Source organism: Oryx dammah, unplaced genomic scaffold (genome assembly GCF_014754425.2).
Source record: "Oryx dammah isolate SB20612 unplaced genomic scaffold, SCBI_Odam_1.1 HiC_scaffold_28, whole genome shotgun sequence".
NCBI classification, from domain to species: Eukaryota; Metazoa; Chordata; class Mammalia; order Artiodactyla; family Bovidae; genus Oryx; species Oryx dammah.
The window spans coordinates 70527464-70671642 of record NW_024070212.1 but is presented as its reverse complement, the minus strand read 5'-3'; the positions used below and the strand labels follow the sequence as shown (position 1 = coordinate 70671642).

General features: G+C 37.5%; 1 non-coding gene across 1 annotated transcript; it reads right to left on the bottom strand.

Moving 5' to 3' along the window:
* Nucleotides 1-141276: 141276 nt before the first annotated feature.
* On the bottom strand, nt 141277-141383 carry LOC120857187. Its single transcript, XR_005719644.1, has one exon. It is a non-coding gene; the product is annotated as a U6 spliceosomal RNA (small nuclear RNA).
* Between the last annotated feature and the right edge of the window lie 2796 nt (nt 141384-144179).

Here is a 144179-nt window from a genome sequence, read left to right as displayed (position 1 = left end):
ACAGAGGCCATTCTGAATCAGGGTTATCACACCAGGAAGGGAAAAATTATGTTTCCTACAGAGACTTCAGGAATGCAGTTGCCACAGATGGGAGATAAGTAATTTCTAATTATCCCTGTCTATCAGCCACTGTTTCTATATATTTAAACTTATTAGATTATCTTGACAACTTCATTGTGTTTAAATGTGTCTTCTTAAAATCATAAATTGGTTTAAAGTGAATGGGTTAATGCAAATTCTACTTCTGCAAAATATGCTTACATATTAATATGAAGTATTTTTAAATGCTAGAATTTATGGGAAAAAAAGGTAAGAAATATATGACAAATAGAGAAAGTTCTGAGTGAACTAAAAGTTAAATTACTTTCCAAATTCTGCTTGGTAGGCCAAGCTCAATTATTAGGAAGTTACTAATTGTTATTCTGCAAAGAATTCAGTATCAGCCTTCCTTTTGCATTTGTTAACAAGCAGATAATGAACTAAACTTCTTATGAAGGAAAAAGTGATTCCTAATGTCTCATCTAGTGATTTAGAGTCCAGATTTAGCCCTTTCTTTGATTATGTTTTCAAAGACTAACTTATATTAAAAGGTGATGAGTATATAACCTTAAAATATTTGTGACCTTTTTCTGTGCTCATTTCTTAAAAATGGCCAGAATTCATTTATTTTCCTATTTCTCAAAGTTAAAACTTTTTTTCCCCACATTATAAAAGCAATAACACCAAAAAGTAATTCAAATTCTAAAAAGAATTAAAAAGAAGATAAAAGAATCACCAAAAATTCTTTCATCCACTTTCAGATATTTTATTTTATGTATATATAAATTAATAAATGACCATAATTTACCTGATGCATGGAACAACACGCTGGTTCCAAATAGGAAAAGGAGTATGTCATGGCTGTATATTGTCACCCTGCTTATTTAACTTATATGCAGACGCATCATGAGAAATGCTGGGCTGGATGAAGCACAAGTTGAAATCAAGATTACTGGGAGAAGTATCAATAACCTCAGATATGCCGATGACACCACCCTTATGGCAGAAAGTGAAGAACTAAAGACCTTTTTGATGAAACTGAAAGAGGAGACTGGAAAAGTTGGCTTAAATCTCAACATTCAGAAAACTAACATCATGACGTCTAGTCCAATCACTTCATGATAAATAGATGGGGAAACAGTGGAAACAGTGGCAGACTTTATCTTTTTTGGTCTCCAGAATCACTGTGGATGGTGACTGCAGCCATGAAATAAAAAGGTGCTTACTCCTTGGAAGAAAAGTTATGACCAACCTAGACAGCATATTCAAAAGCAGAGACATTACTTTGCCAACAAAGGTCCATCTAATCAAGGCTATGGTTTTTCCAGTGGTCATGTATGGATGTGAGAGTTGGACTATAAAGAAAACTGAGCACTGAAGAATTTATGCTTTTGAACTGTGGTGTTGGAGAAGACTCTTGAGAGTCCCTTGGACTGCAAGGATATCCAACCAGTCCATTCTAAAGGAAATCAGTCCTGAATGTTCATTGGAAGGACTGATGTTAAAGCTGAAACTCCAATATTTGGGCCACCTGATGCAAAGGGGACGACAGGATAAGATAGTTGGATGGCATCACCGAGTCAATGGACATGAATTTGAGTCAACTCTGGAAGTTGGTGATGGACAGGGAGGCCTGGTGTGCTGCGGTCCAAGGTGTTGTAAAGAGTCAGATACAACTGAGCAACTGAACTGAAGTGAACAGAACTGTAACCTATTAATTTATGAAACTAATTGTACAGACATTTCAATGGCAATAACTGTATATTTACATTATGATCCATTGTTCTATATCAGCTTTTCCATTGGGTAGCAATAATATCACTTTTTTAACTAGCTTCCAACTGCAGGACATTTAGATTGTTGTCAATACTGTTAATGATGTACAATCTTGAGAGATGCATACAACTAATAGTCATCCAGCTATGCGTTTAGTATCAGTACATGAAAGTATAATTAACTGATTAAAGATATGCCATTCTATAATTTGAGTTTGCATTTGGACTTGTTGATTTATCTATTTCATTACCCTGAGATAACCTATGTTTGAATGTTTGTTTTACAACTTGCTAACTCTGTGATGCTGGATAGGTTCTTTAATCCTGTGTCTCAATTTACTTATCTGTAAAATGAGAATAATAATAGTACTTATGTCTTAGATATGTGGTAAGAGTTAATTGTACTATCAATTCTTAGAACAATACCTCAGTTCAGTTCAGTTCAGTTGCACAGTTGTGTCCGACTCTTTGCGACCCAATGAATTGCAGCATGCCAGGCCTTCCTGTCCATCACCAACTCCTGGAGTTCAATCAGACTCACGTCCATCGAGTCCGTGATGCCATCCAGCCATCTCATCCTCTGCCGTACCCTTCTCCTCCTGCCCCCAATCCCTCCCAGTATCAAAGTCTTTTCCAATGAGTCAACTCTTCCATGAGGTGGCCAATGTACTGGAGTTTCAGCTTTATCATCATGCCTTCCAAAGAAATCCCAGGGCTGATCTCCTTCAAAATGGACTGGTTGGATCTCCTTGCAGGCCAAGGGACTCTCAAGAGTCTTCTCCAACACCACAGTTCAAAAGCATCAATTCTTCGGCGCTCAGCCTTCTTCATAGTCCAACTCTCACATCCATACATGACCACTGGAAAAACCATAGCCTTGTCTAGACAGACCTTAGTCGGCAAAGTAATGTCTCTGCTTTTGAATATGCTATGTAGGTTGGTCATAACTTTTCTTCCAAGGAGTAAGCGTCTTTTAATTTCATGGCTGTAATCACCATCTGCAGTGATTTTGGAGCCCCCCAAAATAAAGTCTGACATTGTTTCCTCATCTATTTCCCATGAAGTGATGGGACCGGATGCCATGATCTTTGTTTTCTGAATGTTGAGCTTTAAGCCAACTTTTTCAATCTTCTTTTTCACTTTCATCAAGAGACTTTTTAGTTCTTCTTCACTTTCTGTCATAAGGGTAGTGTCATCTACATATCTGAGGTTATCGATTTTTCTCCCGGCAGTCTTGATTCCACCTTGTGTTTCTTCCAGTCCAGTGTTTCTCATGATGTACTCTGCATATAAGTTAAATAAGCAGGGTGACAATATACAGCCTTGATGCACTCCTTTTCCTATTTGGAACCAGTCTGATGTTCCATGTCCAGTTCTAACTGTTGCTTCCTGACCTGCATACAGATTTCTCAAGTGGCAGGTCAGGTGGTCTGGTATTACCATCTCTTTCAGAATTTTCCACAGTTTATTGTGATCCAGACTGTCAAAGGCTTTGGCATAGTCAATAAAGCAGAAATAGATGTTTGTCAGGAACACTCTTGCTTTTTCCACGATCCAGAGGGTGTTGGCAATTTGATCTCTGGTTCCTCTGCCTTTTCTAAAACCAGCTTGAACATCAGGAAGTTCACGGGTCACATATTGCTGAAGTCTGACTTGGAAAATTTTGAGCATTACTTTACTAGCGTGTGAGATGAGTGCAATTGTGCAGTACTTTGAGCATTCTTTGGCATTGCCTTTCTTTGGGATTGGAATGAAAACTGACCATTTCCAGTCCTGTGGCCACTGCTGAGTTTTCCAAATTTGCTGGCATATTGAGTGTAGCACTTTCACAGCATCATCTTTCAGGATTTGAAACAGCTCAACTGGAATGCCATCACCTCCACTGGCTTTGTTTGTAGTGATGCTTTCTAAGGCCCACCTGACTTCACATTCAAGAATGTCTGGCTCTAGATGAGTGATCACACCATTGTGATTATCTGGGTCGTGAAGATCTTTTTGGTACAGTTCTTCTGTGTATTCTTGCCACCTCTTCTTAATATCGTCTACTTCTGTTAGGTCCATACCATTTCTGTCCTTTATCGAGCCCATCTTTGCATGAAATGTTCCCTTGGTATCTCTAATTTTCTTGAAGAGATCTCTAGTCTTTCCCATTCTGTTGTTTCCCTCGATATCTTTGCATTGATCACTGAAGAAAGCTTTCTTTTCTCTTCTTGCTATTCTTTGGAACTCTGCATTCAGATGCTTATATGTTTCCTTTTCTCCTTTGCTTTTCACCTCTCTTCTTTTCACAGCTATTTGTAAGGCCTCCCCAGACAGCCATTTTGCTTTTTTGCATTTCTTTTCCATGGGGATGGTCTTGATCCCTGTCTCCTGTACAATGTCACGAACCTCATTCCATAGTTCAGGCACTCTATCTATCAGATCTAGGCCCTTATATCTATTTCTCACTTCCATTGTATAATCATAAGGGATTTGATTTACGTCATACCTAAATGGTCTAGCGGTTTTCCTTACTTTCTTCAATTTAAGTCTGAATTTGGTAATAAGGAGTTCATGATCTGAGCCACAGTCAGCCCTGGTCTTGTTTTTGCTGACTGTATAGAGCTCTCCATCTTTGGCTGCAAAGATTATAATCAATCTGATTTTGGTGTTGACCAACTGGTGACGTCCATGTGTAGAGTCTTCTTTTGTGTTGTTGGAAGAGGGTGTTTGCTATGACCAGTGCATTTTCTTGGCAAAACTCTTAGTCTTTGCCCTGCTTCATTCTGCATTCCAAGGCCAAATTTGCCTGTTACTCCAGGTGTTTCTTGACTTCCTACTTTTGCATTCCAGTCCCCTATAATGAAAAGGACATCTTTTTGGGGTGTTAGGTCTACAAGGTCTTGTAGGTCTTCATAGAACCGTTCAACTTCAACTTCTTCAGTATTACTGGTTGGGGCATAGATTTGGATTATGGTGATATTGAATGGTTTGCCTTGGAAATGAACAGAGATCATTCTGTCGTTTTTGAGATTGCATCCAAGTACTGCATTTCGGGTTCTTTTGTTGACCATGATGGCTACTCCATTTCTTCTGAGGGATTCCTGCCCACAGTAGTAAATATAATTGTCATCTGAGTTAAATTCACCCATTCCAGTCCATTTTAGTTCGCTGATTCCTAGAATGTCAACGTTCACTCTTGCCATCTCTTGTTTGACCCCTTCCAATTTGCCTTGATTCATGGACCTGACATTCCAGGTTCCTATGCAATATTGCTCTTTACAGCATCGGACTTTGTTTCTATCACCAGTCACATCCACAGCTGGGTATTGTTTTTTCTTTGGCTCCATCCCTTCTTTCTTTCTGGAGTTATTTCTCCACTGATCTCCAGTAGCATATTGGACACCTAGTGACCTGGGGAGTACCTCTTTCAGTATCCTATCATTTTGCCTTTTCATACTGTTCATGGGGTTCTCAAGGCAAGAATACTGAAGTGGTTTGCCATTCCCTTCTCCAGTGGACCACATTCTGTCAGACCTCTCTACCATGACCTGCCTGTCTTGGGTTGCCCCGCGGGTGTGGCTTGGTTTCATCGAGTTAGACAAGGCTGTGGTCTTAGTGTGATTAGATTGACTAGATTTCTGTGAGTATGGTTTCATTGTGTCTGCCCTCTGATGTCCTCTTGCAACACCTACCGTCTTACTTGGGTTTGTCTTACCTTGGGCGTGGGGTATCTCTTCACGGCTGTTCCAGCAAAGCGCAGCTGCTGTTCCTTACCTTGGACAAAGGGTATCTCCTCACCGCCGCTCTTCCTGACCTTCAACGTGGGATAGCTCCTCTAGGCCCTCCTGCGCCAGCACAGCCACTGCTCCTTGGACGTGGGTTGATCTTCCCGGCCGCCACCCCTGGCCTCCGGCATGGGATAGCTTTTCCTGGCTACCGTCCCTGGCCTCCGACATGGGGTGGCTCCTCCCGGCCCCTGACTCTGGCCTCGTACACGGGGTGACTCCTCCAGACCGCTGCCCCTGAACAATACCTGGCACATAGTAAATAAATGGTTATATCAGCTGTTATTATTATTACTTTGATTTGAGTAAAGGAAGCATGAAAACATGTGTTTTGAGTTTTGCTGTAAATCTCATCAATTTTGCTTCAAACCATACTTTGTGTGTGTGTTAGTTTCTCAGTCGTCCAACTGTTTATGAACCCATGGACTGTAGTTTACCAGGCCTCTCTGTCCAGCCCCCTGGACCCCTCTGTCCATGGAATTCCCCAGACAAATACTGGAGTTGGTAGACATTCCCTTCTCCAAGGGATCTTCATAACCCAGGGCTCAAACTAGGCCCTCCTGCATCGCATCAGGAAAGCCCTACTTTTCTTATAAATCTGTAATTAATTTGTAATTTTATTTTCTTTTCCTCTCACTTATACAGGGATTATTTAGGAGATCATTTTCTAGAAGTTGACCCTTGTGGGTCATATTTTAATAACTAACTTTAAATTCATATATCATGTTAAAAATATTATCTATGAATTCTCTACTTGAATAAGCTTTTTGTGGTCAAGTAGGTGATTTAATATTTATAATTGTTTCATGGATCTAAGGATGTATTACATTAATATAAGTATTCATTTTGTGAAAATATTTAAGTTTATTGATAGGGATTAGAATATTCAAACCCATTATAACTGTTCTATTTAAAAAAATAAGATTTGTCAACATTGAGAAACAGATGTGTTGAACTCTCCCAATTGCAATTATTTTTCAGAAATAAAATCATTACAAATTTATTTTACCTATTAATCTGTCAATGGATATTTAGGTTATTTCAACATCTTTGATAATAGTACCACAGTGAATGTGATGTAAGCATGCAATGGAATATTGTTCAGGCTTAAAAAAAGTAGAAACCTTCCCATATATAACAACTTAGAATAATCTGAATGACATTGTGCTAAGTGAAATAAATACAAAAGGATAAATAACTCATGATTCTACTTATATGTGATATCTAAAATGATCAATAATAGAAACAAATAGATAATAGAAACAAAATAGAATGATGATTGCCAGGGACCAGTAGAATAGGAAAATGAGCTGCTGTTCAGTTCAGTTCAATTACTCAGTCGTGTCCCACTCTTTGTGACTCCATGAACCATAGCACGCCAGGCCTCCCTGTCCATCACCAACTTCCGGAATCCACCCAAACCCATGTCCACTGAGTTGGTGATGTCATCCAATCATCTCATCCTCTGTCATCCCCTTCTCCTCCTGCGTTCAATCTTTCCCAGCATCAGGGTATTTTCAAATGAGTCAGCTCTTCGCATCAGGTGGACAAAGTATTGAAATTTCAGCTTCAACATCAATCCTACCAATTAACACCCAAGACTGATCTCCTTTAGAATGCACTGGTTGGATCTTCTTGAAGTCCAAGGGGTTCGTAGGAGTCTTCTCCAACACCACAGTTCAAAAGCATCAATTCTTTGGCACTCAGCTTTCTTTACAGTCCAATTCTCACATCCATACATGACCACTGGAAAAACCATAGCCTTGACTAGATGGACCTTTGTTGGCAAAGTAATGTCTTTGTTTTTTAATATTCTGTCTAGGTTGGTCATAACTTTCCTTCCAAGGAGTAATCATCTTTTTATTTCATGGCTGTAGTCACCATCTGCAGTGATTTTAGAGACCAAAAAATAAAGTCTGACACTGTTTCCACTGTTTCCCCATCTATTTCCCATGAAGTGATGGGACCGGATGCCATGATCTTCGTTTTCTGAATCTTGAGCTTTAAGCTAACTTTTTCACTCTCCTCTTTCACTTTCATCAAGAGGCTCTTTAGTTCTTCTTCACTTTCTGCCATAAGGGTAGTGTCATCTACATATCTAAGGTTATTGATATTTCTCCCGGCAATCTTGATTCTAGCTTGTGCTTCTTCCAGCCCAGCATTTCTCATGATGTACTCTGCATATAAGTTAAATAAGCAGGAAATATAAATCTTGACAAACTCCTTTTCCTATTTGCAACCTGTCTGTTGTTCCATGTCCAGTTCTAAGGTTTGCTTCCTGACCTGCATACAGGTTTCTCAAGAGGCAGGTCAGGTGGTCTGGTGTTCCCTTCTCTTTCAGAATTTTCCACAGTTTATTGTTATCCACACAGTCAAAGGCTTTGGCATAGTCAAGAAAGCAGAAATAGATGTTTTTCTGGAATGCTCTTGCTTTTTTGATGATCCAGCAGATGTTGGCAATTTGATCACTTTTCCTCTGCCTTTTCTAAAACCAGTGGTCAGTGGAGCTCAAAGTTCAGTTATGCAAGACTTTCTATGCAAGAATTTCTAGATATCTTCGAAGGCAATGGCAAGCCACCCCAGTACTCTTTCCTGGGGAATCCTATGGACAGAGGAGCCTGGTAGGCGGCAGTCCATAGAGTCGCTGGGAGTCAGACCCAACCGAGCGACTTCACTTCCACTTTTCACTTTCATGCTTTGGAGGAAATGGCAATCTACTCCACCGTTCTTGCCTGGAGAATCCCAGGCATGGTGGAGCCTTGTGGGCTGCCATCTATGCGGTCACACAGAGTAGGACACGGCTGAAGCAACTTAGCAGCAGCAGCAGCAGCAGACCTCATATTAAGTGTTCTTACCACAATGAAAAATCTATTCAATGTTCATGTCTAAGAAATGTAGAATATTTTGTTTCTGTTGGTGTTCAGTCACTCAGTCATGTTCAACTCTTTGCAACCCCATAGACTACAGCACACCAGACTTCCCTTTCCTTCACTATCTCCTGGAGCATGCTCAAACTCATGTCCATTGAGTTAGGGATGTCATCGGACCATCTCATCCTCTGTTGTCCCCTTCTCCTCCTGCCTTCAATCTTTCCCAGCATCAGAGTCTTTTCCAATGAGTCGGCTCTTCAATTAAAGTGGCCAAATTATTGGAGAATATTGCATAATATTTTGAGTAAATATTAATGTTACTAAATTTTAAAAAGGAAAGCTTGTTTTAGGTACATATTTGCTATCTTGTCCAATATTTGAAGTTTTAAGTCTATTATAGCTCTTTTATAAATTTAAACTTTTTGTCATAAACATAGTATTTTTTCCCTTGTTTTATGCTTTTGTACATAGATTCTACTATGCTGGCAGTATTCATAGGTCTTTTTTCTATTGTTTATTATTGTCTAGGAATTTTTTTCCTGTCTTTTATTTCTCACTTATTTTTATTACTTTATTTTAATTTTTTGGTAAACAACATATGTGTATATTTTGTTTTTACCCATTCTAACAATTATCCTCTCTAATCAAGAAACACTGCATGCTTACATTTAGTATTATAAATGATATAATTGTTTTTATTACTTGCATTTCATTTTATGTTGGCTATTTATTTTACTTTGTTGTTCTCTTTTTCCTTTTTATTACTTTTCTGGCTTTATTATACTTGTATTATTTCCCTTTCTGCCTTGCTAATTGTATTCTACTATGCTTTTCAATATGGTGATGCTTATCTTTCCATTTCTAACAATCATAATTTAATATATCCTTTTTGCTTTATCATATTAATCAAACAAATAGCAATCCATGATGAATGCTTTAGAAAACATTAACTTTTCTGATTCTGGGTTTGTTTTTTTTTTTTTCTTTTTGCTTCCCATATTATTTCGGATAAGTTACGTTATGCTACATGGAGTATCTCTGAATTTCAGTTACTTCACACTTTCTAGTTCATCACTTGTGTATTGTCTGTAGGAATTTTAGGAGCTCTGAAGGGAAGCTTCCTCTGGGTGAAGTTTCACTGACTTGAGTCAACGCGTGAACTGCCTATGAACTGTTTCTTGAAATCATTTAAAACTTGAAGATTCAGACTACTATTGTTTTCATATATCTCATATATGCATAATGTTTCTGCAAGCAATTAGGAACCAAGGAAATTTAATGTTTCTTATGTAGAAAAAAATTTGGTTTATTTTTTGGAAATAGGGAAACATTAGGAAAAGCAAACCATTACTGGAGAAGATATCCATTGCAATCTTTCACCAATAAACATAGGTAAGTAAAGAAAATATATCTCAACCAAAGTCCAAGTCCCACTACCAATGGCCTGGGTTGCAGGTTATTCTTCCCTGATGTGAATAATGGCTTATGAAAAGCAAAAGCCAGAAGGGGCTGCCCATGTGATAAACTGGTTTTCTAACTAGCTCCAGTTCAGTTCAGTCATTTAGTTGTGTCCAACTCTTTATGGTCCATGGACTGCAGCATGCCAGGCTTCCTTGTCCATCACCAACTTCTGGAGCTTGCTCAAACTCTTGTCCATCCAGTCGGTGATGCCATCTAACCATCTCATCCTCTGTTTTCTCCTTCTCCTCCTGCCTTCAATCTTTCTCAGCATCAGGGCCTTTTCCAATGGGTCAGTTCTTCAAATCAGGTGGCCAATGTATTGGCATTTCAGCTTCAACATCAGTCCTTCCAATGAATATTCAGGATTGATTTCTTTTAGGGTTGACTGGTTTGATATCCTTGCAGTCCAAGGGACTCTCAAGAGTCTTTCCCAACATCACAGTTAAAAAGCATCAATTCTTTGGCGCTCAGTTTTCTTTATGGTCCAACTCTCACATCCATATATGACTAGATGGACATTTGTTGTGAAGTAATGTCTCTGCTTTTTAATGCACTGTTTCGGTTGATCATAGCTTTTCCTCCAAGGAGCAAGAATCTTTTAATTTCATGGCTGTAGTCACCATCTGCAGTGATTTTGAAGTCCAAGAAAATAAAGTCTCACTCTTGCCATTGTTTTCCCATCTATTTGCCATGAAGTGATGGGACTGGAAGCCACAATCTTTGTGTTTTTGAATGTTGAAATTAAGCCATCTTTTTCACTCTCCTCTTTCACTTTCATCAAGAGTGTGTTCAGTTCCTCTTCACTTTCTGCCATAAAGGGGGTGTCATCTGCATGTCTGATGTTATTTCTATTTCTTCTGGCAATCTTGATTCTAGTTTGTGCTTCATCCAGCCTGGCATTTTTCATGACATACTCTGCATGTAAGTTAAATAAGCAGGGTGACAATATACAGCTTTGACGTACTTCTTTCCCAATTTGGAACCAGTCTGCTGTTCCATGTATGATTCTAACTGTTGTTTCTTGACCTGCATACAGATATCTCAGGAAGCAGTTAAGGTGATCTGGTATTCCCATCCCTTTAAGAATTTTCCACAGTTTGTTGTGATTCATATAGTCAAAGGCTTTGATTTAGTCAGTAAAACAGAAATAGATATTTTTCCTGGAACTCTCTTGCTTTTTCTATGATCCAGCAGCTGTTGGCAATTTAATCTCTGGTTCCTCTGCCTTTTCTAAATCCAGCTTGAATATCTGGAATTTCTAAGTCATCCTGTTGAAGCCTCACTTGGAGAATTTTGAGCATTACATTGCTAGCGTGTGACATGAGTGCAATTGTATTGCAGTCTGAACATTCTTTGGTATTGCCCTTTTTTGGGATTGGAATTAAAACTGACTTTTTCCAGTCCTGTGGCCACTGCTGAGTGTTCCAAATTTGCTGGCATATTGAGTGCATCATTTTAACAGCATCATCTTTTAGGATTTGAAATAGCTCAACTGGAATTTCATCACCTCCACTAGCTTTGCTCATAGTGATGCTTCCTACGGCCCACTTGACTTCACATTCCAGCATATCTGGCTCTAGGTGAGTGATCTCACTGTCATTCTTATCTGGGTCATTAAGTTCTTTTTTTGTATAGTTTTTCTGTGTATTCTTGACACCTTTTCTTAATATCTTCTGGTTGTTTTAGGGCCATACTGTTTTTGTGCTTTATTGTGTCCATCTTTACCTGAAATATTCCCTTGGTGTCACTAATTTTCTTGAAGAGATCTCTAGTCTTTCCCATTCTATTACATTCCTCTACTGAAGAAGGCTTTATCTCTCCTTGCTATTCTTTTGAACTCTGCATTCAGATGGGTATATCTTTCCTTTTCTCCATTGCCTTTAGTTTTTCTTCTTTTCTCAGCTATCTGTAAGAACTTCTCAGACAACCATCTAGGATCTGTTGTCAGACAACCATTTAGGATATGTGATTAAGGTTCTTGAGCTTGAGAGATTATCTGGGATTATGTATCCAAGCTCAGTGAAATCACAAGGTTCTGATAAGAGGAAAGTGAAAGTGTTAGTCACTAAGGCATATCCACTCTTGGATCTCACAGACTATAGACCTTCATGGTTCTCTGTCCATGGGATTCTCTGTCCATGGGATTCTCCAGGCTAGAATACTGGAGTGGGTTGCCATTTTATTCTCCAGGCAAGAATACTAGAATACTAACTAGCTCCATGTTAGGATAATTCCTATGAGAGATGTGGGAGGGCTTCAGGAAAAAATGAAGTTTTAAGGAAGTGCTTTGAGTTGTAAATAAGAGGAATTTATTTGGAGCCTGAGAGCTTGAGAATGTCTCATTTATTGCATAATTATTGCATCTCCCATGTATGGTTCAAGTCACAGCAAATTAACTACTGGACCTGTTACATAAGGGGAGACCCTAGACAGAGAATAGTAAATTTTGTGATATGGCTTGCTTTATTAGCCAGGTATCTGCTTGCTACATTGAATTCTTCTGCTCCTTACTGTCAACAAGGTGACTGAACTCAGGGTTATTGGATAATGAAAACAGAAGGTTAAAAAAAAATTTTTTTAAATACTAGTCCCATTCATAGGCACATGTGTCCACACACATGCATAAATACACACACTCATGCTGTCCCATACACAAATGTACACAGGTATATATGATTTTATTTTTAATTTTTGCAAATTTTCATATGTATATTCTTATTCAATTTTTATTTAGTTAAAAGAATGCACCAAATATGCTCTGACAGCTTCTCTACAATTTGCATAGTACTATCTTTCTTTTTGGTAGGTGAATAGTATCTTGTCTTGGCTATAGAATACTTGAAAGCAAATAATTTTCTCTCAGTAGACTGTAGATGCTATTTGATCATCATCTTGTTTTCCATACCTGATGTGAAAACATCTGATCATCATTCCCTGATAAGAAGCTTGTTTCTTCTGTATAAAAGTTTGTAAGATTCTCTCCTTATATTTGTTATTCATAAATCTAAAAAACATGTATCTAGGTCTTATTTTTAAAATTAATCTTACTTGACTGTCAATGAGCCCATTCAATCTTAAGAAGCCAGTCTTTTTTCTTATCATAAAGATAAATAATATTTTATTATCTGCTTATTTGTTACTTATGTACCTTTACTTATTCTGAAATGTCTATATTTGGATGTCATAACTTCTGAAGCTATTCTCCATGTTTCTCATCTTTTGTCTTTATTAGTTCTATTTTTTCTTAAGTTTGCAGATGTTTTGGCTTTGTGCATGACATTCTAATCTGTTAATTCTCAATATTTATCATCCTTTTTATAGTTTGTTGATTGAGTTTTAAATTATAGTTATTTTGAAATGTAGTATAAGTAACCTATTCTTTTTTAAAAATACTAAGTTGTTGTTTTACTGCTTTTAGTTGGAAAGCTTGCCTGAGTCTTTAATCAGCTTTATTTGATTTTTCTAAGGATTAGTCTTGTCCTTTCTTCTTCTGGTTCTTTAGTGTCTGAAGTCGTTATTTTTCTTTACTTGCTTTTTGTTTTGTGTGTCCTCACCTGGAAAATTAGATCATTAGTGTTCGGTGGCCAGCACAGCAATTTCTGTTCTTGTGTACTGTTCTGAAACATGTAGACTGATCACCAGGTGATCACAGAACCATATGTGAACTTGACGGGGAAACAAGCCAGGGAAGGCATCTTCAATATTGTTAACAGTGTTCTGTTGTCTCCAGGAGGTTTTTCATGAATTCATGTCTGAGGACATTATTTGTGATTTTGTACGATTTCCATGGGAGAAGGCGATGGCACCCCACTCCAGTACTCTTGCCTGGAAAATCCCACGGACGGAGGAGCCTGGTAGGCTGTAGTCCATGGGGTCGCTAAGAGTCCGGCACGACTGAGCAACTTCACTTTCACTTTTCACTTTCATGCATTGGAGAAGGAAATGGCAACCCACTTCAGTGTTCTTGCCTGGAGAATCCCAGGGATGGGGGAGCCTGGTGGACTGCCGTCTATGGGGTCGCATGAGTCGGACACAACTGAAGCCATTTAGCAGCAGCGGCAGCAGGATTTCCATTGCACAAGAATGATCAGGAGGGGATGAAAAGGGCCTGAAAACCAGCTCATGCCCCTCTTGGCTAATCCATGTACCCAAGGAGGAAGGAGTGTAGCCAGCTTTTTCTCTAATTTTTAGGAAGATCCTACACAGAATAATATCGTTTCTGCTTAAAGCTTTGCCCGTGTACTGAAAGCTAGAAAGTCTTTTAGGCTTGAGAACCCTTAGGTCCCAGCAGGATGAGGAGAGTGATATATCCTTTGTCTTTGTCTCCCTGAGGCAGTATGGACCTGTTTAGCTGTGCTCCCAGGCTTCCATTAGTATGTTCAATTCAGGTGATAGTCTCAGTACATACAAGAGAATAGGTAGTAAGGAGAATTTAGAAACATCTACACACGTTGCCATCTTGGTGGGAGCTACATATTTTATTGTTTTTAAATAGTACCTTATTAGACATATAATTCTTTGTCTGCTTTATGTTTTGCAAGTATATATATGACAATTATTTACTTACATTTATTCCAGAGGATTTGATATGAATTAATATATGGGTATATTTGAATGTATGTGTGTGTATTACCATATGTAATGTTTTCATATAAAATGTACCAATGTGTTGTGTATGTGTTCAGTCACGTCTGACACTTTGCAACCCATGGATGGTAGCTCACCAGGCTTTTCTGTCCATGGAGTTTTTCAGGCAAGAACACTGGAGTGGGTTGCCATTTCATCCTCCAGGGGATCTTCCCAACCCGGGGATCAAACCTATGTCTCTTGTGTCTTCTACATTGTCAGGCAGATTCTTCACCGCTTAGCCACCTGGGAAGCCTATGACTTATGAGTGTGATAGAAAATGAGATTTTATTATACCAACTGGTTCTTAACAAATGTCATATTCATATAGAAAACTACCTGAGTGGTTTAAATGATTGGATAGTATTTCAGTATATTATGAATATGATTTAAATGATCCCCTATTGGTTTATGTTATGCTTGTTTCCACCGTTTTATTTTTTTCAATACTAAGGTAAATCAGCCTTTTGTAAATATACCTTTTCACAGTATGGCATGAAAATACTTATTGAATATCTACCAGGGGATGTGTATGGATCAGAAAGTGAGGGATCAGAAAGGGAAGTATTTCTTCATTTAAATTCCTAAAAAGAAATTTTTGGATCTAACTCTAGATTACTTGAAAATTTCTAAAATATTACTAAATTCTTCATAAGTTAGTATCTGCCTATGTAGTTATCATAATATAAAATATTACTTGTTTCTTCGTACCTTTGCTCATAGTGGTAGTATTGCTCTTTTTAAAGTTGCCAATTTAAAAATTAAAAAATGATAACTTTTATCTCTTTAATTTGATTTTGTTTTGAGTGTGATTAAGAATCTTCTCATATGCTTGATCATTATAAATACATGTTCTTAAGTGAATTGCTTCTTTTATAATGGGGCATTTATCTTTTACTTATTGATTTACAAAAGTTCTTATTCATTAAAAATAGTAACTGTCTCTTATGTAAATTAAATATCATTTTTTCTAGTATATAACTCAGAATTCAGTGGTAGAAATATGTCAACACTAACTGCATAAATATGAAACAGATTTCTGTGGTGTACAAAATCCTTACCTTTGTCAAGGTTTAGGAACATCTTAAAGCATGAGCTGTATGAATGAGCCCCAGAGGCATACTACCAAGCTGGACTGCCAGGAGTGCTGTAGATCTGAATAACCTGATTTGATGAACTGGAAAGCAGCCACTCCACACCTCAATCCAGAACCATTCTCTCTCTGATACCCCAACACTGCATTTAACTGAGAGCTGAATTCAGTCCTATCTAAGTTCAATTGCATAGTAAAACCCAAATCGCCCAGAAACCTAGTTTCAAGGAAAAAACCAGGCAAGTTAAGAGGCCCTGTGTATAGCAAGACACATGAGAAGTGTGTTGTAATGGACACCATGATTGTAATTTGCTTGATTTTACTTTTAATATCATTAGCTGCACAGAGATTTAAAATATTGAAATCCACAATGTTTTCTTAGTGGAAAATAATTTTGTGCCTTTTTGGGAAAGTAATCATACATCTAAAGACATTTTCCTTCAATATTATTTTTAAAGTATTTTGAAATGTTTGAAATTTATTTGAATTTTGCTAGGTTTGCAAAAGTTTAGAAAGAATATAATGAACCCTTTTGTACTATCTGATCACTTTATCAATCTATAAATATTCCCTATGCACTGTATTTAAAAATGAATCAGCTTTATTGAGGTGTTAATCACATAATATAAAATTGACTTGTCTTCAGCATTCAATGTATTGTTTTTAGTAAATTTACAGAATTGCGCAGTCTTCATTACAATCCAATTTTGCAACTATCACCACAATCCAATTTTAGAATGTTTGCAGTCATTCCTTGTAGTCAATTTCTTATATTTCCTTTTAGCTCTTACTTTTACAGTCATATCTAAGAAACCATCACCTAAGAATTTTACTTCTAATTAGGGTCAGGTGGCTCCAGTGGTAAAGAATCCACCTCCCACTGCAGGAGACTTAGGAGACATGGGTTTGATCCCTGTGTTGGAAAGATCCCCTGGAGGAGGGCATGGCCATGCATTCCAGTATTCTTGCCTGGAGAATCCCATGGGCAGAGGAGACTAGTGGGCTACCGTTCATAGGGTTGCAAAGAGTTGGACACAACTGGGTGACTTATACACGCTATATTTTCTTCTAAGGGTTTTTTATCTTACCCTTATATTTAAATCTACTATCCATTTCAAATTAATTTTGGTGTGACATAAAGGTCTAAATTCATCTTTTTGCATATGAATTTCTGATTTCTCAATTTTATTTCATTGAATCCTATGATTATTCTTCATCAGTACTTCTCTTTCTGCATTATTACCACTCTGTAGTAGGTTTTAAAATTTGGAAGTATTTGTTTTCCAACTTTATTCTTCTGTTCAAGAATATTTTGGTATTTTGGCTGCTCTTCATTTCCATACAAATTTTGGGAACAAATTGTCAATTTCTTCAAAGAATTTCTAAAACAATAAAAGCCAGCTGGGATTTTCATAGACTTTATGTTGAATCTGTGGATCAACTGGGGAAATGCTACCATTTAAACAATATTGAATATCTCTAGTTATGAACATTGGATGTCTTTATATCTATTTTGGCCTTTAATTTGTTAAGGTAATGTTCAGTAGTTTTGCTTGTTCGCTTGCTTGCTTTGGATGCACCATGCAGCATGTAGAATCTTAGTTCCTTGACCAGGAATAGCACCCATGCTGCCATGGGACTGCCAGGGAAGTTAGTAGTTTTAGTGGTGTAAATTTTGAATTTTTGGTTAAATTTGTTCTGATTGGTACTATGAAGAAATCAAACTAGTGTCTTAACATCTTGATCCTATATTCTGTGACTTGGCAGAACTATTTTTATACATTCTAGTGTATTTCTTTGATCAGGTTCCTATAGAATCATGTCATGCATAAATAGGACAGTTTTACTTCTTCCTTTCTGGACTGGATGCCTTTTATTTCTTAATTGGTACTGAACTCCCAATGCAATGCTGATTAGCAGCTAGTGAGATAACTATGCTTATATTCTTCTCAGTTATAGGGAAAAACATTCAGTCTCAACATTGAGTAGAATGTTAGTGGTTTTTATAGATATCATTTATCAATTTAAGGAAGTTTTATTCTATTTCTAGATTATTGAATTGTTTTAAACAATCAGGTATAATTGGTGGATATTATATTTTTTCTCTATCTGTTGAAATGATCATGTATTTCTTACCTCTTAATCAATATGACTTGTTACTTTAATTTTCAGCTATTAATCTTACCTTGCCTTTCAGTATAACCCCACTTGATTATGGTATGTAATCCCTTCTATGTTTGCTGAATTTGGTTTGTTTATATTTTTGCATCTATATTCATGAAGCACATTATTTTGTAGTTTACTCTATTTGTGATGTCTTTGTCTCGTTTGGTATCAGGGTAATATTAATCTCTTAAAATAAGTTGAGATGTGTTCATGTCTCAGTTTTATGAAAACTTTTGGGAAAAGTTAATATTTCTTCTTTAATATTTTGGTAGAATTCACCTACATAAGTCATCTATGTTTTTTCTTTAGGAAAAAGTTTTTAATTACTGATTTATAATGATTAATTTCATTTCTTTATATGTTAGATGTGTGTTTCTCCTTCTCCTTTAAATCTATCAACTTGTGTGTTATATATTAGATAAATTGTGCAACTATGATAATGGTTACACAGTATTTAGAAGTATGATATCATCTACTTGAATTAACCTTTCTTTCAGTATTAAATACCCGTTTTTATTTTTCAAAATATTTTGTCTTACCATCTATTTTGCCACACCATCTTTTTCCTTTGTGCTTTTATGGTACATATCTCAATTTTCTTTTGCATTTAACCTTTTGCCTTCATATTTAAAATTTGTCTCTTGTAAATAGCACATAGGTTTGATTGTTATTCATTTTATCTCAATATTTTACCTAAAAATAAATAGTCTAGTACATTCCATATAAAAATTGATTTATTTAATTTTTCTTGTGAATAACAAAGTATTTTGGGTATTTTATTACTTATTTGTACAATATTTTACCAGTTACCCTAACCTACAGAGTATATTATTCATCACTGGCTTATTGCAAGCTATTGTAAATTAGTAGTCTCACTGCTTTTCAAACAATGTAAGGCCACATAAAGTTCAATTTCATTTATTACCTATATGTTTACTGTATTGGATGTATTTAACTTTTGTATTTATTTTATAAATTCCCAAAGAAACAGCTACCATGTATGTTTAACATACTCAATATTCTGTTTATATTTACGTTTTCAATACTCTTAACTCCTTCTGCACTTTCATACTTTCATCCTTGATTTGTTCCCTGCAGCCCGAAGAATTTCCTCTAGACTACCTTTTAATACAGTTCACTGGATAGAAATTCTCTTTCCTTTTTTGGTCAGAATTTATTGATTTCATCTTTTTAAAGGGTACTTTTGACTTCCCTGGTGGCTCAGATGGTAAAGCGTCTCTACAATGCAGGAGGCCTGGGTTCAATTTCTGGGTCGGGAAGATCTTCTGGAGAAGGAAATGGCAATCCACTCCAGTACTATTGCCTGGAAAAATCCCATGGACAGAGGAGCCTGGTAGGCTACAGTCCATGTGGTAGCAAAGAGTCGGACACAACTGAGCGACTTCACTTTGCTTTTTACAATGTTGGGAAGATTTTTTTTCATTCATCATTTTAAAGATGTTTTATTATTTTCTGTTTTTTATAATCTATGGAAAAGTTACTCACAATCTTATTAGTATTTAAGGGAAATATGTCATAATTCCTCTGGCTGCTATGAAAACTTTTTCCTTTTGTTCTTTGAGATTTTTGCATTTTGACAATAAAGTGCCTCGATGTGATTTTTCTGGTATGGAGTTTGTTGATGTTCTCTAGAAAATTCTCAACTTTTATAGACTCTGATATTGCTTTTTCTATATTATCTCTTTCTTCTGCCATTTCTATTACATATGTTTAGCCCTTGACCATGTTTCTCATATCTATTCTGCTATTAGCTTATTTTCCTACGTTTTGCTCTTCTTGGTGTTTCACGTTAAGTATTTTCCTTCACTCTGACTTTAGATTCGCTAATCTTTTCATTGCACTGTTCACTCTACTCTTAAATTTGTCTGGTGAATTGTTTCTTTCAGTTTTGTTTAGGTATAATAATAATAATATATAACTGTAGGCTTGTGAAACTGAGGGTAATTATCAGCCATTGATAAATGATAAACTGTAACTGGTCTTCACAGATCAAGCTCCTTTTATTCTTTCCAAACTTACATGTGTGAGTGTCCACTCTGGCCTTTTGAAGAAAATGTGAGAGGACCAAAAACTCCACCCTCAGAATACTCTATTGCTGTCATATTCTGAAGATGCATCCCATAAAGAAGACCGTAGCTTGTTCCTGCACAGAATCACAATTATCTCACTGTTTTCTTGTCTCCAAGTACCTTTCCCCATGTTTCCTATGCCTCAGGTTTATCTCATAATTATCCTGAGACTCTTGCCTTTGGAGAGACAGAGTTGAGGTTTTTCTCTTGTCACCCACCTTGATTGCCTTGTGAATAAACTTTTTCTCTACTGCAAACCTTGGTGTCTCAGTATTTGGCTTCTTGCTCATTGCGTGAACAAACTAACAAACTTCGTTTGTAGCATTTATATCTTCTGACCACCTTCATCTAGTTGCTTCTCCCCTCCACCCCCACCTCTGGTAAACAAAATCTCTTCTCTTGAATTTTTATTTGTTTGTTTTATGAAGTATAATTGACCTCCAACACAGTGTTAGTTCCTAGTACACAACATAGTGGTTTGATGTTTCTAAACACTACAAAGTAATCACTACAAAAAGCCTAGTTACCATGTGTCATCATACAAAGATTTTACATTATTATTCACTATATTTGCCATGCTGTATGTTTCATTCCTATAATTCATTTATTTTGTAACTGAAAGTTTGTACCTTTTATTTATTTTCCTTTTTGTAGTATAATTGCTTTACAATGTTGCATTACCTTCTGCTGTACAATGAAGTGAATCAGCTATCAGTTCAGTTCAGTTCAGTCGCTCAGTCGTGTCCGACTCTGCGACCCCATGAATCGCAGCACGCTAGGCCCCCCTGTCCCTCACCAACTCCCAGAGTTCACTCAGACTCACGTCCATTGAGTCAGTGATGCCATCCAGCCATCTCATCCTCAGTTGTCCCCTTCTCCTCCTGCCACCAATCCCTCCCACCCAGCATCAGAGTCTTTTCCAGTGAGTCAACTCTTCACATGAGGTGGCCAAAGTACTGGAGTTTCAGCCTTAGCATCATTCCTTCCAAAGAAATCCCAGGGCTGATCTTCAGAATGGACTGGTTGGATCTCCTTGCAGTCCGAGACTCTCAAGAGTCTTCTCCAACACCGCAGTTCAAAAGCATCAATTCTTCAGTGCTCAGCCTTCTTCACAGTCCAACTCTCACATCCATACATGACCAGAGGAAAAACCACAGCCTTGACTAGATGGACCTTAGTCGGCAAAGTAATGTCTCTGCTTTTGAATATGCTATCTAGGTTGGTCAAGCATAAACGTTAGGACTGGGATTCGAACTCCTGACCTCCGGACCCTAGCCTGCCTGCCTGCCTAACCGTTTCCCTGGTGGCTCAGTTGGTAAAGAATCAGCTATATGTATACATATATCCAGGGCTTTACTGGTAGCTCAGCTTATAAAGAGTCTGTGTGCAATGCAGGAGACCCGCAGTTCAATTCCTGGGTCAGGAAGATCCCCTGGAGAAGGGATAGGCTACCCTGTACAGCATTCTTGTCTGGAGAATACCATGAACAGAGAAGCCTGGAGGGCTACAGTCCATGGGGTCACAAAGAGTTGGACACAGCCAAGTGACTAAGCATAGCACAGCATACATATCCCCTCCCTCTCTCTTGGACTTCCATTCCATTGCCCCACCCCACCCCCGCCGCCATCATCCAACCCATCTAGGTAATCACAGAGCACCAAACTGAGCTCCCTGTGCTGTATAACAGATTTCCACCAGCTATCTGTTTTACATATGCATGTGCATAGTGGCTCAGTTGAGTCTGACACTTTTTGACCCCATGGACTGTAGCCCTCTAGGCTCCTCTGTAGCCCAACCAAGGCTCCTCTGTTCATAAGGATTTCCCAGGCAAAAATACGGAAGTGGGTTGCCATTTCCTGCTCCAGGGGATCTTCCTAGATGCAGAGATTGTACCTGTGTCTCCTGCATTGACAGTTGGGTTCTTTACCACTGCACAACCTGGGAAGTCCTGATATTTTACATATGGTAGTGTGTATATGTGGAACTTCCCTGGTGGCTCAAATGGTAAAGTGTCTGCCTGCAATTCGGGAGACCCGGTTGGATCCCTGGATCGGGAAGACCCCTGGAAAAGAAAATGGCAACACACTCCAGTATTCTTGCCTGGGAAATCCCCATGAACAGAGGAGCTTGGTCAGGCTACAGTCCATGGGGTCGCAAAGAGTCGGACAAGACTGAGAGACTTCCCTTTCACCTTTTCACTTTCATGCATTGGAGAAGGAAATGGCAACCCACTCCAGTGTTCTTGCCTGGAGAATCCCAGGGACGGGGAGCCTGGTGGGCTGCTGTCTATGGGGTTTCACAGAGTCGGACACGACTGAAGTGACTTAGCAGCTGCAGCAGCATGTCTGACTCTGCACGACCCCATAGACGGCAGCCCACCAGGCTCCCCGTCCCTGGGATTCTCCAGGCAAGAACACTAGAGTGGGTTGCCATTTCCTTCTCCAATATGTCAACCCTAATCTCCCAATTCATCCCACCCTCCCCTTCTTCCCCTGTGTCCCCATATCCATTCTGTATGTCCATGTCTCTACTCCTGTCCTGCAAATCGGTTCATCTGTACCCCAATGTTCATTAGCACTATTTACAATAGTCAAGACATGGAAGCAACCTAAATGTCCATGACAGATTAAGAGATAGAGAAGATGTTGTTCATATATACAATGGGATATTACTCAACCATAAAAAGGAACAAAATTGGGTCATTTGTAGAGATGTGGATGGACCTACAGTCTGTTATACAGAGGAAAGTTTTAATCTTAAGTCTTAATTCTTAATTTTGGATATATTATTTTAGACCTGGAGTATATTTATTTGACTATTTTATAAAAGAAGTTTCCATTTTCTATTGAAATTTTAAATCTCTTCTTCACCTATTTAGTTGTTTCTTTTAAGTTTCCAAACATAGTCATCAACATTATTAAATCTATATCAATGTAGTCAATAAATAAATTAATTGTGAGTTAGAGTCTTTTGTTTTTTTCCTTTTTTTTTTTTTCTTTAATAGAACTATTTTCAGCATGCTTAAATTTTTGTGTATTCCAGATTACTGGATTCTGGATAATGTTATATTTCCTCCTAATAAGCTTAATTTTTCTATTAACAGCAGATGGAATACTACTGGATTATCTGTTGAAGTCTGGTCTTAGAATTTGTAAGAGTTAATCTTGAGTTTTGCTATCTTGGTAGGCACACATAATGTTCTTAGTGCATGACCCTTATTTCTTGTTTGTGCTCCCTTTGGGTTCTTGACTAAAATACAGGATGTTTTTCTACTTTGATTGGACTTGAATCCAACTCCCTTTTTCTTGTGTTAAGAAGCTTCTCTCATCTCCACTCAACTCCCATCTATAAAAAGTTGTTGCATTTCTTAGAACTTGCTCATGTGAATGTCTAGTTTAAGAGTTGAACAATGACATAATTTGAACATATATTCATATTTTGGGTTTCTTTGTGGTTTTGTACCCTTTGTAAGACAGTTAGGACCTTATAAGTTTGTCTACCCCAGCCTTGAATTTCTGGAATATCCATTTGTGTAGGACTACTTCTTTCTGCTTGGCAATTAAGTGCTGCACTGTAAGCTACAGAAAGGGGCTTTTCTGGAACATGCTGAAATGATTGTGGACTCACTATACATACTTCTCCTTTTTCAGGGATTTTTACCTTTCAAATTCTGTGTTGGATGTTCCCAGAGACCTTCAAAGAGATGTATTTTTAAATATATATTTTACCTTACCTATTTTTATAGCTTAAGTGGGAACCTTAGTGCTATCTACCAGGTTATGACTGAAACTGGAATTCTACTACCCAAAAGTGCTTTTATCTTTTTATTTCTTACATATCAGTGGTCATATGTCATCTCCTACTCCTAATGGTAGACATTATAGATATTGCACATTTTATATGTTCCTTCTAAAAACCTTCATTGAAATTTTGTCTGTATTAATTATTCTTGTCACAGAACCCATTCTTAGTCCCATTTATACATGCCATTATTGTTCTACATTTTATTTAGTAAATTTATAATTGATATTTATTAGTGTCATAAGTTAAATTTTATTGGGTTATGATCTGTTGCTTTTCTTATTTATTTTTCTGAGTATCCATATTTTTATTTTGAAAAAATGGTGTATATGTATAATATTTTTATTTTTATAAAATTTTATTTTCATTATATCTGTTTCATGTTAAAGATGTTCTTTGTGACATTTAAAATTTTTCCATTATTTCATTTTTATATTTTTGTCCAAAGTATTACTTAATTTTTAATGAGTATTTTAATGATTATTTCTTTGTAATGATTCTTTTAAAGATTAATCATTGTTAATGATTATTTAATGATCAGATCATTTTTATTTATTTTTGGTTATTAATTTATACATGTTTTCCACTATGTCCAAAGAATAGGGCATAAATAATTGGTAGTTTTTAAAAATTACTCAGATTTTTAGAGCTTGATCAATCCTAGACAGTGTTCAATGGGTAATGAATTGTGGTCCAAATCTTCTCTAATGTAATTTATTTTAATTTGTCTTTAAATCTGCCAAATTCTATGGGAAGTGCATTAAGTTGATCATTATAAACAACTTGCATATTTAGTAATTTTTCATAATCAACAATGCCTCAGCTATGAACTCATATGTTTGTAGTGAATTTTAACATTTTTTAATGAAGAGTGTTCAGTTTGAGATGACAGTTTTCCCCAAGTCATGTGTATGAGATCTCCACAGATGTTCTACATAGCTACCACAAGATTTTTTCCTGGTTTGCTTGGTCTAGATTTTATTCTATTTAGCAAATTTTCTATAGGTTATGTGGGAATGTTTTCTAATTACAATAAAGGTAAATTATTATTTATTTTTGGCTTTTTTTATTTTGCATTTTTAAAGACTTTCAGAGAGATGAAATGTAAAACTATGGATATTCTGAAGTAATTGCTTCTGAAGTTTTGCTTGTGTTCTTTTGACATTCCCCATTGTCCTTGTTAAGGGCTTGCCAGGTGGTGCTAGTGATAAAGAACCCTCCTGCCAATGCAGGAGACATAAGGGACGCAGTTCAATTCCTGGGTTGGGAAGATTCCCTCGAAGAGGGCATGGCAACCCACTCTAGCACTCTTGCCTGAAGAATCCCATGGACGGAGGAGTCAGGAAGGCTACAGTCCATAAGATCCCAGAGAGTTGGACATGACTAAAGCAACTTAGTGCACACACATAGCCAGTTAACAATGTTATGATAGTTTCAAATGAACAGTGAAGGAACTTAGCCATACATATACATGTATCTTTTCTCCCACATATGCCAGCATTAAAATCTTTTTTAAAAATGACTTTTCAAAATATAATATGGACTTTTGATAATTCAGTTCAGTTCAGTTCAGTCGCTCAGTCGTGTCTGACTTTTTGCGACCCCATGAATCGCAGCACACCAGGCCTCCCTGTCCATCACCAACTCCCAGAGTTCACTCAGACTCACGTCCATCGAGTCCGTGATGCCATCCAGCCATCTCATCCTCTGTTGTCCCCTTCTCCTCCTGCCACCAATCCCTCCCAGCATCAGAGTCTTTTCCAATGAGTCAACTCTTCGCATGAGGTGGCCGAAGTACTGGAGTTTCAGCTTTAGCATCATTCCTTCCAAAGAAATCCCAGGGCTGATCTCCTTCAGAATGGACTTGTTGGATCTCCTTGCAGTCCAAGGGACTCTCAAGAGTCTTCTCCAACACCACACTTCAAAAGCATCCATTCTTTGGTGCTCAGCTTTCTTCCCAGTCCAACTCTCACATCCATACATGACCACTGGAAAAACCATAGCCTTGATAAACGGACCTTTGTTGGCAAAGTAATGTGTCTGCTTTTCAATATGCTATCTAGGTTGGTCATAACTTTTCTTCCAAGGAGTAAGCGTCTTTTAATTTCATGGCTGCAATCACCATCTGCAGTGATTTTGGAGCCCCTCCAAAATAAAGCCTGACACTGTTTCTACTGTTTCCCCATCTATTTCCCATGAAGTGATGGGACCGGATGCCATGATCTTCATTTTCTGAATGTTGAGCTTTAAGCCAACTTTTTCACTCTCCTCTTTCACTTTCATCAAAAGACTTTTTAGTTCCTCTTCACTTTCTGCCATAAGGGTGGTGTCATCTGCATATCTGAGGTGACTGATAATTTTCACTCTCCTCTTTCGCTTTCATCAAGAGGCTTTTTAGTTCCTCTTCACTTTCTGCCATAAGGGTGGTGTCATCTGCATATCTGAGGTGACTGATATTTTTCCCGGCAATCTTGATTCCAGCTTGTGCTTCTTCCAGCCCAGTGTTTATCATGATGTACTCTGCATATAAGTTAAATAAGCAGGGTGACAATATACAGCCTTGACATACTCCTTTTTTAGATTCTGCTTTTAATTAGTGGATTATCATTAGATCTTATAGTTTCCTATATTCAAAGCAAGCAAATATTTTTTTTTTTCAATTTCCTTATCTTAATCTATTTGCAAAAGCTGGGGGTTTCATATTGCTGAGGTATGCCATCTGTGCAAAGAGAAAATAGTCTTGTGGGCAAATCATAACAAACATTAAAGGTAAAGATTCTATTTCTTTTTCTGGCTTGTAATGTCATCTTCTCTCTTTATGTCACCATATTCTTCTTTAAATGGCAATATTAACTGTGCTGTCCTCAAAATAAATTTCAGAAAGCCTCTTGTGCTAACTCTTAAAGTAACAAAAATCACTGATTAGGTCAAGATACAAAACATAAATATTAAATTAATATGTCTCCAAGTTTATCATCCCCTAAGAATGAAGTTTGGATGCTAAGAATCTTGTATTTTTCATAGCCAGATTTAGCACCAGGAGAAAGGCATATGATAAAACAGCGTATGAGAGATGAATGCCAATTACCACTGAAAGGACCAAACACAAATTTTCAGAAAGAATATAATATACAATCAGGAAACTAGAACAAAATTGTGTTTTCATTGTAGAGAAACAATTTAAATCTTGCCACATTTACACATGTTGATGGAAAAACATGTAGCTGAATGACTGTCAGTACAGATGGATCTGTCTATAAATGGATAAATTTTGGAAGGATTTTAATGATCCACTCTACATTCCTTTTAATGAGCTACATCAACTTGTTTACCTCAACAATATAATGAATTCGGAGAATTCGAACTTGAATCCTTATTTTAGTCTCTTGTGCTTATGTGTAAAATTACATAATTTATATATCTATGGGAAAAGTATATTTTTACTACCATTTTTTGTATGAGTATATTGAAATAAGTTAAAGCATGATAAATATCACACAATAAGTTGCTAAGTTTATATCCATAGTGCTTCTCATTACACTTTAGGATAATAAAATATTGAGATCACTGTAGTTTAAAGGGTAAGTTTATATGTAAGCTACTTCCCTTGGGCATTCTTAATGCATATCAGTTATTTATACATTTTTAGATTTAAAACTCACAATTTTATATGCTAATTATTAAAAAATTCAGAAATGTTACTGATTAACTATATAAACTCTAAAAATATTTGGGGCATAAAATTCTAGAATGCTTAGGTCAATTCATGTAAATATTCCAAATGTTTTGCATTTTAATAGTCTGGATTTCTGATCCACAATGATTTCTGAATTACTATATAGTTATATTTTCTAATTTATTGATTTTGTCAATATTCTCAAATGTAACTGTAACAGGAAGCTTAAATAAAGTCTATTAGTGGAAGCAAAATTGGATGAAAAGAAGTTTTAAGATTGCAAAGCTCATATGATATTTTTTGTGTCTCAAATGCAAGGCTTTGAGTGCGGTGGGGGTTTAATGTCTAATATGATCACACAGCTTTATTGGATATTTTATTTTTGTAGCAGTATGTGAACTGTTGAGGATTTCAACAATGCCAAGTCATTTACTATGGATAACAATTATCACTGTGGTAGTGGTTGTAAATTCAAAATAAGTCTGAATAATGAATTTAAAGGAATTTCCTGTCAGAAAGTAAGTAAAAATTAAACTTGCTTCCAGAACCCACAGGCATGGAAGCATCCCTATTTGACCCACATCTGTATCATAGATATTATCAAATATGTCTTCAGGGACTATGAGACAAATGATTTTTATCCTTATCTAAGATAGAAGAAATGAGTAAGTTATATTCAATCTTCTCTTAACTTCAGATTCTTTTAGTATTGTTTAGTCCCTAAGTTGTGTCCGACTCTTTTGTGACCCCATGGACTGTAGCCCTCCAGGTTCCTCTGTCCATGGCATTTCCAGGCAAGAGTACTAGAGTGTTTTACCATTGTCTTCTCCAGGGGATCTTCCTGACCCAAAGATCAAACCCACATCTCCAGCATTTACAGGTGGATTCTTTACTGGCTGAGCTATAAGGAAAGCCCAAAAGCTTTTAGAGCAGACCCCAAACCTCAGGTTATAGGCGGCATCTGATCAGCCTTAAATGTACAACTCTAATTTACATCTTCCTCTGGTGAAGAGGCAGATAAGTTTTTTTCTTCTTTTCTCATTTATCATGTGTGCCTTCATTGCCCAAACCATCAGTTTTATCAGTGGTCTCATATGGCATGCTTCCTGCAAGTCAAAAATCCATGAACTAAGCAGATCTATCAGTTAAGAAATTATACAGGGACTCAAATTGATGATCCAGTTTAATTTGCCAAGCATCCTCATTGATCTCATCTGACTATGAATCAATTTGTTGCCAAATATGTATGTCTGTGTTTCAGTTCCACTACAAGTTAAATATTGATTTTTTCCAAAGAGATTTGGTGTTCAGCAAACCATTCCACATGACTTGAAGGTACACTGCCTAAGAAACTGATAAGTTAATATAGATTTTGGAAATTTGCATACTTGAAATAAAGCAAGGTTTTCAATTGTCATTGTGTTGAGAATTTGGAGAAGTAGTATTGCAAGAAGAGGAAATAGCATCTAACCACTTTAAAATTGTCTTAAAAAAAAATCTATTATGGGCTTCTCTGGTGGCTCAGATTGTAAAGAATCTGCCTGCAATGCAGGAGACCCAGGTTCCATCCCCATGTTGGGAAGATCCCCTGGAGAAGGAAATGGCAACCCACTCCAGTATTCTTATCTGGGAAATCCCATGGACAGGAGAGTCTTGTGAATGACAGTCCTTGGAGTTTCAAAGAATTGGACACAACTGAGTAAGTAACACTTCAACTAGTAGGGTTTTTTGTGAAAATATTAAGACTATAGTCAGTACCTGGTCTTTAGCTTCATAAGTGGAGGATTTTAGTACAATTTAGAACTGATTTTATAAAGATAAAACTAAATTCTATGGAAATTTCCAGTACAGCAGGGATTCAGTTTTCATTGCTGCATTTCTATCTTCCTTCAATGTTTCTTGTTAATTTTGCACAGGATTGATCTGTTCTTTTACTGACCACAAAAAGCATATTTTGTTTCTTCCTTGCAATTTGAAATATAAAACTAAATATTCAGTTTATCTCATTATCACTTTCTGCCTTGTACTGCTTTGCTAGAATTACACATGTGCACATATTACCCCCCCTTCATGGATGACAGCCTTGTCATGGCGAAGGGGCTTGCAAAACCCAATGAAGCTATGACCCATGCCATGCAGGGCCACCCAAGATGGATGGATCAGAGCTGAGAATTCTGACAATACATGATCCACTGGAGAAGAAAATGGCAAACCACCCCAGGATGCTAGCCTTGAGAATTTCATGATCTCTATGAAAGACTGAAAAGAAGAAAAGGGCATCAGAGGATGAGATAGCTGGACAGCATCACCAATGCAATGAACATGAACTTGAGCAAACTTCAGGAAATGGTGAGGGACAGGGAGGCCAGGAATGCTGCAGTCCATGGGGTCACAAAGAGTTGAACACGACTGAGCAACTGAGCAACAGCAACAGCGTTTTATTCCTTCTCACCATCTGTTCCTGATGAACATGAATTATGCCATTGGAGAATATATTAGTTTTTGCTTAATGCTATAACAAATTACTACAAACTTGTTAGCTTAAAAATACAAATCTGTTTACTTATAGATCTGGAGGTAAAAAAGTCTCACCAGTTAAAATCAGATTGTCAACAGAGCTATCTTCCTTTTGCACCCTCTAAAAAATGATCCATTTCTTTGCCTTTTCCAGCTTCCAGATGCTGCCCACATTCATTTGCTCATCCAGACTCTGCCTTCACTGTCACATTATTTTCTCTGAATCTGATTCTTCTGGTTAGAAAGGCCCTTGTGATTGCACTGGGGTCAGGCAGATTTCCCAGGGTAATCTCATCTCAAAATCCTTAAATGAATTGTACCTGCAAAGCCCCAATTGTCACTGAAGGTGACAAATTCACAGGTTCCAGAGATTAGGGTGTGTACATGTTTGGAGGAGCCATTATTTTGTGGTCATGTTGCTTAACACAGTTCAGTCGCTCAGTCATGTCAGACTCTTTGCGACCCCATGAATCGCAGCACACCAGGCCTCCCTGTTCACCACCATCTCCCAGAGTTGGCTCAGACTCATGTCCATCGAGTCCGTGATGCCATCCAGCGACCTCATCCTTGGTTGTCCCTTTCTCCTCCTGCCCCCAATCCCTCCCAGCATCAGAGTCTTTTCCAATGAGTCAACTCTTCTCATGAGGTGGCCAAAGTACTGGAGTTTCAGCTTCAGCATCATTCCTTCCAAAGAAATCCCAGGGTTGATCTCCTTCAGAATGGATTGGTTGGATCTCCTTGCAGTCCAAGGGACTCTCAAGAGTCTTCTCCAACACCACACTTCAAAATCATCAATTCTTCAGCGCTCAGCCCTCTTCACAGTCCAACTCTCACATCCATACATGACCACAGGAAAAACCATAGCCTTGACTAGACAGACCTTAGTCAGCAAAGTAATGTCTCTGCTTTTGAATATGCTATCTAGGTTGGTCATAACTTTTTTTCCAAGGAGTAAGCGTCTTTTAATTTCATGGCTGCAGTCACCATCTGCAGTGATTTTGGAGCCCAAATAAATAAAGTCTAACACTGTTTCCCCGTCTATTTCCCATGAAGTGATGGGACCGGATGCCATGATCTTCATTTTCTGAATGTTGAGCTTTAAGCCAACTTTTTCACTCTCCTCTTTCACTTTCATCAAGAGGCTTTTTAGCTCCTTTTTACTTTCTGCCATAAAGGTGGTGTCATCTGCATATCTGGGGTTATTGATATTTCTCCCGGCAATTTTGATTCCAGCTTGTGCTTCTTCCAGTCCAGCGTTTCTCATGATGTACTCTGCATAGAAGTTAAATGAGCAGGGTGACAATATACAGCCTTGATGTACTCCTTTTCCTATTTGGAACCAGTCTGTTGTTCCATGACCAGTTCTAATTGTTGCTTCCTGACCTGCATACAGATTTCTCAAGAGGCAGGTTAGGTGGTCTGGTATTCCCATCTCTTTCAGAATTTTCCACAGTTTATTGTGATCCACACAGTCAAAGGCTTTGGCATAGTCAATAAAGCAGAAATAGATGTTTTTCTGGAACTCTCTTGCTTTTTCCACGATCCAGCAGATGTTGGCAATTTGATCTCTGGTTCCTCTGCCTTTTCTAAAACCAGCTTGAACAGGGAGTTCACGGTTCACGTATTGCTGAAGCCTGGCTTGGAGAATTTTGAGGATTACTTTCCTAGCATGCAATTATGCGGTAGTTTGAGCATTCTTTGGCATTGCCTTTCTATGGGATTGGAATGAAAAAACTGACCTTTTCCAATCCTGTGGCCACTGCTGAGTTTTCCAAATTTGCTGGCCGGCCGGTGCACTCAGCGCCGGCGGCTGTGACGGCCCACCAGCGCACTAAGCGTGACCGAGAGGAGCTACCCTGTGTCCGAGTTCAGCGGCAGTGGCCTAGAGTGCCAGGCTGCGATGGCACAGGAACGGCCGAGAGGAGCTACCCTGTGTCTGAGGTCAGGGGCGGCGGCCATGAGGAGCTACCCTGCGTCCGAGGTCAGTGACGGCCGGGAGGAGCTACCCCGAGTCCAAGGTCAGGGGCGGCGGCTGGGAGAAGCTACCCCTGCGTCCGAGGTCAGTGGTGGGCGGGAGGAGACACCCCGCATCTGAGGTCAGGGGCAGGCAGGAGGAGACACCCCGCGTCGGAGGTCAGTGATGGGTGGGAGGAGCTACCCCGAGTCCGAGGCCAGGGGCGGTGACCCTGAGGAGCCACCCAAGCCGGAGGCCAGGGGCAGCAGCTGGGAGGAGCCACCCACGCCGGAGGTGAGGGCTGGCAACCAGGAGGAGCAACCCGGGGAGCGGTGGCTGGGCAGGCACAGGAGGACCTAGAGAATTTATCCCACGTTGAAGGTCAGGAACGGTGGTGGTAAGGAGATACCCCTCGTCCAAATAAGGAGCAGCGGCTATGCTTTGATGGAACAGCCATGAAGAGATACCCCATGCCCAAGGTAAGACAAACCCAAGTAAGATGGTAGGTGTTGCAAGAGGACATCAGAGGGCAGACACACTGAAATCATACTCACAGAAAACTAGTCAATCTAATCACACTAGGACCACAACCTTGTCTAACTCAATGAAACCAAGCCATGCCTGCTGGGCAACCCAAGAGGGATGGGTCATGGTGGAGAGGTCTGACAGAATGTGGTCCACTGGAGAAGGGAATGGCAAACCACTTCAGTATTCTTGCCTTGAGAACCCCATGAACAGTATGAAAAGGCAAAATGATAGGATACTGAAAGAGGAACTCCCCAGGTCATTAGGTGCCCAATATGCTACTGGAGGTCAGTGGAGAAGTAACTCCAGGAAGAATGAAGGGATGGAGCCAAAGCATAAACAATACCCAGTTGTGCATGTGACTGGTGATAGAAACATGATCTGATGTTGTAAAGAGTAGTATTGCATAGGAACCTGGAATGTCAGGTCCATGAATCAAGGCAAATTGGAAGTGGTCAAACAGGAGATGGCAAGGGTGAACGTCGATATTCTAGGAATCAGTGAACTAAAATGGACTGGAATGGGTGAATTTAACTCAGATGACCATTATATCTACTACTGTGGGCAGGAATCCCTCAGAAGAAATGGAGTAGCCATCGTGGTCAACAAAAGAGTCCGAAATGCAGTACTTGCATGCAATCTCAAAAATGACAGAATGATCTATGTTCGTTTCCAAGGCAAACTATTCAATATTACAGTTATCCAAGTCTATGCCCCAAGCAGTAATGCTGAAGAAGCTGAAGTTGAATGGTTTTATGAAGACCTACAAGATCTTTTAGAACTAACACCCAAGAAAGATGTCCTTTTCATTATAGGGGACTGGAATGCAAAAGTACGAAGTCAAGAAACACCTGGAGTAACAGGCAAATTTGGCCTTAGAATGCAGAATGAAGCAGGGCAAAGACTAATAGAGTTTGCCAAGAAAATGCACTGGTCATAGCAAACACCCTCTTCCAACAACACAAGAGAAGACTCTACACATGGACATCACCACATGGCCGACACCAAAATCAGATTGATTATATTCTATGCAGCCAAGGATGGAGAAGCTGTATACATTCAACAAAAACAAGACCAGGAGCTGACTGTGGCTCAGATCATGAACTCCTTATTACCAAATTCAGACTTAAATTGAAGAAAGCAGGGAAAACCGCTAGACCATTCAGGTATGACCTAAATCAAATCCCTTATGATTATGCAGTGGAAGTGAGAAATAGATGTAAGGGCCTAGATCTGATAGATAGAGTGCGTGATGAACTATGGAATGAGGTTCGTGACATTGTATAGGAGACAGGGATCAAGACCATCCCCATGGAAAAGAAATGCAAAAAAGCAAAATGGCTGTCTGGGGAGGTCTTATAAATAGCTGTGAAAAGAAGAGAGGCAAAAAGCAAAGGAGGAAAGGAAAGATATAAGCATCTGGATGCAGAGTTCCAAAGAATAGCAAGAAGAGATAAGAAAGCTTTCTTCAGCAATCAATGCAAAGAAATCGAGGAAAACAACAGAATGGGAAAGACTAGAGATCTCTTCAAGAAAATTAGAGATACCAAGGGAACATTTCATGCAAAGATGGGCTCGATCAAGGACAGAAATGGTCTGGACCTAACAAAAGCAGAAGATATTAAGAAGAGCTGGCAAGAATACACGGAGAACTGTACAAAAAAGATCTTCACGACCCAGATAATCATGATGATGTGATCACTAATCTAGAGCCAGACATCTTGGAAAGGGAAGTCAGGTGGGCCTTAGAAAGCATCACTACGAACAAAGCTAGTGGAGGTGATGGCACTCCAGTTGAGCTGTTTCAAATCCTGAAAGATGATGCTGTGAAAGTGCTGCTTAACACAGAAAGGAGTCACTTATAAAGGATTCCACATTTTTTTAAAGATTGAGTCAATGGTTTTCAATTTCATGCACATGGATACTACAATTTTGTGCACATCTATATTTCCTACTTTATAAAGTAGGTTTACAATGTGAATTTTGAATGTTTGGTATTCTCTGACTCAATTTCTTTCTTTATATTTTTATTTTTATGTATTTACTTGTCAGTTTTAAAATTTTGTTGATTTTCTCTAGATCTTGACATTCCTTTGTTTAGGGGATGAAGTTACAGATTTACTTAAACTTTTTAATACCATAACAATAAATTATCCATAAATATTTTATAGATTAATAGTATTTTACTTAATTTGCACAATTAGTTTTCATAAACAAGGATAAGAAATACAAATTATACATAGCTTATTCCTTTTTCTTAAGAAATTACTGAGTTATATCACTTAATTTCATTATCTTTTCTTTGTTTTGAATGATATGACTATACATTAAATAGTAATTTTTCCACACAATGAAATCCATAATATTTTGCGATAGATTTTAGTATCCATACGTGAACTGTGAATTCCCTGATGTTCAAACTGGTTTTAGAAAAGGCAGAGGAACCAGAGATCAAACTGCCAACATCTGCTAGATCATGAAAAAGCAAGAGAGTTCCAGAAAAACATCTATTTCTGCTTTATTGACTATGCCAAAGCCTTTGACTGTGTGGATCACAATAAACTGTGGAAAATTCTGAAAGAGATGGGAATACCAGACCACCTAACCTGCCTCTTGAGAAATCTGTATGCAGGTCAGGAAGCAACAGTTAGAACTGGACATGGAACAACAGACTGGTTCCAAATAGGAAAAGGAGTACGTCAAGGCTGTATATTGTCACTCTGCTTATTTAACTTCTCTGCAGAGTACATCATGAGAAACGCTGGGCTGGAAGAAGCACAAGCTGGAATCAAGATTGCCAGGAGAAATATCAATAACCTCAGATATGCAGATGACACCACCCTTATGGCAGAAAGTGAAGAGGAGCTAAAAAGCCTCTTGATGAAAGTGAAAGAGGAGAGTGAAAAAGTTGGCTTAAAGCTCAACATTCAGAAAACGAAGATCATGGCATCCGTTCCCACCACTTCATGGGAAATAGATGGGGAAACAGTAGAAACAGTGTCAGACTTTATTTATTTGGGCTCCAAAATCACTGCAGATGGTGACTGCAGCCATGAAATTAAAAGAGGCTTACTCCTTGGAAGAAAAGTTATGACCAACCTAGATAGTATATTCAAAAGCAGAGACATTACTTTGCTGACTAAGGTCTGTCTAGTCAAGGCTATGGTTTTTCCAGTAATCATGAATGGATGTGAGAGTTGGACTGTGAAGAAGGCTGAGCGCCGAAGAATTGATGCTTTTGAAGTGTGGTGTTGGAGAAGACTCTTGAGAATCCCTTGGCCTGCAAGGAGATCCAACCAGTCCATTCTGAAGAGGATCAACCCTGGGATTTCTTTGGAAGAAATTATGCTGAAGCTGAAACTCCAGTACTTTGGCCACCTCATGCAAAGAGTTGACTCATTGGAAAAGACTCATGCTGGGAGGGATTGGGGGCAGGAGGAGAACGGGACGACCGAGAATGAGATGGCTGGATGGCATCACGGACTCTATGGACGTGCGTCTGAGTGAACTCCGGGAGATGGTGATGGACAGGGAGGCCTGGTGTGCTGCGATTCATGGGGTCACAAAGAGTCGGACACGACTGAACGACTGAAGTGAACTGAACTGAACTGAGGATCATTTTTGTGAAACTTTTTGCAAAGATTGGTAGTAATGACTCAAAGAGAAATATTTATCCCAGTGTCTGCTTCATTGCTCATGTAGCTTAGAAAAGTGAATAAGTCTTCTTCAATTTCCTAAAGAGATGAGATTTTTGCTTTTCTATGGGCTTCTATCATGATCAGCCCATAGTATAAGCAATAAGAATTATGAATGATCATAGGAGAAACAAGCTACTTTTTCCATTGGGAAAATATTTTTTTTTTCTATTTTTCTGTCTGTATCAAGATTTTGTATGTCCTATCTTTGCATATATAGAAGGGAGGAGGTAAGCAAACTGACATTTATTTTGTTCCTATTGTGATAACAGATAAGATCTATGAACTCTTCTCTTAAGTACAAGGCACTTAGTGCTTCACAGGTACATGCTCATTTAATTCTCAAAGCAACCACCTGATACTTTTTGTACTCCCACTTTACAGTTATGAAAACTGGGAAATACAAAAGCCAAGCAACTTCCACACAGTGCTATTAAAAACCAGTAATCATGAACTGGTGATTTGAACCCAGACAATCTTTCAAGTCCATACTCTTACTATGTGAATCTGCATAGTCATGCATGGGGCTAAATGCTTTCATCTTTACTTTACCACCTGGGCATCATAGTCATAAACATTATAAGATGCTCCTAATTCCCAAAGGCTGAAATTACCATCTTGCAAAATAAAAGAGAAAAAAATGAAGCTTGTGAAATATTTCAGAGATGTGCCAAGTAGCTTAAAGTATCACAGGCTTTGGGGGCATTTATTCAATTTACAGTCATTCCAAACTACTCATGAAAAGCTAAGTGCTCTGAATGATATAAAGATGAATTAGAGACTGCTGTTGCCTCAAAGGAGCCTACATTTTAGTAGGTCCTGTATTACTTATAGAGAATCTCTATAATGTTGTACAAAGTGATGTTGTTAACTGTTTTCAACCCTTTTTTTCTCCACCCAGTCTCATTCTTATCAGTTCCAGTGACAAATCTTGGTCTGAAGCACAGAAGCTCAAAGAAATCTATTCCAAACCTGTGAAGCTCATTATAAATTGGTTCTCTCTACTAGACTAAATTTTACTCCATTCCTACTTGGGGAATTGAACATCTGCCTTTTTAAAATAAACCTTTGTACCTGAGTCATTTTATTGATTTCCTTGGCATGTAAGGTCTTGAGGATTAGGAACCAGCTTCAGTTTTCCCAGAACTCCAACCCAAGGATAGTGTTTCTGATATGTTATCATAGCCTGGTGACTGAGACCTGTCTATTTGCTGACAGAGTTTGATGACACTGACTTCCTGCTTACTTTCCTTCCTTTTTGAGTAACATCCACTCCTCTGTTTCTTATTGCCATCCTCTGACTAAGCTCAGTTGAATTCAGTTCATCCAAAGCAAAATGAGCTTAAAGTAACTTAATATTCAGTCTCCGGAGTCAATTCTTGGCTCCGTCATTTTTAGCTATGTGGCTCTAAATCAGTAACTAGCCTTTTTGGTTCTAGTTTGCACATCCCTATATAATTATGATAACAAAAACAATAAAAAATATTTAGGCTTTTCTGTGTGCCAGGAACATGAAGGGAAAAAAAGCTAGAAAATAAATACCCTAAATGACAAGGTCAAAAATGGTGTCAAAATCGATGACATTATTGGGTTCTTCTGGTGGCTCAAATGGTAAAGAATCCATGTGCAATGCAGGACACCCAGGTTCAATCCCTGGATCAGGAAGATTCCCCTGGAGAAGAAATGCAGCCCACTCCAATATTTTTGCCTGGAGAATTCCATGGTGGGCTACAGTCCATGGGGTTGTAAAGAGTCAGACATGACTGAGCGACTAACACTTTCACTTTCTTAAACTGAAAGGCTACAAATTCATGTTTACAATCTTTCTATTCCTCCCTTGGAGATTTTATATTGGAGGCATCATGTCTGACATGATATGGGGTATGGTAACACCAAACTCAGACAGGAGTTACAGAACTGAGTGAATACTGGAATCCAAGAGGCATAGACATGGTCAACTGTGGTTTGATCTAGGGACTTATTAGAAAAAGAGCTAGGAACAGAAGCCAACTTGAGATCTCTAAGAAAGCAGGTGAAATGACTGGAAATTGTACCTGGGGAAACAGTCATTAGAGTCATTTAATTCTGAAGATTGACATCTCTTGCCTCAAGCCTAGTTTTAATGAGCCTGGAGTCTGTGTATTTGTGACTTCTTTGGCAGCAGTACCATCAGGTGCTGCCCAGCACCTAACAGAAGGAGCAGCATCTCTAGTACCTTGGGTCCACTGTAGTGTCAGAAAGTCACACAGTCACCCCAAATTTTCTCATTTTCCTTTCATACCGGAGCACCAGTTCTACCTTGTTGGGGGTACATTTTATTCTAAGTTTCAAATGTTTCAAAGATTCTGATGTGCCACATGCATAAAGTAGAAAAATTACCTGTGTGATGCTCTTTTATTGAGATATATACTCTCACTAAAGCAAGTTTGATCACCACATTGATCATCAGAGAGAAGAAAAGTAAATTTCTAATATTTTTCTTGATGCAATTAAGAAACAAATTGCTAAAACATAAATTTTGCACAAATCCATTTGCTGCCCTTTATGGAAGCAAAATCTTAGTTAACCCAAGGAAAATGAAAGGTTATATTGTTCCTCAAATGAACAGGATATCAACTTTAGACAAGAAACTTGTCTGTCTCTTCTTTTTCTTAAAAACGAAGATAAAGGAGGTATGATAATGTAGACGTCTGTGTGTATGTGTTTGTATGTGTTGCGGCCAGTGAGAGTAGTATGAGGAATAGTTCTAGAGTCCTTATCAAGAGTAATCAGGAGGAAACTGCAAATGAACCAACTTTTATATACCACTCTCACTATTCCTAAAGGCTATTCTGATTTGTATAATTCAGTGATCTTACTTCAAGGCTGTAGCTTTGTCAAAAAAATCAAGGAAAATTTCAATGCAGTGGCTCGATTGCTGTTACATATTAAAAGTGATTAGCTGCATTCATGAATCTATAATCACACCTGCAAATGAGGAAGGAATCTATAGAAATAGGAAGCATTTTCAAAGTCATGAATATGCATGCAGTGTGTGTTGCCAGAAATATCATAATAAAAATAGTTTGTAAGTATCCAGGATTCAGTAATACTGCTTTTATTTTCCAGATGTGAGAACTCAGCCATTTTGACTAAGATAATAAGCCTGAAGTTCAATATTTAGAACTTACCATTCCTGGGGCTTACTTCAGGAAAAAAAAAAAAAAAAAAAACAGAACAGTTTTATGTGTGTTGAGGAAACAAAACTGATATTGAGAAGTGGCTTCAGGTATATCAGGAAACTTCAATGCCCACCTCTTCCCATAATTGAATATTTATATGTTGGATGGTCCCTGTACTTCCTTCATTAAAACTTTATTAGTTTATTAAGACTTCATTTGATAATATAGTTGAAAAGATTGAAGAAATCATACCTATAAATTTAAATCAAACAGAGACACACACTCAGTCTCTTAGCCATAAAAAATTTGAAACACAGATTTTCTCTTGAGGGGTATTTTCAACAGGGAGTATTACAAAAACCCTGAGGACTTTGAGATGTTGGGAGCTTGGTTAAATATATGTAATACAGTGGTTCAGTCCAGTTAAATGTATTATGAATACCTGAACACCAAAAGGACTTTATATTCCTCTAGTCTTTCATTCTAGTCTTTGCAACTTCTTTATTTTTTGATTAATCGTAACAGAGAATTGTGAGTGTATGAAAATGAGGCTTATTCAGAGCTAGAAGGAACACACTTAAGACTTGAGAGACATTGGGAAGTTAATTTTCTTTCCTCCTAGTCATATTGTTTTTTTTTTCCTCTGGATTTAGAGCTTAAACTACCAACTTCTTTGTGAATCATACATCGATGTCATTGATACTCATTAGTGTTACAAACCTCTTGGAAAAAAGCAGACAGTCTTAGATACATGCAGTTTTGTGGAACACTGATTAACCCAATAAATATGTGCCAAAGGGGAGGATCCTTTGGAAATTACTGTTTCGTTAAAATCTATATTTTGTATTCTAATAGATCACTTTGGTATCTGGAGAAGACATACTAATTAAAACAAAAAGAACTATTTTTTCCTTTTAACAAGTCAGATGTCTTTTTTTGAAAAATAGATTTACTGTAGGCTAAACTAGTAGTCATGTATGGATGTGAGAGTTGGACTATAAAGAAAGCTGAGCACAGAAGAATTGATGCTTTTGAACTGTAGTGTTGGAAAATACTACAGTTAAGAGTTGAGAGTTGAGAGTTGAAAATGTTGAGAGTCCCTTGGACTGCAAGGAGATTCAACCAGTCCATCCTAAAGGAAATCAGTCCTGGGTATTCATTGGAAAGACTGATGTTGAAGCTGAAACTCCAATATTTTGGCTATCTGATGTGAAAAGCTGACTCATTTGAAAAGACCCTGATGTTGGGAAAGATTGAAGAAAGTAGAAGAAGGGGATGACAGAGGATGAGATGGTTGGATGGCATCATCAACTCAATGGACATGAGGTTGGGTAAACTCTGGTGATAGACAGGGAGGCCTGGAGTGCTGCAGTTCATGGGGTCGCAAAGAGTTGGACATGACTGAGCAACTGAACTGAACTGAATTAAAACTTCCTCTATTTTACCTAATTAAATTAGGAGTGAAATTGAGTGATATATAAAATATGACACTGACAATGCAACTACATACTTAGATATTAGTTCAGGCTTAGAAGCATGACATCATAGGATATGACAATGATAAGCAACTTTAATTAAGTAGATATTCTTTTTCAAGTTATTTAGGGCCAGTTGTTGCCTTAAGTGTTGACTGTTCACTTATAAAGGTTATGAATCTATGGCCTTCTCGATTCCAGAACCTAGAGAGGGAAACCAACAAATAACCACAAAATAAAGTGGTATCTAATATTATAAGGAAATGCAAAGTACTATGGTGACACATATTCTGGGTACTTAAATCAATCTTTTGACTGGAGAGTTGTAAGGGAGAATTTCCCAGAGGAAATTACTCTGATACCTGTGTAATAAATAGAAAATATCAACAAAAAGAAAGAGAACGTAGAATCTTTAATGTAGTGAAATGTCTATCATAGGCAAGGCCTGAAAATGTCAGAAACCGTATTTATGGAAACTCAAGTGAATTCTCTGATGAGGATACTTGAGGGAAGAATCAGAGTAGATTCTCAAAGACAAAGAATGGACCATATAATACAGATCTTCTTCAGTTCAGTTCAGTTCAGTCACTCAGTCATGTCCAACTCTTTGCAACCCCATGAAACGCAGCGTGCCAGGCCTCCCTATCCATCACAAACTCCTGGAGTTCTCTCAAACTCATGTCCATCGAGTTGGTGATGCCATTCAGCCATCTGTCATCCTCTTCTCCTCCTGCCCCCAATACCTCCTAGCATCAGAGTTTTGCCAATGAGTCAACTCTTCGCATGAGGTGGCCAAAGTATTGGAGTTTCAGCTTCAGCATCAGACCTTGCAACAAACACTCAGGACTGATCTCCTTTAGAATGGACCAGTTGGATCTCTTGGCAGTCCAAGGGACTCTCAAGAGTCTTCTCCAACACCACACTTCAAAAGCATCCATTCTTCGGTGCTCAGCTTTCTTCACAGTTTAACTCTCACATCCATACATGACCACTGGAAAAACACAGCCTTGACTAGATGGACCTTTGTTGGCAAAGTAATGTCTCTGCTTTTCAATATGCTATCTAGGTTGGTCATAACTTTTCTTCCAAGGAGTAAGCGTCTTTTAATTTCATGGCTACAGTCACCATCTGCAGTGATTTTGGAGCCCCCCAAAATAAAGTCTGACACTGTTTCCACTGTTTCCCCATCTATTTCCCATGAAGTGATGGGACCAGATGCCATAATCTTTGTTTTCTGAATGTTGAGCTTTAGGCCAACTTTTTCACTCTCCTCTTTCACTTTCATCAAGAGGCTTCTTAGTTCCTCTTCACTTTCTGCCATAAGGGTGGTGTCATCTGCATATCTGAGGTGATTGATATTTCTCCCGGCAGTCTTGATTCCAGCTTGTGCTTCTTCCAGCCCAGCATTTCTCATGATGTACTCTGCATATAAGTTAAATAAGCAGGGTGACAATATACAGCCTTGATGCACTCCTTTTCCTATTTGGAACCAGTTTGTTGTTCCATGTCCAGTTCTAACTGTTGCTTCCTGACTTGCATACAGGTTTCTCAAGAGGCAGGTCAGGTGGTCTGGTATTCTCATCTCTTTCAGAATTTTCCACAGTTTATTGTGATCCACACAGTCAAAGGCTTTGGCATAGTCAATAAAGCAGAAATAGATGTTTTTCTGGAACTCTCTTGCTTTTTCCATGATCCAGCAGATGTTGGCAATTTGATCTCTGGTTCGCTGCCTTTTCTAAATCCAGCTTGAACATCTAGAAGTTCACAGTTCACACATTGCTGAAGCCTGGCTTGGAGAATTTTGAGCATTACTTTACTAGTGTGTGAGATGAGTGCAATTGTGTGGTAGTTTTAGCATTCTTTGGCATTGCCTCTTTTGGGGATTTGAATGAAAACTGACCTTTTCCAATCCTGTGGCCACTGCTGAGTTTTCCAAATTCGCTGGCATATTGAGTGCAGCACTTTCACAGCATCATCTTTCAGGATTTGAAATAGCTCAACTGGAATTCCATCACCTCCACTAGCTTTGTTCGTGGTGATGCTTCCTAAGGCCCACTTGACTTTGCAGTCCAGGATGTCTGACTCTAGGTGAGTGATCACACGGATCACAGCCTTGTCTAACTCAATGAAACTAAGCCATGCTGTGTGGGGCCACCCAAGACGGCCGGGTCATGGTGGAGAGGTCTGACAGAATGTGGTCCACTGGAGAAGGGAATGGCAAACCACTTCAGTATTCTTGCCTTGAGAACCCCATGAACAGTATGAAAAGGTAAAATGATAGGATACTGAAAGAGGAACTTGCCAGGTCGATAGGAGCCAAGTATTGTACTGGAGATCAGTGGAGAAATAACTCCAGAAAGAATGAAGGGATAGAGCCAAAGCAAAAACAATATTCAGTTGTGGGTGTGACTGATGATGGAAGCAAGGTCTGATGCTATAACGAGCAATATTGCATAGGAAACTGGAATGTCAGCTCCATGAATCAAGGCATATTGGAAGTGGTCAAATAGGATATGGCAAGAGTGAATGATTCTAGGAATCAGTGAACTAAAATGGACTGGAATGGGTGAATTTAATTCAGATGAACTTTATATCTACTACTGTGGGCAGGAATCCCTTAGAAGAAATGGAGTAGCCATCATGGTCAACAAAAGCCTGAAATGCAATACTTGGATGCAATCTCAAAAATGGCAGAATGATCTCTGTTCGTTTCCAAGGTAAACCATTCAATATCACAGTAATCCAAACCTATTCCACAACCAGTAACACTGAACAGGCTGAAGTTGAACGGTTCTATGAAGACCTACAAGACCTTTTAGAACTAACACCCAAAAAAGATGTCCTTTTCATTATAGGGGACTGGAATGCAAAAGTAGGAAGTCAAAAAACACCTGGAGTAACAGGCAAATTTGGCCTTGGAATAAGGAATGAAGCACATCAAAGTCTAATAGAGTTTTGCCAAGAGAACACACTGGTCATGGCAAACACCCTCTTCCAACAACACAAGAGAAGACTCTACACATGGACATCACCACATAGCCGACAACAAAATCAGATTGATTATATTCTTGGCAGCCAAAGAAGGAGAAGCTCTATACAGTCAGCAAAAAACAAGACCAGAAGCTGACTGTGGCTCAGATCATGAACTCCTTATTGCCAAATTCAGACTAAAATTGAAGAAAGTAGGGAAAACCACTAGGTCATTCAGGTATGACCTAAATCAAATCCCTTATGATTATACAGTGGAAGTGAGAAGTAGAGTTAAAGGACTAGATCTGATAGATAGAGTGCCTGATGAACTATGGATGGAGATTTCCGACATTGTACAGGAGACAGGGATCAAGACCCTCCCCATGAAAAAGAAATGCAAAAAAGCAAAATAGCTGTCTGGGGATGCCTTACAAATCTTGCTGCTGCTGCTGCTAAGTCACTCCAGTCCTGTGTGACTCTGTGCGATCACATAGACAGCAGCCCACCAGGCTCCCCCATCCCTGGGATTCTCCAGGCAAGAACACTGAAGTGGGTTGCCATTTCCTTCTCCAATGCATGAAAGTGAAAAGTGAAAGTGGAAAGTGGAAGTGGAAAGTGAAAGTGGAAAGTGGAAGTGGAAAGTGAAAGTGGAAAGTGAAAAGTGAAAGCGAAGTCGCTCAGTCATGCCTGACTCTTTGCGACTCCATGGACTGCAGCCTTTCCAGGCTCCTCTGTCCATGGGAGTTTCCAGGCCAGAGTACTGGAGTGGTTGCCATTGCCTTCTCCTTAGGTCATATCAAAAGTTTGGATCTCATCTTTGGATCAAAGGCCAGCATCATAGGATTTTAATCCAAAACCAAATGTGTTTCTTCAGCTACTTTGAGGTCAAACGTATGATGTCTATCTACACTTTAGAGTTTAGCAGTCAATATTCAGCAGCAAGGAGAATTTTTCTTTTGCTCTCTTTCTCTCTCTTTTCTTCTTCCTTCTTCACTGTCACTTTCTGTCTTTTGTCTCTCTTTATCGTTTGTTCTCGCCCACAGAATTATTGACATTTTCTTAATGGGTAAGTTAAAAGGCTTATGATCATTCTGTGATCTAGATTATGGTATTAATACATATTACTGAAATGACAAATGCAAATCTCTCAATGGAGACAACTGAACTAACCAAATGAGTAAAAAGTGACTCAGGTGTTAAATCTTTCTAATATAACTTGACATGCAAAACTGTGACTTTAAATTATAATGGCCAGTAACTGAAACTCTCTGTGGCAGAAGTAAATATAACTAATTTTGGACAGAGATAAAATGATTGATAAATCAAATCTTAATTGTGATTTACATATAGAATAATCAATCCCTATTAAATATATTTTGGCAAAATAAGAACAAAGAAATTGTTTAATAGTACTTAAGATGAAATGGATCAAGAAATTAAATTGGCTCAGTGAGCTCACTACTAAAATACTCAATAAAATTTATTATTCTCTATAAAATTTCAATTAAAATGTTTGCATTTTCTGCTTCTGAACAAGATGGGACTTGATTTATCTTTCTGCCTAAAACAAAAATTAACAAAACTATGAAATAGGTTTTTTAAAAACTGGATGTCAGGCAATGAATGACAGTGATCACCGAGGGATGGAAAACAAATTAAATGAACTCAGTTATTACTCTATGAGATACTTTCCAAGATATGAGATAGAAAATAATCCATGCAGAGGCTTCAGCCAGACTCCTTAAGATCTATGTTGATGTATGGCAAAACCAATACAATATTGTAAAGTAATTAGCCTCCAATTAAAATAAATAAATTTATATTTTAAAAAAGTTGAAATGATCTGAGAGTCTGGGAAGAAAAAGGCAACTGGAGTTTGAAAAGCACAGTAAAGAAACAGCCAGGAAAGAAACAGCTGCATAGAAAAAGAACTCAGGTGATATGAAGAAAATCCTTCTCAAATAGTCCACTGAGTACTAATATGCATATACACATAAAGCAACTACCAGAGTTCAGGGAAAGAATCACAAAAATGCATTACAGGTAATAGTGCATACATGTGCTAAGTCGCTTCAGTCATGTCCAACTCTTTGTGATCATATGGACTGAACCTTGCCAGGCTCCTCTGTTCATGGGATTCTCCAGGCAAGAATACTGCAGTGGGTTGCCATGCCCTCCTCCAAGGGATCTTCTTGATCCAAGGATCAAACTCACATTTCCTGCATCTCCTGCATTGGCAGGTGAATTCTTTGCCACTACTGCCACTTGGGAGGCATCACAGCTAATAGTGTCTGGTGCTAATACAGAGTTGGGAACACTGCCTGCTCTACTAGAAAGAAAAGAAAATTTTATGATTAATAAGGCAGTGGGTAGCATATATGAGCAGGTCTTGACTAAGTAGCCATGAATAATTTGGTCTAGACTGAGAAACATTCTATTTCCTAACAAATCCTAAAATACAAGATCCAGAAGAATGAAATCCTTAAAAAAATCTAAACCAAGTTACAGAAAAAACATTCAAGAATACATATAAAATAATTAGTACAATTTGAAATGTGTGTTATAACATAGTACTTGTTTGTTGTTTAGTTGCTAAGTCATGTCCACCTTTTTTATGACCCTATGGACTGACTGTAACCTACCAGGCTCCACATGGAATTTCCCAGACAAGAATACTGAAATGGGTTGCCATTTCTTTCTCCAGGGGATCTTCTCAACCCAGGGATTGTACCTGTGTGCAAACATAGGCAGGCAAGTTCTTTACCACTGAGCCACCAGTGAAGGCCTAAGGGATTAAACAGTAGAGTTTGATGATTTCATTTTGGAAAAATGAGATTTTGTCATTATGGGAAGGTCAAAAAGATTTTGAGGTAAATTTATGTCCATTATTTTATTTCCCATATGTGTTTAACATGGGATACATACATCTTTCAGTTCAGTTCAGTTAAGTCTGTCAGTAGTGTCCAACTCTTTGTGACTCATGGGCTGCAGCATGCCAGGCCTCTCTGTTCATCACCAACTAGCAGAGTTTACCCAAACTCATGTCCATTGAGTTGGTGATGCCATTCAACCATCTCATTCTCTCTCATCCCTTCTCCTTCTGCCTTCAATCTTACTTAGCATCAGGGTCTTTTCAAATGAGTCAGCTCTTCACATCAGGTGGCCAAAGTACTGGAGTTTCAGCCTCAACATCAGTCCTTCCAATGAACATTCAGGACTGATTTCCTTTAGGATGGACTGGTTGCATCTTCTGCAGTCCAAGGGACTCTCAAGAGTCTTCTCCAACACTATAGTTCCAAAAGCATCAATTCTTCAGTGCTCAGCTTTCTTTATGATCCAACTCTCACATCCATTCCTGACTACTGGAAAAACCATAGCCTTGACAAGATGGACCTTCATTGGCCAAGTAATATTTCTGCTTTTAATATGCTGTCTAGGTTGGTAGTAACTTTCCTTCTAAGGAATAAGTGTCTTTTAATTTCATGGCTGCAGTCACCATCTGCACTGAGTTTGGAGCCCCCAAAAATAAAGTGTGTCACTGTTTCCTCATTAATTTGCCATGAAGTGATGAGACCAGATGCCATGATCTTAGTTTACTCAATGTTGAGCTTTAAGCCAACTTTTTCACTTTCCTTTTTCACTTCCATCAAGAGGCTCTTTAGTTCTTCTTCACTTTCTGCCATAAGGGTGGTGTCATCTGCATATCTGAGGTGATTGATATTTCTCCTAGAAATTTTGATTCCAGCTTGTGCTTCATCCAGCTCAGCATTTCTCATGATGTACTCTGCATATAAGTTAAATAAGCAGGGTGACATAATACAGCCTTGACATACTCCTTTCCCTGTTTGGGACCAGTCTATTGTTCCATGTCCAGTTCTACCTGTAGCTTCTTGACCTGCATACAGATATCTCAAGAGGCAGGTCAGGTGATTTGGCAACCCATCTCTTTCAGAATTTTCCACAGTTTATTGTGATCCACATAGTCAAAGGCTTTGGAATAGTCAATAAAGCAGAAACATGTTTTTTTCTGGAACTCTCATGCTTTTTTGATGATCCTGCAGATGTCGGCAAATTGATCTTTGGTGCCTTTTCTAAAACCAGCTTGAACATCTGGAAGTTCAATGTACAGTCAGAAACCTCCATCTGTAGCTCATCAGGCACTCTGTCTATCAGATCTAGTCCCTTAAATCTATTTCTCACTTCCACTGTGTAATCATAAGGGATTTGATTTAGGTCATACCTGAACGGTCTAGTGGTTTTCCCTACTTTCTTCAATTTAAGTCTGAATTTTGCTATAAGGAGATCATGATCTGAGCCACAGACAGCCCCTGGTCTTGTTTTTGCTGACTGTATAGAGCTTCTCCATCTTTGGCTGTGAAGAATATAATCAATCTGATTTTGTTGTCGGCTATGTGGTGATGTCCATGTGTAGAGTCTTCTCTTGTATTGTTGGAAGAGAGTGTTTGCTATGACCAGTGCATTCCCTTGGCAAAACTCCATTAGCCTTCATTCTTTGGCCTGCTTCTCCAAGGCCAAAATTGCCTGTTACTCCAGCTGTTTCTTGACTTCCTACTTTTGCATTCCAGTCCCCTATAATGAAAAGGACATCTTTTTTGGGTGTTAGTTCTAAAAGGTCTTGTAGGTCTTCATAGAACCATTCAACTTCAGCTTCTTTAGCATTACTGCTCAGGGCATAGACTTGGATTATGGTGACACTGAAAGTTTTGCTTTGGAAATGAACAGAGATCATTCTGTCATTTTTGAGATTGCATGTAAGTATTGCATTTTGGACTCTTGTTGACTATGATGGCCACTCCATTTCTTCTAAGGGATTCTTGCCCACAGTATTAGATATAATGGTCATCTGTGTTGAATTTACCCATTCAAGTCCATTTTAGTTCGCTGATTCCTAGAATGTCGATGTTTACTTTTGCCATCTCTTGTTTGACCACTTCCAATTTACCTTGATTCATGGACCTAACATTCCAGGTTCCTATGCAATATTACCCTTTACAGCATCGGGCCTTTCTTCTATCACTGGTCATATCCACAACTGGGTGTCGTTTTTGCTTTGGCTCTGTCTCTTCATTCTTTCTGGAGTTATTTCTTCACTGATCTTCAGTAGCATATTGGTCTACCACCTGAGGAATTCCTCCTTCACTGTTCTATCTTTTTGCCTTTTCATACTGTTCATGGGGCTCGCATGGCATGAATACTGATGTGTTTTGCCATTTCCTTCTCCAGTGGGCCACTTTTTGTCAGAACTCTCCACCATAACCTGTCCATCTTGGGTGGCCCTATAGGGCATGGCTTAGTTTTATTGAGTTAGACAGGGCTGTGGTCCATGTGATTAGATTTGTTAGTTTTCTGTGATTGTGGTTTCAGCCTGTCTGCCCCTGATGCCCTACATGCCTACCTTCTTACTGGGGTTCCTCTTATATTGGGAATGGGATATCTCTTCGTGGCCACTCCAGCAAAGTGCAGCGGTTGCTCCTTACCTTGGACGTGGGGTATCTCCTCTGTGCAACACTGGCAGTTCCAGTGTTGCACAGCCACCACTCACCACTCCAGCACCACATATATATCTTTATACATAAAAGTTAGTAACATTAGAACACGTTCCTGCCTATTCTTGTCTACAAGTAAATATCATGAATTATGTCTCTGGCTTTCTCCAGAAAGTTGTTGTTGTTGTTAAGTTGCTAAGTTGTATCTGACACTTTATGACCCCATGGACTGCAGCACACCAGGCCTCCCTGTCCCTCACTACCTCCTGAAGTTTTCCCTAGTTCATGTCAATTGAGTCAGTGATGCTATCCAACCACATCACCCTCTACCATCTTCTTCTCTTTTTGCCTTCAATCTCTCTTAGCAACAGGATCTTTTCAATGACTTGGCTATTGGCATCAGGTGGCTAACGTACTGAAGTTTCAGCTTCAGAATCAGTGCTTCCAGTGAATATTCAGGGCTGATTTCCTTTAGGATTCACTGGTTTGACCTCCTTGCTGTTAAAAGGACTCTCAAGAATTTTCTCCAGCACCACAATTCAAAAGCATCAATTCTCTGGTGCTCGGCCTTCTTTATGGTCCATCTCTCACATCCATGTATGACTACTGGAAAAACCATAGCTTTGACTACATGGACCTTTGTTGGCAAAGTGATGTCTTTGCTTTTAATATGCTCTCTAAGTTTGTCATAGCTGTCCTTCCAAGGAGAAAATGTCTTATAATTTCATGGCTATAGTTGCCAAATGCCATGATTTTAGTTTTTTGAATGTTGAGTTTTAAGCCAACATTTTCACTCTCCCCTTTCACCTTCATCAAGAGGCTATTTAGTTCCTCTTCACTTCCCACCATTAGAGTAGTATTATCTGCATATTTGGGGTTGTTAATACTTCTCCCAGCAATCTTGATTCCAGCTTGTAACTCATCCAGCCTAGCATTTTACATGATGTACTCTACACATAAATAAAATAAGCAGGTGACAATATACAGCTTTATTGTACTCAATTCCCAATTTTGAACAGCTAGTTCTTCAATGTAAGGTTCTATCTGTTGTTTCTTGACCCATGTACAGGTTTCTCAGGAGACAGGTAAGATGGTCTGGTATTCCTATCTCTTTAAGAATTTCCCATATTTTGTTGTGATCCGCACAGTCAGTGGCTTTAGCATAGTCAATGAAGCAGAAGTAGATGTTCTTCTGTAATTCCCTTGTTTTCTCTATGGTCCAACAAATGTTAGCAATTTGATCTCTGGTTTTTCTGCCTTTTGTAAACCCAGCTTGTACATATAGAGATTCTCATTTCAAGTACTGCTAAAGACTAGTATGAAGGATTTTGAGAAAAACCTTACTAGCATGGGAAATAAGCCCAATTGTTTGGTAATTTGAACATTCTTTAGTACTGCCCTTCTTTGGGATTGGGATGAAAACTGACCAGAAAGACCTGGTCATTTAACAGTGTGGCTTCACTGGTCATTTAACAGTGTGGCTTTACTGGTCATTTAACAGTGTGGCTTCACACTGGGCAAAGTGTAGTACTCAGAATTTTCAGGATATTAAATATATTTATGTTAATCTTTAGAGAACTGAAAAGGCACTGTGTGTTCCACAGATAGATCATCTCTTTGGACATCTGTTGTCAAGACATTAATGGAATTGTTATTCAAATCAGTCTTGCAGAGAGCTTAGTGGACTCAGACCAATCCTATGGTTTTTTCAAAGCCCCAGTAGATATATTAGCAATAACTGACAAAAAACCAAAACAAAAAAACCCTTTGAGTTACACTATTAGAATGAGGATGTAGAAATAGCCTACTATAAGTCTCTGAAGTAACTCTGCCACACTTATCCACTTATAAGATTGCAGTATTATATTGCTGGGGGAAATTACAGAGATAAGTACTTAAAGAATTAAAGATGCAGAAGTGATTGCTATCCCATTCCCATTTTCTCTTCATATGTGACCCATGACTAAGCTTGGTATGCATTGAAAATAACTGTACATTTTCTCAAATGGATTCAGAGGCCAATGCCAATCAAAGCTCCAGTTCTGGACATTATATATTTTAAAAAAGTAATTAATTTATTTTAATTGGAGGCTAATTACTTTACAGTATTGTAGTGGTTTTTGCCATACATTGATATGAATCAGCTATGGGTATACATATGGCCCCCATCCTCACTCCCCCTCCTTCCACCCTCCCTTCCCATCCATCAGGTTTGTCCCAGTGCACCAGCTTTGAGTGCCCTATTTCATGCATCGAACTTAGACTGGTCACCTATTTCACATATGGTAATATACAGGTATCAATGCTATTCTCTCAAATCATCCCACCCTCACCTTCTCCCATAGAGTCCAAAAGTCTGTTCTTTATATCTGTGACTCTTTTGCTGCCTCGCATATAGGATCATCATTACCATCTTTCTAAATTCCACATATATGTGTTAACATACTGTACTGGTGTTTTTCTTTCTGACTTCACGCTGTTTAATAGGGTCCAGTTTCATCCACCTCATTAGAACTGATTCAAACGTGTTCTTTTTAATAGTTGAGTAAAATTCCATTATGTATATGTACCACAGCTTTCTTATCCATTCATCTGCAATGGACATCTAGTTTGCTTCCATGTCTTAGCTATTGTAAACAGTGCTATGATGAACATTGGGGTACATGTGTCTCTTTCAATTCTGGTTTCCTTTGTGTGCATGCTCAGCAGTCAGATTGCTGGGTCGTGTGGCAGTTCTATTTCTGGTTTTTTTAAGGAATCTCCACACTGTTCTCCATAGTGGCTGTACTAGTTTGCATTCCCACCAACAGTATAAGAGAGTTCCCTTTTCTCCACACCCTTTCCAGCATTTATTGCTTGTAGACTTTTGGATCACAGCCATTCTGACTGGCGTGAGATAGTACCTCATTGTGGTCTTGATTTGCATTTCTCTGATAATGAGTGATGTTGAGCTTTTCATGTGTTTGTTAGCCCTCTGTATGTCTTCTTTGGAGAAATGTCTATTTAGTTCTTTGGCCCATTTTTTGGTTGGGTCGTTTATTTTTCTGGTATTGTGCTGCATGAGCTGCTTGTGTATTTTTGAGATTAACTCTTTGTCAGTTGCTTTGTTTGCTATTATTTTCTCCCATTCTGAAGGCTGTCTTTTCACCTTGCTTATAGTTTCCTTCATCGTGTGAAAGCTTTTAAGATTAATTAGGTCCCATTTGTTTATTTTTGCTTTTATTTCCAATACTCTGGGAGGTGGGTCATAGAGGATCCTGATGTGGTTTATGTCGGAGTGTGTTTTGTCTGTTTTCCTCTAGGAGTTTTATAGTTTCTGGTCTTACATTTAGATCTTTAATCCATTTTGAGTTTATTTTTGTGTATGGTGTTAGAAAGTGTTCTGTTTCATTCTTTTACAGGTGGTTGACCAGTTTTCCCAGAACCACTTGTTAAAGAGATTATCTTTTCTCCATTGTATATTCTTGCCTCCATTGTCAAAGATAAGGTTTCCATAGGTGCCTGGAATTGTCTTTGGGCTTTCTATTTTGTTCCATTGATCTATATTTCTGTCTTTGTGCCAGTACCATACTGTCTTCATGACTGTAGCTTTGTAGTAGAGCCTGAAGTCAGGCAGGTTGATTTCTCCAGTTCCATTCTTTCTCAAGATTGCTTTGGCTATTCGAGGTTTTTTGTATTTCCATACAGATTTTGTAATTATTTGTTCAAGTTCTGTGAAAAATACTGTTGGTAGCTTGATAGAGATTGCATAGAATCTATGGATTGCTTTTGCTAGTGTACTCATTTTCACTATATTGATTCTTCCGATTCATAAACATGGTATATTTCTCCGTCTATTTATGTCATCGTTGATTTCTTTCATCAGTGTTTTATCATTTTCTATATATAGGTCTTTTGCTCCTTCAGGTAGATTTATTCCTAAGTATTTTATTCTTTTCAATGCAATGGTGAATGATATAGTTTCCTTAATTTCTCTTTCTGTTTTCTCATTGTTAATGTATAAGAATGCAAGGGATTTCTGTGAATTCATTTTATGTCCTTCAAATTTACTGTATTCATTGATTAGTTCTAGTAATTTTCTGGTTGTGTCTTTAGGGTTTTCTATGTAGAAGATCATGTCATCTGCAAACAGTGAGAGTCTTCCTTCTTTCTTTCCCATCTGGATTTCTCTTATTTCTTTTTCTTTTTTGATTGCTGTAGCTAAAACTCCCAAAACTGTGTTGAATAGTAGTGGTGAGAGTGGGCACCCTTGTCTTGTTCCTTACTTTAGGGGAAACGCTTTCAATTTTTCACCATTGAGGATAATGTTTGCTGTGGGTTTATCATATATGGCTTTTATTATGTTGAGGTATGTTCCTTCTATGCCTGATTTCTGAAGGGCTTTTTATCATAAATAGATGTTGAATTTTGTCAAAGGTTTCTCTGCTTCTATTGAGGTTATCATATGTTTCACACCCCCCCCCAGCATTTTTATTTATTTATTTATCACTCTGCAATACTGTATTGGTTTTGCCATACATTGACATGAATCCACCACGGGTGTACATGAATTCCCAATTCTAAATCCCTCTCCCACCTCTCTCCCCATATTTTCTCTCTGGGTCATCCCAGTGCACCAGCCCCAAGCATCCTGTATCCTGTATCGAACCTAGGCTGGAGATTCATTTCTTACATGATAGTATACATGTTTCAATGCCATTCTCCCAAATCATCCCATCCTCTCCCTCTCCCATAGAGTCCAAAAGTCTGTTCTATACATCTTTCAATTTGTTAATGTGGTGTATCACATTGATTGATTTGCAAATATTGAAGAATCCTTGCATCCCTGGGATAAAACCCACTTGGTCATGATGTATGATTGTTTAAATATAATATTGGATTCTGTTTGCAAGAATTTTGTTGAGGATTTTTGCATTTGTGTTCATCAGTGATATTGGTCTGTAATTTTCTTTTATTGTGGCATCTTTATCTGGTTTTGGTATTAGGGTGGTGGTGGTCTCATAGAATGAATTTGGCACTTTACCTTCTTCTGCAATTTTGTGGAAAAATTTGAGCAGGATAGGTGTTAGCTCCTCTCTAAATTTTTGGTATAATTTAACTGTGAAGCCATCTGGTCCTGGGCTTTTGTTTGTTGGATGATTTTTGATTACGGTTTGTATTCCTGTGCTTGTGATGGGTCTGTTAAGATTTTCTATTTCTTTCTAGTTCAGTTTTTGAAGGTTATACTTTTATAAGAATTTGTCCATTTCTTCCAAGGTGTCCATTTTATGGTCATATAGTTGCTATTAGTAGTCTCGTATTCTCCTTTCTATTTCTATGTTGCCTGTTGTAATTTCTCCATTTTCACTTCTAATTTTCTTGATTTGATTCTTCTCCCTTTCTTTTGCTTGATGAGTCTGGCTAATGATTTGTCTATTTTATTTATCTCCTCAAAGAACCAGCTTTTACTTTTGTTGATTTTTGCTATGATCTCCTTTGTTTTGTTTGTTTGTTTTCCATTTATTTCTGCCTTAATTTTTAAATTTCTTTTCTTCTACTAACCCTGGAGTTGTTCATTTTTTCTTTTTCTAGTTGCTTTAGGTGTAAAGTTAGATTATTTATTTGATTTCTCTCCTGTTTCTTGAAGTAGGCTTGTATTGCTATGAACCTTTCCCTTAGCACTGCTTCTACTGAATCCCATAGGTTTTGGGTTGTCACGTTTTCATTTTCATTTGTTTCAATGCATGTTTTGCTTTCCATTTTGATTTCTTCTGTGATTTGTTGGTTATTCAGAAGCCTTTGTTTAGGCTCTGTATGTGTATATTTTTAATAGTTTTTTTTTTTTTCCTCCTATAGTTGACATCTAATCTTACTGCATAGTGACCAGAAAAGAGGCTTGAAATGATTTCAATTTTTTTGGATTTACCAAGGCTAGATTTATGGCCCATGATGTGATCTATCCTGGAGAATGTTCCGTGTGCACTTGAGAAAAAGGTAAAATTAATTGTTTTGGGGTGAAATGTCCTATAGTTATCAGTTAAGTCAAACTGGTCCATTAAAGTTTGTGTTTCCTTGCTAATTTTCTGTTTAGTTGATCTATCCATAAGTGTGAGTGGGGTATTAAAGTCTCTCACTATTATTGTGTTACTGTTAGTTTCCCCTTTCCTACTTGCTAGTATTTGCCTTACATATTGTGGTGCTCTTATGTTGGGTGCATATATATTTATAATTTTTATATCTTCTTCTTGGATTGCTCCTTTGATCATTATGTACTGTCCTTCTTTGTCTCTTTTCATGGACTTTATTTTATCTATTTTATCAAAGTCTATTTTATCTGATATGAGTATTTCTACTCTTCCTTTCTTTTGGTCTCCATTTGCAAGAAATATCTTTTTCCAGCCCTTCACTTTCAGTTTGTATGTGTCCCTTTTTTGAGGTGGGTCTTTTGTAGACACCATATATAGCGGGTCTTGTTTTTGTATCCATTCAGCCATCTTTTGGTTGGGGCATTCAACCTATTTACATTTAAGGTAATTATTGATAAATATTATTCCCATTGTCATTTACATTTTTGTTTTGGGTTCGAGTTTATATGTTTCCTGCCTAGAGAAGATCCTTTAGCATTTGTTGGAGAGCTGGTTTGGTTGTGCTGAATTCTCTCAGCTTTTGCTTGTCTGTAAAACTTTTGATTTCTCCTTCATATTTGAATGAGATCCTTGCTGGGTATAGTAATCTGGGTTGTATGTTTTGCTCTTTCATCACTTTAAGTATGTCCTGCCATTCCCTTCTGGCCTGAAGAGTTTCTATTGAAAGATCAGCTGTTATCCTTATGGGGATCCCCTTGTGTGTTATTTGTTGATTTTCCCTTGCTGCTTTTAATATTTGCTCTTTGTGTTTGACCTTCATTAATTTGATTAATCTGTGTCTTGAGGTGTTTCCCCTTGAGTTTATCCTATTTAGGATTCTCTGGGTTTCTTGGACTTGGGTGGTTATTTCCTTCCCCGTTTTAAGGAAGTTTTCAACTATTATCTCAAATATTTTCTCATGTCCTTTCTTTTTTTTTTCTTTTTCTGATACTCTTATGATTCTAATGTTGGGGCATTTAACATTGTCCCAGAGGTCCCTGAGCTTGTCCTCATTTCTTTTAATTCTTTTTTCTTTTTTCCACTCTGCTTCATTTATTTCCACCGTTCTGTATTCCACCTCACTTGTCCTATCTTCTGCCTCAGCTATTCTACTGTTGGTTCCCTCCAGACTGCTTTTTATCTCAGTTATTGCATTATTCATTATTGATTGCCTGCTTTTTATTTCTTCTAGGTCCTTGTTAAACTTTTCTCGCATCTATTCAATCCTTGTCTCTAATCTATTTACCTATAACTCCATTTTGTTTTCAAAGATTTTGAATCATCTTTCTTATCATTATTCTGAATTCTTTTTCAGGGAGGCTCCCTATCTCCTCCTCTTTGGTTTGGTTTGGTTTGTTGGGCATTTGTCATGTCCCTTTACCTGCTGAATATTTCTCTGCCTTTTCATCTTGTTTAGGTTACTGTGTTTGGGGTGGCCTTTCTATATGCTGGAAGTTTGTGATTCCTCTTTATTGTAGAGCTGGCTCCCTGTGGGTGGGGTTGGACTAGTGACTTGTCAAGGTTTCCTAGTTATGGGAGCTTGTGTCAGTGTTTTGGTGGGTGGAGGTGGATCTCTTCTTTTTGGAGTGCAATGAAATCCAGTAGTGAGTTTTGAGGTGTCTAAGGGTTTGGCAAGCCTTTGGGTAGCCTGTATTTTAATGTTCAGTGCTGTGTTCCTGTGTTGCTGGAGAATTAGCATGATATGTCTTGCTCTGGAACTTGTTGGCTCTTGGGTGGAATTTGGTTTCAGTGTAGGTATGGAGGCTTTTGGATGAGCTCTTGTTGATTAATGTTCCCTGGAGTCAGGAGTTTTCTGGTATTCTCAAGTTTTGGATTTAAGCCTCCTGTCTCTGGCTTTCAGTCTTATTCTTACAGTAGCCTCAAGACTTCTCCATCCATACAGCACAGATGATAAAACATCTAGGTTAATGGTGAAAAAATTCTCCACAGCATGGAACACCGAGAGAGGTTCACAGAGTTATATGGAGAAGAGAAGAGGAAAGAGGGAAATAGAGGTGACCAGGAGGAAAAGAGGGGGAATCAAAAGGGGAGAGACCAGTCTAGCCAGTAATCAATTCCCTAAGTTTTCTCCACAGCCTGGAACACCCAGAGAGATTCACAGAGTTAAGTAGAGACGAGAAGGGAGAGAGAGGAGATAGAGGTGACCTGGAGGAGAAAAGGGAGAGTCAAAAGGGGGCAGAGCAATCAAGCCAGTAATCACATCCCTAAGAGAAAAATGGATACTGATAATTAGACTCTTAAAGGTACAAAATTGAGAACAAATACCAAAAAAGCAAAGATTAAAAATCTACAGTAGAGGTTAGATTCTCAAAAATACAATATTAAAAATACAAAACAAAATCCCTATATATATATGAAATTCACCTTAAAGATAGGGTCTTTTTTTGCAAGGTAATAGGTTATAAAAAAGAAAATTAAAGGAATAATAAAGAACTTAAAATAAAATTAAATTAAAAAATGATAATAGTAAAGATATGTCTGGGAATTTCTCTGGAGCTGTTGTGGGCAGTGTGGGGTCAGTTCAGTTTCAGATAGTTCCTTGTTCCAGCTTGTATTTCTCAAGGTCTATAGGCCCCTTCCAATGCTTAGTCAATGTTAACTACAGGGTTTTAATCTGTTGCACCTGTCACTTCCAGAGTGTTCCCTCTTCTTTTTAAATTTTGGCTTCCTCTGTTTGCAAGTCTCTTAAGTGTCTAATTTCCACCCTGAAACAAGGGGGCGAACATGGTCGCTTATTTAGGCTCACTTGTTCAATTGTGTTGTGGGGAGGGAGTAAGGAACACTGCAAACAAATATCACTGGCCTGTGTGGGGAGTGTTCGCAGTGTATGGACCACACTGGGTTTCCCCCAGCTTATGGTGGCATGTGCTTTCTGGGTCTCCACTGCTAAGGTGCCAGGTTGCTCTGCAGGATTACTGTCCAATGTGGGCCCTGCGTTTTGTGCACTTCCTAGGTCTAAGCTGCTCAGGTTCAGGTTATTTACTCTGCAAGGTCACAGACTCGGTTGGGCGTGCATTTTGTGCCCTTCTCAGGTCAGAGCAGCTCAGGCGACCAGGCACTTGGCAAGCACACCATCCCAGGTGGGCCTTGTGTCTTAATCACCTCCCTGGTCCTGGCTGCTTGGTGTCCTGGGTTCGCCATGAGAGCTAACTCTCCTTTGGTATTCGCTCAATCCTTTGTTCTGTGAGCAGGCCAGACTGTGCTTTAGGTTAGAGCCTTTTGCAGGAAAGTTCTCTCTCTTTTTTTTTTTTTCTCTCTCTGGCTATCCCACAGTTTGGGTTGCTATCTCACGTTTGCTCCCTCAGGTTGAAATCAGGGCATTCAGGCCCAGTCTTTACCTTAAGCCTGCAGCCTGCAACTTCCCGTCCAGCCCCTGCTCTCTGCTGGCAAACATGAGCATCTGAGCTACTTCTCTGCTGGGTGTTGCGGTTAGGAATGTATTCTGTGGGTTTTTCTTTTTTTTCCTCCCAGTTATATTGCCCTTTGAGATTCCAAAACTCCCCACAGACCTGCAGGTGAGAGGGTTTCCTGCTGTTTGGAAACTTCTCCTCCACGACTCGTTCCCCAGGGCTGGTCTCTGTCCTTAACTCTTTTGTCTCTCTTTCTGTCTTTTATATTTTATTTTACCTCATTTTGAAGAAAATGGGCTGCCTTTCTGGGTGCCTGGTGTCCTCCATCAGTGTTCAGAAGTTGTTTTGTGGAAGTTGCTCAGCGTTCAAATGACCTTTTGATAAATTTGTGGGGGAGAAAGTGGTCTCTCCATCCTATTCCTCTGCTATCTTGGTACCACCCCCCTGTAGTATCTTTATGAAAACAAATAATCATGGTCTCTAGTATCCATTATCCAGTTACTGACCCAGAGAGGGGGCAAATATGCTTTCTTCTCATCCTTATTATAGTAGATAATCAGAAATAATGGTAGGGAAACAAAAAGTCTTGCCTTAGGCTATGTCATAGATCACCAATCTCTGTCATAATGTAAGCTGGAGAGATGTTGAGCTCCATGATATCTCAAATAGCATCATGCTTGTTATTACATGGATAGCATTATGCTGATAAGACTTGGTGAACAGGATGTAGAAAAAACTCCATATACTTTAGAAGTCTGTCCATAGGTAAAGTTTCAACTTGTCTAGTTATCTGTTGCTAAGACAGTCTACTTTAAGGTGTGAAATACATTTCTGTGCCTTGCACCCCTGATGCAAATGAAAAAGCACAAACTTGGTATTTCTCATATTTTGAAGATAACATTTACCACATTTGAGAATGCTGCTCTGATTCATTTACTTATTTACATGCAAGGCTCAGCACTGAATTCATCTTTAAACAAGAAAAGTCTCAGCTTCAGTTCTACACAGGCTCAAATTGTTGAACTACTGGGGCTTTATGACCTAGTAGACCCAATGTTATTGGAAGTATTGGTTAGATGGAGCAGTCATATGGTACTTCTAAAGCCATCATAAAAGTTTGACATAGACCTCCAAAGTTTTGAATAAAGCCATACATTTATCTACCAATAACTATTCTCCATTTGAAATATAGCTCTACTTTGTTGCTGGGAGTTTGTGGAATGAACACCTGTTCATGGGATACCACAACTATGCAACTTGTATTGCACATCATGAATTGTGTGATCTGATTCACTGAACCATAAAATTGGATGTGCACAGTAGCATTCCATTGTAAAATGAAAATGTTATATATTAGAACTTGGCCATATAGGTCCAGGAAGTCACAAATAAACTGTATAAACAGATGGCTCAAACTCCCATGGTACCTGCTTCCGCTGCTTCACTGCTTTTCCCTAAATACAGATGTGACTTCATGGGGTGTTTCCCATGACCATTTAGTGGAGTACAGAAAAGTTTGAGTCTAGTTTTCATTTAGACCTCCAAGATATACTGGTACTGGCTGGAAGTAGACTACCATTGCTTATAGCTGTGCTTAATGATAGTTCTTGAAAAGAGTGGTTAAGTAAAACCTTTCTAGTGATTCACTTCCTATAGAAGGACAGCTGGCCTGAAATATGCACGTGCAATGATATATGGAGGAGTGGCTAATGAATTGGCTATCCAAGTCCCTGACAGACTTAAAAAAAAAAAGTAGAAATATTCTCCAATGAGATTTGCAGAAGAGGAATATGGATAGACATTTTAGTATGGACATAGTGTGGAGGCATACACATCCTTGCTAAATTCCCATTAGAAAAATATTTATATTCATGTAAGTCAGTAATCTAGTAGACAACTTGATCAATCCTTTGGATAATAGTGTGCATTTCCCCAAGTCATATTTCTCACCTAAAGAGCCCATGGATGAATTGACCATGATAGAGATTATGTATGTTTTTAACAATATAGACTTACTCTCTAACAAATTAATCTTTTAGAGATTGAGTCCCCAATACTGAATTATTCTCTAGGACTAATTCAGGCATCCATCTAGAAAGTTTGATTATTTTCTATCCTTTCATCATGGCTGAGAGCACTTTTTACTGTATAAGATAAACCACAAGAACTTCTACCAATACCAGTTTTCATAGACTTAGGTAATTCCTTATGTGTTACTATTTTATCTCACATACATCAGACCTGATTAAAGAACAAACTTTATGAGAAAGGCATTAGGTAAAGATACACATGTCAGGAGTATTCACTAGTTACCACATGCTCAATGACCCCAAAGTAGTTGCTGTGATAGAATGAACCTCCTAAAGGATCAGGTGTGGTACCTGACTAGAAAGAACTTCTGGGATTATAACCTTCAATGGGTAACAAAATATGTTATTTTCTTTCTTATTTAAATGGAGAAAAGTAAGACTTATTGAGGTGAAGTGATTGTTATCCTGATACATCAAGTAAGTGATGTAACTGGGATATAGGCATATCTACAACTTTAAATTTATACCTTTAATTATGTAGGATCTGAAAACTTCTTAAATTCTACCCAATGTATCTATTGAACTTTAACCTCCATGAGTACTTTCAAAAGACCTGGTACTTTATTCTCATCAAGCATTTTTTATTCTGGCCAAAAAAAAAAAATAGTACTTGTAAAAATTTATGTTACAAATAGTGAAATGTCAGGGACACAGAAATATTTCTTTCAAGGAACCCACAGCTTAGTATATAAACTGGCATCCTGCATGAGTTATAAGCTTGTGACTGACTTCACTCAACAAATATTCACCAAACATTGGCTATACAGAAGATATTGTAAGTACCAGGGGTAAACAAAGATAAAAAAAATTATTTAACTACTTAATATCAAGAAATAGATGTGCTAGAAAACCATAATACTAGGTTCAGTTCAGTTCAGTTCAGTCACTCAGTCATGTCCGACTCTTTGCGACCCCATGAACTGCAGCATGCCAGGCCTCCCTGTCCATCACCAGCTCCCGGAGTTCACTCAGACTCATGTCCATCGAGTCGGTGGTGCCATCCAACCATCTCATCCTCTGTCGTCCCCTTCTCCTCCTGCCCCCAATCCCTCCCAACATCAGAGTCTTTTCCAATGAGTCAACTCTTCACATGAAGTGGCCAAAGTACTGGAGTTTCAGCTTTAGCATCATTCCTTCCAAAGAACACCCAGGGCTGATTTCCTTCAGAATGTACTGGTTGTATCTCCTTGCAGTCCAAGGGACTCTTTAGTTCCTCTTCATTTTCTGCCATAAGGGTGGTGTCATCTGCATATCTGAGGTTATTGATATTTCTCCTGGCAATCTTGATTCCAGCTTGTGCTTCTTCCAGTCCAGCGTTTCTCATGATGTACTCTGCATAGAAGTTAAATAAGCAGGATGACAATATACAGCCTTGATGTACTCCTTTTCCTATTTGAAACCAGTCTGTTGTTCCATGTCCAGTTCTAACTGTTGCTTCCTGACCTGCATATAGGTTTCTCAAGAAGCAGGTCAGGTGGTCTGGTATTCCATCGCTTTCAGAATTTTTCACAGTTTATTATGATCCACACAGTCAAAGGCTTTGGCATAGTCAATAAAGCAAAATAGATCACTTTCTGGAACTCTCTTGCTTTTTCCATGATCCAGCGGATGTTGGCAATTTGACCTCTGGTTCATCTGCCTTTTCTAAAAGCAGCTTAAACATCTGGAATTTCATGGTTCACATATTGCTGAAGCCTGGCTTGGAGAATTTTGAGCATTAATACAAGGTAGAATATAATAAAGGATCAAGAAGAACACAGTGTGAAAATCTGGACTTTATATCAAACTGTGTCACAATCCAGATTCTGATTATTTTGGGTGAAGTTTTACTTTTTTGTTAGGAAAGGGCATACTCATTTGATATGTCATGCCTATCATTTATAAATGGCAAAACACAACAGTGGAAAAGGCTGACATACCATCCTTAAATTTTAACCTGTTGGCATCTGTCAAATAGCTTATAATTTAAGCTATTTTAAATATAGGGTGATTACTTCCTTTTTCCTTTTAAAAGGAATAATTGATGGTTGTCCTCTTTTCAAGTAATAGGAAATGGAGAACCTTAGTACAAATCTCAAATTTTAATACAACACAACAGTTTAAGTCATTAATATAGCTCAATTGAGTTTCTTTTTAAGTATTTTGAAAATAAAATTTGATGGAGAAGATGTAGGAGAGAAGTGGGATTTCCATGATCTAGAGAGAATTCTGCCCTAATCATGGTGAAATAAAGAGTATAGCTAGGCTATTGAGTCAGTGTGGGTAGAGTTGTGGAAGAGGAATTGTAAACTAACATTTTTTTATATAAGCCCTAATTGGGAAGAATATGTGAAAACATGTATTTCCTATAGGTTTACCATTAATACCCTTGGAGTCAGAATAGAAAACCCAAAGTATTGAAGTAGATACTTTGGCCACAGAGTCAAGATCTTAACATTAATAAAATCGTACAGAAATTGATCAAAATTAATTTTTATTTGCTGATTTTGATTTATATTTCTTTAATTTTTTATAGTTTATTATTACTTATTTATACTTTATTATTACTGAGATGGTAAATACATAAAAACTATTTGGTTTAATACTAGGAGTCATTAAGTGTTCAATTCTGTGCATTGAACCATTCTATTTTTTTCTGCATTTTAAAAGTCTTATGACATATTATCAAATAATTTTATGCCTGTATAAGTTTCATATAAAACATCTGAATCATAGGTAATGTCGCTAGCATTAAAAACAATCTGGGGCTATTTTAACATTTTTAAAAATAACCTAATACATAATAAAATCAAGTTTGACTTTTTCAGAATTACTTTCCTGAAATAACCTCTGTAAAAGTAACTTAATAATTTCTGAGAATTTACTTTCTGGACACCATGCTTAACATTTTGGAGCTTCTCAGGTGGTGCAGTGGTAAAGAATCTGCCTGCCAATACAGGAGCCACAAGTTCAATCCCTGAGTCTGGAAGATACCTGGGAATAGGAAATGGCAACTCACTCCAATACCTTGCCAAGGAAATCCCATGGGCATAGGAGCCTGGCAGGCTACAGTCCATCACAAAATGATTGTACACTACTGAGCTGTTGAGCACACTGCAGGCTAGTTTGAGTCTCAACACAGCTTCACTGTTATCTGATCCATTTTATGTATGTCTTCAGACTCAGAGTGATTACACTATTATTATGTTGTAGAGTCAATACTTTGCCAAAAGCAGGGGTTTTTATTTTTATATTTACTATGGGTCCTCTGTATTTCAGTATTTTCTCTTGACTTTCTGCTTTTCTTTATTTGTCATTTGGCTCTCCTAGCTTTCTTCCTATTTTAAGATCCCTATCTTCAAATCTTTATTTCTAGAACCATTAACTTACTGTTAAAAATTTCTATGTAGAAATCTTATTCATTTTTTAAGGTCTGGCATTTAGTACATAAACATTTATGATCTACAATTATAAATGTTACAGTATTAAGAGATAAAAGTTAAATGCATAGATAATTGAAGTAATCCTTTTCCTAAACAAAACTAACTCCAACTTCTCTAATTTTGCAATTTATACAAACAACAAAAATCAAACATTAATCTTCTAATATTACCTTATAGTCAAATTATCTTCACTTGACTTTATGCTCATATATTCTGATTACCAGTATTTATATATCATTTATTATATGATATATAACTTTTGTATATAATATATAATTTCACACGCTGGACTCTAGATGGTAGTCCCTCATTTTCCACAGTAGTTGCATCATGGATATCCTCATTTAACTTTATGATTTCAGAGTCCCTTCATTTAGCATGTTTAGTATATTTATGTCAGATAAATCTTCACTAGGTATTAAAATGTCAAATACCTACTACAGTTGTTTAAATACTTCTAATCTCTTTTCTTGAGTTAGGTTAAGAAAAGAATGAGCATTTGTAATGAAAACAATTTTCATATTTTAATCTAACAGTGAATTTCTGTCCTAGAGAGGTTTAAATTTAATATTTGATTGAATATGATATTATCATTAACTTCTTTGTCTTGAGATTTCCCAAGTAATGATATTTGCAAATTTTTTTATTAATTTTAACTGTATCAGCTGTTAAATATAACTTTTTGTTTCAAGGTAATTATATATATGACCAGTAGTGACCACAGGATCCAAAAAGGTCAGTTTTCATTCCAATTCCAAAGAAGGGCAATTCCAAAGAATGTTCAAACTACCATACAATTGGGCTCATTTCATATGCTAGAGAGATAACCCTCAAAACCTTTCAGCTAGGTTTCAGCATACATGAACCAGGGACTTCTAGATAGATGTATAAGCTGGGTTCAGTAGAGGCAGAGCAACAAGAGATCAAAGTCACCATCCATTGGATCATAGAGGAAACAATGGAGTTCCAGAAAAACATTTGCTTCTGCTTCATGGACTGGGCTAAACCCTTTGACTATGTGAATCACAAAAAAACTGTAGAAAATTCTTAAAGAGAAAGGAGTACCAGACCACTTTACCTATATCCTGAGAAACAGGTATGTGAGTCAAGAAGCAGCAGTTAGAACCAGACTTGGAACAACTGACTGGTTCAAAATTGGGAAAGGAGTACATTAAGGCTGTATATTGTCACCCTGCCTATTTAATTTATATTCAGAGTACATCATGTGAAATGTGGAACTGGATGAATCACAATGAAGATTGGTTGGAGACCTATCAACAACCTCAGATATGCAGATGATGCCACTCTAATGGCAGAAAGTGAAGAGGAACTAAGGAGCCTCTTGATGAGAGTGAAAGAGGAGAGTGAAAAAGCTTTCTCAAACTCAACTTTCAAAAAATTAAGATCACAGTATCCGGTCCCAACATTTCGTGGCAAATAGAAGAGAGGAAAATGAAAGCAGTGACAGATTTTCTTTCCTTGGGCTCCAAAATCACTGTGGATGATAACTGCTCCTTGGAAGAAAAGTTATGCCAAACCTACACAGCATATTAAAAAAGAAATATATCATTTTGGCCAAAGGTCCATTAAGTCAAAGCTGTGGTTTTCTCAGTAGTCATGTATGGATGTCAGTGTTGTACCATAAAGATGGCTGAGCACCGAAGAACTGATACTTTTGAATTCTGGTGCTGGAGAAGACTCTTGAGAGTCCTTGGCCATCAAGGAGATCAAATCAGTCAATCCTAAAGGAAACCAACCCTGAATATTTATTGGAAGGAATGATGCTGGAGCTAAATCTCCAAAACTTTGGCCATCTGAGAGTCAACTCATTGGAAAAGACCATGATGCTGGGAAAGATTGAAGGCCAAAGGAGAGCAGGGCCACAGAGGATGAGATGGTTGGATGGCATCACTGATTCTATGGACATGAGTCTGAGCAAACTACAGGAGGTGGTGAAGGACAGGGAAACCTGGTGTGCTGCTGTCCATGAGATCACAAAGAGTCAGGTATAAATTAGTGACTGAACAGTTAGCCTGGGACATGAAACCCAGGCTGAGACTTGAATCCAGTCAAAACTCAGATTGGGATTTGAACTTGCTTTTTTTTTTTTATCATTTTAAGTTTAAAATATTTTTTCTATTGGAATATGATTACTTTACAATGTTGTGCTATTTTCTGCTGTAAAACATCATGAATCAGCCATGTGAATACATATATTCCCTTCCCTTTTGAGCCTTCCGCCCACTCCCCTCCCCCCATTCCACCCCTCTAGGTCATCCCAGAGCACTGAGCTGAGCTCCCTGTTCTATACAGCAGCTTCCCACCAGCTATCTATTTTGAATTGTAGTGTATATATATCAATGCCACTATCTCATTTCATCACCACCTCACTACTTACCCTACTGTGTCCACCAGTTGATTCTCTATGTCTGTGTCTCTATTCCTGCCCTGCAGGTAGGTTCATCAGTACCATTTTTCCTAGGTTCCATCAGTTCAGTCGCTCAGTCCTGTCTGACTCTGCGACCCCAAGAATAGAAGCAATGCCAGGCCTCCCTGTCCATCACTAACTCCCGGAGTTCACTCAGATTCACGTTCATTGAGTCAGTGATGCCATCCAGTCATCTCATCCTCTGTCGTCCCCTTCTCCTCCTGCCCCTAATCCCTCCCAGCATCAGAGTATTTTCCAATGAGTCAACTCTTCGCATGAGGTGGCCAAAGTATTGGAGTTTCAGCGTTCGCATCATTCCTTCCAAAGAAATCCCAGGGTTGATCTCCTTTAGAATGGACTGGTTGGATCTCCTTGCAGCCCAAGGGACTCTCAAGAGTCTTCTCCAACACCACGGTTCAAAAGCATCAATTCTTCAGCACTCAGCTTTCTTCACAGTCCAACTCTCACATCCATACTGATCACTGGAAAAACCATAGCCTTGACTAGACTGACCTTAGTTGGCAAAGTAATGTCTCTGCTTTTGAATATGCTATCTAGGTTGGTCATAACTTTTCTTCCAAGGAGTAAGTGTCTTTTAAATTCATGGCTGCAGTCACCATCTGCAGTGATTTTGGAGCCCAAATAAATAAAGTCTGACACTGTTTCCACTGTTTCCCCATCTATTTCCCATGAAGTGATGGGACCAGATGCCATGATCTTTGTTTTCTGAATGTTGAGCTTTAAGCCAACTTTTTCACTCTCCACTTTCACCTTCATCAAGAGGCATTTTAGTTCCTCTTCACTTTCTGCCATATATATGCATTAATATATGATATCTTTTTCTCAGAACATGTTCTTTTTTTTTTATTTTTTGCTTTACAATGTTGTTTTGCTTTCTGCCATAAAACACCGTGAATCAGCCATAAGTATACATATATCCTCTTTCTCCTGAAGCTCCCACCCATTCCATCCCCCCGTCTCATCCCTGTAGGTCATCACAGAGCTCCAGGCTGATCTCTCTGTGTTATATGGCAAATTCCCAATGGCTATCTCTTTCACACAGGGTAGTGTATATATTTCAATGCTACTGATATTTGTTCTTCTCAGAACCTACATTCTTTTAACTGAGATCACATTACCCAGTCTTAGGATTTAACAAAGCTCATATTCTTGATGTCTCATCACAGAGTTCAGTGAGAGACAAAGTGATAGATAAGAAATGGATTTATTTAAAGAGAAATACACCCCACAGACAGAGTGTGAACCATCTCAGAAGGTGAGAGTGGCACCAGGTTGTCAAGTTGTGTGTGCTCAGTCGTGTCTGATTCTTTGCAACACCATGGACTGTAGCCCACCAGGCTTCTCTGTTCATGGGATTGTTCCAGCAAGAGTACTGGAGGAGGCGGCCTTTTCCTCAAGATCCCAGGGGATCTTTCTGACCTAAAGACTGAACCTGTGTCTCTTGTAGTTCCTGCATTGGTAGGCAGATTCTTTACCACTGAGACCCCTGGGAAGCCCTAGTTTTTATAGAGATGGGTAGTTTCATAGGCCAATAAGTTCGAGGAGTATTTCAGCTATTTTAGGAAATGGATGGAGTCTCCAGGATTGGCCCACTGACCACTTTTTGAAATTTATGGTCAGCTTTGGAATTAACATGATGCGTGTGGGTGTCATTTAGCTTGTTGAGTGTTACATTGAGGTATACAGAGGATGAAAGTCTACTGGAAGTCAATTTGTCTGCCATCTTGGACCTATTTTGTTCTAATCAGTTTATGTCATGTCCTCAGGTTACATCATTCTTTTAAAGATTGTGCCCTGCCTGCTTCCTTTTTCACTATTATATAGCAAGATCAGCATTTTAAAAATGAACAATCTAGGTAAAATTTTAAGAAATAGTTTTACATGCTAGTTTCATCATTATTGGTATGAATGCTGTATTTGTTTAACTATGGAAGTTAAACTTCCATAAAGAAAGCTTCCAAAAAAAAAAAAAAAAAAAAAAAAAAAAAAAGAAAGCTTCCATAAACTTCCATATACTTCCATATCTTCCATAAACTTCCATAAAGAAAGCTAAGCACCACAGAATTTATGTTTTTGAATTACGTTGTTGGAAAGACTCTTGAGAGTCTCTTAGATTGCAAGAAAATCAAATCAGTCAATCCTAAAGGAAACCAGTCCTGACTATTCACTGAGAGGACTGTTGTTGAAGCTGAAGCTCCAATACTTTGGCCACCTGATGCAAAGAACTGACTAATCAGTTCAGTTCAGTTGATCAGTTGTGTCTTACTATTTGCAACCCAATGGACTGCAGCATGTCAGCCTTCCTTGTCCATCATCAACTCCCGGAGTTTACTCAAACTCATGTCCATTGAATCAGTGATGCCACCCAACCATCTCATCCTCTGTCATCCCTTCTCCTCCTGCCTTCACTCTTTCCCAGGATCAGGGTCTTTTCAAATGAGTCAGCTCTTCACATCAGGTGGCCAAAGTATTGGAGTTTCAGCTTCAGTGTCAGTCCTTCCAATGAATATTCAGGACTGATTTCCTTTAGGATGGACTGGTTGGATCTCCATGCAGTCCAAGAGACTCTCAAGAGTCTTCTTCAACATCACAGTTCAAAAGCATCAGTTCTTTGGTGCTCAGCTTTCTTTATAGTCCAATACTCACATCCATACATGACTACGGGAAAAACCATAGCTTTGATTTGAGAGACCTTAGTTGGCAAAGTAATGTCTCTGCTTTGTAATATGCTGCCTAGGTTGGTCATAGCTTTTCTTCCAAGGAGCAAGTGTCTTTTAACTTCATGGCTGAAGTCAGCATCTGCAGTGATTTTGGAGCCCAAAAAGATGGAAGATAAGTTTAACTAATTATTTATTAATTTACCAAGCAACTCTTATTCTGCTTTTTTCACATATAAAGCATGTGTTTAATATGAAAATATACAGATTAAAATAGTTTCTGTATTTTAATTTACCAGTGAACTTAACAAAGGAGATATGGAAGAAAATTGAGTATAATGTGTAATAAGGCATAAATATATTTTTGATCAAATATATGATAGTATTTTTAACTTTTAGAAAATGGGGGATATAGAAATCTTTAAAATAGTTTATTTTAGCTAATGTAAGTTATATGTCAACTTATAGTTTTCATTAATATTGGGCATATGGTATTTGTCTTCTCAAAGAAGAGATATGAAATTTTACAAAACAGGGTGATACTATTATTTATGAAGAGTTTTTGTAGGCTTATGATACACAAAACAACCAGATTCATATAGAAGTATTAAATTATAAAATTTTGTTTGTGTGCTGGTTCTTGAGGCTAGTCACAATTCACGGTTATTTGCATGAAGAAAAGCTACTATAGTTCCCAAACTGTTTATTACAGAGACCAGAGATTTGTAATCATCTGTAATCAAAGTCCCGACAGTGGCCTAGGCAAACAGAAGTAAAATGGCAAATTTAGTCCAGGAAATGGGATTGGCAAGAACTATCTCAATAACATAATCTAATTCCTAGGGTCACTCACTGGATTTAGAGTAGCAGGTCTTTTTGGACATTTGCTTGGGTGAGTGCATACTCAGTCACTTCAGTCATGTCCAACTCTTTGTAATGCTACAGACTGTAGCCTGCCAGCCTCCTCTGTCCACAAGATTCTCCAGGAAAGAATACTGGAATGGGTTGCCATGCCCTCCTCCAGGGTGTTGACTTAAAAAGACACACTACTTGAAATTTGCAAGTTAAGTTTTATTTGGGGCAAAATGAGGACTGCAGCCCAGGAGGCAGCACTTTAAATGGCTCTGAGAGACTGGTCCAAAGAGGCAGTAGGAGGAAGGTCAATATATAAGGTTTTGGTGAAGGCAGAGTTCAATACCATTCAGTTCAGTTCAGTGGTTCAGTACCATCTGACTCTTTGTGACCCCATGGATTGCAGTACACCAGGCTTCCCTGTCTATCACCAACTCTTGCAGCTTGCTCAAACTCATGTCCATCAAATCACTGATGCCATCCAAGCATCTCATCCTCTGTCATCTCCTTCTCCTGCCTTCTGTCTTTCCCAGTATCAAGATATTTTCCAATGAGTCAGTTCTTCGTATCAGGTGGTCAAAGTATTGGAGCTTCAGCTTCAACATCAGTCCTTCCAATGAATATTCAGGACTGATTTCCTTTAGGATTGACTGGTTTGATTTTGTTGCAGTGCAAGGGACTCTCAAGAGTCTTCTAAACACCACAGTTCAAAAGCATCAGTTCTTCAGTACTCAGCCTTCTTTATGGTTCAACTCTCACATCCATACGTGACTACTAGAAAAACCATAGCTTTGACTAGATGGACCTTTGTCGGCAAGGTAATGTCTTTGCTTTTTAATATGCTGTCTAGGTTTGTAATAGCTTTTCTTCCAAGGAACAAATATCTTTTAATTTCATGGCTGCAGTTATCATCTGTAGTGATTTTGGAGCCCAAAACTCTGTCACTGTATCCATTGTTTCCCCATCTATTTGCCCTGAAGTGATGGGACCAGATGCAATCCTTTGTTTTTTGAATGTTGAAAATAAGCCAACTTTTTCACTCTCCTCTTTCACCTATATCAAGAGGCTCTCCAGCTCTTGACTTTCTGCCATAAGGGTGGAATCATCTACATATCTGAGGTTATTAACTTTTCTCCCTACAATCTTGATTCCAGCTTGTGCTTCATCCAACCCAGCATTTCACATGATGTACTGTGCATGTAAGTTAAATAAGCAGGGTGACAATATACAGCATTGATATACTCCTTTTCCAATTTGTAACCAATCCATTGTTCCATGTCCAGTTCTAACTGTTGCTTCTTGACCTGCATACAGGTTTCTCACGAGGTAGGTGAGGTTGTCTGGTATTCTCGTCTCTTTCAGAATATCCCACAGTTTGTTGTGATCCACACAATCAAAGGTTTTGGTGTAGTCAATAAAGCAGTGGTAGATGTTTTTTCTAGAATTCTCTTGCTTTTTCTATGATTTGGTCGATGTTGGCAATTTGATCTCTGGTTCCTGTGCCTCTTCTATATCCAGCTTAAACATCTGGAAGTTCTTGGTTCAGGTACTGCTGAAGCCTGGCTTGGAGAATTTTGAGCCTTTCTTTGCTATTATGTGAAATGAGTGCAATTGTGTGGTAGTTTAAACATTTGTTAACACTGCCTTTCTTTGGGATTGGAATGAAAACTGATTTTTTTCTGTCCTGCGCCACTGCTGAATTTCCCAAATTTGCTGGCATATTGAGTGCAGCACTTTAACAGAATCATCTTTAGTTAATTAATTTATTTTAGGACTTGAAGCTCGGCTGGAATTCTATCACCTCTACTTGCTTTGTTTGTAGTGCTGCTTCCTAAAGCCCACTTGACTTCACACTCTAAGATGTCTGGCTCTATGTGAGTGATTACACCATCGTGGCTATCTGTGTCATGTAGATCATTTTTTGTATAGTTCATTTGTGTAGTCTTGCTGCCTCTTCTTGATGTCTTCTGCTTCTGTTAGGTCCATACCGTTTCTGTCCTTTATTGTGCCTATCTCCGTATGAAATGTTCCCTTGGTATCTCTAATTTTCTTGAAGGGATCCCTAATCTGTCCTATTGTATTATTTCCCTCTATTTCTTTGCATTGTTCACTTTGGCAGGCTCTGGATAGCACAGGCAACATATTGAATGGAAAAACACATATTCAAAAACTATAAGCTAAAACTTGACTCAGAAGAGTTGGACTATAAATGTGAAGATGATTTAGGAATTCTGTAACCATTTGTTTTTGCATGTATTTACCCACACAAGAGTGCAGCATGATAAAACCATATGTATAAATGAGTTTAAATACACATTAGGCATAAATACTCTAGCTGATTATATTATATTGTTATTTAATTGGCAGCAAGGTTTTTATTTTCTTGGTTCTTTATAGTAACATTATGATTTAAAATCTATTTACTTTTACATGTTATGAAATAGCCCTTAGTAGTTGAGTAAAGAATGGATTTGACTGAAACAGAAAGCAAATTTTTAAAAAGCAGATAAGGAACTTTCAGTGAGAGATGATGGTAAACCTAAACAAAAGACAATTTGGTTGGAATGAATAGGACAAGGCACATCTGAGAGAGCTATATAAAGAGTAAAATTGAAAAGCTTTAGTGATAAATTCATGTATTCATGGTTTTAGCAAAAGCTCGGCCTCTCTGTACTTGTTGTTGTTAAGTCACTAAGTTGCGATCAACTCTTTTTAAGACCCTGTGGACGCCACACTTCCCTGTTCTTTCCTATCTCCTGGGGTTTGCTCAAACTCACATCCATTGAGTTGGTGATACCATCCAACCATCTCATCCTCTGTCACCCTGTGCCCCTTGCCTTCCATCTTTGCTAGCATCAGAGACTATTCCAACAAGTCAGATCTTCACATAAGGTACCAAAGTATTGGAACTTCAGCTTTAGCAGCAGCCCTTCCAGTGAATATTCATGGTTGATTTCCTTTAGGATTTGATCCTCTAGCTGTTCAAGGGACTCTCAATAATCTTCTCCAGTACCACAATTCAAAACCATCAGTTCTTCAGTACTCAGCCTTCTTTATGGTCCAACCATGTACATGTGTGTGTGCATGCTAATTCGCTTCAGTCGTGGCCAGCTCTTTGCAGTCCTTTGGACTTTCTTGCCAGGCTCCTCTGTCTGTGTGATTCTCCAGGCAGGGATACTGAACTGGGTTGCCATCCCCTTCTCCAGGGGATCCTCCTGAGCAAGGGATCAAATCCATGTCTCTTATTTCTTTTGCACTGGCAGGCAGGTTCTTTACTACTACCACCACCTTGGCAGCCAATATCTTTACACTGTTGCCAAATGAAATCCAGGCAACAGAGTTCTGAGTGAAGTAGAAAAGGATTTTGAAAGGCAAAGGGAGACACATCGGGCTTTGTCCTCCAGGGAAAAAACAAACAAACAAAATATCTGTATATTTCAACCTCAGAGAACTTAATGAGGGTTTTTGTTAACAGTGGGTCAAAAGTGGAATTTGACAAAATGGAGGTGTGAGCAGGGCTTGTACTACTTTAATACATTTCAGGTGGTTTGTCTTCTAATATTGCTGAGTTTCTCTGGTCTCTTTAATCTTGCCTCAGGTAGTTTCCTGGTTTCTCCTCCCTTGATCGGGCTTCCCAGAGTGCTCAGTGGTAAAGAATCTGTCTGCCAGTGCAGGAGACATGGGTTCGATCCCTGGATCAGGAAGATCACCTGAAGAAGGAAATGGCAACCTACTCCAATATTCTTGCCTGGAAAATCCCATGGACAGACAGGCCTGGCAGGTGACAGTTCCTGTGATCACAAGAGTCAGACACAGCTGAGCGACCCAGCATGCAGGCCTCCTTGGTTAGCATTAGTAAGTGTTCCAATCCACCCTTCAGAACTCAGGGAGGTTGGTGTCTTGCCTACAAGAGATGGGGGACAGAAAGACCTCAGGACCTGGGAACCTTACAGTGCCCTCCTCAGTTTCAATGTGTGAGAGACAGGAAAGATTTAAAGATAACTACCTGGACTACTAGTAACTATTAGTATATTTGGGGGATAATATAATTACTTTAAAATGTTAAATATTTAAAGGGTTTAGAAAAAGTGAAAGTCACTCAGTGTGTCTGACTCTTTGGGACCCCTTGGACTATACAGTCAATGGAATTCTCCAGTCCAGAAAACTGGATTGGGTAGCCTTTCCCTTCTCCAGGGGATCTTCCCAACCCAGGAATCTAACCAGGGTCTCCTGCATTGCAGGCATATTCTTTACCAACTGAGCTATCAGGGAAGCCCAAGTACAAGAAGATGTCTATAATTGGAAAATTAACAAAATAGAATAAAAAGTAGTATATGATATTGATTATAGTAATGCTTGTACAAGCGTAAGCCTAGGAAGAGTCATAGATAATATATCAGTATGTTTTGACTAGGGATTTATTTGCATTTTTGTTAATCTTTTACTTTGAAGGCCATTGATTATGTGCAACAAAAGCATTTTCACCAAAGGCAACAATGGAGTGAGTCTGTGGGACATGTCAAAAAAATTATCTAAAAATTAATCTAGCTTTATTCATCTGTAGAGAATTACTCTGGTCTCCTTTACTTGGAAATAAATAATGAATGCTTTTCCAGATTTTCCTGATCAAAATAATTGTATAATACCCTACTTGTTTATAAATATGTAAAATGTTGAAATAAAAATCCATTAACAGAAATGTTACACTCTGTAATCATTTTATTATAGCCTTGATTTCTCCAATTTATATTTTAATTTTAAATTACTTTAGAATAATGTTTCCTAAATCTTAGTTTGTTGCTTGTTTTATTGATTGGGGAGCTATAACTTTAGCTAACAGGTCATGTATGTTTTGTTTTGTTTGGAAGATGCTTTATTCACACATTGTAGTAAGTCATATTGTTCAACTGGCTACTCTTCTAGCTGGGGCACTGGTGATTGTTTACTTATGAGCAGTATGAACTGCCAAGCTTCTATTCATTGCTAAGGATTTCCCAGTCCTTTGATGAAAATTTAATATGATTTATGTACTATGCATTCCAGTCCCCTATAATGAAAAGGACATCTTTTTTGAGTATTCTAAAAGGTCTTGTAGGTCTTCATAGAACCTTTCAGCTTCATCTTCTTCAGCATTATTGCTTGGGGCACAGGCTTGGATCACCGTGATATTGATTGGTTTGCCTTGGAAATGAACAGAGATCATTCTGTTGTTTTTGAGATTACATCAAAGTACTGTATTTCAGACTCTTTTGTTGACTATGATGGCTACTCCATTTCTTCTAAGGGATTCCTGCCCACAGTAGTAGATATAATGGTCATCTGAGTTAAATTCACCCATTCCAGTCCATTTTAGTTCGCTGATTCCTAGAATGTTGACGTTCACTCTTGCCATCTCATATCTGATCACTTGAATTTGCCTTGATTCATGGACCTAACATTCCAGGCTTGTATGTAATATTGCTCTTTACAGCATTGGACCTTGCTTCTATCACCAGTCCCATCCAAAACTGGGTATTGTTTTTTCTTTGGCTCCATCCCTTCATTCTTTCTGGAGTTATTTCTCCACTGATCTCCTGTAACATATTGGGCACCTACTGACCTGGGGAGTTCCTCTTGCAGTATCCTATCATTTTGCTTTTCATACTGTTCTGAAAGAGATGGGAAAACCAGACCACCTGACCTGCCTCTTGAGAAACCAATATGCAGGTTTCAGGAAGCAACAGTTAGAACTGGACATGGAACAACAGACTGGTTCCAAATAGGAAAAGGAGTACGTCAAGGCTGTATATTGTCACCCTGCTTATTTAACTTCTATGCAGAGTACATCATGAGAAACCCTGGGCTGGAAGAAGCACAAGCTGGAATCAAGATTGCCGGGAGAAATATAAACAACCTCAGATATGCAGATGACTCCACTGTTATGGCAGAAAGTGGAGAGGAACTAAAATGCCTCTTGAGAAAGTGAAAGAGGAGAGTGAAAAAGTTGGCTTAAAGCTCAACATTCGGAAAACTAATATCATGGCATCCGGTCCCATCACTTCATGGGAAATAGATGGGGAAACAGTGGAAACAGTGTCAGACTTCATTTATTTGGGCTCCAAAATCACTGCAGATGGTGATTGCAGCCATGAAATTAAAAGACCTTACTCCTTGGAAGGAAAGTTATGACCAACCTAGATAGCATATGCAAAAGCAGAGATATTACTTTGTCAACAAAGGTCCATCTAGTCTAGGCTATGGTTTTTCCAGTGGTCATGTATGGATGTGAGAGTTGGACTGTGAAGAAAGCTGAGCACCGAAGAATTGATGCTTTTGAAGTGTGGTGTTGGAAAAGACTCTGGAGAGTTCCTTGGACTGCAAGGAGATCCAACCAGTCCATTCTAAAGGAGACCAGCCATGGGTGTTCATTGGAAGGACTGATGCTGAAGCTGAAACTCCAATGCTTTGGCCACCTCATGCAAAGAGTTGACTCGTTGGAAAAGACTCTGATGCTGGGAGCGATTGGGGGTAGGAGGAGAAGGGGACGGCAGAAGATAAGATGGCTGAATGGCATCACCGACTCGATGCACATAAGTCTGAGTGAACTCCAGGAGTTTGTGATGGACAGGGAGGCCTGGTGTGCTGCAATTCATGGGGTTGCAAATAATTGGCACGACTGAGCGACAAAACTGATCTGAACTGATTCACTATGCGTATCTGGCAAAGAGGTTTGCAGATTTCTTTGAGGCACAAACTCACTCATCACTGCTTTGTTGATTTATGTAGTAACAAGAACTTATTTATCTCATAGGGTATATTACATTGTAAAGTAGTATACATTTGCCCAAACACATTACACTTTAAAGACTAGATAACGGATATTAATTAAGTACAGTTAATTTCCCTAAGAGAGAACATATCCAAAGTAACAGAAAATAGGCAGTAGGGTTAGGTACATATTTGTTTCCAATATATATGAAGACATGAGGAAGATTGGAATGACTATGAAAATGAAATTATATAATTCTGATGAACTGGTCAGTGGTGGTTTCAGTTCAATTTTTTATTATGAAATATTTTCTCTACTGTTGGACCAATCTTTCATATTATTAAAAACTTTTAGTGTTCACCTTCCACTTTAACTTTTTCTTTTGAGAAAAACAAAGGAATCTTGTTATTACACTTTTCACCTTGTGAGAAAAATGAATAATATTCCACACCTTTATCTTGATTTTGAGAAATTTCAATGACTTTCACTATAGTGAGTTTCTGTAGTGCTTGATTTACAGCAAATTCAAGATAAATTTTCACTTTTGCTTTCAAAGTAGATTGATAATTCTTAATCTCTAGAGTGTTTACACAATCACAAGCTGTAAAGTTCTTCTTCCTATAAAGGTGCCATTTAGATAGACTTATTGACAAAACACACAACAGAGAAGGATAAAAATTATAATTTTGTTTTGCTCTGTTTTCCTTTTATATATAACACTGATTTTTTAAACTCTTCCTGCCATTATAAAAGCTATTAATACATAAAAATATCTAGGCAAGGGTCCTAATTTGGAATGTAAAACATTGAGAATTATGAACATACTATGAGAACAAACTACTTTCATGTAAAATAAAATAAAACTCCAAAAATTAATGTTTACAAATGGTCGTTTGCAAGTGCTACATACAAGAGAGAATGGTGAGGTAACCCAAATTTGGATGACTATTTGAATGGGAAATGACTATTGGAATGGGAAAGACCACAGATCTCTTCAAGAAAATTAGAGATACCAAGGGAACATTTCATGCAAAGATGGGCTCGATCAAGGACAGAAATGGTATAGACCTAACAGAAACAGAAGACATTAAGAAGAGGTGGCAAGAATACACAGAAGAACTATACAAAAAGACTTCATGATCCAGATAACCACGATGGTGTGAATATTCACCTAGAGCTAGACATCCTGGACTTTGAAGTCAAGTGGGCCTTAGGAAGCATCACTATGAACAAAGCTAGTGGAGGTGATGGAATTCCAGTTGAGCTATTTCAAATCCTGAAATATGATGCTGTGAAAGTACTGCACTCAATATGCCAGCAAATTTGGGAAAATCAGCAGTGACCACAGGACTGGTAAAGCTCAGTTTTCATTTCAATTCCATAGAAAGGCAATGCCAAAGAATGCCCAAACTACCACACAGTTGCACTCATCTCACATGCTAGAAAAGTAATGCTCAAAATTCTCCAAGTCAGGCTTCAACAGTACATGAAATGTGAAATTCCAGATGTTCAAGCTGGTTTTAGAAAAGGCAGGGGAACCAGAGATCAAATTGCCAACATCAGCTGGATCATCAAAAAAGCATGGGAGTTCCAGAAAAACATGTTCATCTGCTTTATTGACTATGCTAAAGCCTTTGACTGTGTGGATCACAACAACCTGTGGAAAGTTCTTCAAGAGATGGGAATACCAGACCACCTGACCTGCCTCTTGAGAAGTCTGTATGCAACAATTAGAACTGAACATGGAACAACAGACTGGTTTCAAATAGGAAAAGGAGTACATCAAGGCTGTATTTTGTCACCCTGTTTATTTAACTTATATGCACAGTACATCAGGCAAAATGCCGGGCTGGATGAAGCACAAACTCAAATCAAGATTTCTGGAAGAAATATCAATAACCTGAGATAAGCCAATGATACCACCCTTATGGCAGAAAGTGAAGAAGAACTAAAGAGTCTCTTGATGAAAGTGAAAGAGGAGGAGAATGAAAAAGTTTGGCTTTAAACTCAACATTCATGTGTTTGTTAGCCATCCGTATGTCTTCTTTGGAGAAATGTCTATTTAGTTCTTTGGCCCATCTTTTGATTGGGTCGTTTATTTTTCTGGAATTGAGCTGCATACGTTGCTTGTATATTTTTGAGATTAGTTGTTTGTCAGTTGCTTCATTTGCTATTATTTTCTCCCATTCAGAAGGCTGTCTTTTCACCTTGCTTATATTTTCCTTTGTTGTGCAAAAGCTTTTAATTTTAATTAGATCCCATTTGTTTATTTTTGCTTTTATTTCCAGAATTCTGGGAGGTGGATCATAGAGGATCCTGCTGTGATTTATGTTGGAGAGTGTTTTGCCTATGTTCTCCTCTAGGAGTTTTATTGTTTCTGGCCTTACATTTAGATCTTTAATCCATTTTGAGTTTATTTTTGTGTGTGGTGTTAGAAAGTGGTCTAGTTTCATTCTTTTACAAGTCGTTGACTAGTTTTCCCAGCACCACTTGTTAAAGAGATTGTCTTTACTGCATTGTATATTCTTGCCTCCTTAAGGTCCATAGGTGTGTGGATTTATCTCTGGGCTTTCTATTTTGTTCCATTGATCTATATTTCTGTCTTTGTGCCAGTACCATACTGTCTTGATGACTGTGGCTTTGTAGTAGAGCCTGAAGTCAGGCAGGTTGATTCTTGCAGTTCCATTCTTCTTTCTCAAGATTGCTTTGGCTATTCGAGGTTTTTTGTATTTCCATACAAATCATGCTCAACATCACTCATTATTAGAGAAATGCAAATCAAGACCACAATGAGGTACCACTTCATACCAGTCAGAATGGCTGCGATCCAAAACTCTACAAGCAATAAATGCTGGAGAGGGTGTGGAGAAAAAGGAACCCTCCTACACTGTTGGTGGGAATGCAAACTAGTATAGCCACTATGGAGAACAGTGTGGAGATTCCTTAAAAAATTGCAAATAGAACTGCCTTATGACCCAGCAATCCCACTGCTGGCATACACACCAAGGAAACCAGAATTGAAAGAGACACATGTACCCCAATGTTCATTGCAGCACTGTTTATAATAGCCAGGACATGGAAGCAACTTAGATGTCCATCAGCAGATGAATGGATAAGAAAGCTGTGGTACATATACACAATGAAGTATTATTCAGCCATTAAAAAGAATACATTTGAATCAGTTCTGATGAGATGGATGAAACTGGAGCCGATTATACAGAGTGAAGTAAGCCAAAAAGAAAAACTCCAATACAGTATACTAACACATATATATGGAATTTAGAAAGATGGTAATGATGACCCTGTATGTGAGACAGCCAAAGAGACACAGATGTGTAGAGTAGACTTTTGGACTCTGAGGGAGAGGGAAAGGGTGGGATGATTTTGGAGAATGGCATTGAAACATGTATACTATCAGGTAAGAAACGAATCACCAGTCTATGTTCGATGCAGGATACAGGATGCTTGAGGCTGGTGCACGGGGATGATCTAGAGAGAGGATATGGGGTGGGAGGTGGGAGAGGGGTTCATGTTTGGGAACTCATGTACACCCGTGGTGGATTCATGTCAATGAATGGCAAAACAAATACAGTATTGTAAAGTAAAATAAAGTAAAAATAAAAATTAAAAAAAAAAAGAAAAAAAAATAAACTCAACATTCAGAAAACAAAGATAATGGCATCTGGTCCTGTTATTTCATGGCAAATAGATGGGAAGACGATGGAAACAGTGACCGGCTTTATTTTGGGGGGCTCCAAAACCACTGTAGATGGTGACTGCAGCCATGAAATTGAAAGATGCTTGCTGCTTGGAAAACAAGTTATGACCAACCTAGACAGCATATTAAAAAGCAGAGACATTGCTTTTCCAACAAATGTCCATCTAGTAAAGCTTTGGTGTTTCCAGTAGTCATGTATGGATGTGAGAGTTGGACTTATAAAGAAGGTTGAGTGCCAAGAATTGATGTTTTTTAACTGTGGTGTTGGAGAAGACTCTTGAGAGGCCCTTGGATAGCCAGGAGATCCAACCAGTCCATCCTAAAGGAAATCAGTCCTGAATATTCATTGGAAGGACTGATGCTGAATGTTAAACTCCAATACTCTGGCTACCTGATGTGAAGAACTGACTCATTTGAAAAGACCCTGATGCTGTGAAAATTGAAGGCAGGAGGAGAAGGGGATGATTGAGAAGGGGGAAGAAGACATGTTTGGATGGCATCCCTGACTCAATAGACATGAGTTTGAGTAGGCTCTGGGCACTGGCATTGGACAGAGATGCCTGGAATACTTCCGTCCATGCAGTCGCAAAGATTCAGACATGACTGAGCCACTGAACTGAACTGAACTGAAGTGAAACATACCTCAGTTTCCTTGACATCTCATTACAACATGTGTAAGGATATTCAAAATAGTGAATGAAGCATTACATCACGATCAAAGACCCTTTAGTTAATATGCTTATAAAAAATAAATTTTCCAAATTTCACTGCACTGTTTTGTCTTTGATAAGGATATAATATTTCTGTATTTTAAAGTATTCTGTAATATTGACTAGGATTGATCCTTACTTGGCTATCTTGAGAAATGTATGTCAAAATGTGTTGGTACCAAACTTTGACAGGGTATCAAAATATTTTCCAAAGTGTGAAAAAAATTACTTTCATTCAATTTTGTTGGAAGTTTATTTTAATTGGCAATCTATATCAATATATCTAATGGGCATTGACTTCCCAAATATGTTCAATTCACTGTAGCTTATAATAAAACTAATGTGATAAAATTATCTTTTAAAGTTTCACTCCTTCATTTTGTTTCCATATTGTCCTTTTTGATAAGAAATTTGTTAAGAACATTTTAATAAAATGTAATATTTCCATTATTACATTTGATATCATGAGTGTACATGATTGTGGGTAAGGACTAGTGCTGGGCAAGCCTTGACCAGCATGAGTATAGTAAATTCATTGGTGACACAATGTATAGGAAAATGTGACTCAAAATAGAAATAGGAAAGAAAAATAACCTGTTAAAATATTTGACCAAAGTAAAGAAGTTGGACTGTTCAATTGTGTTGGGGAAATATGATAATTTTCATTTTGTACCTGAAGAATTAGAGACAATGGTAGCCTATGCAAATGGAAAAATTCTACCCAATTGAAAACACCTCCTGAAGAGGAATTTAGACTAGAGTTTGATAAAGTTGCAGAATTACAGAATCATAAAACAAATTAGACATTCATTGAAAGAAAAGATTAGAAATGAACATTTAAGGAATGGGAATCAATGGATTGTTTTAGAAAGAAAATGTAAATACAAAGCAAAAATAAAACAACAATAAAAAACTAAACCATCAGCATTAAGAATTAAGTTTTGAAAAAAAAAGCTACAAAGTTTATCAGAGAAGAAACATAGAAACAGTGATAAATGAGTCATTGTAAAGATAGAAAAATAACCCAAAAAATGTATTGTTAGAAGCAAAAGAGAATTTACATATATTCTTAGTGTCTTTCATTTTATTTTTTATTTTTAATTTAATTAGGCTGTGAATAAATCAGCAGAGACTTTGGCCTTTAGTTCTCACTTTTTCTTCCTTTTTGTCTCTCTCTCTCTCTCTTTTTTTTTTTTTTCCTTTTCATTCGTGTCACACTTCTCACAACTTCCTAGTACAAGCCTGCAAGTGTTTAACTGCTCGTAGTCTTGGCTGATCGCCTCACAGCACTTCTGAAAGTTGATTTTGGCCAGGCTTTTTATTTCTATCTATCCAAATATTTTAACTAATAGATGGCCATCTACAGCATTCCTAATAATTCCAGACCTAGTGCTTTTTCCTTTCTTCAAACTCTCATGACAATAGATTTATTTCTAAATTTAGGGATTAACTAGAAATTCTCTTGTATATTAATCATTTATAATTTAAAATCAGTATTGTGTCCATGTATATTTTTTGAAGAACAGCCTAGATCATATATTTTTACATCCTTCATACAGTATGTAGTAGGATATTGAATACAGAGTTTGTCCCTAGTATGTGTGTGTGTGTGTGTGTGTATATATATATATACAGGAGACCCAGGTTTGATCCTTGGGTCCGGAAGATCACCTGGAGAAGGGAATGGCTACCTATTCTAGTATTTTTGCCTGGAGAATTCTATGGACAGAGGAGCATGGCGCACTACAGTCCACGGGCTCACAAGGAATCAGACACAACTAAGCAACTAACACTTTCACTCCACTTTCCAGTATTCTTGTCTGAAAAATTCCATGGACAGAGAAGCCTGGCAAGCTACAGTCCATGGGGTCACAATGTCAGACACAGTTGAGTATGCATGCAGAACTATATATACTATCAATAAAGTAATAGTGGTTATCTTGGGATGCTTATATATACTATATGTATATACATGAATTGATTTCAGAAGTAGCATTTCTATATTTACCAAAATATATGACTTGAATCAATGAGATGAAATTATTTCTGCTTGTCCAAATTTACTGCATTAACATATACAAGACGTTTTTCTTTTAAAATCTTATCTCCATTGGCTCTATTAATTCACTGGGTAAAAATGCATTGGTTGGCATTCAGAACTTTCCCTTCAATTTAGCTGCTTGGATACAACTGAAAGGATAAAGACTGAAACTCAAATTAAAGCAGAATTAGTGTTCTGATAAGCTTTTTCTTTTTTATATGATATTTTGATGCACTTTAAAAGGGAGTAAATCTCAATCTTTCTCTAATGTGGTTAATTTTAAAGATGGATATCTAAAGGCAGTTCTAAAATAGAATTATGGCAATGAAATAATAAGGCAATTATATATGGGCTATGTGCATATGTCTGCATGTTCTTCACAAAAGTGTTCCTTCAAAAAAACAGGCACTTAATTAAATTCTTAGCTCAGTCCATAACTTCATTGACAGAGGGAAGCTGTTAGGAAGACATAGAATAGCCATTATAAGAAGCTGATGATTAATAATAACTTCTTATGAATACATAGTAGCTATTTATTGTGGTACTAGAAGATGATTATATACTAAACCCCTTGTACAATGTTTCAGTATAAATTAGATGAACAATTTTCTTGTTAAGAATTTTAAAGGACAGATTACATTGACTATATTTATATAGTTAGCAGCCAATAAAACAAATATTTTCTATTATTGAAACCAAGAGCTAAAAGGATATTTTAAATGCCCTGCATCTTTAGATGGAGATATGAATTTTGGGTCAAATCTCTTCATTAAGTTACCAGTCAGGCCTAACTTTTATGATAGATGTGTCATACCCAACATTACCCACAAAAATCTCTAGATACATATTTGAAAGGTCAGGTATATGCCATACAAATCTAAAACATGCTTTTCATTTTTTTTTAAGCAAGAGTCAATTCTCAACCTCCAAGGAAAGTTCTCTTAATATAAAATTATAACATGAATGGAGAGATTTATCTAGCCTCAAGCATGAACATTTCCTTATAAGTAAAGTAGATGTTTTCCTTTGCTTTGGCAAGCTAAAGGCAGAAGCTTTACAGACGCTCTCATGGAGAGAAAAATGAAAACTTTGATTGGTTTGATTAAAATGCATTTGCTCAACCTAATACCAAGCTGTTGTTAGTATTTCCATGTTCCACATTTTCTACATCCCATCATTTTGAAGGATGCCAAGATGCTTTAAAGCTCTCCTAAATAAATCTCTATAGTGAAAATTCCAAAGAAAAGGAAAACCCATCCACAGGGTGAGCCCCAGGCAAAATAGACACAAACAAAAAAGCAAATAGACAAAATCAAACTTTGACACCCTCTTATTTATCAAATTAGTTCTCCCATGTATCCTCCTACTTTTTACTGAGGAATATAATTTTTAATAGCAATTTCCTGTTGTTGGTAAGGCCTGACAACCTCATAGTCCCATCAGCAGCACAGCTACTCAGGTTTCACCTCTCTTGGAGCACTTCAAGCTCTAAAGTAATCTCTTGTTTAGAACCCTAAGATCATGCCTTATGGTTCTAGTTTGTATAGATTTTGCCCTGTATCATGACACCTAGCTAAGGGTCAATTATGAGCAGAAATCCATTCAGCTTCTAGGTGGCAAGTCAGTGTTGGCCCTGCTTTTATCTTCCCTTTATAGCCTAGCTCTGTTTTTTACATAAAATCTCCCATAATTTTCTGAAATTTATTTCTGCACAGTATCTTCGTGTAGTGATACTTTCAATCTCAAGAGTAGCAACATCAACTCCTGAACATTTATCTCCTGAAATTAGCAACATCTTAAAAGTTGACTCCTGGAAACTTATGTTCATCATCCCAAGAATCAGACCTATATGTTGTGAAATTTATGTACAGAGGTAAGCTAATGTTGCAGTTTTTCTAGGTCTGTGATTATCATAGAGTTGTTCTTGTTCAGTCATCCAGTCACATCCAACTCTGCGACCCCATGGACAACAGCTCGCCTGTCCTGCCTGTCCCTCACTATCTCCTAAAGTTTGCCCAAGTTCATGTCCATTGTCCATGTCCTGTAACCATAGTGTTACTGGTTATCACTTACCACTTTTTTCATTAAAACACATAAACTGCATATATATTAATTCTTCATTTTTTGTGTATAAGAAAATCAATGAGCTCTTTAAGTGGTGAGCACAACCATAAAAATAGAAGTGAATCTAAAATGTTAAAAGTCTTGCTGGGAAAATAAGTGTATCTGTGTTTATAAAGTCTAACCATCCTATCTACTTTCTTACTAATTTTTTTTTCTTTTAAGCTAATAGGCATTATATCCAAACACAGGAAGAAGAATATAATTCCTGGGAGAGAGGTTAAACTCCAATATTATGTAGAAATGATACAGGAATTTTATTGTATATACAAAACAAATGGAAGATTCATCTACTGCTTAATATTATTCTTGCCAAATTGCATGGAACTTAATTGCTGTAACAGTAGGTAAGCTGTATATTTCTTTTCATTCTCACTAATGAACAATATTTAAATTGATGAAATGCTTCCCATAATTTTCTTATTTTTTCCTAAGCTATTTTCCTTTCTTATTCCAATTAGAACAGGCATTGTTAATTGAGTCTTTATTTCACTGCTTGGCTCACCTTTGCCTTGTGAGTTCCTTAGAAAGGAGAAATCACTATATTTTTTAAACAGATGCTTCATTATGAGAGGTGAGTAGTTCAGTTACATAGCTATTTCACCTTTTCCCCCATGTCTGGCAGTTGTTGTGGGCTGTTAAACAGCCTTAATAGAAGATGAGAACAGCTTCTAGCTATAGGGGCATGAAAACTTCTTTTTTTTTTATTGGTCTCAGTATCTTCATGGATCATTAAATACAATGTAGAGTCATTTTACTGCAGCTAGTGGGTCCCAGAAGGACCTGACAGTTAAATGAAAGTTGTCAGTCTTCTTTCTGTTCTAGGTAAATTGGGTATTAAAAGGCCAGAACCTGGAATTGAGGATCAGAACTGAGATCAATGTACCAACCAAATAAAAGAAATGTAATGAGTGCTTCAGAAATGTAGCAAAAGAAGGCATAGGTATTTTAATGTCTAGACAAACAGAGGCCAGTGGTAATAAATCTATAATGTATTATAAAACTATAATGTATCTAAGAATTACAACCGTGCTTTGCATAATAGATAATGGTAAACTTGTGGTCTAAAATTTACAAAAAAGATCCTGATAAATTGCAGTGGAAAAAGAAAAATAGGGTTTGCAAGCTACTAGAAATCATCAACAATTATAGTTCATTCTTCATCAGGAATATAAGAAATTTTGGATTATTTACATCTGTTCTTATTCAAAATGACAGAAGAAATGGCATTCTACTATAACTTTGTATTTTTTAAAATAAAGTTCCAATTACTTTTCATCATTTTATATACAAATAAATCATTTTTCACTTAGAAAACATTTTAAGGCTTAGCATCCTAAAATATTTCTGATCAGAGTCTGTTCAATGTAACACTGTATAAAAAATTATAAAGAGTGTTTAAAAAGTTCACATAGGATTTCTGATTGTATCTTCCAAACTTTAGGGCGGGATATATGCTATAGTTAAGAAGGAACTCTTAATCTTTCCTTGCAAAATTATAATTAACACAACTTGCCCTTTATTTGTCCTGTGCCCAAATTCTATAATTTAATGTCTTAAAGCTCAAAGGCAATACTTTCTAATATTTGCATTACTGAGGCAAAAAAAGAGGTGAGACAGAATTGGCATTAAGTTTTCATTCATTAAAATACAAGAAAGAAAGAAAGAAAGTGAAGTCGCTCAGTTGCGTCCTACTCTTTGCGACCCCGTTGACTGTAGTCTACCAGGCTCCTCAGTCCATAGAATTTTCCAGGCAGGAGTACTGGAGTGGGTTGCCATTTCCTTCTCCAGGGAAGAACTATCATTATTAAGAGTGCTTCATCCTATTTAAAGAATTCTAAAAGTCCCGTGGACAGAGGAATCTGGCAGGCTACAGTCCATAGGGTGTCAAAGAACTGGACATGACTGAAGCAACTTAGCACGTATGCACAGAAAAAATGTCAAGGATTATTTATAATTTGGCACTTAATGTAAGTTTGAGTAACGTAGGTGAATGTTATAATTCTAATTTACTCTTCCCTTCATCTAGTAAAATTATGAAAAAAAATGATGTCAATATGTGAGCAATTGGTTAGGAAGAACTGAAATACCAAAAAGCAGTTAAAATAACATGGCTTGCTTTTATTATTTTACTCTTCAAGCCCAAAATACTTGAAGATATTTCACTTTCTCTTAATAGACATATCAAGATAAATTTTTTTTGTGGGGGGAGGTTATTTATTATCCTTAAGACTTAAAACCAGGTTACATTTTTTAAAAAAGTTCAAGGTTACCTTGAGGCTTTAAATCAATAATGTCAAATAGAATTTACCACAATGATAGAAATGCTCTACATCACTATTGTTCAGTATGATAGCTACTAGCCATATATGGCTATGGAGAATTTAAAATGCAGCTAGTGTGACTAAGAAATTGTATTTTTTTATTTTATTCATGTTTATTAATGTGAATATGGATCTAAAATTAGCGGCTACAATATTAGTGCAGGTTTGAACTGTCTGTACAAATATGATAAACATTTTTGGTTGCTTATGAAGTCTTTGTAGAGCTCATCACACATTTCTCTATTATGGTGATGCATGGCAAGTGAAAGAACTCAAGAGCAGTGGTCCTCATATTTTAATTTCATTGAGATGGTTGTCAAAATATTTAATTGACTAATTTCAATTCTCCTACATCCAGTATTCTCTGTGAAAACAATCTAACCACACTTATCTGGTATATTACCTGGGTTCTCCAAAACACCAGAATCCATATTTCATATAAGCATCAATTTATCCTATGCATATATATACATTCCATATATGTATATTTCATATATATATATATATAAGTGAAGTGAAGTCACTCAGTCATGTCTGACTCTTTGCGACCCCATGGACTGTAGCCTACCAGGCTCCTCTGTCCATGGCATTTTCCAGGCAATAGTCCTGGAGTGGATTGCCATTTCCTTCTGTATAATTGGCTTATGCAGATCTTTTAGATACTGAGAAATTCTACTATTTGCAGTTGGCAAGCTGGAAATCCAGGAGAGCACATGATAAAATTCCAACAAGTTTTAATCTGAAGGCAGAAGATCAATGCCCTGCCTCAAACATAGTTGAACAAAGAATAATTTATAATTTACCAAACTTTTCTTGTTCTATTCAGGCTGCCAGTGGATTAAAGGAAATTCATCCACATTTGGCAGGGCAACCTGGTTTACTGACACAAATGTTAATCTTATCCAGAAACACCCTCAAAGACATACCCAGAGTAATGCTTAACTACTGATAAATATTAAGACACCTTGTAATCCAGTCAAGTTGATACATAAAGGTATCACAATTGGTGTTAAGAAAAAATATATATTTTCTCTTCCTTCACCCCTCCAGCATCTTCAATAGATAATATTGAAATTTAAAAGGGCCTCTTTATCCAGTTAATTTAACTATGACTTCTTTTCAATGGTCCTAAGCAAATAAAGAGATTTTCAACAGAAAAGGAATAGCCTACTGTGTTGTGAGTTCCCAATTTTGTTTTATTCCTTTCTCTGATTCCCAGTTCTTAACACAGTGACTAGAACTGTTTCTAGTACATGGTTTGTTCTGGGAAATATCTGTTGACTAAATGAACCAACAACTAGTCAAGTGGGCCTTAGGAACGATTACAATGAACAAAGTTAGTGGAGGTGATGAAATTCCAGCTGAGCTATTTAAAATCCTAAAAGAAGATGCTGTTAAGGTGCTGTATTCAATATATCAGCAAATTTGGAAAATGCTGCCGTGGCGGCATGATTGGAAAATTTCTAATCCCAAAGAAGAGCAATGCCAAAGAATATTATATTACTTTACAGTTGTGCTCATTTCATATGCTAGCAAGGTGATGCTCAAAATCCTTCAAGCTAGGTTTCAGCAGTATATGAATTGAAAAATTCCAGATGTATAAGATGGATTTAGAAAAGGCAGAGGAGCTAGAGATCAAGTTGCCAACATCCACTGGATCATGGAGAAAGCAAAGGAGTTCCAGGAAAAGATTTACTTTTGCATTAATCTAGGCCTAGCTGACTGTGGATCATAACTATGGAAAATTCCTGAGGAGATGAGAGTACCAGACCACTTACCTATCTCCTGAGAAACCTGTATGCAGGTCAAGAAGCAGAGTTAGAATCAGACATTGAAAATGGATTCAAAATTGGGAATGTAAGACAAGGCTGTATATTGTCAAACTTACTTATTTAACTTATATGCAAAGTATATCATGTGAAATGCTGGACTGGATGGATCACAGGCTGGAATCTAGACTGTTGGGAGAAATATCAACAACCTCAGATATAAAGATGATACCACTTTAATGGAAGAAAGTGGAGAGGAACTAAAGAGTCTCTTGATGAGGGTGAAAGAGGAGAGTGAAAAAAACTGGCTTAAAAGTCAATATTCAAAAAATCAAAACCATAGCATCCAGTGCCATCACTTCATGGAAAATAGAAGGGGGTAAAGTAAAAGCAGTGACAGACTTTTTTTCTTGGGCTCCAAAATCACTGTGGATGGTGACTGCAGTCATCAAATTAAAAGACACTTGCTCCTTGGAAGAAAAGCTATGACAAACCTATTAACAAAAGCTTGGATGAAAAGCTATGACAAACCTATGACAGTGTATTAAAAAGGAGAGACATCGCTTTGCTGACAAATGTTCATATAGTCAAAGCTAGGGTTTTTCCAGTAGTCATGTATGGATGTGAGATTTGGACCATAAAGTAGGCTGAGCATAGAAGAACCAATGCTTTGAATTGTGGAGCTGGAGAACACTCTTAAAAGTCCCTTGGACTTCAAGGAGATCAAACAAGTCTATCCTAAAGGAACTCAATCCTGAATATTCATTGGAAGGACTGATGCTGAAGCTCCAATACTTTGGCCACCTGATGTAAAGAACTGACTTATTGGAAAAGACCTTGATGCTGGGAAAGATTGAAGGCAGGAGGAGAAGGGGTGACAGAGGATGAGATGATTGGATGGCATCACTAAATATATGGACATGAGTTTGAGCAAACTCTGGGAGTTGGTGATGGACAGGCAAGTCTGGCATGCTGTAGTCCATGGGGTCACAAAGAGTCAGACATGACTGAGCAGCTAAACTGAATCAATAACCTCAGATGCAGATGACACCACCCTTATGGCAGAAAGTGAAGAGGAACTAAAAGCCTCTTGATGAAAGTAAAAGAGGAGAGTGAAAAAGTTGGCTTAAAGCTCAACATTCAGAAAACGAAGATCATGGCATCTGGTCCCATCAGTTCATGGGAAATAGATGGAGAAACAGTGGAAACAGTGTCAGACTTTATTTTTTTGGGCTTCAAAATCACTGCAGATGGTGATTGCAGCCATGAAATTAAAAGACTTTTACTCCTTGGAAGAAAAGTTATGACCAACCTAGATAGCATATTCAAAAGCAGAGATATTACTTTGCCGACTAAGGTCCGTCTAGTCAAGGCTATGGTTTTTCCAGTAGTCAGTTATGGATGTGAGAGCTGGACTGTGAAGAAGACTGAGCACCAAAGAATTGATGCTTTTGAACTGTGGTGTTGGAGAAGACTCTTGAGAGTCCCTTGGTCTGCAAGGAGATCCAACCAGTCCATTCTGAAGGAGATCAGCCCTGGGATTTCTTTGGAAGGAATGATGCTAAAGCTGAAGCTCCAGTACTTTGGCCACCTCATGTGAAGAGTTGACTCATTGGAAAATACTTTGAAGCTGGGAGGGATTGGGGGCAGGAGGAGAAGGGGACGACCCAGGATGAGATGGCTGGATGGCATCAGTGACTCGGTGGACGTGAGTCTGAATGAACTCCAGGAGTTGGTGATGGACAGAGAGGCCTGGCGTGCTGCAATTCATGGGGTTGCAGAGAGTCGGACACGACTGAGTGACTGAACTGAAGTGAACTGAACAGAACAAGTAAAATCAGAAGTGAAATGATGCATAGGGGTTTGTGAAGATACAGAGAATATAATATTTGAGAATTAATAAAGAAGACAGGTTACATGAAAGACCCAGCTGAGATATAAACGTAAAGTATACTGGCACTGGGCATCCCCAGTGAGTCAGCGGTAAAAAGTCTGCCTGCAATGCAGGAGATGCAGGTTTGATCTCTGTGTAGGAAAGATTCCCTGGAGGGTAGCATAACAGCCCCCTTCAGTATTCTTACCTGGAGAATCCCATGTATATGAAGAGCTTGGGAGACTACAGTCTATGGTGTTGCAAACAGTGAACACAACTGAAGCAACTGAGCATGCATGCATGCATATTGGCACTACCATGTACGGTTGAATGGTTTTTCCCTGAAGCCTCAGTATTTTTAAAGACAAAGACATGATCAGTTAGATTGATCTTAGCTTAAGATTTGAGCAGAAGTGTGTAATGGAATAATAATAATAAAAAGAAACACATGAAGTTTCCTCTATAATGGGAAAAAATGGAAGAAGCCTAGTAAGTTGGGTAAAAGTAAAGAAATCAATGAAAAGTAGAGTAGAAGATGACAGAAAAGTATGTGTAGAATGACTGAAGATAGATTCTGGTGATAGAGAAGTTCAAAGTTGAGATTTGAGAAGTTGGGTAACCTAACGCTGCTGAAAATAATAATTTCACTAAGATTGGCTCCTGCTATAGATTTGGATCTAGTACCTGGACTGTGCACCGACACATTCTTCTTTCTTACAAGCAAAGTTCTAACTTTGGGTATAGTAGGGTATAGTATGGGTATAGTAGGGCAAGGGGGAATTCCTTTTGAACATGGATATATTTTTTTATTAAATTTATTCAGTGCTATTAATCATCCTCCTCCATTTTTTTTTTGGGAGGTGAAATAAACTATATCTATACAAGTGAAAAAAATGTTTGGGATCTCACCATTACAAGAATCCTTATAACATGCATATTTTTTGTAGTAAAGCTAGTAATATCCATTGTTCAGGAATACAGAATGTGATGAACACTAAAAAAATGGGATGAAATATCATTATTTAGCTAGACTTAAAGAATACTCCATAATTTCAACACAATCTAGCTTTATATATTCAACTTCTACTGGTTGTCTTCTGAAAACTTAGCATTAATCAAGTGGTGGTTATTTCATTTAATCATCTTCTCTCATTAAATCCATTTAGGCTGGGATAAATACTAGCTTTTTTTTTCATTTTTTTCTTGATGAGTAAACTGAGGTACGAACAAATTCAGGGCCACAGAACCAGTAGAAATAGTATTTGAATCTAGGTAGATTTTCTCTAGAACCTTGAAACTTAAATACTGTCTACAGTGAACATTGAATGTAAATTTTCATTCAACACTTGTTCAGCTTTCTTGTGACCATTGTAGCACTAACAGCAACATGGAATGCTATTCTTATTTATCTATTCCTTTATGAGCTTTATTTATTCTCAATTTCAGCTTAATTTTCATTATTTATAAGAAATTGTCCCTGAGCAGGCTTGTAATAGTAATTTCTGATTACTTTTGCATTCTGTAGTACTCATTGTGAAAAACAAGCAAGAAAGGGAAAGATATACCCAAATGAATGCAGACTTCCAGAGAATAGCAAGGAGAGATAAGAGGGGCCTTCTTCAATGAACAGTATGAAGAAATAGAGGAGAGATACAGAATGGGGAAGACGAGAGATCTCTTCAAGAAAATTGGAGATATTAAAGGAATGGTGGGCATGACGCAGGACAGAAATGATAAGGACCGAACAGAGGCAAAAGAGATTAAGAAGAGGTGGCAAGAATACACAGAAGAACCACACAAAAAAGGTCTTAATGATCCAGATAACCACGATGATGTGGTCACTCTCCTAGAACCAGACATCTGGAGTGTGAAATCAGGTGGGCCTTAGGAAACATTACTACGAACAAAGCTAGTGGAGGTGACAGAATTCTATCTGAGCTATTTCAAATCCTAAAAGATGATGCTGTTTAAGTGCTGTGCTCATTATATCAGCAAATTCAGAAAATAGCAGTGACCACAGGACTGGAAAAGGTCAGTTTTCATTCCAATCCCAAAGAAGGGAAATGCCAAAGAATATTCTGAAGACAAGGAAGCCTGATGTGGCTGCAGTTTATGGGGTCACAGAGAGTCGTATATTTCTGGGTGACTGAACAAATGTATTCAATGTGGAACCAAAGGCTTTCTAGGCCATATGCACCTTACACATTTTGTTTGGCAAATATGTAAATTTTGTGCAGCAACTTTGCTTCCTTCATTAATGGCAGGCACCAATAATGCCTGCATACTCTTGCATTTACTCTAGGCAAGGTCTTAAATTCCTTAACATACCACTTTAGGTCCACGCTAATGAAGAATCAGGGCTAGAGCCCAAGATGAAACACATTTGTTATTTTAAATATGATAAAATGAAAGTCTTGTAGGGAGTCATACAGGAGAGACTTGTAGAGAGTCATATAGGTGAAAGGACAGCCAGACTTTTTTTTTTTTAATTTTTATTTTTACTTTACAATACTGTATTAGTTTTGCCATACATTGACATGAATCCACCATGGGTCTACATGCGTTCCCAAACATGAACCCCCCTACCAACTCCCTCCCCATAACATCTCTCTGCTTCATCCCTGTGCACCAGCCCCAAGCATGCTGTATCCTGCATCGGACATAGACTGGAAATTCGTTTCTTACATGATAGTATACATGTTTCAATGCCATTGTCCCAAATCATCCCACCCTCTCCCAGACTTTTTATTTTTTCATCTTTGGTGAACAATTTTCTGAACCTCATATCTGATCACTAATTTTATGACCAATAAGGTAGAATGTTTGGAGGCATAAGTACACTAAAAATAACTGGGATGGAAGATTGCTACAAATAAAATAACCTAGAGACCTCCTTTTCTCTTGTATTCTCTCACTTTTAATATTTTTTTAGACTTTGTGGCAGGCCAATTCAAATGATATTTTGTTTTTTGTTGAAACTTCTTTTACCTGCATCAAGATTATCAATTCACTGAAGACAAGAAGCAAATCAGGATATGTTCATCATATAACAAAGACTCAAAGGTAGATCATGAAATAATTTTATAGGGCTTGGTAAGTAAGAAATATTAAGCAAAAAGAAATTAGAATTCTTTCAGAATACCAAAAATATGCAACTTTAGCTACATTTTAATTAGATCAAGCACTTTCCCTGTTTTCAGTCTTCCTGTGTTTTTAGACTCCCACTTTGCTTTTAGATATAACTTCCTTTCCCATTAGGAAATCTGTTTTATAACCATAATATATTTCCAACAGAAATATGAGTAATAAACCTCCTGTTGATAAAAAATAATAGTTATGCACTAGGCAATTATTCTCACATCATTTGAAACTTTCTGCACCATTATTTTACCTGTATAGTTCATTTTGATTATTATACTACATTTGGGCTTTGGCAGGCTTAGTTAGGGGTATATATCTTTTATACTTGAACGGTTTTGAATGGCCTCTCTCTCTCTCTTTCTCTTTCTCTCTCTCCAGTTTACAAACAGGAATAATAAACAGCTTTTTAAAATGATAACACATTTTATTTTTTATTGAAATAATGTGATTTTACCTAAAAGATTCAAGCCAGTATTATGGTCAAACATCAAAAATGAGAAGGCATATTTTCTTGGTGTAAAATATGTCAGATTTTATAACTAGCCTTGATATTTTCCACTTAACAGAAGACATAGACAATAAACAGCTCAATTTGTACAATATTTTACAATTACCAGCTTTTTATCAAATGTCCTCTTAAGTAGATCCTAAATGTAATCATGGTATTACTATTATCTGTTTACTCTCTTGCACTTATTAGAAAACCGAGGCTGTGAGAAGTTAAGTTGTGTGTTTTTTCAGCAAATATTTGGCAGAGCTGGAATCTGAATTCAGATTTCCTGACACAATTCACACTTGTTACTACTACATTATGTTACCTTCCTGAGTATAAATATTTTAATTATGCACAGAGACCCAGGTACTGTTCCCTTTTGTAGACTCTACATAGCTGTCCACTGTAGAATATTAGTTGCATAACATGCTGATTAATTTTGTTTTGTAAAAGGGAAGCTTTATTCAAGATCTGCATAGTTACTTAAGCAGATACTGTGATGTCTGAAAATTGTTGTACATATGTGGGAGGTTTTACATGCTTGTGTATTGTCAAACACTTTCCCTATAAATTGCATATACACCCAAGGTAGACCTAGACTCTGAAAGAATAAATGATATGTATTGTCATTGACTATAATGTAAAATAGATTAGACTACATTTTAAATCTGCTCAGATGATTTCACATGGACAAACCTGCATTTTCCAGAGTAAGTTTCTCAGAACACTATCTCTGGAGCACATGGATACATTTTCTATGGGATGAAAAAAGTTTTTAGAATTTGGTTGTCATTGCATTACACAGTTTTCAACATATGTACTTATTCCAGGACATAATAATGTACTGAGGCCCTTCAAGAGGGGAGAGAATGTAGATTTTTCCTCAAAGTCACTTAAACATGTAAAATGTTTTCATAGAGCATCTCACAGGTAACTCATCTACCTTACATATTTACATAGGAGACTGTTTTCCCCCCAGAGGCAGTATATACAGTTCATTTGACCAAGCTAAATCTAAACTGATGCTTCTTTTGCATTTCATGTTGCCAGAAATCATTTCCTTTTCTTTTCTTTTTCAGATTGATTCATTTTATAAATAGTTTTGATATTAAATGGCTTTGATATTAAATGGTAAGTATAATTAACATTGTTTAACATTCATGTGCAAAATGAATTAGAAAATTTTTAACATCTACATCAATCAACCTGATTACAATAGTAACATTACTGTCATTTAACAACAGATCTTAGTCTGTAATCCACAAATTCCAAGTCCTGATATAACCTTAATCCATCTGACTATTCTTTTACTAAGAAAATAATAAGCAGAAATATTCACATATTGTTTTAAATATATTGCTAGAAAAATTGTACTAAATATCTACTTGTAAAAATATTAACTTTGATTGCCAGTTGGCTATTGAATGGTAATTCACATTTTAGGAAGTAACAAAAATAAAACTATTCTCAGTGCCCATTTCTTCATCTTCAAAATCAGGAAAGTATTTACACATAGCTTTTTGCCATCAGTAATTATACTCAATGCATGTAAGAAACTTAGTGTGATCTTGGCACATTATAAGCTTCAATATGTGTTATTTTTTTGTTATTACTTCTAATAGTGAAATATGAGATATGAACTGATGTTCCATGCCTTCAACATTTTATAGACATTAAAGGGATTAATTCATGTATTTATTTATACCATTTAACCACATAAATACTGAACCAAGCAGACAAAAACACTTATCTTTGTCAGAGGATACAATACAATTATAAGTAAATTATATAGCATGTTTAAAAATAATGAGTATTGCATAAAATGAAAAAAGATGCAAACTATAGGATTAGCAGTGTGAGGTAGGAATGACTGATATTTTCAATGGGGTTTCAGTGTAGACTGCAATGAGAAGGTGACTTTTTAGCAGTGCTATGAAGGAATCTTAGAATGATACTGTGGCTATACGAGAGAGAGGAATGAGAAAGTTTGAAAAGGGAGGAACATGATCGAACTGCTTTAACTTTGTCACATAGGCATCCAGGGACCCAGGACAATGGTAGAAGTAAGTCTGAGGCTTCCCTTCCAGTAATACAGCAAAAATATATTGGGATCAGCCTGGAATGGTTTCTCCAAGCTTTGTGTCCCATGTGTTTCCATAAAAGTCCTGGGTGGAAGCTATTCTTTCTATTTTATTTATTGTTGTAATTATGTATGTATGTATTAATATGTATGTATCCACCTCATGTGAAGAGTTGACTCATTGGAAAAGATCCTGATGCTGGGAGGGATTAGGGGCACGAGGAAAAGGGGACAACAGAGTATGAGATGGCTGGATGGCATCACCGACTCGATGGACATGAGTTTGAGTGAACTCCGAGATTTGGTGATAGGGAGGCCTGGCGTGCTGTGATTCATGGGGTCGTAAAGAGTCAGACATGACTGAGCGACTGAACTGAACTGAACTGAACTGAACTGAACTGATGGTTGCGTTGAGTCTGATTTTCAGTTCTGCATGCAGACTTCTTCTAGTTGTGGCAAGCATGGGCTACTCCTCACTGCAGTGCAGTGGCTTTTCATTGTGGTGACTTCTTTTATCATGAGCCTGGACTCCAGGCACGCTGGCGTCAATAATTGTGATGCATGGGCTTAGCTGCTCCATGGCAAGTGAGATCGTTTTGGACCCGTGATTGAATTTGTGTCCCTTGCTTTGGCAGGCAGATTCTTAATCACTGGACTACCAGGAAAGTCCACTATTCTTGTTATATATTGTGCTTTTAAATGATATGGATAGGAAGGGGGTAGATATTGCATTAGGTGACAGAATTAAACTTCAATGTAATTTTTGTTGCCTAGAATTATGGGCCAAAATTAACAGAATAGAGTCTTGAATTTAAGTTAAAACAAACATAAGCGTAATTTGTGAAAATCTGACTAGACTACAGTTTATGTTTTTAAAAAAGATCCACACATAACACACAGGATTTACTGACTCACACTTTCAGTATGAGCCAATAGGGTGGAACAACTGCCAAATGATAATTCATTCCAAGGCCACATTTATGGAATATAAGGAACTTCATAATTAGATGAAAAATACAAGGCAACCAAAAAAACCTAAAGGATTTTCTTTTTCAAAGGTCAATAACTTGGGATATTTTACAATTTTTTTCCATCTCTCTCCTCAACAAACCCAGGAATTACGGAGATATGATGTGAATTATTGAATGAAAAATGTATACTTCATAATTATATTTTAAATTTATAGCTGATTTTTATTATGTTAGACACAGTAAAAAGTGCATATTTATATGTATTAAATTATTACTCTTTTGAGAGTTGGAACATATAAAAAACATAGAAAGATAAATTATTTACTCCTGTGGGCAAAAAAAAAAAAAAAAAAGCCTGACATTTTTGACACACATCCTGGATTCTCCTAGATCAACAAATAAAATGAAATCCCACTCTGATGTTACTTCTAGTCCTGCCTCTTAGATAAGACATCAGATAATTTGTCAAAACTTATATCACAAGAGGCTAAAATAGCTGTTATTTATGCCAAAGTAGGACTGGTGTTGAAGCTGAAACTCCAGTATTTTGACCACTTGATGCAAAGAGCTGACTCATTGATAATGACCCTGATGCTGGGAAAGATTGAGGGCAGGAGGAGAAGGGGATGACAGAGGATGAGATGGTTGGATGGCATCACCAACTCAGTGGACATGGGTTTGGGTGGACTCCGGGAGTTGGTGATGGACAGGGAGACCTGGTGTGCTGCGGTTCATGGGGTGGCAAAGAGTTGGACACGACTGAGCGACCGAACTGAACTGAACTGAATCTGTGAGACTGGTATCAGTATGTGAAGTTCAAGTCCAAAGGACATAGGAGACCTCCCAGTAGCCTGCATGTCACTAATAAGAGAAGGCAGATTAAGAAAGCAGTTGTTAAGGACAGAGGAAGCACTGCTTCCATGACTTGCTGGGTTTTTAATAGTGATTGTGAATCTAACCTACTCAATGTGGGTCACTTAACAGATATAACCTCAGAGGGCAGTAACTATCATCTGGTTTTCAATTTACTGTAGGCAATGTACCAGTGAAGGTAGATGATGAAAAGGCATTGAAAGCTACAAGCATTTCCTTCTATAGGAAGACTCAGGATACAAAACAAAAATAAACAGACATATATACAGAAGAGAGCCTTGCTATTTAACATATTAGTGACATATTTTTCAAAATAATGAAAATTTCACAAACATTTATTGAGTGACTGCTACATGTAAGTTACCATGTCAGACCTTTGGAAGATATATAAATGATGACACATACCCATACAAAGGAGTTGTGAGTGTGTCGACAAATGTTTATTCATTGGAATGTAAATTAAACATAATTTATTGAGGGGGAAAAGTTGCATATATATTGTACCACTAAGCAAAATATGATTTAAAAAAATCCGTGACAGAGGTTCAAAATGTGGATTTGTATTAAAATACCAGGATAAAATCTTGACTGGAGGAATCACAGTGTCATTAAAAAAAAAAAAGAAAAGAAAGAATCTTTATCTTATTTTTGTTAGAACTTTGACATAAATCGGATATGGAGCAAAAAAACTGAGAATGCAAGAAACAAACCAAAAAGTATAAAATGAGTTTACGAATAGATCAACAGTTTGGAGAATAACTTCACCAGGGGAATAACTTGACAATGGGAATAACTTAACCAGGATTTTCTTAATAGAACTTTCCTTTTAATGGAGAGATACATGATAAGCAACTAAAAACATATGTTGAATTATAGATGGTGATAAGCATTAAGAAGAAAAATAAAAGTCAGCTGAACAGAAGACTAAGTAAAAAAGGGCAGTGCAGTCACTAAATACATCTGGGAGTGTTATTTTGGAGCATATAACATTTAAGTACAATCAAATAAAATGAAAGTACAAGTCACATAAAGTCTTGGGGAAGAACATTTCTAGAGAAGGAAAAAGTAAGGGCAAAGAACCTGATTTGGGAATAAATAAGAATTACAGTCAGAATGCCTGTGTTTTGGAAACAGAATAGCAGAATTCCAAAAATTAGAGGATCTATCCTGCAAGTGGGGAAGATGAGTACAGTACAGTGAGTTTGGAAGGAAGGCAAAAGTCAATTTTGTGTATGTTTAGGTTTTAGATGTGTCTGAGCCATTCAAATGGAAATGTTTAGTAAGATATTGGGAAGACTCTGGAGTTCAACACAGGGTCAAGACTGAAAATCTACCCTTGGTAGAGTGTAATAGCTAATGATATGTGCTTGGGAGACTGCCAGAATTTGAATTCGTGAACTACTATGTACTAGTTTTACAAATATGGCCAAGATACCATATTTCTTTAGTACTCAGTTTCATTGTGTGCATGCTCCATCATGTCTGACCCTTTGCAACCCTATGAACTGTACCCACCAGGCTCCTTTGTCTGTGGGCTTTTCCTAGCAAGGATACTGGAGTGGGTTGCCATTTCATCTTCTAGGGGATCTTCCCCACCCAGGGATAGAACCCAGGTCTTCTGTGTCTCCTGCATTGCAGGCAGATTCTTTACACTGAACCACTGGGGAAGTCCCACTCAGTTGAATTACCAGCTATTAATTACAACAGTGTTTAGTATCTGTTATTATTATCATTATTATTATTGATAAATGATGATTAAAGCCATATGATTAAAGACAATCTGGGAAGTAAGTATAGGAAGAAAGAGCACAGGGCCCTGGAAATCTCTCATTTTAGAGGTCAGGAAAAGATGGATTGGGCAATAAAGTTGAAAAATAGAGTGCTCAATGTAACAGGAGGGAGATCAGTAGTGCTGTGTTGTCAAAGAGAAAAAAATTGTTTTGAGAAGAAATGATTGGTGGTTGAAAATTGCTGAGAGTATGAATAAAATGAGGGAAGAGAATTATCTGAAGGCTTGGATCAGCAGGATAGATTCATTGACATCTTGGACAAAAGTGATTTCAGTTCAGTACAGGGAATGAAAGGTATAGTAGAGTCGTTTATGGTTGAACAGGAGACAAGGTAGTAAGGATCAAGTGTAGATGCAACTCTGGAATTCTATTCCAAAGGGGAGCACAGGAATTAGAAGGTAGAAGCTCCAGTACTTTGGCCACCTCATGCGAAGAGTTGACTCATTGGAAAAGACTTTGATGCTTGGATGGATTGGGGGCAGGAGGAGAAGGGGATGACAGAGGATGAGATGGCTGGATGGCATCATTGACTCGATGGATGTGAGTGAACTCTGGGAGTTGGTGATTGACTGGGAGGCCTGGCGTGCTGAGATTCATGGGGTCTCAAAGAGTCAGACACGACTGAGTGACTGAACTGAACTGACTTATAGAGTTACATGGCATCAAAGGAGTGCTTTTTCCCTTTAAGACATGAATGTGTCCCTGGAATGATAGAAATGATACAATAAAGAGTAGAAACAAGGTTTCTGAGTTGGTGGTATTAGAGGGGATCCTGATGTTCAAGCTGGTTTTAGAAAAGGCAGAGGAACCAGAGATAAAATTGCCAACATCTGCTGGATCATGGAAAAAGCAAGAGAGTTCCAGAAAAACATCTATTTCTACTTTATTGACTATGCCAAAGCCTTTGACTGTGTGGATCACAATAAACTGTGGAAAATTCTGAAAGAGATGGGAATACCAGACCACCTGACCTGCCTCTTGAGAAATCTGTATGCAGGTCAGGAAGCAACAGCTAGAACTGGACATGGAACAACAGACTGGTTTCAAATAGGAAAAGGAGTATGTCAAGGCTGTATATTGTCACCCAGCTTATTTAACTTCTATGCAGAGTACATCATGAGAAACGCTGGACTGGAAGAAACACAAGCTGGAATCAAGATTGCTGGGAGAAATATCCATCACCTCAGATATACAGATGACACCACCCATATGGCAGAAAGTGAAGAGGGACTAAAAAGCCTCTTGATGAAAGTGAAAGTGGAGAGTGAAAAAGCTGGCTTAAAGCTCAACATTCAGAAAATGAAGATCATGGCATCCGGTCCCATCACTTCATGGGAAATAGATGGGGAAACAGTGGAAACAGTGTCAGACTTTATTTGGGCTCCAAAATCACTGCAGATGGTGATTGCAGCCATGAAATTAAAAGATGCTTACTCTTTGGAAGAAAAGTTATGACCAACCTAGATAGCATATTGAAAAGCAGAGACATTACTTTGCTGACTAAGGTCCGTCTAGTCAAGGCTATGGTTTTTCCTGTGGTCATGTATGGGTGTGAGAGTTGGACTGTGAAGAGGGCTGAGCACTGAAGAATTGATGCTTTTAAACTGTGGTGTTGGAGAACACTCTTGAGAGTCCCTTGGACTGCAAGGAGATTCAACCAGTCCATTCTGAAGGAGATCAGCCTTGGAATTTCTTTGGAAGGCATGATGCTAAAGCTGAAACTCCAGTACTTTGGCCACCTCATGCGAAGAGTTGACTCACTGTAAAAGACTTTGATGCTGTGAGGGATTGTGGGCAGGAGGAGAAGGGGACGACAGAGGATGAGATGGCTGGATGGCATCACTGACTCGATGGACGTGAATCTGAGTGAACTCCGGGAGTTGGTGATGGACAGGGAGGCCTGGCATGCTGCGATTCATGGGGTCACAAATAGTCGGACGCAACTGAGCGACTGAACTGAACTGATAGCACATGGGGAAGGGTTGTTTTTAATAGAAACCTGGAGAATTTGTGCACTGAACATGTAAAGATGGCAGAAGATTTGCATACTTGGAGTTTTTGCTAAAGTTGGTACTAAGAAAATGACCATTTAAAAAAATTGCTTATATTTTCTTAGTAAAAATAAGGATTGAGGCCAACAATTCAGACTTGAAGAGGAAAATCTATTCAAATTATAGTTTTCAGGTAAATGTGAGACTTACCATGTCCTTATAGTTCCTTAGTGTATTCCTAATTTTTTTCTACAACTTTCTGAAATTGATGTAGTTCTGAAGATGATAAAGTTGACAGAAAACAGGATTATCAGTTCTGAAGATGATGAAATTGATAGAAAACAGGATTAGCAGGTGTATACAGGAAGGATATTAGGACAAATATGCCCAGTAGTACTTTAATGAGAGTGCAGACTTAAAAAAAAAAAAGCATAAGTAGAGGCTAGAAGCATAATTAAGAAATCATTGCCAATCAAATCATTGTTGTGGATGCAATTATCCATAGAAAGAATGCAAAATGAAGAGAGGACTGGAAAAAAAATTTTTGAACAATTTCTCTATTTTGAAATTGTTGAGAAAACAAAACAGAAGGCTGAAACAATGGGCAGAAGGTTAGAAGACAAAATAATAAGTGATGAACTAAGATATCACAATTTTCTATTTTTATAGATGACACCATCCTTATGGCAGAAAGTGAAGAGGGACTAAAAAGCCTCTTGATGAAAGTGAAAGAGGAAAGTAAAAAAGTTGACTTAAAGCTCAACATTCAGAAAATGAAGATCATGGCATCCGGTCCCATCACTTCATGGGAAATAGATAGGGAAACAGTGGAAACAGTGTCAAACTTTAGTTTTGGGGGCTCCAAAATCACTGCAGATGGTGACTGCAGCCATGAAATTAAAAGACGCTTACTCCTTGGAAGAAAAGTTATGACCAACCTAGATAGCATTTTCAAAAGCAGAGACATTACTTTGCCGACTAAGGTCCGTCTAATCAAGACTATGGTTTTTCCTGTGGTCATGTATGGATGTGAGAGTTGGACTGTGAAGAGGGCTGAGCGCTGAAGAATTGATAGTTTTAAACTGTGGTGTTGGAGAAGACTCTTGAGAGTCCCTTGGACTGCAAGGAGATCTAACCAGTCCATTCTGAAGGAGATCAACCCTGGGATTTCTTTCGAAGGCATGATTCTAAAGCTGAAACTCCAGTACTTCGGCCACCTCATGCGAAGAGCTGACTCATTGGAAAAGACTCTGATGCTGGGAGGGATTGTGGGCAGGAGGAGAAGGGGATGACCAAGGATGAGGAGATGGCTAGATGGCATCAGTGACTCGATGGACATGAATCTGAGTGAACTCCGGGAGTTGGTGATGGACAGGGAGGCCTGGCGTGCTGCGATTCATGGGGTCACAAAGAGTCGGACATGACTGAGTGACTGAATTGACTAACTGACTGATGGTTTCAAATAAAATTTGTCAATATATCTAGTTTTCAAGATGGTCAAAATGATAAGGAGTGTTAACAGGACATTTGGTTATTAATGGTTTAAGATAAACTGATATAAGAAAAGTCATGAAATTAATAAGAACATATAATCTGTATATTTTATTGGAATTCACAAAACTTTTAGTAAAAATGCCAGAAGTTCAGGAGTTCATGTAAAGAATCAATAGGTGCCAAGAAAGGGTAATTAATCAACATGACTTAAGGCTTCTAAAATTTTCACTGAATGGTTATTAAAAGGCCATAGGAAAAGAAAAAATAAGTGAACAACCAAAAGCTTAAAAATTGGGGGGTCACCATGTAAATTTTGCATTCAATTGTTTTATATAGTCAGATAGCTATCATGACAAATTTTACTTTATTCTATAACAAATTAAAAAGTTTTCCTACAAGACAAAAATATATTTCATACTCTGAACTCCAGGCTCGTTACCCTGGAAGGAATGTATATCTTCACTTTTCTCCTGTAGCAAAAAGTGCCTTGCATCGAGGAAGTCTGTAAACTGTCCTTGGTGTTGGTCAGGTTAAAGGATAAAAAAAGAAAGATTACATACTTTACAAGAAAAGAACTTTAGTGAAATGGGGTCACTGTTATTCAGATTTTTTTTTAAAGAGGATGCATTATATATTGGGTTAAATATACTTAGGTTATTCAAGAAAACATAAAATCATGTAAACATAAAAAAAGTAAATTGAAAAAAGAAAGTGCTGATTTGAGTTGATTCAAATGTATAAATTACTTCCTGAAAACGTCTATGATAAAAGCTGCATCTTAAAATTAAATTATATACAGTCAAATGAAGCAAAAAAAAGAGAACTATGATTTCTCAGATAGATGTTAAGTGCCTATAAGAAAGCATGATGGCTTGAAAAATTTATCCCAAAGAAAATTGTTGATGAAATGCCATAAGGTGGCTTCAACTATTATTTTTGATAAAGCCCTTAGAGATTCATCTAGCTATTGTGCTAATTTAAAATTCAATGTCGTCAACTAACCCTAGTATATACTGTATATGTATAATACATGTCTTTTAAATAAAAGTACCTTTTATAAAAACAATTCAGAGTGTATACATGGCTCCTTGGAGTTGTGCCAAGAAGTTTTAAGGAGCAGATTTGCAACTTATAAACAGTCAGTAATATGTAATCACAGCTGGGTTATTTTTGTGTTTGTGTGGGAAAGCAATAAACAGATATATAAATAAATGTAACTCATGCAATTTCCAATGCAAATCAAAATATTTTTTAAATGATTTCAAGAGAAGGAATAAGATTTTTTGATTAAAGTATAATACTTTAAGTAAATTTCAGTCTGAGATTTTAAAATTATCACTTTATTACAACTCACACAGATTTCAAGAAAACCTTAGGCAGGTGTGTGTTCCCTTTTAATCTTTTCTTCTCATCTTCAGAACTTGAGGCATTAAGTTTTGGGAGAGTCTGAAATAAATGAGAATGGGAAAGGTGCTTCCCCCATCAATTCTAAACATTGTTACGGCCTAGGAGAGAAAAAAAAAAAAAAACGGAAAGAACTAACAGTTATTGAATCTATTCACTTTTGCATTATTCTTCTAATTCAAAAATAGCACTTCACCATAAAAATCTAGCTATAACTCCTCAGCTTCAGACTAAGTTTGTTCTTTTACTCAGATCACTGTGGTTCTAATGGTTGCTAAATGCAGGGGACACTTAGAGTTTATCACACTCAGAATATCAAAGAATGTAACTGTTAATCTCTCCTTTTTATGTCATGTTTAAATGTTCATCTTTCCTTAAAATGCTGCATTTCCCTGTTGTCATGATAGCACATGCTCCTGCTACCCTTCTCCTCTAATTGCTACCCATCTTCATTTGTTGCCCACCTCAAAAAAAAAAAAAAAAAAAAAAAAGAAAGAAAAGGCAATATTGGGTTGGCCAAAAAGGTTCATTGAGCTTTTTCCACTTCCAACATTTTGGCCAACTCAGTGTACTAGGACTCAGTTTTTACTTATATGCTAAAATAGTTATAAAAGAAAGAAAGAAAGTAAAGTTGCTCAGTCGTGTCCAACTCTTTGTGACCCCATGGACTATAGCTTACCAGACTCCTCCTCCATCCATGGAATTTTCCAGGCAGGAATACGGGAGTGGGTTGCTATTTCCTTCTTTAGGGGATCTTCCTGACCCAGAGATCAAACCCAGGTCTCCTGCATTGCAGGCAGATGCTTTACCATCTGAGACACCAGGGAAGCTAGAAACTATAAGCTATATTTATAGCTAGAGACTATTTCAGAGTTTCAGTTACTAAACCCAAAGACAGCTTCATATGATATTCCATTGGGTCTATTTTGAAAGAAAGTCTTCATCTTTATCCTGCCATGGCACTCACTATCTGTCTCTTTTGTTCAGTTTAGCATATCTAATCCAAAGAGGGCACCCTAACTCAAACTTAACTAGTTACCTTCCCTTATTCCTCCCTCATCCCTGAAACCAAATCTATCACAATCACAACTCATCTATATTTCATGTCAGGGGAGACATTTCTGTCTCTCTACAAACCCACTTAAGATAATTCTGTTATTTCTTACTTCTCTCAAAACAAGAGGTGTTATAATTCTGATGGAACAGTCTAGTCTGCTAATTGACCCCTGTTCACTAACTGGCAAAATTCCTGTGCATGATCAAAGGTGATGCCTTCTGGTTCCTCTTTTTACTTATTTATTTTTCATTTGTGTTAGGACCTTATTCCTTGCTTTGCGTTCCTTTGCCTTACAGACAGCTAATAATATCAGTTCAGTTCAGTTCAGTCACTCAGTCATGGCCAACTCTTTGTGACCCCATGGACTGCAGCACGCCAGGCCTCCCTGTCCATCACCAACCTCAGAGTCTACTCAACCTCATGTCCATTGAGTTGGTAATGCCATTCAACCATCTCATCCTCTGTCATCCCCGTCTCCTCCTCCCTTCAATTTTTCCCAGTGTCAGGGTCTTTTCAAATTAGTCAGTTCTTTGCATCAGGTGGCCACAGTATTGGAGTTTCAGGTTCAGCATCAGTCCTTCCAATGAATATTAAGGACTGATTTCCTTTAGGTTGGATTTCCTTGCTGTCCAAGAGACTCTCAAGAGTCTTCTCTAACACCACAGCTCAAAAGCATCAATTCTTCAGTGCTCAGCTTTCTTCACAGTCCAACTCTCACATCCATACATGACTACTGGAAAAATCATAGCCTTGACTAGACAGACCTTTGTTGGCAGAGTAATCTCTCTGCTTTTAATATGCTGTCTAGATTGGTCATAACTTTTCTTCCAAGGAGGAAGCGTCTTTTAATTTCATGGCTGCAGTCACCATCAGCAGTGATTTTGGAGCCAAAAATTAAAGTCTATCACTGTTTTCATTGTTTCCCCATCTACTTGCATGAAGTGATCGGACCAGGTGCCATGATTTTAGTTTTCTGAATGTTGAGCACTAAGCCAACTTTTTCACTCTCCTCTTTCTCTTTCATCAAGAGGCTCTTTAGTTCTTCATTTTCTGCCATATGGGTGGTGTCATCTGCATATCTGAGTTTACTGATATTTCTCCTGGAAATCTTGATTCCAGCTTGTGTTTCATCAGTCCAGCATTTCTCATGATGTACTCTGCATAAAAGTTAAATAAGCAGGGTGACAATATGTAACCTTGATGTACTCCTTTCCCGATTTGGAACCAGTCTGTTCCATGTCCACTTTCAACTGTTGCTTCTTGACCTGTACACAGATTTCTCAAGAGGCAGGTAAGGTGGTCTGGTATTCCTATCTCTTGAAGAATTTTCCACAGTTTGTGGTGATCCACACAATCAAAGGCTTTGGCATGTAGCACTGTAACATGGTTGTGTTTGAACTCAAGGGAATTTAAGATATATAGAACCAAAACTGAACTCTCAATTTCTTTCATAATTTTGTGCTTCTCTCTCTTTTTCCCCCTCTAAGGAAATGTCACCACCAATAATCCAGTGCTCATGAGAATCTTGGCAATAATCCTTTTGATTTCTGATCCCTCCTTCTGTTTCCATGGGTGTTGCAGTATAGAATTCATCTCCTTAATATATATTAAAATATTTATTCTCTCTTCTATAGCCACTTATTTTAAGTGATCAGTTTCCCTAGTCTTTATTATTGAAATCCTCTTTCAATTTGTCTCTCTAATTCCATGCCAGCCCTACTCTGATCTAACAGTGAAAATGAGACTCATTATCACATGAAATAACATTCTACTGGTAAAAGCAAAAGGTAAGAAGGGCGATAAGGAGAATAGATGGAAAAATCAGTACTGCCTATGAGTGCCTGAGTGTTAACTTGTTTCAATTGTGTCTGACTCTGTGACACTTTAGACTATAGCCAACGGGCTCCTCTGTCCATGGGTTTCTCCAGGCAAGAATACTGAAATTGGTTGCCATGCCCTTCTCCAGGGGAATTTCCTGACCCAGTAATTGATTCCACATCTTTTATGTCTCCTGCAGTGAGTGGAGGGTTCTTTACCACTAGCATTACATGGAGCTGCCCATAGCCCCTTTCAATTCTCCTTGAAAACTGGCTAAATCTTCTTTTCCCCATACTATATTTTTTTCAAAATCTTGCTATAAACAGCACATAACAATTAATATGTACTAATATTTTGACTTTTTCTGAAGTTGAGAGGCATTTTGATGGACTTTGAAATGATTCCAAGTTATAGTCTTACTTAATGTCTTACTCGAAAATCAGATACCGAGTTTTCTAGCCTGTTATGTTTTATCTGTCACATCACTTTCACTGGACTGCCTAAACAGTGCAACAAATATTATATTTAGTTATGATGATAACAATTCAAGATTCAATTTTTTATTATTAAGAATAAAACTAATTGCTATAACAAATAGACTACCCCCACATATATAATGATTCAGATAACAAAGCAGTTTATTTACCATTAATGTAAAGTTAAAAAGAGTTCCCCAGTAGGCAGTGGAAGATTTCCTCTATCAGGTGCTTCACGGGCTCAGAAATTTTTTCTGATTTAAAGGATTTTCCATCTTTTGAGAATTTTTTATCTGCATCTAGATAGCATAAGGATAAAGACATAGTGTATATATCACACGTTCTATGGAATACCTTGGCCTAGAAAAGATATGCAGAGTTTCCACTCCTATACCATTGTTGGAAACTCAGCTTCGATGCCATCTACTCCAATAGTGTCTGGGAATCATTCTGTTGCTCTCTGTTCAGAAAAAAAAAAAAGTAGATACATAATAGTTTTGCTTGAAAAAGTGAGCAGGCACTTGATCAAGAAAGATACTGTAACTTTTAGAGTAATCTTTAGTAAGCTAAAAAGTTTTGTTACTTACAAATTGAACATAGAGGGGAAAAAATACACCCAGGATGATAAATTTAACACCCCCCCCCCACCACCACTACTACACTCCAAAAAAAAAAGTCAACAAAGGAGAGAAAATGAAAAAAAAAAAGATGGGACAAATATAACTAACAAAATAAGATAGATTAAATCTAATAGTATTTGCATTAAATATAAATGTATGAAAATTTCTAATTAAATGATAGTTTATGAGATTGAATTTAAACATATATGTCCAGGCACACATCCAATAAGACTATGAGTAGTTATAACACTCAAACTAAAACAAAAGAATGTAGAAAGGTTAAAACCAAAAACAATATAAAAAGTGTAAAATATGGAAATAAAAAAAGAGATCTGTCAGAACTATTGGAATATTATGGGGCTGGTGCACTGGGATGACCCAGAGGCATGGTGTCAGGGGGGAGGTGGGAGGGAGGTTTGGGATTGGGAACACGTGTACACCCGTAGCAGATTCATGTTGATGTGTGGCAAAACCAATATAATATTGTAAAGTAAAAAAAAAATAATAATAATAAATAAATAAATTATAATAGAAAAGGGATAATTAGAGATAAGGAGATTTTATGAGACAAATTCACAATTATTTATTTATTAAATTTAAATATATAATCAGACAAAAATATAAGAAAATGTAAATATATAATATTTTAATACCATTATAAACAAGCTTGGACTTTAGAACTTATAGGAAATGATATACACAAAAGCAGAAAAATATTCATTTTAAAGTCTATATAGATCATAAAATTATCCTGAAATATGAACAAAATCTCAAAATATTTCAAGGAATTTAAATCATACATAGGGCATTTTCTGATATTATTACACTTTTGAAATATTAATTGAAAAATATGACTAGAAAATTTCTGTATGTTTGGTAATTTTTATAATGGTATCCTAAATACATGTGGAGCAATGGAATAATCATAATGGGAATTATAAAATATTTTTAACTTAATTATAATAAGGATATGCTGAAACTGCTTTATGTGTATTTGATGCAGTTTTCAACCTTGAATGCATTTATTAGAAAATAAATCTGAAAGCATAATGAACTAAGCTTTCTTTTCATTAAATAATAACAAAAGAAAAACCTCTACTAACATGAACTCCAAAAACAGTAGGAGTTATATAATACTAACATGAGGAACAAAATTAATGAAATAGAAAAAAATGCAGTAAGGGACTCAACAAGCCAACTTGGAAAGATATGAATTGGTAAACTTGTGGCAAGACCAATGATAAAAATTAAAGAGGTAATATTTGAAATAATAAAAAGAAATATAATAGCTCCATAGTTAGTGCAAAATAAAAACAAACAAGAGAATATTATGTATAACTTTATACCAATAAAGTAGAAACTGCTTTCCCAAATTTTATTGGATCCAGTCTCCCAAAACTGACAAAAGAAATGAAAACCAAATAATCCAATTACTATTAAAGAAATCAAATCAACAATTTAAAATATTTCTAAAAGAAAACTCAAGGCTTGGATAGCTTCACTGAGGACAGCTCAGCAAAACAACTAGAATTCTCATACTATACAAATTTGGGCTTCCATAGTTGGCTCAGATGGTAAAGTATCTGCCTGCAATGCAAGAGACCCAGGCTTGATCCCTGGGTCTCAAAGATGCCCTGACAAAAGTCATGGCAACTCCAGTATTGTTGTTTGGGAAATTCCATGGACAGGGAAGCCTCGCAGGCTACAGTCCTTGGGGTCACAAAGAGTCTGACACAATTGAGCAACTAACATACAAATTACTCCGGAACTATTCACCAGTTATTCTTCAGGATGTGGGTGTGTGCTGCGTCACTCTGTCATGTCTAACTCTGCAACTCTTTGGACTGTAGTCCACCAGACCCCTCTGTCCATCATATTTTCCAGTCAAGAATTCTAGAGTGGGTTGCCATTTCCTTCTCCAGAGGATCTTCTCAATCCAGGGATCAAACCCATATCTCTTGCATTGGCAGGTGGATACTTTACTACCAAGCCACCTGGGAAAGCTCAAGGTTAGGTAGAGGGAAGTAAATGTAAATCTGTGTGAGACCTCTCTGTGAAGACAAAACAAAACATAACTATAAGTCATATTATGTCACATGCCTGTTTTAAATTCCCTATTATACAAAATTTCATCATGGTGCTAGTCCTAAGTGTTCCTTCATATCTGACTCCTGCTGTCTACTGTATTTCTCATTCATTTCTTTCTCTTAGTCATTTTATCCAGCTTCACTGATAATTTTTAATTCCCTAATTATGCTAGGCTCAGCTCATTCCTTTCTTTGGACATTTATATTGATGTCATTTATTCTGCCTAAAATGGTAACCCTTTCTCTGTCTGTCCACTTCTTACCTTTAGGTCAGTTAAAATGACACTTCTTAAGAATTCCTCACTAATTTCCCTTTCTAAAACAGGCACTTCACATTATGTTGATTCTACCGTACACCTAGTTCTTTTCTTTCTTAGAACATAGCACAACTTGCAACTCTACATGCATTTATTTATTTTTGGTTGTATCTCCAATTACAACATGCTATCCATGAAAACAGGATCAATGTTTTATGCATTGCTATGTACCCAATGCTTAGAATGGTTCCTGAAGCCTAGTAGGCATTTAAAATATGAGATTAAAATTGTTATACTCTAAGTTTATGAGACATTTGCATATGCTAGTAATAATAATGTTGTATTTTTATTTCCAATTTGGCATTTTCTTCTATGCAACTTCTCCAGAAGTACAGGATTTGATAATTCCTGAGTCTGTTATACAATACTATGAAATTCCTAGAAAACCACATCTAAACATTAATTCCATTAAATTTGTGTACTGTTTTAAGAGTGTTTCAAATAATCAAATTTGTCTCCATGTCAACAGTATTTGCCTTTATCCACTTTCTCAAACTGCAACTACTTAATATTTTTAATGACTAATTTGATTATCTTTGGTGCAAAAAACCTCCACACTACTTTTAGTATAATCAATTCATTTTTCTGGACCATCGCTTATAAGTCAGAGCATAGTCTGGTCCCTGTTTAGCTCTTTAGCTGCATTTTTCTGCATTCTTTTGCATAAAGTGCCCAACACTGAACTATTTAAAGTTCTGGAAAGCAGTGTTGTCTGTGATCATGCTTTTGCAATTATTATACTGATTGCTGGAACATTGTTCTCTTCCTTCGCCCCTTAATTACTAAAGCCCACTTATTTTCCAGATTTAACCTTGCAGATCTTTTCCTCCAGGAAGCCTTCCCTAATTTCCTGGGCCCTGATTAGGAGACCTATCTATATGCAGTTATTTCATCATAACACTTACTGATCATGATGGTGTGATCACTCACCCAGAGCCAGACATCCTGCAATGTGAAGTCAAGTGGGCCTTAGGAAGCATCACTACGAACAAAGCTAGTGGAGGTGATGGTATTCCAGTGGAGCTATTTCAAATCCTGAAAGATGATGCTGTGAAAGTGCTCCACTCAATATGTCAGCAAATTTGGAAAACTCAGCAGTGGCCACAGGACTGGAAAAGGTCAGTTTTCTTTCCAATCCCAAAGAAAGGCAATGCCAAAGAATGCTCAAACTACCACACAATTGCACTCATCTCACACGCTAGTAAAGTAATGCTCAAAATTCTCCAAGCCAGGCTTCAGCAGTACATGAACTGTGAACTTCCTTATGTTCAAGCTGGTTTTAGAAAAGGCAGAGGAACCAGAGATCAAATTGCCAACATCAGCTGGGTCATCAAAAAAGCAAGAGAGTTCCAGAAAAACATTTATTTCTGCTTTATTGACTATGCTAAAGACTTTGTGTGGATCAAAATAAACTGTGGAAAATTCTTCAAGAGATGGGAATACCAGACCACCTGACTGGCCTCTTGAGAAACCTATATGCAGGTCAGGAAGCAACAGTTAGAACTGAACATAGGACAAGAGACTGGTTCCGAATAGGAAAAGGAGTACGTCAAGGCTGTCCACTGTCACCCTGCTTGTTTAACTTATATGCAGAGTACATCTTGAGAAATGCTGGGCTGGAAGAAGCACAAGCTGGAATCAAGATTGCTGGGAGAAATATCAATAACCTCAGATATGCAGATGACACCACCCTTATGGCAGAAAGTGAAGAAGAACTAAAGAGCCTCTTCATGAAAGTGAATGAAGAGAGTGAAAATGCTGGCTTAAAACTCAACATTCAGAAAACTAAGATCATGGGATCCAGTCCCATCACTTCATGGCATATAGATGGGGAAACAGTGGAAACAGTGACTGACTTTATTTTTGTGGTCTCTAATATCACTGCTGATGGTTACTGCCATGAAATTAAAAGACTCTTACTTCTTGGAAAGTTATGACCAACCTAGATAGCGTATTAAAAAGCAGAGACATTGCTTTGCCAACAATGGTCTGTCTAGTCAAGGCTATGGTTTTTCCAGTAGTCATGTATGGATGTGCGAGTTGGACTGTGAAGAAAGCTGAGCACTGAAGAATTGATGGTTTTGAACTGTGGTGTTGGAGAAGACTCTTGAGAGCCCCTTGGACTGAAAGGAGATCCAACCAGTCCATTCTAAAGGAGACCAGTCCTGGGTGTTCATTGGAAAGACTCATGTTGAAGCTGAAACTCCAATACTTTGGCCACCTGATGGAAAGAGCCGACACATTTGAAAAGATCCTGATGCTGGGAAAGATTGTGGGCAGGATGAGAAGGGGATGATAGAGGATAAGATGGTTGGATGGCATCACCAACTCAAGAGACATGAGTTTGGGTAAACTCCTGGAGTTGGTGATGGACAGGGAGGCCTGGCATGTTGCAGTTCATGGGGTCACAAAGAGTCGGACACAACAGCAACCGACTGAACTGAACCCCAGTTAGGGATGAGGTAATCCAGGAACTGGTGCCAGAAATGTTCACTTTGAGTTCCCAAGCTTTTAAAATTTATGGCCTTACATATCTGACCTATTACATTGTATGGGGCCTTGGACAATTAAACTACTTTAAATCTTGAGTTCCTAATCTCTGAAAGAGAGATGCCTATAGGTTGCAAAGTCCAAATGCTGTTACAAAAGCAATGTCAGCTGGATCCACTCATTCTATCATTTTCTACCTATATGAAAAAAAACCTAAACTGTTTTTGGTTTCTTTGAGTTTGACTTTGTCTAAAGGCCATGGTTCATTCATCCACTAGTTACTTAAACTGAAAAACAGATATGAAAGGAAAAATCACATCCTGTGCTAAAGTCTTTGGAGCAGACTGTTTTTAGACTCTGTTTATTAATTCAAACAGAATTAGTAGTTTCATTAGTAAAAAAACCTGACATGTTTACATGTCAAACTACTACCTGATGGAGGTGGGCAGTGGAGAGGATGAGTGGTCCCATGAGTGGAGATAGAGTTCTGAGGAAGATATTATATATTCTTTCATAACCAATGAAAGACTGAATTAACAGTAAAGTCTCTGGCCGGGAGAAAGAACAGTGTTAATAAGGACCTAAACCAAGATTATAGAACAAACAATAGCATAGATTATTCTAGTCAGTCACATGTAATTAAAAATTACACACACACACACACACACACATATATATATATATAACCAAAATATCAATATGTACTTATTAGAGTATTAGAATATGTATATTCTAATAGGATTTTCCAGGTGGTGCTAGTGGTAAAGAACTCACCTGCCAATGCAAGAGATGTAAGAAATGCGGGTTCTATCTCTGGGTTGGGAAAATCCCCTGGAGGAGGGCATCAAAACCCACTCCATTATTCTTGCCTGGAGAATCCCATGGACAGAGGAGACTGGGGGCTATAGTACATAGGGTCACAAAGAGTTGGACACTACTGAAATAAGTTAGCATATATATATGTGTATATGTATATGTATATATATATATATATATATATATAATAGCTAAATATTGATATTTTGGTGTAAAAAAAGGGGACATGTGTATACCTGTGGCTGATTCGTGTTGACATTTGACAGAAACCAACACAATTCTGTTAAGCAATTATCCTTCAATTAAAAAAAAATCTACAATATACTTATATCAGTGAGAACTTGATTTCACATTTCCTAGGTAGAACAACATAAAATGAAACTTAGTTCTAAGAGGTCTGTTTGTAGTTCTAATATTGCTGTTAATCATGTTTTTATTTATAAGGTTAATTAATATTAAGTACAAGTATTTTGTCCAGTTTTACTGTTAATTCAAGGACATTGGACCAGGTAATATAAATATAATTATGTGCTTAATCCATGCTAAATGCCTTGTTAAGCACTTTACATGCAGTATCTCCTTTAATTCTTAAAACAACGCATGTCACATAGGTATTTCAGTCCCATATTATTGTTGAACAGATTGAGGGTGGGGTAGTGTATTGCAGAACTAAATTACCTTGCCTAAGACCACAAGGCTGGTATTTGACACAGGCATTTCCAACCTCTAAGTCCAAACTCTTAATCAATATACTGTATTACTTTAAGTGGCTCATTATTTCAGATATGTTGCCACTTTAACAATTTACATATTCCATAAGAATTGTTGTGGCTGCTATTATCAGTATGAGTCGGACATGACTGAGCGACTTCACTGTGACTTTTCATTTTCATGCGTTGGAGAAGGAAATGGCAACCCACTCCAGTGTTCTTGCCTGGAGAATCCCAGGGATGTAGGGGCCTGGTGGGCTGCCGTCTATGGGGTCGCACAGAGTTGGACATAACTGAAGTGACTTAGCAACAGCAGCAGCAGCAGCAGCAGCAGCAGCAGTAGCAGCAGATGAAAGGAAAAACATTTCTGATTAAAGCAAGCCCCATTTGGCCGGAATTAGTGAATAATGCCAAGTGTGACTTTGTTTACCCAGCTGTCATAAGTGGCTACAACTGAAATGTGATCCTCTACTTGGCAAAATATTACATAATTTAAATATGTGTGGAGAAAACCTATTAAAAGGTGAATTATTCACCAAGAGACAGAAATTCTCTTTCCTCTACTATTCCTCTTTTAACAAACTGTCATACTAAGCTTAACCATTCTTCCAAAACATGAAACCAAGCCCTTTTGTGCAATTTTCAAACACTTTCACAAATGAATAGATGTAGCAACGTGTCATGAAGTCTTGCCAATTTACAATGCCTACATTACTTCACAATAATATATTTTTTATTTAAAAGCTATTTTATTGCCTCTTTACAATTTTCAACTTGCATTTCTCTTCCCATTATAAAAAGCTGTAATGTTAGGAGAAAGGTGTCAGCTGAAGCACAGGTTGTAAGGGTTCCAGTTTTCACTGAACATAACAAACCACACTGATCACAACTTTGTGTGGGGAAAATCCTCTGGAAAATTACTTTCTGCATATGTTTAAATATTATTCACAATGGAAACTCTTTTCTATAAAAATGCTTTAAAATAATATGATTGACTATTACCACGTGAATACTTCTTTTAAGCATAGCCTCTTATAATCACATATATTCTTTATCCTTATCCACTTTATTTTTCACTTGGTAAAAATGAACAAAATACAAAATTCAGGATAATTTTATCATTCACATTAGCAAGAGAACAACGGCAAGTGGCTTTGAACTGCTCTTCCATATGGCATTTCAGTTACTGTTTAGATTAACAAGTATAATAGTCGAAATTTTCTGGGCCAGAGTTTAATGGAGCTCAGCACTGCTCCTTTCTGAAAAGACCCATCCTCCTGTGGACAAAGCCTCCTGTCTGTTACCATGGCCCTGAATAAAGTGACTGATGAGCATCTGAGTCTGTTTCAAGTTGCGAAAAGGAAGAACTTAAATTCCAGTTAACTACACTGTCTCTTCCTGATACGAATTATGCCAGCTGAGATAATCAATAACTTATCAGGCTGCCGAGAGCCCATTAGCATGTGGTTAACATGCTAGTGTTCACAGCAGTATTCTTCAGTGTGGGAAGTGGCCCTCTGGTATAACACACTTCAATAGTCTAAGCTCAATAATAATAACTCTTGTTTAACAAGACATTAGATTGACTCTTATAAATTAGAAGATTGTTTTCATGATCTATGTAATCTGCTCTATTAATAAAAATAGAACTGAAGGCTCTTGGCACAATTCATTTCTCACTTCTACTTACAAGTGGGCTCTAAATATAAGGAATCAGGCTTGCCCAATTAATCACAGCCCTGAACAACGTGTCTACCTGAAGAGAATGTAAAACCTCTGCTAGTAGAAAGTTTAATTTAAGCCCTAGGGCTAAATTAAAGAGCTTTTCAAATACAGAGATTATTGTCTGGTAATAGCAAAACACAATTATGTTTTTTTTAAATTCCATTTTAGGAAATTATTTTTAGAAACAAAGAAACATAGCAATTTGCTAAATCATTTGAAAGGGGTTGACTCATTGCTGTCACATTTTAGCTTGAATAAGAAAATGGCAAGAAGAAATAAAAACAGTGCAGTAAGAAGTCATTAAGATCCAATGATTTTTTCTGTTTGTTTGCATCCTCTGAGTGACAAAGACAAGGTTTTACATCTGATGTCTGTGTACTAACTGAATTTTCCACTGTCTACTCCTTAAATGCAATTCTGATTGTGTAGCCGTAAGAAAGAACAGCTAGGTGAAAGAGCAGGATGCAGTTTCATGGACTGTTCCCACTTTGGGATTGTCATATTGCATCTGTGGGATTGAATCTTTTAAGGAGTTGTCAAATTTAATTGGTGAATTTGCACAGTTCTGGCTTACTGGATATATCATAACACCAAGATTTTTTTCTTTTATCACTTTATGTTAATTCCATGATTTCAATATTCTTATCTGTGAACAAAGCCTACAGAATAAAGAAAACAGCTTTAGTAAATTAAAATCTTAACTGATAAACAATTTGAAGATTTTAACATCGACAATTTGATATTTGCAATGCACAAAATTTGATATTTGGTGTATTTTTCTTTTCTTGTGACAAGTACATGTTCAGTATAGCAGAATGTCCTATAAACACTTCAGTAGGTTTAAAGACTATAAAAAAAGAAGAGTAAAATCTATAATATCAACAATTGAGGCTCCCAACCCTTCCAAGAATAAGGATAAATGCTTCAAATAAATATTCAAATGGAATCTAACATTTTTTATTACCTATGAATCCTGCATTGTCTGAGAACTAACACTCATCCCTTTTTCCATCTACTAAAGTTGCTCTCACTGCCTTACACATCCAAACTCCTCTTCTTCTTTTTTTTTTTTTAATATTTGTGGCTTCTCTTCATATCTTGGCTAAAACACAACTTCCACAGAAGTAGAGAGAAGCTTCACAGATATCCTAAGTGGACTCCGTCCAGTTAGTCCCCAAAGTGTTTTTCCTTCAAATAGTTATCAAAAATTATAATCTTCTATTTACAATTTGGTTTCTCCATAAACTATGTGTTTATTCACAAATTGTGCATCCCATAAAGACAGAGACAATGATTTTGTTCTGTTTGCTTTTTGTTTGTTTCAGTCAGTGCAGAGCCAGCCTCTGGTGGATTGCTGGCAGGTAGTGGCGGTGGTAGTGAAAGGAAGAGAAAGAGGACAAGAAGGAAGAATAATAACTCATTTAATAAGAAACTAGTACTTATAACAGCTAAAATTTCCTGAACTTTTATGTAGCACTGTGCAAGGGGATTTGCACTATCTCATTTAGTTGTTCCTTGGCAATAGATGCTCATATTATCTAATGTTGACAGAAGGAGATTTGAGGCTGAGAGGTTAAATAGCTTATACAGGGGACATCAAATTAATTAAGTTGGTGCCAGGATTCAAACCCTGGACATCCCACTCCAGAGCTCACATGAATGAGCTTGTTAAATAAATGAATGGATGTGTAAATAAAGGAGGCAAGTAGGAAAGGAGGAAGGAAGGAAGAAAGAGAAAAAGAAGAGAGGCATGCTACCTATACCAAAAAGTGACATGCTGGAAATTATTATTTTAATGAGAATTCTGACCAGTCAAATATCTAGCATCTTTTGTAACCTACACCTTTTTAAACTATAGGTTTTGAGGATAAGAAGTTGTAAGACTTGCCAAATAATGGTTTCAGGTGAAACAATCCTCTTAACAAAACTATCTTTGTTAACAATGACTCTCATAGACCACTTTTGAGAATCAACATTGTGAATACTTAACAATAAAGCAACTATACACACTGAGGAAACCAGAATTGAAAGACACACGTGAACCCCAATGTTCGTTGCAGCACTATTTATAATAGCCAGGACATGGAAGCAAGCTGGATGTCCATCAGCAGATGAATGGATAAGAAAGCTGTGGTACATATACACAATGGAGTATTACTCAGCCATTAAAAAGAATACATTTGAATCAGTTCTAATGAGGTGGATGAAACTGGAGCCTATACTAACACATATATATGGAATTTAGAAAGATGGTAATGATAACCCTGTATGCGAGACAGCAAAAGAGACACAGATATATAGAACAGTTTTTGGACTCTGTGGGAGAGGGAGAGGATGGGATGATTTGGGAAAATGGCATTGAAACGTGTATAATATATATGAAACAAATCACCAGTCCAGGTTCGATGCGGGATACTGGATGCTTGGGGCTGGTGCACTGGGACAACCCAGAGGGATGGCATGAGGAGGGAGGAGGGAGGGGTTTCAGGATGGGGAACACGTGTACACCCATGGCGAATTCATGTTGATGTATGGCAAAACCAATACAATATTGTAAAGTAATTAACCTCCAATTAAAATAAATAAATTTATATTAAAAAGTATAAAATTAAATATGCAAAATAAATTATTTAAAAGAAAAAAAAAAGCAACTATAATTAGTTCACTAAAGCCATAAGATAGGTGGAATGTTTCAGCCCAGATGTGAAGGCTGCAATGATAACAAATATGAATATTGGATCATTGTGTGTCAATTGTGTCAATTTTGCACTAAACCCTTTACTTCTGTGAGCTGCTGCTGCTGCTGCTAAGTCGCTTCAGTCGTGTCCGACTCTGTGCAACCCCATAGATGGCAGCCCACTAGGCTCCTTCGTCCCTGGGATTCTCCAGACAAAAATACTGGAGTGGGTTGCCATTTCCTTCTCCAATGCATGAAAGTGAAAAGTGAAAGTGAAGTCGCTCAGTCATGTCCAACTCTTCATGACCCCATGGACTGCAGCCTACCAAGCTCCTCCATCCATGGGATTTTCCAGGCAAGAGTACTGGAGTGGGTTGCCATTGCCTTCTCCTTTACTTCTGTGTGTTCTCTTGTAATTCTCAGAGTCCTAGGAAGTGAGCACAGAATAATAGGGCCAGCAAGACTTGGTCTTGGGATTCTAATGCAGACATTCTGATTCCAGAGCTACTGGCTTTAAGAAGTCACTCTCTAGTGGTCTTGGACCATTTCTTTGTAAAGTGTGATGCCATAGAAATAAAGGGGATTGTAAGAAACTGAGAAGTTTACAAGTAGGCATTGTATGTTCATTGCCTCAATGAATTCTCTCAACAACTTACAACTTATTTATTTGACAAGTGGAAAAACAAAACTGATAGAAGCTGAACAATTTGCTGACGTTTCCCTAGCCATTAAAAGGCAGAAATAGGATATGATCCCAGGCTTTTGTGTTTACAAAACCCATAGTCATTTTAAGAAAACCATACTATTTCCTGAAGTTTACTGTCTACTGTAGTCATTAACAGAGAGGAGAAACAGCTGTTGCTTCCTATAGCATTCCTACACTCCAGTTGAATCCTTTGAATGCTAATTCTAGCATAACACTGAGTGGCTGAAACACTCATTTTCAGAATTCATTTCAGTGAATTTACTCATTTTCAGAATGGTTATTTTCTTTAGAAAAATGATAAATGCCGGTTTAGAAACTGCTATAAAATGATGGTAATACTGTGCTATCAATGGGTTCTTCTCTTGGGATTGAAAAATTGCACTTTAAAGGTAAAGAAAAAAAAAGTTTCACTTTGAATGTGCTCATTCAAAAATATATATATAAATACAGTCATTTTAACAATTAATATTCATATGTTAATAACAAATGAAGCATCAGTTGAAACATGACTTTTGAAAGATAAGAGTATATAAGCACTTATCTGCAAACATAGAAATTTGACCAAAGTCTCTTTATAACTAAAGACTTATACTATTATGAAAGGGATATAGTGTACATAAACTAATAGTGAATAAATGTTTATTAAGCAGCTCATGATATTCGCCATGAGGCGATTAAATAGCTAGGTCTTGAGCTATTATGGTTTGAACATACTTAATGATATAAAAAAGGAAGTGTCATGCGCTAAACATAGGCAAATTTCTGTCTAAGGATTGTTTTAACAGCTTTGCCATTTTCTTGGATGTCGCAGTAACACCGGTTTCATATTTAATGGAGGATGCACCAAAGTAGAAGGGCTATGAACGTCAACAGTCATTGTGATCTTAGCAGCTGGCTCAGACAGTGGAATAGAAAGAAGATGCACAATCCTGAGTTTTCTAGTTCAGGTAGGAAAGAGAAAAGTAGAATTTACACTTAATCTAGTGTACTGCCCAAGGGAAAGGGGGCAGATGGGTCTTAGCATCAAATGTGGCTCTGTGAAATCTGGAGAAGCTGGCTAATCCTGAGAATTCTCCCCGAGAAGGGTGAGAGAGGAGTGGAACATACATAGCCGTTTTAAAAAAGGGTTTGAGAGACTCCCACAATCTCTAGCCAGCTGAATTGGTAAAAATCTTTCCCTGCAAAGTCAGTCAAAAGAACTAGAACAGATGGCTTCTTCACATGAACATACACCAATACAAAGCCACAACAAACATAAAGAATCAGGAAAAATTAATCCAAAGCATTCTACCCTAAAGAAACGGAGATCTATCAATTGCCTGACCAAAATTCAAAATAATTGTCTTAAGGAGGCTTAGTAAGTTACAATAGAGCACAGATAGACAACAAAATCAATAAAATGATACATGAACAGAATGAGAATATCAACAAAAGAGAAACTATAAAAATGAACTAAACAGAATTCTGGAGTTGAAGAATACAATAACTGAACTGAAAAATTCAATAGAGAGCTTCACTAACAGACTTGCTCAAGCAAAAGAAAGAATCAGTGAACTTAAAGATAGGTCATTTAAAATTATCCAGTCAGAGAAACAGAAATAAAAAAAGACCAAAGTAGAATGTTGAGTTAGAGAAATAGAAGGCAGCAGTGTTGTTCAATCAAAACACATATTGAAGACTATATTTCTGGACAATAAATCTTTACATAAAATATTAACAAGTAAAGGCATTAACACAAGGTAGTAGGAAATAGGAACCATAGATCAGAAGAAGGTATTGCAGGGAAATTAGACTCACAAAAATGATCCAGATTCAGAACAGCTTCTAAAGCTATAATAAGTCAGTTATTATTAGTTTCCTGGACAGAAGGCAGACACAACCTTTACAATTCATTTTATATAACTCCCTGTAGAAATATACATTTTATTTATCCATTTGTGATAAATATTTTTATAAATATGACAAGTTCCAAATTAATAGTTTGAATTTTTTTATTCTGATAGAGTGCATCTAAATACACTATAACATACAATGAATATAACTAAGAATATTTCTGTTTTCAGGTATTCAAGGAAATTATCAAATGATAAACATAATTTAAAATAATAACTAAAAGATATATTGTTACAATGGTATACAATTGCACTTATATTGTGGAATAATGTAAGTAAAAGCTAGTCAAGTGAAAATGAAAAGTTGTATCTGACTCTTTGTGACCCCATGGACTATACAGGCCATGGAATTCTCCAGGCCAGAATACTGGAGTGAGGCCAGAATACTGGAGAGGGTAGTCTTTCCCTTCTCCAGGACATCTTCCGAGCCCAGGGATCGAACCCTGGTCTCCTGCATTGCAGGTGGATTCTTTACCAGCTGAGCCACAAGGGAAATCCAAGAATACTGGAATGAGTAGCATGTCCCTTCTCCAGTGGATTTTCTGAACCCAGGAATCAAACTGGGGTCTCCTGCATTGCAGGTGGATTCTTTACCAATGGAGCTATCAGTGAAGATGTAAAGATTAGTATTATATTTAATATAATGAATGCATCCTTTAAAAAGTTATAGATTTTTTTAAATGACATTTGAGAATTAGGGATGACTTAAAAATCCTAACAACCTGATCCCTAATATTAAGTTTTCACTTTATTTATTTATTTCACTTAAAGCTACCTGATTATTTAGGCTTTCATTTCTTTTAAAGAATATATCTTTCTTTTGTGTGGATGAAATAATCTGACAATTAAGAAAGAATGCTTGTCTGAAATCTGAAAGACCTTACCTATAAAAATGCCCATTTTCAAACATTACATTTTCTATGAAAGTTTTTCAAAATTTTTTGAACTGGAAGCAGTATAATTTCATTTTAATCCTTAGCTCTGAAGTCAAACATTGCTTCAAATTCTCACAAATAAAGTGGATGATGTGGAGAAGAAATTAATCCATTATATGACATCATCATTTTTGTGTAACCTAAAACTGTCACATATAGTTGTGCCCTAGTCAGACGGTATATCTACCTATGCCATTTCAATATGAAACAAAGAATAAAGATTCTGATTCCTATCACTTATCAGTTATATAAAGTTAGGCAACTTATATTTTGTCACTGCACTTCCGTTTCCTTATCTATCGAATGAGCTTATATGGTTTGCCAAATACAATTGATATATAGTAAACAGTCAATTAATAAAAGTAATTGGTAAAATATTTTTTATATTTTCTCCCTTTGAACCCCTATAACACTTTCTGGCATTAGGGCAGATCCTGTTTTGTCTTTGTTTCCTAAGAACCTGAGGCTTTCCGTATTTGCTGCATTTTGGTATACTGCAGTGGTTCTCAGATGCATCAGGTTCATCAGGAGAGCTTGTTAAAAAAAACAGATTCCTGGCTACACCCCTATGTTTTCTGATTAGTACGTTTGTGGTGGGGTCAATCATAGTATTTCTCACAATTTCCTAAGTGATGTTGATGCTGCTGGTCAAAGACTGCAGTTTGAAGACTATGTATGGTAAGAAATTAAATTTACATTGGAGTCAAATATACTAATATTACAATTAGTATAAGATGATTGTACGATACTTCAATTCCTTTAGAGTGCCACGCCTTTCCTACAGGTAAAGAAGGTGACCATTCAGAATAAAATCTACTTTTCTCAGAAATCCTATGAATAGCTTGTTCCTTCCCTAGTCCTAAGATTGGATGGCATGTGACACCCTCACAACCCATTTAAAGCAGTATTTTTCCAAGACCCTTTTGCCCCTCTGACCTCCTCCTGACTTTTGAAAGTTAAGAGGAAGCTCTGCTTATAAACCCCAATCAGCCCAAGCTCTGCTCTACCATCCTGCCGTCCCTGGATAAGAGTTTATCTTTTTCATTCTTCTCTTTTCAACTTAGATTTAACTCTTAACATGATGCTGGCTCAGAATCTACTCTCCACTCAGAGGTTATATTGTTTCTGGAACTGTCAGATAGTGTGATTTGGTGAATAAGATATCTTTTTACAAATATATATAATTTTATTTATTATTTTTGGTTGTGCTGGATCTTCCTTTCTGTGCAGGCTTTCTCTAGTAGCGGAGAGTAGGGGCTACACTGTAGCTGCGGTGGTCGGGCTTCTCATTGTGGTGGCTTCTCTTGTTGCAAAGCACAGGCTCTAGGAATTGTGGGCTTCAGTAGTTGTAATGCAAGCTCAGTAGTTGCAGTTCCCGGGCTCTAGAGCACAGACTCAGCAGCTGTGGTGCACCAGCTTAGTTGCTCTGTGGCAAGTGGGATCTTCCCAGATCAAGGATGAGACCCATGTCTCCTGCTGTGGCAGGCAGATTCTTTACCACTGAGCCACCAGGGAAGCCAATAAGATATCTTTTTGAAAAGTATACAGTCTAGTGAATTCAAGAGAAAGGTTGAAGTATATGTAAATAAATATGACTATTATCTGCACAATGATATTTGATATAAGGAGAAATCTTAGGGAAAAAAGTAAACAGAAATTGCATAAGGCGGTTAAGGACAGACACTTAAAGAAACCACATTTCTTTAGAAGGAAGAAAGTCATGTATTAACTATACTACTCTACTAACTGCTATACTTGTGAGTCATTCAGATTTAAAATCACCTGTAAAACTTTGGAAAAATTAACCTTTGCCTCTAGCCAGACTCACCTGCAACTATCTTGAGAAAAACTAAAATCTACTTAAGATTGTTTGAAATACTATCTTCCATCATGTGAGAATGACCTCAGCTTGGTCAGAAACCTTGGAGTTTTAAATTCACCATTTCACTATATACTTACAACTGTACAATAAAAATGTGTTATCATATTGTGTGTATTAATTTTTCTTTTGCAAAAATTCTTAACCAAGATAGGAAAAGATGAAAGACTGATTTATTTTGGTTTTTTAAAGACCTCTACATTAAAGCAAATTTATATATGGACAGTAATAAAATGAATTTCACTGCTTCTGATTTTCCTTACTACCATTTTCTTTTAGAAAGATCCCAACATACTTCTAACTCTTCATTCAAAAAGACCTGGAGATGGTAATATGCAGCGAAGTAAGGCAGACACATCAACAAAGGGAAAGGACCACTTCTTCCAAGAACTGGCAGGAAACATATTAATGAATTATTTGTTTCCAAGGTCCCAATGCCTTAAGGCATGTTCAGGATCCAGACCTAAAAGCAATGCACTTTTGAAAAACTAAAAGTGACAGGACAAAATCTGGATGGCTTTTCACTGCTGAAAACAGGTGCCTGCCACCTCTTTCATTACACTGACACACATTCTGCACTATTCATCAACCTTATTCTTTTCTTCTCTAGTCTAACCTTTCAGTGACAGTAAACATGACTTGACAGAGGGTCCAACACAGAAATTACATGATCTTTAACCTTTTTCTGATTTGTGACAGGTTTGGACACATCTGGACTAATCCATCAGGGAGGAAAAATATCTTTGGAATTACAATATGACAGTGATCTTCAGGAGCAAACAGTCATATGTGTGTGTGTGTAAATTCTTTTCCAGTTGAAATCTAAATGAACATTAAAACAAGTTTCTACCTGAAGAAGCTCATTTATTTAGAGTAAAAGGAAACTTATCCATCAAATAGAGGCAATAATGTTTCAGCATACATTTTTGAAATGCTTATATAACAAAAGCATATCCTGAAAAGTAGATTATAAATGAATTCTTATGGCTTTAGTATTAAGTAGGGATATGTTTGTAACTATGAAAATAAAGACACTGCTAGATATGTGTGGAATTTAGGCATTTGAAAACTTGGGAACATTGGTATAAATATATGTTGATATAAATATATCTGTAGGTGAAAATGTCCTTATAAATGTGGAGAATTTTAAGTATTTATTCCTGCAAAAAATTTTGTCTTACAAAAATATGCAACAAAATTCTGATGGAGCTACTACCTAGTTGTGAAATGAAGGGAAGGAATATACTCTGTTGTAAACATTTAAAGTTACCCTGGGCTCTGGGGCAAAAACAGCTGTTTTCTAATCTCTTTTTACATTTTTTTAAATTTACATTTTTTTTCCTCTTTTTCTTTTTAATCAGGCAAATTTATATGAGAATTATCATATTCTGAACTACAAACAATCATGGAAATCCAGTCCAGTAATTTCACAGCAAAGGGCAAAATGAGATATTTTACCTCTATTAATTTAAACACAGCTTTTTCTCATGTTACATACAACTTTACACATTGGGCTACCAAATCACAGTTTCCCACACAGTTAAGCAAATTTTTCCTATCCCACATATTTTTCTTCATTTTGCCTGGCTTTCCCAGAGGGCTAAAGAAAAAGCAGACAACCTCCTCCTTTTACTTTATTAGGATAAAGTCCCTACATATATGATTACAATAAAGTCTTAGTAATAATTTTGGTAGTGAATGGAGAGTATACTCAAGCCACTTAGCAATTTGTCACCCAGTATATGCTATGAGTTCAGTTCAGTTCAGTCGCTCAGTCATGTCCGACTCTTTGCGACCCCATGAATCACAGCACCCCAGGCCTCCCTGTCCATCACCAGCTCCCGGAGTTCACTCAGACTCACGTCCATCGAGTCAGTGATGCCATCCAGCCATCTCATCCTCGGTCGTCCCCTTCTCCTCCTGCCCCCAATCCCTCCCAGCATCAAAGTCTTTTCCAATGAGTCAACTCTTCGCATGAGGTGGCCAAAGTACTGGAGTTTCAGCTTTAGCATCATTCCTTCCAAAGAAATCCCAGGGCTGATCTCCTTCAGAATGGACTGGTTGGATCTCCTTGCAGTCCAAGGGACTCTCAAGAGTCTTCTCCAACACCACAGTTCAAAAGCATCAATTCTTCCATGCTCAGCCTTCATCACAGTCCAACTCTCACATCCATATATGACCACAGGTAAAACCATAGCCTTGACTAGACGGACCTTAGTTGGCAAAGTAATGTCTCTGCTTTTGAAAGTAGTATATTCTACACCTTCCAGGCTATAGAGTCCTTGTTGGAGATGCTGTGCCCAATCTAGAACATATTTTAATGACAATCATTTCCTATAGACAAATGTATAAATGCCCTTATTATTAGCTATAGAAGATTTAATAGGGATCCATTTTAACAATGCTAATTAAATGGCTAAATTATCTTTCCAAAAACATAAGAGCTCTGATCATGGGATACCATCCATAGTTCAGTATGTTCCTCAGCTCCTTTTTAAAGATAAATTTTCTAAATATATATTTTGGATTTCAAGTTATACTTCTCAGTTTCAAATGAAAGCTTTGTTTGATTCTGGTATTCATTTAATATTAAATTAGTAAAATAATATTTATGCACATATGAACATTTCTAAATGAAATTGGAGTTAAAAGTCTCTTTTATTCCATTTTAATTCTGAATTAATGTAGTATGCATTTCTGAAATAATGTACTTGGTATATTTAAAAAATCAAAATGACATCCTAATTAATTATTGTTCTCTAGTTGTTGACTTCTAGTATACAGTGAAGAATTTTCTATTTAGCTAAAAATTCAGTTTAAAAATCATTATCAAGTCTGTAGAGTAGTAAAAGATTTTTATTTATAAAAATAGCCTCATAAAATATTTTTAAAGATGTATAGGTTCCGCGCTTGTGAAAGGACCAATGGAAAGCAACTGTGGAGGCTTGGGGGGAAATTTCCAGGAATAACAGTAAGATTTAGACAAATGTTGGCATTTTGCCTAGAATTTATCCTAAGCTGTTTACAGAAAATGTAGGTGACTCTCATGATTGGTTACAACGTATGGAGTAAGGCCAAAAGGTTGGCTGGGTATCATGTACTGACTAGCAATTTGTTGACAATACGAGCTTCAGATTAGGGGAAATTCTGAGTTTCAAAATTAATCAACCCATGTGGGGACTTGAAAACATTTCAGTATACTCAACATGGGCCTGGGCCATCTTTGTTGGGTTCACTTTTCTAAACCTAGTTCAGGACTGTACATAGTGTATGCACAGCTGAGTGGAATACAGATTAAGATTTAGTAATATTATATAATATCCTTCATGATTTCCATTTGACACTTTCAGTTCAGCTCAGTTCAGTCATTCAGTCGTGTCTGACTCTTGGTGACCCAATGGACCGCAGCATGACAGACCTCCTTGTCCATCACCAGCTCCCAGAGTTTACCCAAACTCATGTCCATTGAGTTGGTGATGCCATCCAACCATCTCATCCTCTGTCATCCCTGTCTCCTCCTGCCTTCAATCTTTCCCAGCATCAGGGTCTTTTCAAATGAGTCAGCTCTTTGAATCAAGTGGCCAAAGTATTGGAGTTTCAGCTTCCATGCCAGTTTGAGCCATCCTAAATAAACATACATCCTAAGTACGTACATACCTCCTCCTAGTATCTTTGCCAATCAAACATATGTTCAAGATAATCCTTTAAACCTAAATTTTCACAGCAATGTCACTTTGGGGTATATATCTGAAGGGAAAAAAATCACTCTCATGAAGAGATATCTGTACCCCTAGTTCACAGCAACATTCTTTACAATAATCCAGACATGGAAACAACCTAAATGTCCACTGACAAGTGACTGGATGAAGAAAATGTTTATATATATACACACACACACAAACAATGGAATGCTATTTGGTAATTAAAAGAAGGAATCCTACCATTTGCACCAACATGGATGGATCTTGAGGACATTATGCTAAATGAAATGTCAGAAAGAGAAAGACAAATACTATATGATCTCACTTAGGTGTGGAAACTATAAAAAATAAACCCATGGGAACAGAGACCAGATTATTGGTTACAGGCAATGATAAGCAGTGGAGAAATTGGGTGGAAAAAAAAGCTGAAAGATAAAAACTTCCAGTTATAAAATATATAAATCCTGGAGATGTAATGTACAGCACGATGACTATAGTAATCACTGTGTGTGTGTGAGCTCAGTTGTGCCCGACTCTTTGAGACTCCATGGACTGTAGCCCATGGCTTTTCTGTCCATGGAATTTTCCAGACAAAAATACTGGAGTGAGTTGTCATTTCTTTCTCCAGAGATCTTCTCGACACAGGGATCAAACCTGTGTCTCTAAGTCTCCTGCATTTGCAGCCTGGTTCCTTTACCACTCCCTCAGAAGGTAAAGAATCTGCCTGCAATGTCAGAGACCTGGGTAGGATCCCTGGGTCAGGAAGATCCCCTGGAGAAGGACATGGCACCCCACTCCAGTACTCTTGCCTGGAGAATCCCATTGACAGAGGAGCCTGGTAGGCTGCAGTCCATGGGGTCACTAGGAGTCGGACATGACTGAGGGACTTGCTTTCACTTTTCACTTTCATGCATTGGAGAAGGAAATGGCAACCCACTCCAGTGTTCTTGCCTGGAGAATCCCAGGGACTGGGGAGCCTGGTGGGCTGCCATCTCTGGGGATGCACAGAGTCGGACATGACTGAAGCGACTTAGCAGCAGCAGCAACAGCAAGCTAATGGTAGTAATCACTACCATATATACATTATGGTGTATAGATATATATAGTCTTATACGTCAGTTATATCTCAACAACTGGGGAAAAAAAAATAAACCTATGTTCTGAAACTTTCAACAATGATATAATGTAGCTGCTCAAGAAATACTGTTGACTGACTAAAAGTGTTAATGAAAGGGTAAAATGAGTGTGAATAAACTGGGTAAAACTACAAGTTCCTATTTAAAATGATCCATTTTTAAATTTTAGGATTTTTCTTGGGGTTAGTGTGAAGATAGGGCAGTTCAGTTCAGTAACTCAGTCGTGTCTGACTCTTTGTGACCCCATGAATTACAGCACGCCAGGCCTCCCGGTCCATCAAAAACACCTGGAGTTCACTCAGACTCACATCCATCAAGTAGGTGATGCCATCCAGCCATCTCATCCTCTGTCATCCCCTTCTCCTCTTTCCCCAATCCCTCCCAGCATCAGGGTCTTTTCCAATGAGTCAACTCTTTGCATGAGGTGGCCAAAGTATTGGAGGTTCAGCTTCAGCATCAGTCTTTCCAATGAACACCCAGGACTGGTCTCCTTTAGGATAGACTGGTTGGATCTCCTTGCAGTCCAAGGGACTCTCAAGAGTCTTCTCCAACACCACAGTTCAAAAGCATCAATTCTTTGGTGCTCAGCCTTCTTCACAGTCCAACTCTCACATCCATACATGACCACAGGAAAAACCAGAGCTTGACTAGACGGACTTTTGTTGGCAAAATAATGTCTCTGCTTCTTATGCTATTTAGGTTGGTCATAACTTTCCTTCCAAGGAGTAAGTGTCTTTTAATTTCATGGCTGCAATCACCATCTGCAGTGATTTTGGAGCACCAAAAAATAAAGTCTGACATTGTTTCCACTGTTTCCCCATCTATTTCCCATGAAGTGATGGGACCAGATGCCATGATCTTCGTTTTCTGAATGTTGAGCTTTAAGCCAACTTTTTCACTCTCCTCTTTCATTTTCATCAAGAGGCATTTTAGTTCCTCTTCACTTTCTGCCATAAGGATGGTGTCATCTGCATTTCTGAGGTGATTCATATTTGTCCTGGAAATCTTGATTCCAGCTTGTGTTTCTTCCAGTCCAGTGTTTCTCATGATGTACTCTGCATATAAGTTAAATAAGCAAGGTGACAATATACAGCCTTGACATAATCCTTTTCCTATTTGGAACCAATCTGTTGTTCCATGTCCATTTCTAACTGTTTTTTCCCGACCTGCATATAGGTTTCTCAAGATGCAGGTCAGGTGGTCTGGTATGACCATCTCTTTCAGAAATTTCTACAGTTTATTGAGCTCCACACAGTCAAAGGCTTCAGAATAGTCAATAAAACAGAAATAGATGTTTTTCTGGAACTCTAATGCATTTTCCATGATCCAGCACATCTTGGCAATTTGATCTCTGGCTCCTCTGCCTTTTCTAAAACCAGCTTGAACATCTCAAAGTTCACGGGTTCATGTATTGCTGAAGCCTGGCTTGGAGAATTTTGAGCATTACTTTCCTAGCATGTGAAATGAGTGCAATTCTGCGGTAGTTTGAACATTCTTTTGCATTGCCTTTCTTTGGGATTGGAATGAAAACTGACCTTTTCCAGTCCTGTGGCCACTGCTGAGTTTTCCAAATTTTGTGGCATATTGAGTGCAGCACTTTCACAGCATCATCTTTCAGGATTTGAAATAGCTCCACTGGAATCCCATCACCTCCACTAGCTTTGTTCATAGTGATGTTTTCTAAGGCCCACTTGACTTCACATTGCAGGATGTCTGGCTCTAGGTGAGTGATCACACCATCGTGATTATCTTGGTCATGAAAATCTTTTTTTTTTTTTTTTTAATACAGTTCTTCCATGTATTCTTGCCACCTCTTCATAATATCTTCTGCTTCTGTTAGGTCCATACCATTTCTGTCCTTGATTGAGCCCATCTTTGCATGAAATGTTCCCTTGGTATCTCTAATTTTCTTGAAGAGATCTCTTGTCTTTCCCATTCTGTTCTTTTTCTCTATTTCTTTGCATTGATCACTGAGAAAGGCTTTCTTATCTCTTGTTGCTCTTCTTTGGAACTCTGCATTCAGATGCTTATATCTTTCCTTTTCTCCTTTGCTTTTCACCTCTCTTCTTTTCACAGCTATTTGTAAGGCTTCCCCAGACAGCCATTTTGCTTTTTTCCATTTCCATGAGGATGGTCTTGATCCCTGTCTCCTGTACAATGTCATGAACTTCCGTTCATAGTTTACCAGGAACTCTATCTATCAGATCTATTTCCTTAAATCTATTTCTCACTTCTACTGTATAATCATAAGGGATTTCATTTAGGTCATACCTGAATGGTCAAGTGGTTTTCCCTACTTTCTTCAATTTAAGTCTGAATTTGGCAATAAGGAGTTCATGATCTGAGCCACATTCAGCTCCTGGTCTTGTTTTTGCTGACTGTATAGAGCTTCTCCATCTTTCGCTGCAAAGAATATAATCAATCTGATTTTGGTGTTGAACATCTGGTGATGTCCATGTGTAGAGTCTTTCTTGTGTTGTTGAAAGAGGGTATTTGCTATGACCAGTGTGTTCTCTTGGCAAAACTCTATTAGTCTTTGTCCTGCTTCATTCTGTATTCCAAGTCCAAATTTGCCTGTTAAACCAGGTGTTTCTTGACTTCCTACTTTTGCCTTCCAGTCCCCTATAATGAAAAGGACATCTTTTTGGGGTGTTATTTCTAAAAGGTCTTATAGGTCTTCATAGAACTGTTCAGCTTCAGCTTCTTCAGTGTTACTGGTTGGGGCATAGACTTAGATTACTGTGATATTGAATGGTTTGCCTTGGAAACGAACAGAGATCATTCTGTCATTTTTGAGACTGCAGTAGTGTGCTTTATAAATGTTTTAACAAAATGTTTGGAAAACCTAAGTGAGAGTGATCAACTGAGTCTTTTGAACTGAGATAAGTTGTGTGATACTCTTTTTGTATATTGACAATATTCAGACTTTGTTTTCAGGTAAATAGCATTACCAAATGAAATTAAATCAGGGTTTTCCTAAATAATTTTTAATAGCTTTGAATAAGACTTAGATTGTAACCTAACAATTGATAACAATAGGATTCTTCTCCCTCAGGTAAAGGAAGGAGAATTACTGGGTTTAGGATTGTAACAAGGGATAGTGATATATAAAAATGGAAGGCAATAGTATTCCATAGGAGGTAATCCAACTAACTGAGGAGTCATTAGTGTTTTCTGTTAATTAGTAGCACAGCAAGAAGAATCAACAACTTAATCTGTCATAGATTCCAGAAACTTTGTAGCTGCTGCTGTATCTCTTTAAAAAGGAGAATATGTTCCATTTGTTATACCATAAAAATATATCTAGTGTCTGACTAGATTATAAATGGTCAAAAAGGAAGATGATATATGGTAATTGGGCAATCCTAAAGTTGGGGGCTGTTGACCATTGAACTAGTTTGACTCCTCCTTACCAAAAGCTTTGTCATGCTTATTGTCTCCTGAATAAAATTCAAAACTTGGAGATCAATGATATAAATCAGATGAAATCTTAGAAAAGTACCTGTAATACTCTTGCTAGGTAATGATAAAGAATTCCCAGAGTTGATTTTGGAATTGATCTAGAAAAATTCCAGATATGTACAATCTCTTAGAGGTTAGGGAGGTACCTCTTGGGATATATTGTGTTTTCAGTAATGAACTTTGGTTGATAGAATTGCAGTTTCTTTGTATGTCTCCTGAATTAAATGCATGCATGCATGATTGCTCAGTTTTGTCTGACTCTTTGCAATCCCATGGACTCTAGTCCTTCAGGTTCCTCTGTCCATGGAATTTTCCAAGCCAAAAACACTGAAGTGGGTTTCCATTTCCTACTCCAAGGCATCTTCCCAACTCAGGTATTGAACCCACATCTCTTGCATCTCTTACATTGGCCAGCAGATTCTTTACCACTAGTGCCATCTGGGAAGACAATTCTTAATTAGTGCATTTAACAAATAAATGGAAATTATAAATTTACCTCCTGGGCTTTACAGAAGGCCATCTGTCTAAATATTATAAAAGAAGTCACAAGGAAATTTTATAATGTTTAGATCTTGATTGAGAGAATTAGAAGAGGGCTTCTGTACATCAGGTTCCCAGGTAGCGCTAGTGGTAAAGTACCCACCTGCCAGTCCGGGAGATATAAAAGACTCAGGTTCACTGGGTCAGGAAGGTTCACTGGGTCAGGAAGATTCCCTGGAGGAGGGCATGACAACCCACTCCAGTATCCTTGCCTGGAGAATCCTGTGAACTGAGGTCACAAAAAGTTGGACACAACTGATGTGACTTACCACATAATATACTTGGCATGCTGTTGATTTTCCCATGACAAGGCAAATAAATATTGGCTTGAGATTTGGAAGGATAGTAGAAGGAAACAGTACAAACATAATACTAAAGGAGATGAGTTTAGGTAGTACTGAAAACAAAATGATATTTGAGTTTGGGGGCCAGTGAGAAATAGTACATCACATTTTATGTATAACACTATGATCTTGCACAAATCTATATCTATGTGTATTAGGTCTTTTGTTTTCTGCAAGCAACATAGGAATATTGCAGGTGATAATATAAAGGAAAAAAGCATCCCTTTGACATATCAGTATGTTCCATAATAGAACTAGAGCTTTCCTTGCTTTAGGCTTCAAGGGATATTGAGCAAATTTGGGTAAAGGCTTGGATAAATTACTTGTTTCTTAAATGGGATCAGCCCCTAATATTTTTAAGATATCAGTGAGTCTTGGCTTGGGGTATCAGGGACCTTCAAGAAGAGCTGGTGCACTGGGATGACCCAGAGGGATGGTATGGGGAGGGAGGTGGGAGGGGGGTTCAGGATGGGGAACAAGTGTACACCCGTGGCGGATTCATGTTGATGTATGGCAAAATCAATATAATATTGTAAAGTAATTAGCCTCCAATTAGAATAAATAAATTTAAATTAAAAAAAAAAGAAATTCCTCAAGTTGGGATTGGATTGAGGACACAAGAGTGAAAAAAAACATCCACTTGAACTATTAGTGTATGCTTTGTGTAGGAGATGTCAGGTATACCAGGAAATAGTTTACCTGAAAAAGACTTGATTTGTTAGTTCTTTTCGAAAAGATCTCTCAATAATAAATTTGTATTCTCACAAAGAATGAAAGTTGGCTCACAAGAGGGCCGGAAGTTATTGTTGCCTGCTCGATGAGTGGAATACTCTTGAGTGGTACTTGAAAAATCTACCATGTCAGTAGTCTGAAGATTTCTAAGAGAGGTATAAAAATAGTAGTAGAATTTATAGTTCACAGAATAGCACCTATGTCATTTAGAAAGTCTTGCTTATGCCCTTGCATTTTGAGAACTGCTTCTCCTGGTTGGTTTTGCTGGATCATTGGAAATTGAATACTATAATCTCTCTTGGAGCCCCTTTCTAACCCTCATGGACCTCTAGTTCTTTTCTGTATTTTATTAAGATGGAAACATTTATTATCCAATGTTACTTTTACATATGAAACCAGCAGTGATCTTGTTATACAGGAGTTTTTTATTTTTATTTTTTTAAGTTAGAACATCTCCATTTATTTTTAAATCCATAAGAATTTTAGATTTTTTTTCTCCTATGTGAATATTCCTCAATGTATTCTGCCAAAGCCTAAAATTTGTATAATGGGGTGATCTGCCATCCAATCTTTTCTTTACCTACCAGATCAGCAATTTCTGGTTTTAGGCCATCTATAAAAATGTTGGAGAGGTAATGGAAATGCCAGTATCCAAGCCTAATGCTGAACATTATCTGAAGGCACTAATTCATTTATCTCTGAGCTCTTCTATAGATTCACTCTTTCATTGTTGTGATGTTCAAGGAAAGATCCAATTTTATTTAGCAATCTCTGTGATATACCTCCTAAAATAAATTGGCCTAACTCATTCAGATTGTTTCATCAAACTCGAGTCCTTCTCAGACCCTGCAATTAGCTTTATCCAGACAAGTTTTTGCACTTCCTGGGCTTGGGAAAAGATGTACACAGTGATAGAGGTCAAGGAAGCCTCAAGAATATGTGCCTAGGAGGACTCTGAATATTTTAATAAACTTTTTTTCCCCTGTGTCCTGGGATATGACAGGTCCTTAATAATGTCACAGAGAGATGTACTAAATGGAGTTTGAAGTTCATGTACCAGGAATCGCCTTCATGGGTAGTTTAATTTCAGGAAATCTTCAGGAAAAAGAGGAGGGGGGAGATTAAGAAGTCCATGAGATTGAATTAAATTCATGATTGGAAGAAGTGGAATTCAGGGAAAGGTAGGGTACAAATAGAAAAGGTAGAACTGAATTTGCCTCTTTTCTTGTCTTTCTCCTGGAAGTCTTTGGGGAAACAATATTGCAGCTCAGGTCATATCTGAGAGCCTCCTCATACTATTTAAGAGTTTCCCAGCTGTTGCTAGTGGAAAAGAATCCACCTGCCAATACAGGAGACCCAAGAGATATGGGTTCGATCCCAGGGTCAGGAAGATCCCTTAGAGTAGGAAATGGCAACCCATTTCAGTATTCTGGTCAGAAAAATCCCATGGACAGTGGTGTCTCGTGACCTACCTATAGTCCGTGGGGTCGCAAAGAGTCATCCTATTTAAGGAATGCAAACCGTTGCATACTCAGAATTGTATTCTTTTTTGTTCTAAGGCCTTTCTTAAATGAACATTTCTATTTATATTTAAAAGTTTCAAAACTTTTTCACTAAAATTTGAAATTGCCTTTCACCAAAGCAAAATGATCCTATTTAGTGAGAGGGATGCAGGAACTATCAAGACAGAGTAGTTTTAAGGGAGACAAAGACAAGATTGAGGAGAGTCTCACAAGATTTTGAAAAGATGATACAAGGGCTAAGTTTGTCTGAAGTACTCTAGTTTAATGAGACCTACTGAACTTGGAGCCGATTCTGGGGTGAAACTTATTGACCTTGTGTTTTGCCTCTACCGGAAAAGGCAATGGCAACCCACTCCAGTACTCTTGCCTGGAAAATCCCACAGACGGAGGAGACTGGTAGGCTGCAGTCCATGGTGTCGTGAAGAGTCGGACATGACTGAGCGAGTTCACTGTCACTTTTCACTTTCATGCATTGGCGAAGGGAATGGCAACCCACTCCAGTGTTCTTGCCTGAAGAATCCCAGAGATGGTGGAGCCTGGTGGGCTGCTGTCTATGGGGTCACACAGAGTCAGACATGACTGAAGCAACTTAGCAGCAGCAGCAGTTTGCCTCTACTACTGACTTTCTTTTCTAGACAAATAAAGCTTAAACTTGGGTTCTGTCCCTGGTGGCTCAGACGGTAAAACGCCTGCCTACAATGCGGGATGCCCGGGTTCGACCCTGGGTCCGGAAGATCCTCTGTAGAAGGAAATGGCAACCTACTTCAGAACGCTCGCCTGGAAAATCCCATGGATGGAGGAGCATGGTAGGCTTCAGTCCATGGGGTCACAAAGAGTCAGACACGACTGAGTGACTTCACTTTAAAGCTTAAACTGTACAAGCAGATAGACTGCAGAAGAAATTTTAAAAGTTAAATTTACCAGGTAAAATATAATCTGATTAGAACTAAAAAAGCTTAGATATAAAAAATACATATAAAATTTTGGGGCTGAATAAAACATTTAAAGATCGATTCAGTACAAACTGATTTTATATGTAAAACAATTTTACCTTGAACAGATAGATTCTAAGGAAGTTCCAGATATGCATGTTATTACTGGGTTGGATGTCCTTATCTGCAGCAACAGGCATCTTATTGAGTTTGGGTGGAATTTCTGCTTTTGTCAAAGCCCAATAGCCAAGGAATGCTCTTGTACTCAAACAAAATCAGTTGCAACAAGAGGGGATACATGCCAGAGGAACCTTGGAAACCTCTCAGAGTAGAGCAGCAAATGGTCTCATAGGTTTGACCTTGTATCATCTTCTGAGCATTGTTCATGTGCTGTTGGAAATACCATTACCTGATTGTCAGAAGGGTATATGTTCATATTCTCACACTAATGAAATCCTTTGAAGTACACTATGGGAAATATAGGTGAAGCAATGCTTTATCTAGCCTGAATTTTCATTAACATAAATCCTTTATTTAGTATCTGGTAGGAGTTCACATAACACCCAATTTCTTATCATCAATAATTTTTAACTCAATTTATTCTTACTATGTGGCAAGCACTGATCTAATTTTTAGACATATAATAGTGTTTAAAATAAAGAGAAAATTCTTACTGTCCTACTGAAGCTTTTATTCTAGTGTTCTGTGGAAGAGTCAGAAAACAAGCAATAAATGAATCTATGTGGGGGCAGTAATTAGTGCTATGAGGCACATAAAAAGATAAGGTGACAGATGGCTACAGAAGGGGGTTTGGTAGAGGTGTTATTTTAAAGAATCAACAGGATGGCTTCTCTGAACTGGTAACTTTGAACAAAGATCTGAGTGAAGGAAAGGAGAGAGACTTTTGAAGATCTAAGGGAATAAGCAGTGTTGAAAACAGAGCGAACAGATAGAGGCCAGAGTGGCTAAAGCAGAATAAAATGGAGAGTGTTATGAGATGAGGTCAGGAAGATAAGCAGGAACTAGATTGTATGGAGTCTTGTAGAGTGTGATAAAGGGTTTGGATTTCATCCTGAGTCGTGAGAGATTATAAAAGGTCATGCAGGTTTTTGAGCAGGAGATTGATATAATCTGATTTATTTTTTAATAGATTATTTTTGTTGCTGCGCATGAAACTGGCAATAGGAGGTATGAGTGAAAGAGATAGAAGTCTGTAGTGACAATCAACGTGAGAGATGACAGTGACTTGGCCAGGATGATGATAGAGTTATCAGATGTGCTTGTTGTCAGGGTGTGACTTGAAGCTAGAGTCAAAAGCACTTGCCAATGGATTAGATAGAGTGATTAAAAAAAGGTATAGGAAGAAAAGTTATGACCTACCTAGATAGCATATTCAAAAGCAGAGACATTACTTTGCCGACTAAGGTCCATCTAGTCAAGGTTATGGTTTTTCCTGTGGTCATATATGGATGTGAGAGTTGGACTGTGAAGAAGGCTGAGTGCTGAAGAATTGATGCTTTTGAACTGTGGTGTTGGAGAAGACTCTTGAGAGTCCCTTGGACTGCAAGGAGATCCAACCAGTCCATTCTGAAGGAGATCAGCCCTGGGATTTCTTTGGAAGGAATGATGCTAAAGCTGAAACTCTAGTACTTTGGCCACCTCATGCGAAGAGTTGACTCATTGGAAAAGACTTTGATGCTGGGAGAGATTGGGGGCAGGAGGAGAAGGGGATGACAGAGGATGAGATGGCTGGATGGCATCACTGACTCGATGGATGTGAATCTGAGTGAACTCCGGGAGTTGGTGATGGACAGGGAGGCCTGGGGTGCTGTGATTCATGGGGTTGCAAAGAGTCAGACATGACTGAGAGACTGAACTGAACTGATAAAGACTGATCCCTCAGCTGGACCACCTTCCCTGGTGGCTCAGCAGATAAAGAATCCACCCACCAGTGAAAGAGATGCAAGAGACACTGGTTCGATCCTTGGGTCAGGAAGATTCCCCTGGGGAGGGAAATGGTAACCTACTCCAGTATTCTTGCCTGGAAAATGCCATGGACAGAGGAGCCTGGTGGGCTATAGTCCACAGGGTCACAAAGAGTCAGACGTGACTGAACATATATATCTCAGTTGGACCACATGAACTGAGTGAATAGTGGAACTATTTCAGAATGGGAGAAATTGGGAGAGAATGGAGGGGTTGGAAGTGTTATGCTTGGCATGATTCTTTGACATCTACATGCCAGTGTCAGATAGGCTAAAGAGAGAGGGAGGGACTGTGGATATGCCAGGAGCTGTCAGTATATAGATAGAAATTAAATCTGCAAACAGAGGGAGTCACTTGGGGATAAGTGTGAATAGATACAGAAAGGGAGTGGATTTCTTGGGCATGCCAAAATATAGAATTAAGGAAGAAGAAACCATTCCAGCAAAAGACACAAAATGGAACAGATAGTGAGGTGCCCAGAGTATATGATTTCCTGAGAAATCATACTGAAGATTGATTGATTCAGTGATTCTGAACAAGGGGGTGATCAAATGAGACTCCAATGTGCTTCTCTGAGCTGTTGTAGGGCACCCCGTGGAAACACTCAAAACATGTCTCTTGACACAAGCAAAATAATTCAGAGTATATAACATATTGACCATATATATACATATATAAAATAAGTATTATACTTTCTTTTTAAAAAGTCTTAATATATTTTAATTATATTAATACATTTCTCAAAAAGAGGAAAAATTTATTTCTTCATATTGGTCTAGCACAGTTACAAATAACATTACAGTCTCTATTTTCAAGCCTTAATATTTTCAAAATGGGATCTTCTTTGCATGTTCATATTTTGCCAACTTCATCCATTTATCTTTCCTCATGGTTGGTTGAAGACCTACTTTTTATTCATTATAATTTTAAAAGCTTTTTTCATATGATGCAATATATATACATATACTAGTGGAAAGTTTTAAGCAGAAAGATAAGTTTGGCGGAGATTCGTAAAAATCCCATCTCACAATAAATTCCAGAAATTGCAACCCTGAGCATGAAAACATATGAAATGCTTCACAGATTTGCATGACATCCTTGCACAAGGGCCATGCTAATCTTTTCTGTATCATTCCAATTTTAGTATATCTGCTGCTGAAGTGAACACGTAAGTTTTATACTTTTTAATCTATTCCATTTTGTTTGATAACACAAAAATTAAAATATTTTGTGCTTTTACAGTATTAGAGATGTGGATCACTAAGTAAAGTTGATCAGTTAAATTAGGGAAGGAGGCTTCAATATTAGGGAGAGATCATAAATATCTGACTGAATCTCTTCCATGTCATATTCTTTAATCCCCTAAACACTATCCCTAACCTCCCAGAGGAATCAATGTAAATAACTGAAATCAAAACATACACAGTACTAGTAAGTTTTACATTATTGTTTATAATTTTCTGAAGCCCTTTGTTAAAAGAACATTCTTATTTAGGTTAATTCCAACATATTATTTCCTTTTACCCATTCCTAGATTTCTCCCAGTGGTAAAACAGGATAGACTTAATTCTTGCTAATTATATCAATGCTTCAAAAATTATGCTCAAATTAAATCTTCTATGTAACATGCTGTTAACTATTATGATAATTAAATTTTGATCATCACCCATTTTTAAAATTTTCTCTTTTTAACATCACTACCAAAATGGTCAATAGAGGGAATTAGGACTAACATCCCCCTTCTCCCCTTTTCAGGCAATATACTTCTGTTAATGCTATTAGTCATATTATTATTATTATTGGTTTTATTACCGGTAACAATAGCTGCTGCAGATGTAATAATACTAGTAGAGGTAATTTTGTCCTTTTTTTTTTCTGGTTTGATATATATCACTCCTTGTACCCTCCTGAGATTTCAGGTGTAAAACTCTCAAGTATATGTTCCATTTCAATCAGGGATTACTAGATAGCTACGTTTGTTCCCATGCCAGACTTGTGCTACTAGTTTTATATGTGTTATCCTTGTAATAACCCAAACTGAGATCTCTTAGTTTCACCTTTACATATGATGGATAATATAGTATGGTAGTTAGAAATACGCTCTTTCAATTGGCTTAAAATTCTAGACCCAATATTATTATACAAATCCAGACAAGTCAATTACATTTCATACAACATTATTTTTTCATCCATAGGATGAATATGGGAATAAATATTTGACATCTCTTTTATCACTGGAAACCTATGTTTATAAATCAAGTTTTTACTTGTTTGTCTTATAAACATGACTTCAATAACTAACTGCTGCTTGCTGCATTCCCATGTATTCAAGTCCCTGCTTCAATAGAGAAAGCAACTCTCTTTTGTACTTGCCAGTCCTGAAAGCACTATTGTGGGATTCTTTGATGTCCCATTTAAACCGTATCATAATTTACCCACATGGACAACTACTATGCTGTGCCTCGCACCTGTCTACCTAACACTATCAATTGTATCTATAAAAATGATGTATCAGGAATTGATATACGCCATCTTCCTGAGAAAATTTTATCATCTTATTATTTAATTTTCATAATTCAAGAATTAGAACTAATATTATTCTCTTTTTATTCCATTAAGAAAATGAGACTTGAGGAGGCTAATTTAATTGCCCTAAGTCATTACTGCAAGCAATGAAACAGTATTCAAACCAATGGCTGTGTGACCCTCAAATCTAAAGTACTTTATGCATGTGTGTGTGCTTCATTGCTCAGTCGTGTCCGACTCTGCAACCCCATAAACTGTAGCCCAACAGGCTTCTTTGTCTGTGGGATTTCCCAGGCAAGAATAATGGAGTGTGTAGTCATTCCCCATGCGTCTTCCCAACCCAGGGACTGAACCTGGGTCTCCTGCATTGCAGGCAGATTCTTTCCTGTCTGAGCTACAAGAGAAGCCCAAAGTACTTTATACTGCCTCATAAAGGGGTATTGAAATTTCACAGGCTTGAACCATAAACTTCTATGTTAATAAATTTCTGGTTAGAAAAATCTGTAAGACTCTCATGTTGACATATTTATTGTTTTGCTGTTTTGAAAATCATCACTGTATTCTTCAGATATCTCACAATAAAAATGCAACACTCTAGATGTTTGGTTTTATCCAGGTACTGATCCTTTTATATCTCACCTCCTTCTCCCTTCCGTGAGATACCATCCTCTTGCCCTATTTGAGTAGTTCTAAATGGCTAGGTAAGTGGTTATGATCAAGCAGGAGAGAGTCACCAGTTTGATTTTAGAATGTATTGTAATATTGTGTACCACTCACTCATAACCCAAGAATAGAGCCAGGGACTTTAAACTTAAGAAATTTTTGTGGCAAGTAGTTTGTCACTGTTGAATGTAGGCCTATTCCCACCGTTCATATTTTTCTTTTGTGTCTATATTATACATAAGCTAAAAGATGTTTTTTTCTAACAAAAATGTTTCATGTCAAATTCTCCCAGCACCATTTGAGAAAGTCATTGAATAAACTAATAGTAGGCTTCCAAGCCAAGAGTAATTATGTTACGTTGCTCTTTTTTGGCAGGGAGTTATTTTTTCCTGTAAATGAGGCACTTTAACGTAAGCACACTTTTATACTGCAAAGTAGAGGAGGATTTGATGCAGATGTCTTTCAGGTGAGATACAAGATCATATTTTTCCTATTTCTAGATTAATGTAATGAAGTGATCAATCAGTCAATCAATTACTCCATCAACTTAGGTTTCCGGGTAATCACTGTAGCAGATAGTGATTAGAAGTGGAAACATACATTTGTAAAAGTTAACTCTCTTCTTTTTATTGAAATAGAGTTAACATACAATATCATGTTAGTCTCTAGTATGCTGCTGCTGCTGCTGCTGTCACTTCAGTTGTGTCCGACTCTGTGCGACCCCATAGATGGCAGCCCACCAGGCTCCCCCACCCCTGGGATTCTCCAGGCAAGA